A 144179-nucleotide genomic window follows, 5' to 3' on the forward strand; every position below is an offset into this window, starting at 1 on the left:
TCTAAATGAAACAGAATTAAACTTTTAATAATTAAACTGGAAGACATTGGATAAACTAGTAAAACGCAATTCTCATTCTACTTCCTTTGAAATCAATATGAAAAAAAGATATGAGAAGCACAATACATTTTCTGGGTAGGGAGAAGCGCTGACAGCAAGTGCTGTGCCCTAGGGCTTGACTTCTCAAATCCTCTTGGATTAATTTATGCCAAGCTTGTCTAAAAATGAAGATCCTAAGATTATTGAGGCAAAATCAAATGGTATCTATATTTTGACAAATGGTCACCTGTCACCCATCGATTCTTTCCAGGAACAATACACAGGTTAGGTCAAGGGTCTGTTGATGTGTTCAAGCATCCCTCAGGGGAAACCTGCTTCTTACTAATGATTGGATAGCTCACTGGAGTCATGAATAAACTGACTGATTTAGCAATCACATCAGATATAAACATGAAGAGCTACAGCTTAATCAGATCCATAGGTTTTTTTAAAAAAAAATAATCAGACAAATTTCCTGAGGAATATTCACAAAAAATGTTCCTAGTATTGAATTTGGTTAACCATAGGGGTATATATCAATACTGACCTCTGTTTTTCTCAGGCAGTGGGTTTTACCTACACTACACATCTCTGACTGGGAGCAATCTAGAGGAAAGTGGTATTACAGAAAGTGGTGTAGCAGGACTCATCTTGACAAGGAGATTCGTCGAACTGAAATTGGTGCTGTTTGTAGACCTTGAATGATTAGCTATCTCTGGACTAATATTCAGGGATTCAAGTGAAGAAGACAAATCAATAGTGCTTATATTGTCACTGATTATATTGTCAAATCTATGGCTAGGATGTGCAATTTTCTATAATATAAAGAAGAAAATATCCAAATGATCTGAGTTTGTGAGTCTGTCTTCATCAATGCTGAGGGCAAGAAAAAAGCCCATATGCTTTAAAGCAAGAAGAGATTTAATCAGGGAATTTAGTACCTAAACATTGTTGGAAGGGCCTAAGGAGCATATTATAGGTTAGACCTCTTGAATTACTACTAGAACAACATGGAACTGAAGCCACCACCACGTAGAAATGGAAATCAAGAACCCGCCACATCAGCCATGAACACCTCTCATGCCTAGAAGGAAAAAAGGAAACTTGAAATTAGGCTTCAGAGTTTAGAAAGTAGTAGGAAGAACCATCACCACTGCTATCACTGCTTTTTGGTATGGTGAAATCTGGAGTAGGACACTGCTGTTTTGCAAGCAAGCCACGTGTTTCCAGGGACTTCCAGGTAGCAGTAAAGCCAAGAATATGAGGCAGGGGACCTCCACCCCCATATGCCTTCCAAAAGGCATGAATGCACCTTAATGGCAAAAACTAATGCACAGAAAAGAAATCTAGTTGCAACAAAATGTGGGAAAGGTAGCTTTTTTAGCTTTCCAACTTTTCCAGCTGATAGAATGGAAGTTGAGTTGGACAATTCAAAGTGACCAACAACATCCTAGAATGTAAGGAATTTTATGTATAAGTGAAAGGAAAATAAGCATCTCTTCTTATCTAAAAAGAAAAACATTAACCTTATCATGTGTCTGATAATCCAAGTTATAGATTCACAAGCAGCATCATTTGCCTAGTAGCATCAATAAACAGATAGATAGGAAAAACAAAGAATAAACAGAAAAATCAGATCCAACTGTGTCATGTGCTTGAATACCCTGTCACACTACTTACCCTGTGAAAAGTGTAGATTAAAAAGCAGATTACAAGGACCTAACTGGACTGTATGATGTGGATTTATCACCTCTCATCTATCTAGTTTTTCTAGAGATTTATCACTTCTCATCTGGCTAGTACTATCCTACTAGCCAATGAGATACTTTATGTGCATCTAGCAAACTTATAATCATAGTCATGTTTTTAATGCCTTCTGTTTCTATAAATATATCTTCTTCATTAGTAAGACTGTTCTATTTGTCTTTTGTTTTTTATTGATTAACCTTGCTAGAAGTTATTTTATTAGATTTGTAAAAGAATTATCCTTAGCTTTGTGGATCCTCTCTGGGATATCTTTGTTTTCTATTCATTAATTTCTTTTTTTATATTTAAAATTTCTTTCTGGGGGATCACAGGAAAGATGGTGCTGCAGAGGGACTCTAAGCTCACATCCTTCTGTGAATTCAACGAATTTAAAACTATTCTTGGAATAATTACCCCTGCTACAGAACCAGAAACTGGATGAAAGGAACCCCCACAAGAAAAGAGAGTGCTGACTAAGGTGGAAGAGGCAGAAATTTCTTTCCAGAGAGAAAAAAGCCACATTTTAGCTGTGGCACTTCAGCTGGGAGCAATCTTAAGTAGCAAAGCTTTTCCTGGAGAGTAAGGGATCTGAGTGGGAGAGCTTTGTCACGATAAGCAGTTTTTGGACTCACACAACCAAGATGAGTGTCACTATATCTGGCTTTGCTGACTATTAACTACAATGGGGAATACCCCCAGAAAAGCTTTCAGATACAAGGGGAAAGAAAAGCCTGCTCTTAAAGGGCCCACACACAAATTCATCCATTTCAGAAAGCAACATAAAATCACCATAAAGAAAGCTACATGGTCCTTTGGTGAAAAAAAACTCCCTTGATAGGCTCTGGGTGCATCTCAGTGAGAGGTGAGACCTCCTCAGGGACTGAGACATTGGCAGCAGCCATCATTGTCACCTAGTACAGGCGTGCTGACACAGATGCTGGCAGATGCCACTGGAGTTCTTACCCTGGCCTGGGAGCACACCAATTTAATCCAGCTCAGCCAGAGCAGGCAGCCAGCTCTAGGGACGGGCCCCATCCAACAGCAAGTCCTAAGGCAGCTTGTGAGCCTGCATAGGTGGTGTTTGTGGGATCTCTGTGGGGGGTGGGGTGCAAGTGGGTTCACTTGAGTGGGTCAGGGCATGTGTATGGAGCAGGAATGTGTTGTTGGGCTGTGTGGTCCTGTGGGCAATGGGGCTTATGAGCTGCAGCAGACTTGTGCTTCTCAAACAGCCACATAAGGGATCAATCCCATCTACCAAAGCCTGAAACAACTGTGTGCTACCACACATGGGGCCAGCCCCACTCAGCTGCACTACTGAGAGAGCTGAAAACAGCTTTGCAGGCCAGAGGCCTACAGCAATTGTGAACCCCTGAGCCTAGCACCCAGCCATGCTGGGGGTCTACTCACTTAACAGAAAAATTGCAGCAGGAATGTACAATTAGGCCTTGCAGCCAACTGTGCTGGGGCTCCCCATACCTGATAAAGTGACTGAAGTGTACACAGCAGCTACACGCAGCTGAGCATTACAAGCAGCCAGCCAGGAGGACAGAGTAGCCTCTCTCTGCACCTGTAGCAAGAGTGACACTGCCACAACAGGAGGACACAAATAGCCTGCACAGGGGACACTCCTGAAGCACGTGGGACTGGTGATGAGAGGGAAGCACACTGTTTGGCCTCATAAGTCATCTCTGACATAAGTGACCTCTGCAAGATAAAGAGACATAGTGGACCTACCTATAGATATAAGCACAGAGAAAGAGGCAAAATGATGAGACAAAGCAATATGTTCTGATTAAGGGAACAGGACAAATCCTCAGGAAAAGAACTAAATGAAACAGAGATAAACAATCTACCTGATAAAGAGTACAAAGTAATAGTCATGAGGATGCTCACTGATCTTAGGAGAAGAATGGATGAATACAGTGAGAACATCAACAAAGAACTGGAGAATATAAAAAAGAACCAATCAGAAATGAAGAATACAATAATGAAAATAAAAAATTCACTAGAGGGAATCAATAGCAGAGTAGATGATACAGAAGAACACATCAGTGAGCTGGATGAAAGATGAGAAGAAATCACCCAAGCTGAACAGATAAAAGAAAAAAGAATTAAAAAGGATGAAGACTGTCTAAGGGACCTCTGGGACAACATCAAGCACACTAATGTCCATATTATATAATATCCATATATTCCACCCCAGAAGGAGAAGAGAAAGACAAAGGGACAGAGAATCTATTCGAAGAAATAAGAGTTAAAAACTTTCCTAAGCTAACAAAGGAAACCGACATCCAGGTACAGGAAGCACAGAGAGCACTGAACAAGATAAACCCTAAGGTCCCACACCAAGACACATTATAATTAAAATGTCAAGAGTTAAAGATAGAGAGAGAATCTTAAAAGCCTCAAGAGAAAGGCAGCAAGTTACATACAAAGGAAACTCTACAAGGCTATCAGCTGACTTCTCAGAAGAAGCCTTGCATTCTTGAAGGGAGTGGCATGATATACTTAAAGTACTGAAAAGAAAAAACCTACTGCCAAGAATACTCTACCCAGCAAGGTTATCACTCAGAATGAAAGGACAGATAAAAGAGTTTCCCAGACAAGCAAAAACTAAAGGAGATTATCACCAAGAAACCAGCCTTAAAAGAAATGCTAAAGGAGGTTAAGTGGAAAAGAAAAGACCACAAATAGGAATAAGAAAATTATCACAAAACAACCCAATAAAATAAATGGTAAAGGTAATTACACAGTGAAGGTAGCAGATGAACCACCTATGAAGCTAATACGAAAGTCAAAAGACAAAAGTACTATAAGTTATCTATTTCCATGATAAGAGGGTAATGGATACACACGCACCAAAAAGAGGTTAAATATGGTATCAAAATATAAAATATGGCATAAGAGGAGTAAAAGTGCAGAGCTTTTAGCAAGAGGTCAAACATAAGACACCATCAACTTAATATGGATTACTATATACATAGGTTATTATATATTAACCTCATGATAATTACACAGCAGAAAGCTATAATAAATACACAAAAAATAGAGAGGAACCCAAACATAATACTAAAGAAAGCCTTCAAACCACAAGAGAAGAGAGCAAGAGAAGAAAAGAATAGAGAAAAACTACTAAAACACACAGAAAAAACTAACAAAATGTCAATAAGCACATGCTTATCAATAGCTACTTTAAATTTCAATCAAAAGATGTAGGGTGGCTGATTGGATTAAAAAAAAAAACAGGCTCCATAAATATGCTGCCTACAAGAGACACATATTAGACCTAATGACGCTCACAAACTGAAAGGGAAGGGATGGAAAAAGATACTTTATGAAAATGGCAATGAAAAGAAAGCTGAGGTAGCAATGCTCACATCAGATAAAATAGACTTTAAAACAAAAACTGTAACTAAAGACAAAGAAGGGCACTACATAATGGTACAAGGAACAATCCAACAAGAGGATATAACACTTGTAAATATCTATGCACCCAACACAGGAGCACGTAAATATATAAAGCAATTATTAACAGACATAAATGGTAAAATATACGGTAAGACAATAATAGTAGGGGACTTTACCACTACACTAAGCCCAATGGATAGATCATCTGAATGGAAGATCAATAAGGAAACATTGGACCTTAATGACACATTAGACCAGATGGACTAAGTAGCTATATAGAGAGCATTCCATCCAAAAACCACAGAATATGCATTCTTTTCAAAAGAACATGGAACATTCTCCAGTGATATTTTTCACATATATAAACAAAGAATCCTAAAATTTACGTGGAACAACAAAAGATCCCGAATAGCCAAAGTAATTCTGAGAAAAAAGAATGAAGCTGGAGGTATCACACTCCCTGAACTCAAATTATACTACAAAGCTGTGGTAATCAAAACAGCATGGTATTGGCAGAAAAGAAGACACAAAGATCAATGGAACAGAATCAAGAGCCCAGAAATAAACACACACTTCTATGGACAGCTAATTTTCAACAAGGGAGACAAGAACAAACAATGCAGAAAGGAAAGTGTCTTCAATAATGGTGTCGGGAAAATTGGACAGCTACATGCAAAAGAATGACAGTAGACCATTATCTTACACCATACACAAACGTTAACTCAAAGTGGATTAAAGACTTTAATGTAGGACCTTAAACCGTAAAAATTCTCGAAGAAAATATAAGCAGTACACTCTTCAACATCAGTCTCAGCAGCATATTTTCAAGTACCATATCTGACCATGCAAGGGAAACAATAAAAAAAAATCAAATAGGACTACGTCAAACTAAAATCTTCTGCACAGCAAAGGAAACCATCAACAAAATGAAAAGACAACCTAACAATTGGGAGAAGATATTTGCAAACCATATATCAGATAAGCAGTTAATATCCAATATATATAAATAACTCATACATCTCGACAAGAAAACTAACAACCCAATTAAAAAATGGGCAAAAGATCTGAACAGACATTTCTCCAAAGAAAATTTAAGATGGCCAACAGGCACATGAAAAGATGTTCAGCATCACTAATTATTAGGGAAATGCAAATCAAAATTACAGTGAAATATCACCTTACACCCGTCAGAATGGCTATAATTAACAAGACAAGAAATAACAAGCGTTGGAGAGGATGTGGAGAAAAGGGAACTTTCATACACTGCTGGTGAGAGTGCAAACTGGTACAGTCACTATGGAAAACAGTATACAGATTCCTTGAAAAATTAAGAATAGGACTACTATATGACCCAGCTATTCCACTGCTGGGTATTTATCCAAAGAACATGAAAATACAAATGTGTAAAGTTAAACGCACCCCTATGTTCATTGCAGCATTATTCACAATAGCCAAGACTTGGAAGCAACCTATGTACCCATCCAGGAATGAATGGGTAAAGAACATGTGGTATATATACACAATGGAATACTACTCAGCCATAAAAAAGATAAAATCCTGCCATTTGCAACAACATGGATGTACCTTGAGGGTATTATGCTAGGCAAAATAAGACAGAGGGAGAAAGTCAAATACCATATGATCTCACTCATAAATAGAAGATAACAACAACTAAAAACAAACACATCAAGACAGAGACTGGATTGGTGGTTACCAGAGGGGAAGCGGGGAAGGAGAAGGGCAAAAGAGGTGATTCGCACATGTGTATGGTGAAGGATGGTAATTAGTCTTTGGGTGGTGAACATGATGTAATCTACACAGAAATTGACATATATTGAGGTGCACCTGAAATGTATATAATGCTATAAACTAATGTTACCTCAAATAAAAAAGTAATAAATAAAAAATAAAAGCGAGAAAAATAAAATGAAATTTCCTTCCCTGTATTTTCTTCAGATTTATTCTATTCTTCCTTTCCTAAGTTCTTAAACTGGCTTCCTAGCCTCTATTTTTCAGCTCCAATTCCTTCCTAATAGGAAAGTAATACAATTTTATTAATATAAGAGTTTAATTTTATAAATTGTCTCTTTATATTCAGTTTAATAAGTAGCGTTTTCATTATTAATTATTTTCTTGTTTCCTTTTTTATTTTTCTTTGATTTAAAATTGTTTGGATTATACCTTGTAAATATCTTAAAATATTTATGACCATTTTTAATTGATTTCTTATGTGTATAAAATTTTTTCACATTTCTATAGCTTAAAAATGATGATGTGTTGGTGATTTAATATGGTTCAATCTATAATTGTATTTTGGTCAGATAATGTGGCTGTATAATATCTAAATTTTTTAATTCATTCAGATTAATCTGCAACTAGTATGTGGTCAATTTTTGTAAAATTTTTATGGAATTTGTAAAGTATTTTTATTTTTCAGTTTTGGAGCGCATGGTTTTATATGTGTCCATTAGATCAAACCTGTTTATGGAGCTGTTTAAATCTTCTTAAACCCTTCCTGTTTTATCTTACAGTTTGGTCTAGTTCTTTCTAAGAGAAGTGCACCACAATCTCCCGCTATGCTGATGGATCTTTCCATTTCTCTTTGAAGTTATGTCGATTTTTGCTTCATATATTTTAAAGCTATATCATTGGGTATATGTAAATTGAAACTATTTTCAGGGAGCATTGAGTCGTTTTAAAAAAATACAATGTGGGGTGGCCTAGTGGGGTAGTGGTTAAATTCAAGTACTTTATTGAAAGGTAGTCCTTCTGAATTTACCTTCTCTCAGCATGTGAAAATTATTATTAACATTGTGTTTCATCTTCCATTGTTGTTGAAAGGTCAACAATCAACCTTTAAGTGATCAGTCTTTTTTCTCTGGCTGGTTTTAAAATCTTCCATTTGTCTCTTGGATTCTTCGGTTTTACTACAGCTTGTCTAGGTGTGGATTTTTATTTTCATTATCCTATTTGAGATGTGTGGGCCTATCTAAATCTGAGGATTTGCATCTTTAAATTCTGTGGGAAAAAAATCAGCTATTATCTCACATAATACTGGTTCTCTACCTCTTTTTATCACCTTCTGGAATACTTTTAGACTGGACTGTCTCTAATCTTTAGGTGTTCTAATCTCACTTTCACTTTTTCCATTTCCTCCTCTTTTAAATGTATTATAAACAATTTCCTCTGTTCTTTGATTTTGTTGATTACATCTTTAATTCCATAATAAGTTCCTTTTGTTTCCATTACTATACTATTGTGACTTCTAGAAACTACTCCTAACGCCTGCACACTTTCAAGGGTTTACATAATCACTTTGTGAGAAATATTCTTCAATAGAATCTAAGAACTTCATGTATGTAAAACACCAAAAAAATCATCTGAAGGCTCTCTTTGCCTAACAAAATGAAATTATATATGAACAGAGATATTCACTGTGACACTTAGTAAAACTAAAGGCTTATGTTAGGCTAAAAGCCAATTTGAACTCATTTCCATAGCCAGCAAATAACGATTAACAAATTTATTAACCAGGGGCCTGTTTATAGGCCTATTGTGAAAGGTAATTATTTGCTAACTTAAACAAAACCCTATGCTTTGACTACTACTATTAGTACACTAATATATTTAGTAAGGCTGGATATCTGCCAGACCTATAGGAAACACACAATTTTGTAGATGCTTCAGAAATTCAAGGACATTAGCTCTTATTGATAAACAATATTTGTAATAAACAAAAGAGACATCAGTTCAAAAAACAAATTATTACACTTGGTGAATAGGTAAAATCAAATTTGTAAAACTTTTTAAAGTTGTTAACCCATGTATTCTCCTTAGTCGTGGTCATTGAATTCCCACCAATTAGCTGTAGAAATTCCACAGATGAGTTTGCCAATGTGAATAACCTGCTAAACAGTGACATGTAGCATATACCTGTGTCCAAAACCTCTGTTGCTGACAAGGACGTTCTGGAAACACTGTTGCTAGGTAACAGATTGCCCTCCTAACTGCAGCCAGCCATTCTGAGTAAATGTGCAACTATGAAAAAGTATTTCAAGAATGTAAAAAATATAACCAATATTCAATCATTCTACAAAAATGAAACCATCACTTGATAAGCAACTGAATCGAGAGGACAGACTACATTTGCAGATCACTTTTCAGTTTAAGAAGCGATTTTAAACAATCTCTGACTTAATTCTCATAACATCAGGCAACAAAGCAGATGTTACTATTAGTCTCATTCTACAAATGAGGAAACTGTGGCCCAGAGAAGTCATATACTTATTAGGCTGTAGGCACACAATTCAAACTCAAGTCTTTGGTACTTTAAGTCCAATTCTTTCTTTTTATTGCACATTTTCTCAAGCATACAACTTTTATGACAAGATGAGCAGATATTCCAAAATAGCAGTTCCATCACCACTGGCAGGTCAAGTTTGACACAGAAATCCTAATCCTCATGCTAATAAGCCTCACCAGATGTTGCTTCAGATGTGAAAAAAATGAATGGACAAGAACCCAAAACAGAGAAATAACTATGATATCACAGATGTAATCTGAATGGTTATCATAACTGCATGCTCACACTAATCCATCAATAGCTCTATTGTATGAACAAAGAAACTGAAGCTTATAGGAAGGAGTTAGAGGTATTCTGCCACTGATAAGTGGAAGACCTGAGGTTTGAACTGTCAGTGGAATGAACTGAATTGAATTGTCAATATCAAAGCCAATGATATTTTCAAAATACTGCAAGACATTACAGAACTCATTGGATATAATAAAATAGTAAGAGTTATGTCTTTCCAGACAACAAGATGTGTTACACATTAACTATAGTGATACACCATTGACAATTAGCACACACATTATATGATTGACACAGACTTTAATTTACATCAATAGATAGCAAACGGAGAAAGAAGAAAGTGTATATTAGTTTTTGGAGCTAATCCCTATGCAAACAGTATTTCATTTGGACACTGTGTTAACCACCTCCATCTTGTTTAGGTAATTTTAAGATAGTAAAGCATGGATACTCATTTCTCAGTGAAGTGTGAAATGCTTCTCCTACTTCTTCCTTTAGCCAAAGTCCTCCTTCTCTGCTTCCATTCTGATTCACTGGGAAGAAATAAGCTTCACTTACAGGTTTACATAACACCCAGAAAGCTGGACTGAGTTACCTTTTGATCTTTCTAGGTTTAGAGTGGCCCAGGTGGATTAGAAAGAAAGATTCAGACAAGAGGACATTGCTATGGAGAGAAAAAAATAAAACTTTTAACCACATTCCAAGTTTATTTGCATGAGTATACAATGAGCCAATGGAAGAGTAGACCGGGTCAGACCACACATTGATATGCCAGTCTTGTGTTCCTTCCAAATATATGAAGAACATTAATATATTTTAATAGATTTGCATTTTGCTGGCTTGAAAGGAAAAATTAAATCTGTCCATTTGTCTCTGACAATTCTTATCACCAAATAATATTTTAATAAGCATTTAAAATATTTTGTATTCATACCTTGAACTCTTCATTCCCCAAGCCTTTGGAACTATGTGACAGCACAGAGAACCTCCCTTTATCTCCTTTCTACCCATTACCTCAAAATATCCTACTGGGTGTGGGACAGTAGTTTGAGTTAAATCTCCTGAGACATGAGCTCTAGCGGTGGGAATTCTAGAAACATATCCACCCTCCCCAATAAAAAAAAAATCCCGAGACATTTAAGAATACAAAGTGAGGAATAAATCAATTACAGATAACTATTTACCAGTCATGCTGTAATAGCCTGCTAGCTAGTAGTTGCTTTAACACTTGACCACTCAAGTGTTAAAGCAACTACTAATTTTGTGTGACAAATTTAGCCACAATGTATTCAGCTATAACTATAAAACAGCCATAAATTGTGTCTACTAAAACTAATTTTACCCATCTTTATTTCTTGCAAATAAATATTTTCTTAGATTCACACATATTCAAATATTCATATTATTCTAGTAAAGTTAATAAATCTATCCTACAGTTTTGAAAATCTGGAGATTTAAGCAAAAGCACTGGCCGGGCTGGCCCAGTGGCACAGCAGTTAAGTTCTCACGTTCCACTTTGGCAGCCTGGGGTTTGCCAGTTCAGATCCTGGGTGTGGACGTGGCACCACTTGTCAAGCCATGCTGTGGTAGGCATCCCACGTATAAAGTAGAGGAAGATGGGCACAGATGTTAGCTCAGGGCCAGTCTTCCTCAGCAAAAAGTGGAGGATTGGCAGCGGATGTTAGCTCAGGGCTAATCTTCCTCAAAAAAAAAAAAAAGCACTGGCTCTAAAATAATCATTTTGTGGACTTTACTATGTATAGTTAAATAAATATATTAATATATAATTCAATTTTGTGAATCATAACAGACCATTGTGTGACAGAAAATATGATACAAATAATTTTTTAAAGAAAATAAATATGCTCTATGAATATGTTTCCTTATTTGTAGGCTAAGTTTGAAATGTACATCCATATAGTTTTCTTAAATAAATCGCAATATAATTTCATGTTGGGAGATTATTTAGTAAAAACAAGAGATCATAGTAGCTAATATTTTTTAGGCACCAGACACTGGGCCAGGCAGTTTACATACATGTCTTCACATTTAAATTTCAAGCCATCTCTATGCCACAGGTATTATTTTTTGTCCCATTCAACAGGCTTACAAATGATAAATAAATAACCCAAGTTCACCTTGCTAGTAAATAGAACAATCAGAACTTAAACTCATTCTTACTCCTGAATCAGTGCTTTCAGTCATCATGAATTATGCTTCCCATGGAGTACTTAGGAAGATTATACAATGAAAGAGATAATTATAAACCTTTCTGTATTCTTTGCCAAGATATAATATAAATATTTGCTACATATTTCACAAAGGTATCAATTCTTCTAAGCAATAACTGGCATTACAGATTATATAATTAGATAAATGAATACAATTTAATGCCTCTTTATTTGGAAAAATATATTTACCCCCACTACAGAACACAGCTCCATTTCATTCTCATATATTTTACATTTTCCGTGACAATACTCTAAATTGCAGGAAGTGTAAATACACAGTAGGAAACTGCTAGGAAAGAGAAAGAAATCCACTTAATATAGATTTGATTATAAAAGCATTTAACACTACTGGTAGTGATAATTATGTGATAGTTCACACAACATTAAATGGAGAGCCTGTTAGGAAAGATAGATGGCCTCAGAACTGAAAGCCATTTACATATCACTAAATTGGTAGACATCTTACATGATGATTATTTCTTAAAAGTCAAAGATGAGGCCTGTTCAAACCCCTCAGCTTTACCTTGAATTCTCTTTGGAAGTAAGTTGGATAAACCATACACTCCCAAATCTAATACCACTGTTGTACCAAGCTAAATATGTACTAAGAGAGTATAATATTCAATGATACAGAATTAATAATAGACATTACTAAAAATGTCTTGCCTCTCTAATAGATCATTTTATATTCTATAGTCCTCATTACTTTAATTGAAAGAAGTACTTCAACTTAAGTTGTGTAACTGGTTTAAAAGAAATTTAAACTTCATAATATACATTTCACATCACACTATTTTAATCACATTGGTAGTAGGATACAAGCCCTCAGCACTATACTTATAGAAGAAATAGAGAGTGCAATCTCTGTATCAAGATTTTGTCATTGAAAATGACTTTAACACATATAAAGGTGTTTTAGAAATGTGAGCACAAGAATTGGAGTTGAAGCAAGTTCTTAAGAGAGAGCCAAGTGTCAAACCATGATGAGCAATTACCACCAATTATTCCCCTGTTAAGGAAGAGGAGAATAAATCAAAAGTCAAGGTAAGAGTGAGAACTTAAATGGAGAAATCCTGAGAAACAAATGGGGCATCTGCCACTCACCTATGTTTGTCAATCAACTCAAAATTGAAAAATTTGGAGAGCTGCCTTCATTAAATAGATAGTAGAATATTAGAACTGGTGATGTTTTACTGCATTAAAATCTTCAGGCTTACACTGACAGTAGTTCACTATATTTATCAACACAAGTGAAAAGAGAAATCCATAGATAAAGATTAAATTAAGCAATTTTGGTATTCACTGGTTAGAAATTTAGAATTAGTACCAAATGGAAGGTACACAGTAATCAAACTATGTTCAAAAACTTTGGCTTTTGTTGAGGGGTGGGAGTATCTTTTTCAGAGACTCTAGAGCAAGAATAAAAATAGAGGATGAGGCAGGTGGCCCTGGAAACAGCAGAAGTGTTCACAGCCTGACAACCCCATTGGCAACACCTGACACTGCAGTGTCATTGACAGCAGCAAGTCACCAGCAACACCAGAGATGCAAGTGGCACAGGGAGGGCACTGATGATGCCTCTAGCAGAGTTAGCAGGGGGTGAAAAGTGCAGACTCTCAAATACAGCCAGAAGCAGGTCAGAACCAAAGTAATCAAAGCTGTACCCAAATAAAAAAGGTAGTTACTACCACAAATGCACTGACAGAGGATCATGTCATCAAACACCATGAAGAACTATAGTAACACAGCAGAACAGGGGAATAACTGCTCTCCAGAAAACAAACTTGAAGTCACTGAAGATTACAATCTGACTGACAGAGAATTCAAAACAGTTGTCATAAAAAAACTCAATGAGTTACAAGAAAACACAGAAAGGACAGTTCACTGAGCTCAGAAATAAAATCAATGAACAGGAAGAATGCTTCAAATAAGAGATTGAAATTCTTAAAAAAGCCACAAACAAACAAATGCTGAAGAGGAAAAACAGAATTATGAGATTGAAAAAAAATGTCAAAAGTATAAAAAATAGAGTAGACCGTATGGAGGACAGAATCATTGAGCTTGAAGACAGAGCCCTAGAAATGATCCAGGAGGAGGAGAAGAGAGAACTAAGATTATTAAAAAATGAAGAAATTCTTTGAGAAATATCTGACTCAATTAGGAAATGTAACATAAGGATTATAGATATCTCAGAGGGAGAAGAGAAGAAGAAAGGAGCAGAGAGCTTCTTCAAAGAAATAATACCTGAGAACTTCCCTAGCCTGGGGAAGAATTGGACATACAAGTTCTTGGAGCCAATAGAACTCCTAATTACATCAATGCAGAAAGACCTTCTCCAAGGAGTATAATATTAAAACTGTCGAAAGGAAATGACAAACAAAACAATTAAAGGTAGCAAGAAAATTACCTGCAAAAGAACCCCCCTCAGGCTTTAGTGGATTTCTCAGCAGTAACCTGATAGGTTGAGAGAGAGTGGAATGACTTATTCAAAATACTGAAAGACAGAAACTATCAACCAAGAACACTCCATCCAGTGAAATTATCCTTCAGATACAACAGAGAAATGAAAGCTTTCCCAGACAAACAAAAGTTGAGGGAGTGCCACTAGACTTTCCTTGTAAGAAATGATGAAGGGAGTGCTCCTATCTGAAGCAAAAATGCAAAGGTTTACAAAACTTTGAGCAAGGAGATAAACAGACAGACAAAATCCGAAAAATTGCAGCTCTGTATCAGAATAGGCTAGCAAATATTTATTCATAAAATAAAGAATAAACAGAAATAATGCATCAAAAATGGCTACAACTACTTCAATTTGGTAACAAATACAAAACAAAAAAAGAGTAAATTGTGACAACAAAAACATAGAAGGGGAAGAGGAAAGGAATTGAACCTGCATAGGCTAATGGAGAAAAGAGGCTATCATAAAATGGACTATCTCATCTATGAGATCTTTTATACAAACCTCTTGGTAACCACTTAACAAAAACAGAACAGAGTCATAAATCATAAATAAAGAGAAAACTTATGAAACGATCACAGAAAACCACTAAACTGATATGACAGATAGAAATGCAAGAGGGAACAAATAATGGAAATATAGAACTAAAAGCAAAAGACAAAATGGCAGTATTAAGCTCTCAGATATCAATAATCATTCTAAATGTAAAAAGATTGAATTCACCAATCAAAAGACACAAAGTGGCTGGATGAATTAAAAGACAAGATCAAACAATATGCTGCCTCCAGGAATCACATCTCAGCTCTAAAGACAAATGCAGGCTCAGAGTGAAGGGATGGAAGGTGATACTCCAGGCAAATGGCAAATAAAAGAAAGCAAGCAGGTGTAGCCACACGTATTTCAGACAACACAGACTTCAAGATAAACAAAGTAACAAGAGGCAAAGATGGGCATTATATAACAGTAAAAGGGGCATTCCACCAAGAAGACATAACACATTAATATATATGCACCTAACACAAGAACGCCAAAGTATATAAAACAGCTATTAACACACTGAGAGGGAGAAATTGACATCAACACAATAATAGTAGGGTCTTTAACACACCACTGAGGTCAGTGTAAGATCATCCAGATAGAAAGCCAACAAGGAAACAGTGGTCTTAAATAAAAAGCTAGGCAGATTGGCTTAATAGATACATATAGAACATTCCATCCAAAACCAGTAGAATACACATTCTTCTCAAGTGCACATGGAACACACTCAAAGATAGACCATATGTTGGGAAACAAAGAAAGCCTCAATAAATTAAGAAGATTGAAATCATATCAAGCATCTTTTCCAACCACAATGTTATGAAACTAGAAGTCAACTACAAGAAAATATCTGGGAAAGTCACAAATACGTGTAGACTGAGCAACATGCTGCCAAACAACTGTTGGACAACAAAGAAATCAAAAGACACATCAAAAAATACCTGGAGACAAATGAAAAGGAAAACACAACATACCAAAACTTACGGGATGTAGCAAAAGTGGTACCAAAAGGGAGTTTATATATGGACAGTTAATCTTTGACAAAGGTGCCAAGAACATACAATGGAGAAAAGACAGTCTCTTCAATAAACGGTATTAAGAAGACTAGACAGCCACATGCAAAAGAATGAAAGTAGACCATTATCTCATGCCATACACAAAAATAAACTTAAAATGGATAAAAGACTTGAAGATAAATCCTGAAACCATAAAACTCCTGGAAGATAATATGGGTAGTACACTCTTTGACATCAAACTTAAAAGGATCTCTTCAAATACCATGTCTTCTCAGACAAGGGAAACAAAAGAAAAAATAAACAAGTGGGACTTCATCAGACTAAAGAGTTTCTGCAAGGCAAAATAACTAGGATCAAAACAAAAAGACAACCCACCAATTCGGAGAAAATATTTGCAAATCATATATCTGACAAGGGATTAATATCCATAATATATAAGGAACTCACACAACTGAACAACAAAAATCCCAGCCCTATCAAAAAGTAGGCAGCAGATATGAACAGACATTTTTCCAAAGAAGGCATACAGATGGCCAACAGGTGCGTGAAAAGATGTTTAACATCACTAATCATCAGGGAAACGCAAATCAAACTACACAAAGATACTGCCTTACACCTGTTAAAATGGTTATAATCACTAAGACTAAATATAACAAATGTTGGAGAGGGTGTGGAGAAAAGGGAACCTTCATATTCTGCTGGTGGAAATGCACACTGGTGCAGCCACTATGGAAAACAATGTGAAGATTCCTCAAAAAACTAAAAATAGAACTACCATATGACCCAGCTATCCCACAACTGGGTATCTACCAAAACAACTTGAATTCAACAATCCAAAGTGACGTATGTACCCCTATGTTCATTGCAACACTATTCACAACAGCCAAGACATGGAAACAATCCAAGTGCCCATTGACTGGTGATTGTATAAAGAAGATGTGGTATATATATACAATGGAATACTACTCAGCCATTAAAAAAAAGACAAAATCATCCCATTTGCCACAACATGGATGGACCTGGGGGCAATTATGCTAAGAAAAATAAGCCAGATGGAGAAAGACAAACACGCCAGATGATTTCACTCATATGTGGAATATAAACAAACATATGGACAAAGAAAACAGTTCAGTGGTTACCAGGGGAAGGGGGAGGGATGGGCACAGGGAATGAAGGGGAGCACTTATGTGGTAACAGACAAGAAATAATGTACAACTGAAATTTCATAATGATGTAAACTATTATGAACTCAAAAAATAAGTAAATAAAAAGGGAGTTTATAGCAATATAGGCCAACCTTAACAAACAAGAAAAATCTCACATAAACAAGCTTATCCTATACCTAAAAGAAGTAGAAAAAGAAGAACAAAGCCCAAAGTCAGTAGAAGGAAGGAAGTAATGAAAATCAGAGCAGAAATAAGTGAAATAGACTGAAAAACACAAGAGAAAATAGCAATGAAACTAAGCGCTGGTTCATTGAGAAGATTAAAAAATTTGACAAACCCTTAGCCAGACTCACTAAGAAAAAAAGACAGAAGGCTCCAGTAAATAAAATCAAAAATGAAAGAGGAGAAATTACAATGGATACCACAGAAATACAAATGATAATAAGACAATACTATGAAAAACTATATGCCAACAAACTGGATAACCTAGAAGGAATGGATAAATTCTTAGAATCATATAATCTCTCAAAACTGAATCAAGAAGAAATGGAGAATCTGAATAAACCAATCACAAGCAAAGAGATGGAAACTGTTATCAAAAACCTCCCAACAAATGTAATCCTGGACCAGACAGCTTCTCTGGTGAATTCTACCAAACATTCAAAGAAGATTTAATATCTATCCTTCTCAAATTATTCCAAAAAATTGAAGAAAACAGGACGTTTCCTATACAAGGCCAAAACTACCCTGATACCAAAACCAGAGGAGGACAACAGAAAAAAAGAAAATTATAGGCCAATATCACTGATGAACATAGATGCAAAAATCCTCAACAAAACATTAGCAAATCTAATACAAAAATATATTAAAAGGATCATACACCATGATCAAGTAGGATTTATTCCAGGAATGCAGGGATGGTTCAACATTCACAAATCAATCAATGTGATATATCACATTAAAAAATAAAGAATAAAAATAATATGACCATCTCAAGAGATGCAGAGAAAGCATTTGACAAGATCCAACAACCATTTATGATAAAAACTCTAAACAAAATGGGCATAGAAGTAAAGTACATCAACATAATAAAGGCCATATATGACAAACACACAGCCAACATCACACTCAATAGTGATAAAAAATGAAAGCCATTCCTCTGAGAACTGGAACAAGGCAAGGACTCCCACTCTTGCCACTCTTATGCCACATAGTATTGGAAGTTTTAGCCAGAGCAATCAGGCAAGAAAAGGAAATAAATGGACCAAAATTGGAAAGGAAGAAGTCAAACTCTCGCTATTTGTGGATGACACAGTTCTATATACAGAAAACTCTAAATAATCCACCAAAAAGCTATTAGAAATAACTTACCAACCACAGTGAACTTGCAGGATACAAAATCAACATACACAGATCAGTTGCATTTCTATATACTAATAATGAACTAGCAGGAAGAGAAATCAAGAATACAATCCCATTTACAATTGCAACAAAAGAATAAAATACCTAGGAATAAACTTAACCAAGGAGATGAGAGACCTATACATGAAAACTATAAGACATTACGGAAAGAAACTGAAAAAGATATAAGGAAATGGAAAGATATTCCATGCTCATGGATTGGAACAATAAACATAGTTAAAATATCCATATTACCTAAAGCAATCTACAGATTCTATGCAATCCCAATCAGAATCCCAAAGACATTCTTCACAGAAATACAACAAAGAACCCTAAAGTTTATATGGAACAACAAAAGACCCAGAATAGCCAAAGGAATCCTGAGAAAAAAGAACAAAGTTGCAGGTATCACCCTCTCTGAACTCAAATTATAACACAAAACTACAGTAACCAAAATAGCATGGTATTGGCAGAAAAACAGACACACAGATCAATGGAACAGAATTGAGAACCCAGAAATAAAACTGCACATCTGTGGGCAGCTAATCTTCAATAAAGTAGCCAAGAACATAAACGGAGAAAGGAAAGTCTCTTCAATAAATGGTGTTGGGAAAACTGGACAGCCACATGCAAAGAATGAAAGTAGACCATTATCCTCCACCAAGCACAAAACTCAACTGAAAATGGATTGAAGTCTTGAATGTAAGACCTGAAACCATAAAACTCAGAAGAAAATATAGTCTGTACACTCTTTGACATTGGTCTTAGTGGTATCTTTTTGAATACCATGTCTCCTCAGGCAAGGGAAACAGAAGAAACATGAACAAATGGGACTACATCAGATTAAAGAGCTTCTGCAAAGCAAAGGAAATCATCAACAGAATGAAAAGACAACCCACCAGCTGGGAGAAAATATTTGCAAATTATATGTCCAACAAGTGGTAAATATCCAAAATATATAAAGAACTTATATATCTGAACAACAAAAACAGGAACAACCCAATCAAAAAATAGGAAGAAGATATGAGCAGACATTTTTACAAAGAAGATATGCAGGTGGCCAACAGGCACATGAAAAAATGTTCAACATGACTAATCATTAGGGAAATGCAAATTAAAACTACAATGAGATATCACCTCACATCCGTGAAAATGGCTATAACACACAATATAAGAAATAGCAAATATTGGAGAGGATGTGAAGAAAAGAGAACCATCATACACTGCTGGTGGAAATGCAAACTGGTGCAGCCACAATGGAAAACAGTATGGAGATTTCTCAAAAAGTTAAAAATAGAAATACCATATGATCCAGTTATTCCACTACTGGGTATTTATCTGAAGAAAATGAAATCAACAATTCAAAAAGATATATGCACTCTTATGTTCATTGCAGCATTATTCATAATAGCCAAGATGTGGAAGAAACCCAGGTGTCCATAATTGGATGAATGGATAAAGAAGATTAAGCTAAACAAAGAAAAAAAAAACAGAAATAAGGAGAACAGATTAGTGGTTACAGGATGAGAAAGAGGGTAGGGGCAGGGCAAAAAGGGTAATCAGGCCTACATATGTATGGTGACAGATAAAAACCAGACTATTGGTGGTGAACATGATGCAATCTATACAAAAACTCAAATATAATAATGTACACCTGAAAAAGTATTTTTCTGCAGTAATTTTTAGTGTATCTTTTGTTGAAATAATGATAGAGCGAGTTGCAGTTACTCTAGTTCAAAGGTACTTTACCATTTGGGGGTGTAAGTCTAATGATAGTTAAGAGACTTCTCTCCAGAAATATGCAGGTGGACATGAATAGATTCTATAAATCATTTGGGTGAAGTTGGTGGCAGCAATGGAGTCAGGGACCCAACCTCTAGGACTATCTCTTATCTGCTTTCTGATCCACTTTCTTGCAAATAGCTTCACGAAATTATCTTTCTATGAACTTTACTTTTTGGCCATAATATGCAAATACTAGTTTTATCTCTTTTATTTTATAATTTTCTAACATCGTTGTCACATCCCCTTGACATTATCTTTAAAATGGATTATGAACATATTTCAGTTGATAAGCATTTCTCCAATAAACTGGATATGTCAATATCAGTAAATAAGCAAAAGAAAACATCTCACTGACACGTGTGACCAGTTACATTTGCAAGTCAATCTCAAAACAAGCAATGATGCAATTAAAGATGCCTGCACATTTCACCTGTACAATTTTTTATAGTTACCCTGCGAGATGATCCTTGGAAACTAAGTCATTTTTGACCAAAGAAAGCATATTCAAAAATGCATTTTGATGTGTAGTATGGGCTCAATAAATATTTGTAGAATAAATGAATTAATGTTGCTCTTGGATTCTTCATCCTGAAGGGGGTGTGTGTGTGTGTGTGTGTTTGTGTGTAAGGGAAGATTGCACAGCGTTGCACTTGTTTTCCTTGTTACCAGTAATCTTCCTTGTTCACATTTAATGTTTTTACATATCTTACTCTAGTAATACTACATATACATAAAGTATCAAGATGTTATGAAGTATTCAAAATACATAGTTTTTTAAGTAGGGGACATGTGGCATTTGAGTCTACACATCAGTATAATAACTTTTATATATTTTCTCCATTTAAATAGCTGATACGGTGACTAATTTAACCTTTTCTCAGTGATTCATGTTCTCTTTTAGCAGCATAAATCAATGCAAGATTTCCAGCCTTGGGGCCTGCCCCCAGGGTTCTCAAGTTGGGTATGACAGATTGTTTTTTATATTGAACAACCACAGAAAAACTTTTAAATTATTTTGCCTCAATTTTATGGGGTATTTTTTTTCTGTTCTCTCTCTCATTGTCAGATTGTAAATATTCCAACTTTGGATTGTTCTTGTCTACACCTGCCAGCCATTTTGCTTTTCTAAACTGCTGTGTCTAGTGTGCTTTCAATTAGCACATGTGATAATTATGTGCAAAATTATAGTAAATAATTAGATTCCGAGTGAGAGCCTGTGAGTAAAATATTTGGCTATTGTACTCTTATTTCTAAAAACTGGTAACTGTTGTTTTGTATTATTTGAAGTTGCCAGATAGCTATATCCATGTGTCATATTTTACTATTGTAAATATGGACAATGTTGAGAGGACCATTCTTATCTTTGGGGACATGCATTATGTACAAAGGTTATCTCTGAGATGGTCATTTGCCTGTTGCCCCCAGACCCATTCCCACTTCTTCCCCTGCTCTGCACACTAGTAGATTTGACCAAAGTGGGCACTGGAAGATGGGCTGGAAGATGGAAAAATTAGGGTTTTTCTCACAGCCCTCTCAACTCTGGTTTAAGTGGGGTTTTTTTGAGTAGCTGCATCTCCTTTAATATTCTAACTTCTATCAAACAGCCACTTCCTCCATGGGTCTAGCTCCTCCTAGCTTCTGGGTTCTGGTGGCACAATCTCTTCTCTGCATTTCCCAGCCTTAGTGGAGATAGAGTGGTATCGTTTTCCTCTTATTACTAATCTCTGGGTTGCCTCACCATCCCATTTGATTTCCCAACCTTTCCATTGCTTGTGTAACTACTTCCCTGTATTAAATTCCCTCTATTTGAAATACCTAGAGTGAATACCTGTGTGGACTTTGACTGTAGCAATTCTTCTGACTGCTTGGCTCCATCTTCCTCAGCTTCATGATGAGCCCATCACTCAGTGCCTACAACATATCTTAATTTCAGGGACAAAAGCCTTTTAAAAAATCTACAGTTAATCACAATAAAAAAGTTCCAGTCTATCATAACAATTTTAAAATCAGGATGCAATGTCAGATCTTAGTGAAAAAGTGAATGAATGTGTTCAGAAGAGCCAATTCCAAGTTTATTTTTGGTCCATGGATCCCTTAATTTAGCAAGAACATTACTTGTACCATTATTCTGTAGCCCACCAAAATGGCATTCCCATAATCACCACAAAACCAAACACATTTCTCTTTCATGTTAAACTTTTCACCAAATTTATAATAGCAATCGCAATATTTTCAAATGTTTCATCTTCAACAGAGTGGACTTCCAGATATATTTGATTTCATGTCTTGGAATAAAAAAATGAACCATTATTAAAATGAATTGATTTTCTATTTGATTTCTATTTCCAATTTTATTGACTTCTCTTCTAAAGACATCGATATACAACCAGCATCTTTTAAGCATTTGTGAAGCTATTCATCTGCTGATGAAACCAAACAAAATAACAGCTATAAGCATGCTTATAAAAATTTGGAATCAGAGAAAGCAAATCAAAATAAGAAAATTGTCATTTTATCTAAATGAAAAGTCATGCTTCACAGATTGCTATGTAAACGCACCTTTGCAATCACATGAGTTAAACCATTGCCCTTTTGCACAGTCCTCTTAAAAAAAAATCTAACATTTTGAGTAGGTACTGATGCTTTTCTGATGCTTTTTTTAATGTACCTGTGTCTTCTGATTCTTATGTGATTGTAAAATATCACCACAACCCTCATGATAGACATAAATATTTACAGAGATTATGTACAATTTACACAATCATCACTGACTTTCTTGAGATTCAGAAATTCAGCCCTTAATATCTAATTAAAGATGCTCTTTTATTTTTCAATTCATAGGTCAAAGGGTATATTTCAAAATAAAATATTTATCAAACAATAAAATAAATATGCACTTGTATATTTTCACCTTATGATAAATGACAAAACACAGTAGCAAGTATGCTACTCGCTACTTACATATGCTTAAATTGTTCCCTATGTGTTCTAAAGAAGGACTTCTCAGTCTTTAATTTCTGCAATAATATTCTGTACTGAAATGTATTTCACTACACCTAACCTATAATTTTGCATATTCCCAGCTGTTTCTACCAGCTTGAGAGCCGATGACTTCAAGCATCAAACAGGCCTCAGCTCAAGCCATGGCACAATGGCCAGTACCCCAAATGGCCAACAAGGGCAGTAGAAGATAGATTTCTCACACCACCACCCAAGATCATCTTAGATACATAATTAATCATCCTTTCAGTTTACTTGTCTGTAGAATGGAAGTTCCCTCCTGCACCAGAATGCAGTAACACTTGATTAGAGGAATGCCGGGACTAATGGACTACATATACTCAGGAACTGCCCAGTGAGGAAAAGAGACCAAGACACAGAATGGATCTATGTGCACTGCAGTTATATCCAATAACATGGGCAAGAGCTGAATTTAGAGAAGGCTTTAAAACTTGGCCAGAATGCATTTTTGTTGTTATTGTTATCTGTCTCCTTATTTGAGCTTTCAAGTTCCTTCTAATCACCTTAAATTGCAATGAATCACTAAAATTTCAGCACACGTTGGTAAATAAAATACTTCTGCCTTGGGGCAAGGAAATCTGAAGATGAAAAGAAAAAAAAAGAATATGAAACAGAGAAGAAACTAGGACTAAGACAGTAAAGGAGAGAGAAAGACTGAAGGAATGATAATCCCTCATTAGTGTCTATCCATGAATAGTTTGATCATAGAGCCAATATACATACAAAATTTACCTTGAATTTTCCAAACTTTTATCAAAGAGTAGCTTCACAAATGAAATAACATATTTATGGTGGATGACTTTAATTCTTTTCAAAAAGAAATTGTTTTCTCAGGGTTCAGGCAATTATTTGTTGCATAATAGCAGAAGTAAACAGTGAGAACTGGACATACACTGAGCCCCCAAAAGATAGGAAATTAAAGAAGATGATATTTTCCACATTGGAAAAATTAAAATGTATCTATTTTTCAGTATAACAAAAGCTTATTTATAGCATTTTGACTTGAATTTTAACTTTTATTGACCCCAGGGACTATGTCACAAGGCAATGTTCGTAAAGTGGGCAACCAAAAAATTTTAACTGCACACCCAATTTGGTACCTCTCATTGGGAAAAGGAATTCATGCACAAAATATTTCAATTAAATTTCAATAAGGAGGTATTTGTCTGTTTATTATTACTCATTCAGAAACATCCCTTACAAAATAAGTAATAGGAATAAGAAAAATTTGTGGATATCTTTAGAAATCTTAGTTGCTCTAATAACTCCCCAAATACTGTATTTTACAAAATAAATTTAAAATAAAGTGTATAAAAATAGAAAAACATTACTTTTATACAAAAAAATGTGCAGATCCTGAAAACTCAGATCTTAAAGAAAATATTTCCTACCCTGGAAAGTGTTATCCCCAGCCTGTGTGACAGGTACTGGCAAGGCACTGTCTTGTCTTTCGCTTCTCTGTACACATGAGAACAAAAAACGTTATACGTGCAAGCAGCTTTGAGCTCCTGGAAACTATCTGGCATATACATTTTACCTATTGGTAGCCACTACTCTGTAACTTTTAATAAAATCCCAGATTTTTCAAAACACATATTTCAGCAACTTTTGCCTACTTGAATTGTACTCAAAGCTTGAATTGAAGTATCTCATTTTATCACTTTATCTGTAAAAGATAAGTGAAAAGACAAGCATAAAGTAAAAAAGAAAGTGCTATTTTTAAAATGTATATCATGATTCCTTCTGAGTGACTGAACAAAATTGAAAATAATTTTCCCTTAATTAACAAAAATGTCCTTTATTTTTCAAGCTTTGGTCATGATAAAAACTAAAGTTGGAAAATTGAGGGGTCTCCACCCAATTTGATAAAAATCATTAACTATGTTGTGCTTCTCTAGTCTGCTCCCAGAGAGAGAACTGATCTTTACAATAGAGGTTTTATTCTGATGCATTGTGTGCCGTATCAACAATTAAACCATCATATTTCTTTGCAGAAGGGGTGAAAGAAGCCACTTTTTCTGTCAGAAGTTATTGAAGAATTTACACTGACTATCACTTGAATATTTTTTCAAAGATTTGTTCAAATAAATTTGAGCATTTAAAAGCTGGAAGAATCTTAGGGAGTAAATTCTGTAGCATACATTACAACACTCACTGTTCAGTTAGCAGCAGTGGTTTCGATTCATAATCAGAGATGTCAGGAAATACAACAAGCTTCTCCCGGTTCCAGGTTATTTAACAATAAGAAAAAACAAGACGGGCATGGAAGTCCACAGCACAGCCGAGGCCCCATGACTATGCTCCAAACATGTGTGGTCAGGAGAGGCAGGACCACCTGTCTAAGGAAGCCACCAGCAATAAGTTCCCCTCTGTAGTCATGCATTGCTGGTCACATTGCCCCTTCGAGACTTGCTCTCATTCTCGGGTGGAGCTACTTCTCCTCAGTTACAGTGGTTTGGCAATTACAGCTTACTCAACTGCTGTCCTTAGGATAAGGCGTAAGCACTTAGTAGGTATGTGCCATTTTTCTTTTTTTTTGCTGAGGAAGATTCACCCTGAGCTTCCTCTTTTTGTATGTGAGCTGCCACCACCGCATGGCCAATGACAGAAGAGTTGTGTAGATCCACACCTGGGAACCGAACCCAGGCAACCAAAGTGGAGCATGCTGAACTTAACCACTAGGAAACTGGCTGGTCCAATATGTGCCGTTTATTATGAATCTGGTATATTTCTGTAATTCTTTAAGTTTGAGTCACAAGAGGATCCAATTTAGCATCAAATTCTCAGGTATTTCAGAGGTTTTAGAAACATCACAGATCATCTATTAACTGCTTCTTTCCATAGGTAAATTAAAAACACAAGCAAAAAAAGCATCTAAGATCCTGGGATATATTTCTATCTCCAATTTTTCTTTGTTCATTTGGCCCTTAACTTTCTTCAGGTGAATGTGCATCTTCACCACCTGGTTACAATGACCCACAGAAGATGCTGCTGAACGATGAGGCCTGAGCCAAAAGACTGTACTCCAGCTGAAGCACATCAGTCATGCTAAATACTCCCTCTGTCTCCAAATTCCAGCTACTCATCTACTTTTCAAGTCTCATAAGAAGGCCAGATTCAACCTCTTGACAGATTTTAAATCCAATTTATTTTATTTTTAGTGGAAATTGTCTTTTGCTAATTATAAAATGATTACAAGCTAATAGTAACAACTTGGGCTATGTAAAAGACGTGAAGAAGAGAGTGAAAGTAACCTGTATCTCACACCTCAGAGAAACCCACTGCAGCCCTTTCAGTGATGAGAGCAGAAGCGTGACTAGGTTAGGAGGGGGCATCTTTGAAATTGTATTAGTGGAGAGAAGACAAAAAGATGGAATGAGCTGGGGCTGAGTGTTATTGCTGGCCCTGCCCACACCCTTTCAAAGGCAACCCGTCCACATCTCGATCTCTGGAGCTTGTGTCCATGTTCCATACCAAGTTGGCACCTTCCCAAGGGCAGTCATCTTGTGCACATGCTGGCCACACCTCTCAGGAAAGTCTCAGAGAAGTGGGGAGACTGAGGTGTTGAGAAGGTGGTATCAAAGGTAAAAGGACGCTGTGAGGTTGATCCAAGGCTGTGTAAAACATGAAGCATGCACAAGTTGCAGTTATGAGAGAACAGAAATCTGGAGTCAAAGGAGAATGAGGCCACAGACAAGGAAGAGAAAAGGGCACAAAGAAGTGAAAAGAGGAGGAGAGCACTCTGTGTTAGAGAGAGAGATGGCCTGAGAGCTGCCTCCTTCCCTACCTCCCAATTCCAGTGCAATTCCCTATCCAACTGTAATGGCTCCAATTTTCCTTCCAGTACGTTGAGTGAGTTCTTATCCTTGCCTCAAAGTGAGATTCGCAATGTTTTAGAAGTATAACATAGAACATACATATAATAAAGCACATAAACCTTAAGTGTGGACTTCAATTAATTTTGACAAAGTGAACAATCCTTATAACTGCTATATAAATCAAAATATGGACCATTATCAGCACCCCCAAAGCCTCCCTCCTGCCCTCTCCATCATGACCTCCTCTCAAAGCTAACTCCTATTCTAACGTCTACCAAATGTATTGCTTCTCCTTGTGTTTGTTCTTTGAAGAGATGGAACCATACAGCTCAGCCAAGTCCTTTGACTTTTAGGCTATCACTAGTAGTACTCTGGTTCTTTTGTATACATGTTCTTTTGTGTCTCACTCACTCTGGCTGAATCACCCAGATTGGTCCATGCCTTGAATGCAGTGGTACTTTCTTCTTTCTTCCTGCTGTGTAGTATTCTATCATGTGAATACACCACAATCTGTGCCTTGGCTCCTCGTATATTAACTATGCATGCGCTTGAAAGCCTGTGCCTGAACATTTTGCGTTGCTGAGCAGCATCTCCACCATGCTGACCACCATGGGCAGCCGGGATCACAGTCCTGCATATTCCTGTCATGGCTTCCTTTCCTGCCGTGGGTTGGGAGCTTGTACGTTTGGTGGAAGTGAAAAATGGATCTCCATTTTGCTAAGTCAGGTGCTGAATACCTTCATTCATCTCTTCCATCAACTTTCCCCCAAATCAAAATTTCTAACTCATCCACATGTTGCCTTTAATAACTAGTTTGAAAGGTTGACCTTCCAAGGTTTGGAAGAGGCATTCAGAATGAGAATCGGGATAAACAAAGGCAAACTTCCCCTTGTGTAAATTGTTTTTTCCTAAAGCAAGAGTGGCAAACATGGCCTCTTTTTGTTTCCCAAATCTCAATAAAAATCAAATGTAAAACCTGACTAGAATTCCAAAGAAGGAATGGTTTTGAACTCTCTGAAAGGAATGTTCTATTTCCTCCCCCATAGAGGTTTTAAGTTAAAGAAACTCGAAGCCATACTGCAGATAAGCCTCTTGGTGCCTTCAATAACCCGTGAAGTTGTAAGACAAGTTGTCTCATAAGTAGAGCTTTTTACTAATGTGGTTAATGGACTAGGTAAAAATTTTTCTTCTCTTTCCTACTTTGCCTTTCAGGATGCAAACATTAAATCCAATGCGCCCTACTAAGACGCATTCAGATCACACATACTTCTTCACTTCAGAAAGGAATATAGAGCTTTAACACTGTTGGCTTTTTCTCCAAATTCAAAATCTTCTTATCTAAAGCTAAAAATATTCATGTTCTTTGTTCATACTTTACTTTGTTCTGTACACTTGAGAAGTTTTAATTATGTAACTCTAAAATACTGCAATGCATATTTGTCTAGGGAGCTAGAGATAATCATTCATTTTGAACACAATGTATGTGAACATAATGATAATTATAGGCCCACACAGGCTTTCCAATGAGCAATCTACAGTGATGGTAAGAATATCTGATAATGGTATCTGCAGCTCTTATTTGTTAATGCAAACAGGCATAACCTTGGGGGTTCTTTTTTGCAGCCATACTATTTATACTTGATGTATTTAATGACTCTGCAGGACCTTTCACTGCAGTACATATTAATTCTTTCAGAAAATACACCAAATTTAGGTTTTCCATCAACAACCTCACTCTAGCCTTTGGGCTGCAGAGATAGGATGTGTTACTGCGTTCTCTGATTACATCATTGTGAGAATTCCAGACTCCTATAGCGGGGAGATGCCTCTCTCTTCACCTAAAGTTGATATTTGTGTTACTGAGTATGTTTCTTTTCTCTTACATAAGTAAATTTTAATAAAGGCCTGCATAGTAAAATTCACCAGGAAACAATTTTTAAGCATTTCTAAACATTGTAATCTCTTCAAAAGATGCATTTTTGAACACTTGTTACTTCTTTCACTTATTGGGAGCTAAATTATTTGCTGAACTATAAGCATAACTGTTGGGATCAATACACCTAATTCAAACCATAACCATTTTCCTGGGGAATCTTTACCAGTAGGAAAGAAATGCTACAAACTTTTATGTCTAAATCATGTGTCATTTCAAGGCATCTGAGATTTAGATTCCAACACCACATTTAAATTTGAAATGCTTTGACATGACACATGATTTAAATATGCATTTTACCTCCAGCTTTTGGAGATCCCTTTGCCTGATGGATGGGAAAGGGATGTCTGAGGCAGAGGGAAGCAATCCCAGAAGTGGAGAGCAAGCCTGGGTTACATAGCCAATATGCTTCCACAGCAGTTACCTATCCTTGCAGCAGCAGAGAAGTAAACAATCACTGGGGAAGTGACACAATGAAATGATATACTTTAATTGTGTCTTTAGAATAAAGGAACTCCCAAAGCTTTTTTTCATTTTTATTATTAATGAAATGCACTCTGCTAAAATGATGCCTATTCTCAACCTCCGTAGTCTTTTAAGGATGAAGAAAAGGAGGACACACACAAATTGAGCAATAAGGGCGAATGTGATGACCTATACTCCAGCTCTTGGCTCAACTGGAGAGCAGACGACTTCAGCATGTTCGTGATCTCCAGTTTGTCCTCCTAACGCTACTTTTCAGGGAACAAATAGGAGTCTCTTCAAAGCACATTGGTCTGAAAGGTAGAAACTAACTCACAAAGACATGAAAGAATGTGAAGGTAGCTATGTTCATATTTTAATGAGACAAGAAATATGAAATTAGCACTAGGAGGGTTTAAATTGATCATTGTTTCAATTCTCTTTAATGCAGATGTTTAAAGGATAGACCTATGGAATCAATACAGGCAAGCAGCCTACAGGAAAAGTATATGTTTTAGAGTGAACATTTTATTATAGAAACAATTTGTTTGTACTTAGCCAGGTCATCACAAACAGGAAAGTGTTAAAAGATAAAAACCATTAAATGATTGTTTTGGTCTCAACCACAGAAGCTGTGAGAACAGCAATCCATCATAACTTTAGCTCTAGTTTCCAAACTTCTTCTGAAGCAAGAAGAGATAGCAGTATTTTGAAATGGGAAGACCAAAATTTTGAAAATCTCAGAAACAGAAATTCTCTATTTTATAGAAACTGTTAATTTCCTAAGTAGAGTCATGCTGAAGGCACCCTGTAGACTCCTAGCCACCCAAAAATACTATCTTGAGAGTACAGAAATGAGCCCTCCTATCACACGGACAAAAGCAGAGCAGGAGTGAGGGCACTGAGAACAGTCTGCAAATACTCAGGCTCACCTCGTCTCACTAGTGAAAGTGAAATGTCTAAGGGAACTTCTTCTCTGCTAAACAAAGTATAAAGTCCATAGAAGAATTTTGGTTAGCCGATTGGGTCATATGACTCACCCTCAGACAGGTTTGGGAGGGCTGGGGTGACACTTCTCTCTAGAACCCATGAGTAGGAGACGAGTATTTCCCCAAAGGAGAGAGTGCTGCTGTCTCCAGAAGATGGGAAGGGCTTCTGGTGGACCAGAAACCAAGCAACGTTCTCTACAAGTTGACAAGGGAGATGCGAGCACCGCTGGAAGGAAATAGACAGCAATGAGGTCTGACTTGCTTCCCCTATGCCCCTGCATATTCTAAAGAGTTCACAATTTTAGTGACTATTTAAATTACAAATATAAACAGAATAAAATCCATATTATGCCCACTTAAGTTTTTAGAAAAAAAGAGATGTCTTTCAGGATGCTCTTCAAGATGAGAAACCTAGGCTTTCTCTGCTCTAGGTGGGGAGGAAATTTCAAAGGCACTCCCTGGACAGTTATTGCAGAGGGTAAGCATTGGATCTATTACGAGTGTGAATTGTGCTCGAAGACTCTGAGTGTGATGAGCCCCAGTGTAATAACCAAAGCACAGATTAGTTAGCAGTCTGCACATGGAAGGGATAGGATATTCAGGCCATGCAGGAGATGGTCAGAACCAAAAGGAAATTGTGCTCTTAGGGGGATTTGCATTGCATCTACCTCCTAAAGCTTACCCAGATTTTATGTATGGCAGCTGTTCTCAAATATTTTGTGGCAATATGTTCTATTCACTTTTTTTTTCAAATGAAGTTTTCTCAGAAGCTCAAAATACATAAATAAGAGTACAGCTCTCCAGGTTGAGTGAGGTCAGGAGTGGAGCACTGCCCCACTTATCCTACCCGACCTCCTCCTGCCGCTGGCCCTGCAGCATATGATGGAGGAGGGGCTTCAAGGAGCACTGCTTGGAACTTAGGGTTCCAGGGGACACTCAGAGTCAGTCTCATAGCCTAGGATGGAGCAGGACTTACAGATGTTAGAATCGATGCTCTGCCTTACGCCAACTTCCAGCCTGATGATACGATTTCAAGAATAACTTTTAAATGTGAACAATTTAACCAGCCAAAATTCCCTCAAACACTAAACATATTATAAAACAGCAGAAGAGGAAATCTACATGGGAAAGTTCAAAACAAAGCACAGACTATCTGGAGAAGAAAATTTTTGTTGTCAATAATACATATGATATAATGGAAGACCTGGGTGAGCCAAATTTGGGTACTGAATGTAACCGTCTGGAGGAACACAGCTCTCCCAGTGACACATAGACATTACAGGGTCTAGAGAGATTTTGAAATCTCTGCAGAGAAAATGCCAACACACAGTTTAAGGTGGTTAATCAAAGAATTGGAAAACAATTAAATGAACTGATTGCAGAAGAAGATTTCAAATAGCTTTCTGGGAGAAAAATAAAACAAGCTGTGGAATTTAAATTAAAATGGTGGAGCAAATTTATCATAGTGCCACATGTCCCAGAATAACCCCAGAAATCATTATTTATACTCTTAAACATACAAGCAGCAATCACTGTTCTCACGCTGATGCAGTTAGAGAATTAAAGTACGTGGGGAAGTAGCTTTCTCCTCCATGTGGCAATTCCTACAAATCGCAGTAAAGTCTAGTAACTTGAAGAGTACTTTACAAAAGCTGCTATAATGATGTCTGCTTCAGAATATACAAAGGCAATAAATTTAAGACTCTTATAACCCTTAACCATCTGTTCCTTTTAAAGCAAAATTATATCATCCCATTAAATAGTTATCTGCTCCATTGAAAATGCTTTGAATCAAGGAATCTATGACAAAGGACTTAGAAGATTTCATTCATCCCTTCAGCAAATGGATACCAGATAAAGCCTGCATCTATCCTGGATGTTAGGGAGGCACAGTGAATAAGTTACAATCTCCACGAAGAAAGTATAGTCTAGTGGGCAAAACAGGTAAAGAGATAATTTCAGTGTAATATATGTATTCTGAGAAGCAGTTAAGATATTATCTTTGGAAATATAAAGTTAGCTATTAAGGACTCTAGAAGAGGATATTCAAGGAAGGGTTTACCATCTACACTGAGACCTGACACAAGTCTGCCAGATGAGAGGGCTTTGTGAAGTTTTGTTCCAGTGAAAGGGGACCAAATATGCAACACCATAAAGACAAAGGAGGGAATAGCATAGGAGAGGCTCTGGAATAGTCCAGCCGGCTGGAGAGGGGAGAGGTGTTAGATCCCAGGCTGGCGAGAAAGCAGCATCAGGATAACAGAAGCTTTGAATGTTGTGTGGGAGATTTGAGGCATTGCCATGCAGGCAACGAAAAAGCAATAAGGTTTTTTATGCAGAAAATATATTTGATCAGATCTGAGTCTAAGAAAGATTACTGTGACTGGGAATGGATAATGGCTTGAAGATGGATAAGAATGCAGGCAATGAGAGCTGTTAAGGGACTGTTGCAGGAATTACTCAGTGAGAGGATTCAGAATTCAGTTCAGACCCAACCAAGACAGCAGCAGTGAGAACAGAAAAATCTTCCCTAATCGAATCACTCTTTATGAATCATGATGGACACAACTTCACAATACACAGGATATGGAGAATACGAGGAAGGAAGTGGGATGCTGCCTGGATTTTTGGCCTTGGGACTTGGTGTCCTTCTGGGGAACACAGAAGCAGCCAAGCTGGATTAAAGATGATGAATTCAGTTCTTAATGCGTTGAATTTAGAGTTCTTGTGATTCATTCTGTGGGGGATTTTTGTTCTTATATTTACCCTCTCTCGTTGAATGCAGCTGCACTCTACGAAGTGGGGCAGGGGGAGGAAAGAGTATACAGTAATGCGTCACTTAACGATGGGGATACATTCTGAGAAATTTGTCATTAAGCAATTTTGTCGTTGTGCAAACACCATAGGGCGGATTTACACAGGCCTAGACTGTGAAGCCTACTACACACCTAGGCTACATGGTCTAGCCTATTGCTCCTGGGATGCAAACCTGTACAGCATGTCACTGTACTGAGTACTGTAGGCAACTGTAACATCATGGTAAGTATTTGTGTATCTAAACATAAAAAGGTATGGTAAAAATATAGTATAAAAGATAACAAATAGTACACCTGTACAGGGCACTTACCATGAGTGGACCTTGAGGGACTGGAAGTTGCTCTGCGTGAGTCACTGGGTGGTGAGTGAAGGTGAAGACCCAGGGCTTTACTGGGCACTACTGTAGACTTTATAAACACTGTACACTTAGGCTACACTAATTTTATAAAAAGTATTTTTATTTCTTTGATAATAGATTAACCTTAGCTTGCTGTAAACTTTTTCACTTCATAAACTATTATTTTTAACTTTTTGACTTTTATAATAACACTTAGTTTAATACACAAACACATTGTACAGCTGTACAAAAATATTTTTTTGTCCTTATTCTATAAGCTTTTTTCTATTTTTAATTTTTTCTACTTTTTAAAATTTTTTGTTAAAAACTAAGAAAAAAATACACACATCAGCCTAGTCCTACATAGTGTCAGGATTATCAATATCGCTGGCTTCCACCTCCACATCTTGTCCCACTGGAAGGTCCTCATGAGCAATAACACACATAGAGCTGTCATCACCTGTGATAACAATGTCTTTTTCTGTCCCTCTTGAAGGACCTGCCTGAGACTCTGCTTGAAGAGGTGTCACTTTTTTCAGAAAAATATTCATGGCTGTTTGCTTGGTTTGTGTCTTTTTCATCATAGATTTGCTTGTAAGCAGATAATGCACCATCAACATTCCTCTCTATTAATGAAAACTTCTTGGTGTTGGGATCCATGTTTTCAACATTTTAAGCAGCTTGTTGAAGTCCACAAAAGCTTCTACTAATCCCTTTACTGTGAATTTTTTGGGAATTTTGTCTTCCTTTTCTTCTCCTGCAGTTTCCTTTTCTCTTGCTTCTTCTTCAACTATGCCTTCCTATTCCAGTTCCAACAACTCTTCATTAGTCAGTTCCTCAGGAACCACCTCTAGCCGCTCCTCAATTCATCTTCATCCACACCCAGGTTAAAGTTGTTTGCCATCCCACCCACAGCCTTTTTGATTTTTTCAACCTCATCATCCTTGGCAAATTCTTTGAAGTCATGGATAAACTTCTTGAGTGTCTTCTTCCAGTTGCTACTCATACATTCTTTGGTGACATCACCCCAAGCCAAAACAAGGTACTCCATGCAATCATAGATGTTGTAATCCTTCCAGAATTGTGTCAGTGTCTTCCTCAGTTGCAGCAATAGCTTCCTCAGGTGGCAGGCCTTAAAAGTTGCTATAACTCCTTGACCTATTGGTTGGATCAAAGAGCTGGTGTTTGAAGGGAGAAACACTGCTTTCATATTGGGATGAAGATCGCTAATAAAAAGGAGGCTTTCTGGGAACATTATCAACAACAAGCAAAATCTTGAAAAGTATGCTATCCCCAAAACAGTACTTCTCCATTTTGCTGGCATAACAATTCAGGGGGGCATCTTGGAAGAGGAGCTGGGTCATCCATGACTTTTTTTTTTTGGAAGAGGGGGTCATTATTATATTTAATTTTGTTGAGGAGATTGGCCTCAATCAGCTCCTCAAACAGCTAACATCTGTTGTCAGTGTTCCTCTATTTTTTTGTCTTTCCTTTCCTCCTCCAAAGCCCCATTACATAGTTGAATATCCTAGTTACAGGTCATTCTAGTACTCTGTGTGGGATGCTGCCACACCATTGCTTGATGAATGGTGTGTAGGTCCACGCTCAGGATCTGAACTGTCAAACCCCAGGCCACCGACGTGGGATGTGTGAACTTAACCACTCAGCCATGGGGCCAGGCCTGTATCCATGACTTCTTACTGCTCCTGTAGTACACTAGCAGTGTGTGCTTATTGATATGCCTGAAGGCCCGGGGATTCTCACTGTGCCAGATCACAAAGGGTTTCAATTTGAGGCCTGCAACACTGCACCCAAGCAAGACTGTTATTCTGTCCTTAAAAGCCTTGAAACCTGGCATTGACTTGGCCTCCTTATGGGCAAAAGTCCTTTCAGGCATCTATTTCCAGAATAGAGAGGTTTTCATCCATATTAAATATTTGCTGTGGCAAGTAATTTTCCTCCACAATCAGCTTATCTAGAGTTTACAAATTTTTTCAGCTGTCCTCACACCAGAGCTCACAGACTCACCATTCACTTTCACATTATGTAATGAACAACAATTCTGGAATCATTTAAACCTCCAGAGCTAGCAGTAAATTCAACATCACAGTCAGGTCCAGCCTTCTCTTTCAACATCGCAAACAAACTCTTTGCTTTGACTGTGATTATCGTGGTGCTGAGAGGGATATGTTCTGTGTTTGATCTTCAATCTAGGTCATTATAAGTTTCTCCATGTCTCATATAGCCCCTTCTCACATTTTTGTTAGTGTCATTGCCTTCAGTGAAGCAGATCCCTTAACAACCTCTGTCATTTTGTTCCTGTTATTTGAGATCATAGCTATGGTGGAATGGGACATGCCTGACTGGTGAGTAGTAACCATCACTGATTTTCCGCCTTCATAGTCCTTAATCACTTTTAATTTCATTTCCATGTCAATCACTCAATGTGGCCTCTTACTGGACACCAATCAAAATGGAAGTTCTATTCCTTTTGGAATGTCATCAATAATGCAGACCAGTTAATTATCAACACAACATAACATAATGTTTTACAGGAAGCTTTCAAAATAGAATTTATTAGAATTCCTGTAGATGTAGTGCACAAACCAAGAGGAGTACTACAAATAGTAAATACAGCCCATTGTAAAATCTCATATTGAATGCCTCCTAGCTATTAACAATAAAAAACAAAGTTTAATCAGCCATGGCAGAAAAAAACAAAATTATCTTTTTGTAGTCTCTACAAAGAATATTAAAAAATTATTTGTCATATAATGAAACAATCAAAGAGCATTCAATTAAATATATAAGGAATAGCATTAGAGAGCTTTGTGAGGCAGTAATTAATATAGTAATTTATTGTCTGAATTTTTAAATATTTGTAGAATATGCATGCTTTTTAAAATTTTTAAATTTTAAGTTGTGTTTTTTCTTATCCTATATAAATGTTCAAATTTGTATCTAACTTTGTATTTTAAATTTTGTCTTCTTCTAATTAAAGAGGGCCCCCAACAATTGCACAATCTTCAGGTGACACAAAACTAGGATCCAACGCTGCATGTAATACAAAACTTAAAGTAGTCTCTCAAAATACAAAGTAAAAGATAGAGGGTACTCCACACACATGGTATTATCAGTCTTACATGCCATGTACATGGAGAAGTCTCTTTATTTCTAGGTAGTAAAAATTTTAGAAATATTGAGGTTAAATGTATTGACAAATTATACCAATACATTTTTAATCAATTTCACTTACTTTTCCCTAACTTCCTCTTCCAAGTTAGCTTTTTCAAAGAGAGTTTGTTTATTAAATGGAAAGATGCAAAAAAATCTATTTGGATGTTCTCTAGAATTCCAGGCACTCTTTCAAGGTAAAGAGTACATTAAGGCATGTTACTCATCTGAAGGTTGTCAGTGGTATAACAACAAAAGAAGTCCCATTTGGAGAAACGTGAGGTAGCTGTCCTAAAGGATTCTCAAAATCATAAAAAATGAATGGAACCATCAAAGTAGAAATGAATAATTAAAGTTGCACTCCAGTTCTGCATCTATGAAGATCAGGAAGCACAAGCTGAGATAGCTATTAACGTTTATTCTCTTTAGGTAGAAGCCCAAATTGTATAATAAAATGTAATAACAAGTATAACAATCAAGATAGCAATATTAAAATGTAACAATAGTGTGTCTCTGTGAAGGAGTTGTCATACAAATAAAATGCTAAGACAGACTGTATGGATTCCTACTGGTGAAAAAAGAAAAGTGAGAAAAGAAAGATGGCTCAGTCATGAAGAGAAAAGCAGAAAGTGATGAAGAGGAAGGAGGAGGGAGGGAGGGAAAAAAGGAAGGAAGGAAAGTAGCATTACTGGTACCTATGAGTACCCTGCCACATGGTAAGTATTTTATATCCCTTAAAACCATTTAATAGTCATTAACCCTTAGTGCTAATTATTATAATAACCATTTTACAGAATAAAGACTGAAGCACTGAGAATTAAAATAACTTGCACAAGAACACATAACTGTGAGAGATGAAGCCTGAATTCCCACCCAGATCTATCTGACTCCAGAGCCCATACTCTTTCCACTCTTACGGCCCAGACACGTCAAGAATGGAATTAGAGACGGGGCTTTCATTTATATAGAGTTGGCTTGGCTTGTAACAACAACAATACTATTGATAAGCAGCACATGTACATAATTCTTACAATGTGCAAGACAGAGTTCTAAGCACTTCACGTATATTGCCTCATTTAATCCTCCTAATAACTGTATGTGGAAAGTACGATTATTTCCATCTGACCAAGCAGGACATTTATAGCATGGAATTCTGCTCCTTAGACTTCTTTACCTTTCCTGCATTGGATGATCTGAACTAAATAGTATCAAGGGTGCCAATGAGATTCTTTATCTGTTATGGCAAAAATGGAGGTGGGAGAGGAGATTAAAACATATCACAGAAGTGAAGATAAATCTGCAAGAGCCATAGAGACCCTCTATATTTTCTTTTCTTCAGCATTGTAAAAGCGATACTGACCGTATATAAGTGCAAACTGTTTGAAGTGTATAAAGAGCAACTTTCTCCCACATCCACTGTAATCTTCACCCAAGGAGTTAAATTGACACACATACTTAACTATAGTTCATGTACTTAAATTGTCTTCATGTGCATGGTGGTATTTTATAAATAGTAGTCCACAGTATAGATGTACCATAATTTGTTTAAGCTGAATTAAAAGGGTTTAAATCTATTCAAGCTTCAAGTATCAATGAAAGAAATTACTCTTACTTCTGTGGAACCATATGACACCCCTTCCTCACTCTTATCAGATGCTCAGAGTTCTATTATAGCAATAGACCTCTGGAGCCACCTCTGCTAACTGACTCCTCAGATTAGCCAACGCTCTCTCTTCATTTCCTCAGGACAATATAGTAAATGATAGCTGTGACACACTGAACACTCAAAGCTGCCAAGCTGCTTTCTGTTGGGTCTCTTCTGCTTCCACTAGTTTCCAAGAGTCAGTTGTGTTTCCACCCAAATAAGTTTACACTAATTTTACATGTTATTCTAATTAGAACACAAATTGAAGAACAGAAGTACTAAATATAGCTGTTTCTATGAAAATGAAATTGAAATTTTTGGAAAACCTAATAAAGTTGAGTTACCAAAATAAAAGTGCTATGAAATTAAATGTAGAATTGGGAGAAGATATTTGCAAACCACATATCAGATAAGGGGTTAATATCCAAAATATACAAAGAACTCATACAGCTCAATGACAAAGAAAACAACAATCCAATTAGAAAATGGGCAAAAGATCTGAACTGAGATTTCTCCAAAGATATACGGATGGCCACCAGGCATATGAAAAGATGCTCAACATCATTAGCTATCAGGGAAATGCAAATCAAAACTACAATGAGTTATCACCTCACTCCGGTCAAAATGGCTATAATTAACAAGACAGGAAACAACAAATGTTGGAGAGGGTGTAGAGAGAAGGGAACCCTTGTTCACTGCTGGTGGCAGTGCAAACTGGTCCAACCACTATGGAAGGCAGTTTGGAATATCCTCAGAAAATTAAGGATAGATCTACCATATGATCCAGCTATTCCACTGCTGGGTATTTATCCAAAGAACTTGAAAACACAAAGGCATAAAGATACTTGCACCTCTATGTTCATTGTGGCATTATACACAATAGCCAAGACTTGGAAGCAACCTAGGTGCCCATTAAGGGACGAATGGATAAAGAAGATGTGGTATTTATACACGATGGACTACTACTCAGCCATAAGAAATGACGAAATCCAGCCATTTGTGACAACATGGATGGACCTTGAGGGTATTATGCTGAGTGAAACAAGTCAGAGGGAGAAAGTCAAATACCATATGATCTCACTCATAAGTAGAAGATAAAAACGAAAAAAGAAAAACACATAGCATTGGAGATTGAACTGGTGGTTACCATTGGGGTAGGGGGGAGGGGGGAGGGCAAAAGGGATGATTAGGGTCACATGTGAGAGGATGCACTATAATTAGTGTTCAGGTGGTGAACATGATGTAATGTATACAGAATTCGAAATATGATGTACATCCGAAAAAAATAAAAATTAAAAAAAGAAATTAAATGTAGAAGAAAACTATAAAAATTGGTGGGAAGTCTACAAAGTTCTACAGGGATTATGCACTCAGATTGCTTTATGAATGCCTTTAAAACATTTATTTTAGTACTGGAAATACATCTAAATATTACAGAAAAATATTGCCCTCAAAAGGACCAAATTGAGTTCTGTCTAGTCACAGTAAAAAGCTGAAGAGGTGTGGAAATATTTGTTTATGCTGAAAGTCACATTTAAAAGGTGATATTTGTTTTAGAAGATATATAATTGATACAATTTTAAAAGGGGAAGTATCACAGTGCCTAATATGCACCCCACCTTTTCACCTCCCCATCTGAAAAATGTGAAAGGAAATAAGTATTTAGGAAATATCATGCCTTTACTGCATGTAACTTGAAGGATAAGGAGGAAGAAATCATAAATTTTAAGCATTAATTGCAAAAACAAAAAGGAGAAACCATTAGAAAAATAAATGTTCAATTCATAGATGTAACTATACATGCTGTAAAAATGCCAATGATGCAATTTACATGAAATTTCTTTAAAAATGTAAAGCAATATGGAAGTATAGTGCATGTAAATGGAAAATGAATTTTTTTTAAATTAAAATTCTAAGAAAGTTTCCGTGCTCTTTCTTAGAAAAAGGCTGCATGCATACAAAGAAATACCAATATAAGAAATATAAAAAAATAATTATTTTTTAGATATATTTTGGTATCTAAAAAAGTAATTAATTTAAGAAGGTATTATTTTTCTAATTCCATTCCAAGCTTTATAACTCTTAGAAATAAAAGTGTTCTATCCATTTGTCCTAAATCATATCCTAACAATAACATAGAGAATAAAACAATAAGCAGCAATCCTGAGTCTTGATAGAAAGCAACATATTTATAATAAATTCTAAGGTATTTAGAAAACATTTACAAATTTTGTAACAATCAACATTCAATCATTTGCTTATTAGAGAGCATAATATTTTAGTATTCTTTTATTGTTTGATACTAGAACTTATTATACATTCAGATAGTGAATATACACATAAATTATCATGCTTCATTGACTCTAGAATAATTTTTCCTTCTGAATATCTACAAAATGTTCAAGTATCTTACCCCACTAATATAAATATTTAATGAAGTACTACTCTACTTTCTTTTGTTAAATAACTGTGCAAAAATGTTTGGGATAGTACATACTATAAACCACATTTTAGTACCAAGGAAATTCAGCATTAAAATCATCATTAAAGCATATACTTCCAAAATAAAAAAGGATCCTTTAGGATGGCAAAAATAACAATATAAAATCTGAATAGATAATGATCAAATAAAAGTCAGTCAATTCGAGTTTTTCTGAAAAGCTACACCAGAGTCTATCAGAACCTGAAAAGTCCTTGCAATTACTAATCCAAAAATAACACTTAATTATTTACATACTTCTGCAATAGCTTACTCCAATGTTAGTGTGTATGAATTTTTTAAAGGCAAACAAACAAAAAAAATGGAGAAAACATCACATAATACAGAGTTCAAATGTTGTCTGAAAATTTAAGGTTACATGGGGAATACTCGTTTCTCTTTATAAGCTCATCTGAATTTGTTACTACTCTGCTTATGCCCCATCCCTTTTCCCTCCTGCAGCATTTCAAGCTAACGGTGTTGAAAGAATTGACTCAGTCAGCATTCTGGGAATGTCCTGGTATTTTAGTTAACAATATATAGTTTTCCATTAATAAAGAAAGCCTTTGCTTTTAAGATTCATCCTTGAAACTGAAAGATTTAATAGAAACATACTTTATTCTCAGCAGGATGAGCCATATCTATCATTCTAACAACATGAAGTGCTTAAATACGATCTCTAATCTACTTAACATGGACCTTGAAAACTTCTTTCTTTTTATTAAAGAAGATTGAGGTCTTTAATGTGGATATTAGAGTTTCTAGTGAAATTTTACAGATTAAATATATGCATTTATCACAAACCCTCTTAAATCCCTACCATAGTTACCATGAAGGAATTAATAAGATACTAATATACAAAGACAATGAGAATGAGAGAGTATGTCTCAGAAAACAGAACATTTAACAAAATTTTAGAAGTAAGAGAGCTAATAGCCCATCAGTAACTAACTATACAGAGCAGGGAATGATGTTACTTAGGAGCTCAAGGGTGTGGGAGCCAAGAAATTAGAAAATATTCATTTCGGGAACCTGGAAACTATCAAGATTAGGAGGTACAAGTGGTATAAGAATTGGAGCTATCACTGAAAGCAGAAATACTGTGTAGTTCAAAACAGAAGGATTGGCTGAAGATCTTTACTTGGTGCAGTTGACCTCAAGATCACTTGGGAATAGCCAAGCAATTTTTCCCCACCCAGGGATGGTTGGCCATCTACTCTCTAGGGAGGCTGAATTAATGCCTCTGAACTCAAGACACTAGGTAGAGCTAAGGGAGAATTACCAGAACCCAAAACTGGGTAATTGAGCAAAAGTTTACACATGAAGAATGAGACCTCCTGAGGATCCCAGAACCTTGGTTCATACCTCCAGGGTTGCGATTGAAGATATCCTCTTAGGAGAAACTGACGAGGACAGAGAAAAGGTCAATAGATATTGATTATTGTGGCTCCCTTAATGAAATGACCAATCCTTGACTGATCCATGAAACCCAGCAGTATTGCCTTTGATACAGAGTTTGCAGTCAGAACTTTAGGGTTTCACTCTGAAATCTGAAAACATGACTACAAATCACCTGAAAATTGTGAAAAGACTATTTTATTAAGTGCAGATACCAAAACAAAGATGTAACCAGAGACAACAGACAATATGCTGATATCAAAAGAAAACTCCAAATATACTACAATTTGTAATATTATGTGTATATTTAACATTCATATTTATAATTTATATATACACACAGATAATTACATATATTGCATCTATTAACTAGTATACTTCAAGTAAACTATGATTGATACATTATATACTGCATCTCTTTAAAAGTTATGCTATGAGGCTGATGTCAAGACAGCAGCATGGGCAGACTCTGAACTCACTTTCTCCTATAAACAGAACCATGTTACAATGAGCTGTGGGGCTTATCAGTGGCAGAAGACCAGTGCTTTTCAAACAGCCACATAGGGGATCAGTCTATGTCATAAGGATGCTCACTGATCTTAGGAGAAGAATGGATGAACACAGTAAGAATGTCAACAAAGAATTGGAAAATACAAAAAAGAACCAATCAGAAATGTAGAATATAATACTGGAAATGAAAAATCCACCAGAGGGACTCAATAGCAGAGTAGATGGTACATAAGAACGGATCAGTGAGCTGGATGAAAGACTAGAGGAAATCACCCAAACTGAACAGATTAAAGAAAAAAGAATTAAAAAGAATGAGAACAGTCTAAGTGAACTCTGGGACATCATCAAATGCACTAACATTCATATTATAGGTGTCCCAGAAGGAGAAGAGAGAAACAAAGGGGCAGAGAATGTATTTGAAAAAATAAAAGCTGAAAACTTTCCTAACCTGAGGAATGAAACAGATATCCAAGTACAGGAAGCATGGAGAACACCAAACAAGGTGAACACCAACAGGCCCACACTGAGACACATTATAATTAAAATGTCCAAAATTAACGATAAAGAGAGACTCCTAAAAGCCTCAAGAGAAAGGCAACAAGTGGCATACAAAGGAAACCCCATAAGGCTATCAGCTGACTCCTCAGAGAAACATTGCAGGCTACAAGGGAGTGGCAGGACATATTTAAAGTGCTGAAAGGAAAAAATCTACAGCCAAGAATACTCTACCTGGAAAGGTTATCATTCAGAATGGAAGGTGAGAGAAACATTTTCCCACCCAAGCAAAACTTAAAGGACTTTATCACCAAGAAATCAGTTTTGCAAGAAATGCTAAACGGACTTATTTAAGTGGGAAAGAGTAGACCACAAATAGGAATAAGAAAATTATTTTTTTAAAAAGGTGATAAAATCACTGGTAAAGGCAAAAATACAGTAAAGGTAGTAGATCAACCACATATGAAGATAATATGGAGGTCAAATGACAAAAATACTAAAATCACCTATTTCAATGATAAGAGGGTAATGGATACACACACACAAAATAAGAGCTTAGATATGATATCAAAAACATAAAATATGGGAGGAGGGGACAAAAGTGATGCTATTTAAAAAGAAGCATTCCAGAAAATAAGAATTCTTATATATTAAAAATATGATTACAGAAACAATTTTAATACAATAAAGTTGTTAAAATTTCTCAAAAAATTTTTAAGACATGACAGAAAATAAAAGAGAAGAGATAAGAACATTTGTGGCAGTCTACAATGTTCGACATCAAATTAAAAGGAATTTCAGTCTGAGAAAAGAGAATTTGTAGAATAAACATTTTCAGATAAATAATACAATTTTTCCAGACCTCAAGTACATGAATATTCTGGTTAAAATACACCACTGAATACTATGCAAAATAGATGAGAGTGCCCTCAGTAAGTAATGGCACCAAAATTTTGAGAACTCCAGAAATAATTAGAAGCTTTCAAAAGAAATAAAGAAAAAATTTAAATACAAAGATTGGGAATCCAAATATCATCTAACTTCTTAATGGCAGTTTTGGAAGTCTGAATATAATAGTCTTCAAAATTCTGAGGCAAAATTATTTCCAACTCAGTGTTCTGTACTGGGCCAGATTATCAATTAAGTTTGAGGGAAAGACAAACACATTTTCACATATCCAAGCTCTCAAAGTTTGATTCTAATCTAGCGTCTTTTAATAAACCTCTGGATGATGTGAGTACCACCAAAAATAGGGAGGAGACTAAGAAGATAGAAAATGGAGGATGCAGCATACAGGAAATCAAGCAGAGAAAAGAAGCAAGGGGAAAATTCTAAGATGATAGCTATGCTACATGCTGTTTCGATTGGAGTACAAGAATAGAGGGCTTCAGGATAGACACTTTCATGGAAAGAATAGAACTCAGACTTTATTTATGATTGAATGTACTGGAAGATTTGCAGTTATGTGGAGGAGTTCATACGTGGAGAGTTTATGCGTGGATCACTAATAGGCATACTAAAAATTTGCAAAATTTCAAGTGATGCAAAAATTAACTTTAGAGAATTGTACAAGAAAGCAAAAGAAATTTTAGTATACTATACAGCCAGGTAAATAATGCTTATATAGCCATTATAACATATGCACTGCACATTGACTCCCAAATTTTGATATATCAGGAAAATGGGGGAAAGAAAAGTGTGCTTGAGAGGAAGTTGGTAAAAAATAATGTCAGGGAAAATATCCAAAACTGAAAAATAATTATGAAACAGCACTAGAGGCATGTTATTCCAAAATATGGAGATAAATAGCAGAAAAAATTCTTGCCTCTTGGAAACAGTTTCAGGACAAAAAGAGGTGGGAAAGTGAATGACTATTTCTTCTATAAGAAAAGTTTTATAGTGTTTTTTGACTTTTTAAAATATCTATGAGTTTTACTTTGATAAGAATTAAATTAAGAAGCTAAAAATATCTAAATATACATGGGAATAGCACTGCTCTATAAGTATTGGGGACCCGCGTCACTGTTCGTAATCCTATTTTAGCTGAAATGCAGCCCTCCCCTGAGGACTCCATTTTCCCTGCACCCCTTGGAGGGAGGGCCACTTCATGTCTAATCGCCTATATAACCTATTGCCTGGAAGTGGGTTGGCCACTCTCCCTGTTCCCCATTAGTGCTTTTCTCCACTCTCCTCTTTGAAAATTCCAGCTTCTTTGATGCCAAGATCTTCTAGCAATAGCCACCCACAACTTTTCTTTGTTGTTTTAGTCTATCCACCTCCCTGTCACCCTTCTTTATTATTGAAGACTTTTGCTCCCACCTCTTTCTCACTTAAAATATGTGCATTTTATTATATGCAAATTAAGCCTTGATAGAGTTGATTTAAAAATTTAAAAAGAAAGAAAAGTCAATGTCACAGGTTTCTAGGGCCAATCCAATCACTGATCAAGGTGATGATATCTAGGGACATAAAAGGGACGATAAAGAGCAATCCAATATAAAATTCAGTACTGAAGACCAGTTCAATATGAAGAATAGTAGGAAGTAATGAGAAATAGCTACATTTCAAGTCAGAAAGCTAGCGATTTAACGAGTATTGCTAGCAAACCATCAACTTCACACACACATAAAAAGAGAAAAATTGAAAGGAGGTGTGCATCCAGGGCAAAAAAAACCCTGTAGATTTGGTAAGAGTGTGTTTGAAACAATAAACCCTAAATCAAAGCTTTGGACTGCATAAGCTCGGTCACCACAATTGTCCCACATTATTCGTGTAAAAAAAAAATCTGATCCCATTTTTAAACATGAGCAATATTCAAAAAGCAGCCAAAGGAGATCTAAGAATAAATAATGAAAAAAAGGTATATGAAAAAACTAAATACAAAATTTCTCCATGCTTTTCCAGTCTCAACTAAATTACAATTGGTACCTCCAGGAAGGGAAAAAGTTCAAGGAAAAGATATAAAGTTTCAAAGAGGAAATTACACAAAGACAGAAGAAAATGAAGACTACACTGGCAGAGCTTGGTAAAGAAAGGAAAGAGCAATGAAGAAGCAACACCAAGAAGAAAGCCAGGTTTTGATCAACTCAAAATAGAATGACTTGACTGACATCCAGGAAGAGACATCATGGGTTGGCTAGAAGAAATAAAATTAAATTAAATGAAAAATAACAAACATTTGGGGGAAAATAGATAGGCTTTTTCTGGAAAATGACATCAAAGGAGATCCAAAATATCTATTAGTTATTCTTGAAAAAAGAACTCATCAAATGAAAATTGTCAGAGGTATTTCACAAGAGAATCTCCCTGAAATATGAGTATACCATATCCTAGGAAAAAATTGGCAGAAAATGATCAGTCCCAAGATATATCCTGGTAAATCTATTGAACTTTCCTTGTAAGGAAGAATCACATAGATCTTCAGGTAGACAAAGCACAGCCCAAGAAAGAAGGAAATGAACAGATTGTCTCAGACTTCTCCACAGCAACACTTGAGGCAAGTGGAGAGTGGAGCACAGTTTCCAAAGTTCTGAGTGAAAAATGGTAGGACACAAATATTCTATGTTTGGCCAACTTGTTCTTCACTTATAAAGAAAACAAAGGTTTTCGAGTAGATAGGGCTTCAGAGATTACAGCATACATGAGTTTTGTTCATAAAACTACTGGTCAATGAAATCAAGCCAAGAAAGAACGAAGTGAAATTTAAAAAACAAGAAAGACAAAGCTAAATGGAGTTGAGCTTAAAAATTACTTTAAATATTGAACTAACATGTGGATATTATGCAGACATTAGAGAATGAAAATGAAATAATATTATATTATCCTTGAATCATGTACAACCTATGTGGCAATATGGATAAAATTATCAAACTCTCTGAGATTCTTCATCTGTGATGATACTTAATGGTGTCCCGCGGCATCCATGTTTCTACCTAATAGAATATGTAATAGATTACTTTTTGGGTGTCTACCAGAACATGATCCCCCATTCTAAATTCTGCGCACCCCCCCCCCAAGGTCCCTATGGCTATATAACTCACTCTGCCCTATGTGGCTCTATCTCACCACCAGAGCTGATTGCACATGAATGCATAATTAACCCAACTAGGTCAATCAGATGGTCTCACATTTTGGCTGGGATTGGGCCATAGACACTGTAGCTGAAGATATGTAATGGCCAGAATTCTAGTCTGAAGCGAGAAATAAATGAAACAGATAGACAGAGATGGGAGAGCAACTCAGTTGAAACAAAGAGTGTGGCCTATGTTTTTCCTTTCTAAAGCCTAACATATTTCCTGCCTTATGCCTCTGTGAGATATCAGTGTACAATTATAATAGCATCTTTCACTTAAGCAGGTATGAGAAATGAAGTTAAAATGAACAAATCCAAATTTAAAAAAATATGCAAAACTAGATGAATTGAAGTGGAGCACAGGTTGAGGGACAATGACGATTCCTCCATCAAGGAATAGGAAACCAGCAGATTCTGTTTGGCAGTAACAAAATAGTTCAGCTATCATCTGCTATCCCTAACAGTTCAGACCATATTTCCACAAAAAGTGAGGCTTTAAAGGCTATCATGGTCAATTTAAAGATGTCAGAGTATGCAGATTACAATTTGTGAAACATACAGCAACAGAGACAGATTTGAGACAAGAATTTCCTGTCTAGAGACAGAGAGGAAAGCAAAGCCAACACCTTAAGATTGCTGTGTTCCTGATCAAGAAATTATGTGCCTTGCCAAAATGCAGCATCCAAATTATTTGAATGATTATATATCTGCATCTTAGGCTGATGTCCTGAATGGGGAAAAAAAGTAGCATCTTAATATTTTGAAAGGTAGTGTGTGCAATTACCTATATCCATGGGCCCCTTCAAAGAATTCTCCCATTATGTGCCATACTCTAGCTCCAACCTAACAATAAGCAAGTACGTTAAAAACTAAACTGGATTTCATGACTTCTGAAGGACACACATGAGTAAATTAAAGAAATGTGCCCTACTGGCCACTGTTTTCCTTCTAGGCCTTAAGACTAAGGCCACTAAGCAGATAAATATGAAGCCAATTAGCTTAAAAATAAAAAGCCAAAATGAGAGACAGGGAAATATTCATTCTGGGATCAAAGAATTTCAATTCAGGGTACACAGATTCAGGTAGCAAGCCAAATACTGTCCCACCAGGGAGTAAGATGCAGGGGCTTTAAAAGGCAAAAGAGGGAGGTTTGCATTACAAAGAATGTTAAACAGGGTTGGTGAGCAGAAGGCTAATGTGGGCTAAACCTAATTAATAGCTAAGGCTAGCTAGAGGGAGGCAAAGTCCATCAACTGTGATGAGCTTCACGTTTCTGGCAGCATTACTTAGTTCAAAAGTTGATGTTCTGCCACAAAATCAGAAACTTGTAGCTATACATCAGAGCAGGTTAGCAAATACTCAAGAATAGCATTAACGATAAAGGGTAGGAAAACGCCAAAACCAGAGATGATCTTGTCATTTTAATCACAAACTCACAACACAAGATGGAACATATGAGGGGAAGAGGAAGGGGACTGAATCGGTTTAGTTTAAGGCAATAAGAGGCCATCAGAAAATGGACTATTTTATCTACGAGATTTTGAATACAAACCTCATGGTAACCATTAAACAAAAAAGCAGAACAGAGACACAAATAACAAATAAGGAGAAAACAAAGAAACAAAACATGAAAAACTACATAACTCAATCGGTAGACCAAAAACACACTGGATGAGAAACAAAGGAAATGCAAGAGAATCAGAAAATGCGTGATAAAACGGGAGCATTAAGCTCTCGTATATAGATAATCACCCTAAATATAAATGGATTGAATTCTGCAATAAAAAGACACAGAGTGGGGAGACGGATTAAAGAACAAGACCCAACAATATGCTGCTTCCAGGAAACACATCTCAGCTCCAGTGACAAACACAGGCTCAGAGTGAAAGGATGGAAGACCATAGTCCAAGCTAATGGCAAACAAAAGAAAGCAGATGTCACAATATTTATAGCAAAGTAGACTTCAAGATAAGCCAAGAAAAGAGGGGCAGCATATAATAATAAAAGGGATGCTCCACCAAGAATATGTAACACTTATAAATATCTGTGCACTGAACACAGAAGCACCAAAGTACATAAAGCAGCTATTTACAAACCTAAAAGGAGATATTAATAATAACACAATAATAGTAGGGGAACTCAACACTCCACTCACATCACTGGTTAGATCATCTATGCAGAAAATCAACAAGGAAACAGTGGAATCAAATGAAAAGCTAGACCAGTTGGACTTTATAGATATGTATAGAACACTCTATCAGAAACAGCAGAATATACATTCTTCTCAGGTGCACATGGAACTTTCTCAAGGATAGATCATGGGCTGGGAAACAAGACAAGCCTCAATAAATTTAAGAAGATTGAAATAATAACAAGCATCTTTTCCAATCACAATGCTAGGAAGGTAGAAATTAATTACAAGAAAAAAGCTGAGAAAGGGACAAAGAAGTGGAGACTAAACAACATGCTATTGAACAAGCAATGGATCGTTGAAGAAATTAAAGGAGAAATCAAAACATATCTGGAGACAAATGAAAATGAAAACATACCATACCAAGTCATATGGGATGCAACAAAAGCGGTCTTAAGAGGGAAATTCATTGCAATGCAGGCTCACCTTAACAAACAAAAAAAATCCCAAATAAGCAATCTCAAACTACACCTAACTGAATTAGAAAAAGAAGAACAAACAAAGCCCAAAATCAGCAGAAGGAGAGAAATAATAAAAATCGGAGCAAAAATAAATGCTTTTGAAATGAAAAAGACAGTAGAAAGGATAAATGAAACAAAGAGGTTGTTCCTTGAGAAAATAAACAAAATTGACAAACCCTTAGCCAAACTTACAAAGAAAAAAAGAGAGAAAGCTCAGATAAATAAAATTAGAAATGAAAGAAGAGAAATAAAAATGGACACCACAGAAATACAACAGATTATAAGAGAATATTTTGAAAAGCTATATGCCAAGAAAATGGACAATTTATGGGAAATGGATAAATTCTTAGACTCTTACAACCTCCCAAAGCTGAATCAAGAAGAAATAGATAATCTGAAGAAATCAATCCCAAAGAAAGAGATTGAAACAGTAATCAAAATCCTCCCCAAAAATAAAACCCCAGGACCAGATGACTTCCCTGGGGGAATTCTACCAAACTTTCAGAGATGATTTAATACCTATCCTTCTCAAGCTATTCCAAAAAATCAGGGAAGATAGAATGCTTCCAAACACATTCTGCGAGGCCAAAATCACTCTGATACCAAAGCCTGACAAGGGCAACACAAAAAGGGAGAACTACAGGCCAATATCACTCATGAACATAGATGCAAAAATCTTCCCCAAATATTGGCAACCCAAATACAGCAATACATCAAAATGATTATACATCATGATCAAGTGGGATTTATACCAGTGACACAGGGATGGTTCAACATCTGCAAATCAATCAATGTGATACAGCACATTAACAAAATGAGGAATGAAAAACACACAATCATCTCAACAGATGCAGAGAAAGCATTTGACAAGATCCAACAGCCATTTATGATAAAAACTGTTAACAAAATGGGGATAGAAGGAAATCACCTGAACAGAATAAAGGCCATATCTGACAAACCCACAGCCAACATCATTCTCAATGGGGAAAAACTGAATGCCATCTCTCCAAGAACAGGAACAAGAAAAGGATTCCCCTTATCACCACTGTAATTCAACATAGTACTGGAGGTTTTGGCCAGAGCAAGAGAAAGGAATACAAGGAATCCAAATAGGGAGTGAAGAAGTGAAATTCTCGCTGTTTCCAGATGACGTGATATTGTATATAGAAAACTCTAAAGAATCCACCAGAAAACTATTAAGAATAACTAACAACTACAGTAAAGATGTAGGTTACAAAATCAAATTACAAAAATCAGTTCTGTTTCTGTACTCTAGTAATGAACTTACAGAAAGAGAACTCAAGAAGACAATTCCATTTACAATCAAAACCAAAAGAATAAAGTATCTAGGAATAAATTTAACCAAGGAAGTGAAGGACTTATACAAGGAAAACTATAAGACCTTAGGGAAAGAAATAGATGATGATATAAAGAGATGGAAAGAGATTCCACACACATGGATTAGAAGAATAAACATAGTTAAAATGTCCATACTTCCTAAAGCAATCTACAGATTCAATGCAGTCGCAATCAGAATCCCAATGACATTCTTCACAGAAATAGAACCAAAAATCCTAAAATTCATATGGGACAACCAAAGACCGTGAATTGCTAAAGCAATCTTGAGAAAAAAGAACAAAGCTGGAGGCATTTGAATCCCTGACTTCAAAATGTACTACACAGCCACAGTAATCAAAACAGCATGGTGCAGGTACAAAACAGGCATACGGATCAATGGAACAGAACTGAGAGTCCAGAAATAAAACCACACATCTACGGACAGCTAATCTTCGACAAAGGTGTCCAGAACATACAATAGAGAAAAAACAATCTCCTCAATAAATGGTGTTATGAAAACTGAACAGCCATGTGCAAAAGAATGAAAGTAGACCATTATCTCATGCCAAACACAAAAATCAACTCAAGATGGATCAAAGACTTGAAGATAAATCCTGCAACAGTAAAACTCCTGGAATATGATTAGTGCACTCTTTGACATCAAACTTAAAAAGATACCGTCTTCTCAGATAAGGGATTCAAAAGAAAAAAATAAATAAGTGGGACATCATCAGACTAAAGAGCTTCTGCAAGGCAAAACAAACTAGGGTCAAAACACAAAGACAACCCACCAACTGGGAGAAAACATTTGCAAATCATATATCTGACAAGGGGTAAATCTCCATTATATATAAGGAACTCATGCAACTGAACCACAAAAAAATAAACGGCCCAGTCAAAAAATGGACTGGAGTATACGAATAGACATTCTTTCAAAGAAGATATACAGATGGTCAACAGGCACATGAAAAGATGCTCAACATCACTAATCATCAGGAAAATGCAAATCAAAACTACACGAAGATACCACCTGACACCTGTTACAATGACTATAATCACTAAGACTAAAAATAACAAATGTTGGAGAGGGTGTGGAGACAAGGGAACCCTCATACACTGCTGGTGGGAATGCAGACTGGTGCAGCCACTATGGAAAACAGTATGGAGATTCCTCAAAAAACTAATTAGAACTACCATATGACCCAATTATTCTACTACTGAATGTCTACCCAAACTCAAAATCAACAATCCAAAGTGACATATGTACCCCTATGTTCATTGCAGCACTATTCACAATAGCCAAGACATGGATGCAATCTAAGTGTTCATTGCCCAATGATAGGGTAAAGAAGATGTGGTATATATATATACAATGGAATGCTACTCAGCAATAATAAAGGACAAAATCATCTCATTTACAACAACATGGACGGACCTGGAGGGAATTATGCTTAGCCAAATAAGCCAGATGGAGAAAGAGAAACACCAGATGTTTTCACTCATTTGTGGAATATAAACAAACACATGGACAAAGAAAATAGTTCAGTGGTTACCACGGGAAGGGGAGTAGGGGGTGGGCACAGGGCATGAAGGGGTGCACATATATGGTGATGGACAAGAAATAATGTACAACTGAAATTTCACAATGATGTGAACTATTATGAACTCAACTTTTAAAAAAGGGAAATAGAAAACTGCTGCTTATAGCACATGGCACACAGTAGGTGCTTAATAAAGAAATAAGAAGCAAAAACAAAACAAAAGAAAACAAAACCATCCAATGGTTACCTATGTTCAGGTCTCAGCCGACAGTTTGATCACATTTCTCTTCCTTTATTCCTTGTTCACTGCCGGTAGTCATACTGGCACTTATTTTTGGTCTCTTGAACCAACAAAGCTGGTTCCCATCTATAGGCCAAAGCACCAAGTGTATAGTCTACTGGGAATGTTCTTTCTTAACACCTCCCTGGGCCTTCTCTTCATTCAAGGCTCTGAGCGTAGTTCACCTCTCCAGAGAGCTCTTCCCTGACTTCCACATCTCAGGCAGCAGCCTGCCTCCCTGTGGCACTCTCTTTTGTTACCCTTTTTTTAGTACTGGATAAAATCATCTTGGTTTTCCTTTTTGTTTTGTCTATATCCTTCAACTCTCTACTTCTCCAATAGAACAAAGATAAAGGAAACTATCTTTTGTTTCACGTTGCATCTGAAGGCCTAGAATAGTTAGTACGCAGTAAATACTTAATAAAAATTTGTTAAATGTATGGATATAGTATAATAAAATTGGTGAGAGGGAAATGTTTCTGCTGTTTGTCCCTTTGGAGTTTCTAACAAAATCATTTGAATTTCTGGTTTCTGGACTCTTGAATCTTATAAAATGTTGTAGGAGAGGAAGACATTTCCTCTACGCTCTCTGGATTCTTCTGGCTGGAGAACAAATTAAATTCGCATGAGATAGAATAGCAAGAGAAAATTCAACAAAGCTTTATAACATGTATACATGGGAGAGTTTCTGATGACCATGACCCGGGGCCTTTCTTCCCGAAGGAAGAAAGGGCACCGAAGAAGTGGGGTGCACAGAGTGGTTATATACCCCCAAACAGGATGTTTCACATAGGATTGAAATGTCCCTTTTACAATAGTCACGAGACTGCTCTGTCAGCACAGCAATTGATGGACACAGTGGATAGGTCTGCTGTCTCGGTGAACACAGCAGGGTGGCAGGTCTATTGTCTCGATCTGGGTTGTCACAGGTGAGCTGGGTGTCAAAGGTGAGTGCAGCAATCAGTTCCTAGCCTAAGGAAAGATGCTTATCCTTAAGGAAATGCCAATGTGTGGGGGAGGTTGCACCTTTATCTTAAGGCCATTTGTTCTTGCCATAGGAAATGTTTAATGCAGATATACAATGCGTGCTCAATGGCCACAGTCAGGCCCTTTTGGAAAAAAGCAAAGTCACCAAATGGCTTCCTCATGTACTCCAATATATCCTATTGCTTGCCATTTCTATTTGTCAATGTATACATGGGAGTCTACATTGGGAGTATATATCAGGCAAGCTGAGCAACTTGCCAAAATGCTGAAACCACCACCTAAATATCATATCTAGCTAAAGACAAAGGAGGATGTTGGGGCTGGGGGGAGTCAGTTACAGGAGGTTACCAGACAAGAACAATAAACAAATGCAGATTTAAGTCCTTGCCTTCCCCATTGATTAAGAGTTTCTAAAGATGAGGTCATCTCCCCTTCTTCCTGGTACAGAGAGGGAGATGTCTTTACAGATGGAGATCTCCTTTACAATGTAAATGTTTCTTAACAAAAGGCAAGCAAGTTCCACTCCTCAGAGCCTCCCTCCCCATCCCAGTTTATCAAAGCAACTAGCCCCAAATAATCCCCACGTCAAAGACATATTTTGGGGTGGCCAATGCCAGTCCCCCACGGTGTTAAATAGTCATGTACTTCATTGTCTAGCACCCATATATCAAATACACTAGATAGGTTATTCTTTGTCTTGTCCCTACTTATTAGACCCTTGCTCATGGGAGGCAATGACAGGCCTCAAGCAAAAGTGCTCCCATCCGTACGTCATTAGCTGAGAGCTAATACAAATAGAAAAGCTGTGAGCCATTATACAAATCCAGCCAAGGGTTAAGCTCTGGGGGAGAACATTAGATCCCCACTAAAATTGGGGAAATGTGGTTGATTGAAAAGATTTTTGTTTTCTACACGAGGCATTCGATAAAATTTACCTCTTTTCTCACTGAGCATTCCGTTAGAGGTGTCTCAGACATTTAAAAAATGCCGAGAATACAAAATGCAACAATCTTGCTGTCTTGGCTTTGTACCCTGCTTTGTTCGTGTTGACCATGCAGCATTGATTGCCTACATGATCGATTGCATTCTGTGTTTTGAGTTTTCAAGTACTGATAACATATGTCATATTAAATGATTGGTTTACACAAAGGGATAGACTAAGCCTGTGCTGAATGGCCAGGATCAGGTGTCCTGCCTTCTTCTTCTGTTTACGTAAGCTATGTCTTCAAGTTACAGGCATAGGATTCTTTTTTGACTCTGCTTTGCTTATAATACCTTTGACACAAATTTTTCATTATGTCCAGGTGTTTACAGTCAAATATGGTAGTATACTGTTGGATAACACACAGGTGAAATGGCGTTGGTTGTGAGGTAAACAGCTATCTTGGTAGCATGGGATGGTGGTACTCGGTATTTGCCCTGGACATACGTAGGTGCTTAGAACTAAACTTTTGAGCCTAGGAAATTCATGGTGCTCTGCTGTGTTTGGCATCACCTGGGACTACGGGTGGTTTTGTTGCTGGTCATTCACAAGGAAAGGGGTTGATTTCAGGTCAGACTGTCCTCAGCAGAATGCTGCTTTCTCCACATAGTGCTAAAGGAGGGGAGAATTTGGGCTGGCCACATGTTTCTTTATTGTCCTGTCCATGCCATCATCCACAGCTGAGTGAGTGTATCAGGCTTTCCTGAATTATTGGGGTAAAAATAACGGCCAACACTTATGTCATGAATTACTATGTGCCAGTCTCTGTTTTAAAAGTTTTATATCCATTAACTTATTTAATTATCAAAACAACCCTATGAATAGGTACTATTATTATTCCAATGTTATAGTTGAGGAAATAGTCAGTGAAAGGTCAATAACTCCACTAAGCTTCTGGCAATTTTAAGACAGTTTCCAAGATTATTGCTCCCCAGCATACATGCCCTGTATTATCTGCACCCCTTGAGTATGAACAAGACCTGTGAATGTGATGGGAAAACTCCCACTATGTTATCTTAAATGACAGAAGAGACTTTCCAAATGTAATTAAGGTTCCTAATCAGTTGGCTTTGAGTTAATAAAAAGTGAAATTATACTGGGTGGACCTAACCTAATCAGGTGAGCCCTTAAAAGAAGTCCAAAGAAATCTGAGAGATTTAAGGCAGAGGAGATTACTCTGCTGGGCTTGAAGGAGCAAAGTGCAGTGTTGTAGAGAGGGCCACTTGGCAGGGAATGGTGGGCGTCCTCCTGGAGCTGAGAATGGCCCACAGTTGACAACCAGTAAGAAAACAGGGAACTTGATCCTACAACTATTACAAACTGATTCTGCCAACAACTGCATGAACTTGGAAGAGGATCTCATGATCCAGAAGAGAATACAGCCTGAGCTGTACATTGATTTCAGCCTGTAAGACCCTGAACAGACCTCCACAATAGGAGCCAAGTTGTGCCTGGACTGCTGACCCACAGAACTGTGAAAAAATAACTGGCTGTTGTTTGAAGCAGCTGAGTTTGGGGTAATTTGCTATGCAGCAATAGAAAGTCATGTCCACGACTTTACCACAGTACAGGAGAGTGTAGGTCTGCATGAGACAGACTCTTGTAAATGACTCGTTTCCTAATCTTGCTTCCGCGTGCTCCTGCGTGGGCCTCTCTGTGAAAGGACTGAAGAGTTTTTGATTTCTGGCAGGCAACTTTGCACCACTTTCCAAGCCCTCCCTCTCCTCATCCTCATACCCATCCAGGATGAAGGAATTGACCTGGAATTGCCTGACTCCCAGATTTTCTGATTTATTTGTTTGGGGATGAGGCCCAGTCATTTTTTAAATGTGCCCAGATGATTTTATTTTAAAATGTCTGGGTGATTTTCTTGTGCAGTCAGGGTGGAGAATCAGCAGTCTAGAATAACATCCTGTGAGGCTCCGTGTGGTAACCATTGATATGCAAAGTCCTGTTCAGGGGGCCAGGGTAGGGAGCAGCTGGAACTCCAACTCCTGCCCAGCAACTTTAGACATGGTCACTGCTATGAGTCCCCTTCTGGGTAGGGTGAGTACACACATCTTAATTATTTCACTCATCCGGAGGGTTCAGAGACACACACAATGAGACACTTCTGAAGAATGTGCTCTAATTTCCCAAGACCATTTATTCTAAAACTTTAAGGAGGAAGAACATATTTTCTTAACTCTAATGCAAAAGTGAAAGCCTTCCTCTCTACAGTGCATAGAGTGCTCACATTATTGTGCGGTAATGGAGTCCCCTGCTTGGTAAATTGTGTCCCTTGGGTTCCCACTGAGTCATATGCCTCCCAAAGTTATTGTCTTAGCTATGCAAGTACCTTGAAAGAAATTTTAAAATAAGTTACTTGCAAATCATTGATTAGGTTTTTTAGCAAAGATTCGTATTTCTCCCCAATCTGTGTGTGGGGGTTGAAGTGAGGAGAGAAGGTTGATTTTATTATTCCAGTTTATAGTGTCATATATTTATAATGCATATCTCCTTGCATTTCCATACACACGTACTCCAAACATATTTACCTTTACCATCCCACTATGAATTAGGGTAAGGCTTTGATTACCTTTCAATATTATTTATGCCTTAACCATTGTTTATAAAAACAAGCAATATATTTGAAAGTCTAAAATTCTCTCTACAGTCATGCATTGCTTAATAACGAGGATACGTTCTGCGAAATGTGTCATTAGGCAATTTTGTCATTGTGCGAACATCATTGAGTGTACTTACGCAAACCTAGATGGCATAGCTAACTACTCACCTAGGCTATATGGTACTAATCTTATGGGACCACCATTGTAAATGCGGTCTGTCGTTGACTGAAACATTGTTATGTGGTGCTTGACTGTATTTATAACACATACTAATCATTTGAGGCTAAGTAAATTAATGAAGGTGAAAATAACATGTTCTTTGGCATTTAAAAATACTAGCTTTTGAAGTCCTGCATCAAGTGGGACATTTTTTCCCTAATTCATAGAGAAATGTTTGGTTTATAATAAATTAGTGTGGTGTGTGTGTGTGTTTTGTTAAGGTTTGCCTCATCTTAAGGGCTCTATTATGAATTAGCTCCAGGAAGACAAAAAGCCAAGTGCGGTCTAGTTTACTGAGTGAAACCTACAGCTGTGAAGTAAAGCCTGAGGCTGTAGAAGGGAGGGAGCCTGCAGCTGTGAAGGGAGCTGCCACATAGGCACTGATAGTCATTTCCTTGTAGGAAAGGACCCCCATCCCGAGAGTCCGATGCAGGTGAGGCAGGGAAAATGCTGAGACTCTAGAGATGGGGAATCTGAGTTCTGGCTCTCTGTCAAAGCTGCAAAATCAACTGAATTTTTAAAACAGTAATACTCTCCATGTTAAGGAATGGGTTTTGATGCATGTAAAGTATATTTGGCTGGAAAATCTTAACGTAAAATTACCAAAAAATATTTCCATCATTATTAGAGATGGAAAACCTTCAGGCGTTTTCAACAGGGCAATAGAGGAGATGAACACAGTGCCTGGTACATGGCAGACACTTCAATTAAAAGTTTTTGGACAAATAGGTCAGCAATTTATAGGACTTTATTCATGTTTTATTTCAATTTTTGGTAGGTTGAGAGGATTTATCTTTATCAGAATGAAGTTTCTGTGTTTTGAAAAAAACATAAATCTGATATAAAATTGTGAGCTAAGATTAACAGGACTTAGTGGGGCAAACAGAGTAAGGGGGAGGAGAGACCACTCACATTAGTGCAGCTCTGACCAGAGCACTGACCGAGAGTCATTTGTGCCCTGGGCAATGACAGAGTACTCCGGCAGGCAGTGCAGTGTGGCAAGAGGCCGTTCCAGAGGACATTATAACGTACAGAAACCATACAGTGGGAATGCTGGCCACTCCTCACTGAGCAAGGGGCTGGCGGGTAGGTGGAAGTAGAGACCTAAACCAGTGGGGCTGCATTGAAGGTGGGTGCCTGGGGAGTACAACCGGTCAGGAGGAGGACGATCCGCACAAGGCTGGGCTGCTCCTCTGTGGGGAGGAGTCTCTGGTGCAGGACTTCTTTTAATTTACTTCTGCAGGAAAGCCACGGGCTTAAGGCTTTATCCTCCACTGCTGACGGTCCTGTGTCTAGTCCTGCTTTTCTGGTCCTCTTGCCTAGAAAGAAATTAGTGTGAACTAGATTCTACTGATATAACTCTTCTGTTTCCTAGTTGTGTATGAGTTAAGTGGGGTTGTAGGAACACATTCGGTAGCAGAACAGATTGTTTAGTGATTTGGAATTTTGTAAAGAATGAATTGGACCCTACACAGGGATCAAGTCTCATTTCACAAATGAGCAAACAGAGAATTAGAGAAATCGCATTCTTTGTGTAAGGCCCTAAAGTAATTTAATATTTACCAAGTTAAAAAAAAATTTGAAAAAGCCATAACATTGGGGGTACTTTATCAGTTTATGTTAGATAAAAGAAATAAAATAAAATTTTAAGACCTTCTGATTAAATTAGTTTATTTCAGCAGCAATTAATAATTACTAATATATCACATATAAATGTTATGCTTTTCTGGATGACTTTATGGAGTGTCAAAGCAAAAATTGCACTGCACAGACTTAAACAGGCAAAGAAACCTTATTCAAGACTCCTGCAATAGGGGAGAAAGGCTGGAACTCAGTCTGAGCTCAACTCTGGAAACAAAGGGCTGGAGAGTTCTTAGAACTGGAGTGAGGGGAATAGCAGGCTACCTGTGTTTGCTAAGTGGACTCAACCAGAGGAAAAGAAAACTTTCCCTCAGCTTCATGACAAGAAATAACCCATAGTCCACAAATGGGCGATAGCTTAGAGGAAAAAAAAGCAAAATAATTAAATTCACATTCATATTATTATGGAATTCTTTGCAGCTATTAAAAATGGAAGGAAGAAGAGTACTTAAAAACATGTTGATATACTTCAAGTAAAAAAGAACAGCTTTTCTCCAATGTTGTTACGTATTTATGTAAAAACATATATTCTATGATATCATATGGTAATTTATAATATAATTTTTTTCTAGTTCCTAAAAGTTTATATTCTCATTGATACTTCCTCTTGCAATCCTATTTCTATAAAACGCTAACATTTGCCTCTTGTTGACCTTCACTTCACTCCAACAAAATGTGGAGCCTACCTTTCTTTGATTTCTCCTTAGCGTCATTAACACAGGCCGTTGTGTGTAGCACACCACTTGTACTGAATGTCTGCGGGGAATGGAGAAGGGTCCCAGCACGCCAAGCTCTCAACCTAACATCATGTGATGGCATCCTTCTTCTCAAAGTCCCTCAGCCTTTTCTTCCACCAGGCATTTCTCACAAATTGTTCCTTTCCTTTGGGCAGTTGCTTCCTGCCAGTCTCTATGCTTTTCTCTCTAGACTTCTTTATCGTTATTTCTTTTCTGGGCACCTTCATTTTTTCTCTACAGATATGTTTGGCAAACTCCAGATTCTTTGTAATGCAAAACAATTTAGTTTTTTCTTAGTTTTATTTCTCTGTCTTGCGAAGCATGCCCTAGGGCTGTCTTTCTATTAGCAAAATGGCTCATTGCTTTTCTTTCTAAGAGAAGAATAAAAGTTTTTTGGTCTTACTGTCTATCCGTAGACATCACGTGCTTTGACAGTCATCTGCATAAGCACACAAGTGCAAATGGACTCACTGTGGCAGGACTGATCTATATTTCCCTGAGTCTTTCCTCTTCTCTCAAATAGAGCCCTGCTGCTACTCTGAAGTCCTCTTTTTTCTGCAGTCCTCTGTGCTGCTGATATATTACAGTTTTTGAGGGATCAGTACTGCTCAGTGGTCTGGAATCCTAACTGCCAAAGCTATGTGACAAAGCCAGATCTGTTTTTGCTAAAGTGAGGAGAATGTCCCTCATCTTTATTGTGTTTCAGTCAGCTAGAAATGGACCAAAGTCAAACAGCCTTGCACCCCAATATCTTCCTGAGATCTTGAAGAAGGTAGTCTTCAGTAATTCATTTGTAGCATCCTGGGATTCCATTGGAGCCAGACCACAGGACACACCTGAGTGACAGCTTGCATGCCAGACCTGATGTCCCTCTCTCTTGACTGCTGACTTTGTTGGTAGGCCTAGTCGGTTGTGAGCCCCTCCCCCCTTAGGATACATTTTTCCTAAGGATACTTTATTCCCAGGAAGCTCTTCAAATGCTCTTAGAAATAAAATCCTAAGTATCCTACCCACTATTATATCAGTTATTTAGAGAAGCCTGAAAATGTCTGAGTATTAGTGGTAGGTGGACTTACAGTCAGGAAAGAAATGCATCAAAACTCTAAGTTGTAATCTTTAAGTAGTAAGATCATGAATAATTTTAAAGTTTTATGCTTTTCTCTGTTTTCCATTTTTTTATGTTGACCATGTATTACTTTTATAATCAGAATAGTTAAAACATAATAAAAAAATGTGAAAAATTAAGGTACTTGAAACACACTGTAGTTTGAGAATTCTGCAGTAGTTTTAGAGAGACAAGTGATATTCCGTACTGTAACAACTAGTCTGAACACAATTTTCTTAATCACTCAAATGTAGACTCTGTGCATGAGTGTTTATGGTCCCCTTTATCCAAAGGATTGTTTTTGCAACTCCTGAGGAAAAATTTATCCAGGGAGAATTACAGAGAATTATATGTTCTGGCAAAACTGGGGACAACTGCCAAAACCCTTAGAGTTGTGTGCAGTGTTAAGTCTGTGGGAACTAGATATTTCAAAAAAGAGACAAAAATGAAATTTCGTCAATTAAAAATAAAAAGAAATGTTCTTCCTTAACTTTAGCCATTCCTAAATTCCTTCATTCTCTTACTCAGCTGTTGCTCCTTGGCACACATTGGGATTAATGGCTGATTATCAATATCCAATATAGAACTGTGGGATCTGAGATTGATGGTGGCAAGGGGTGCTCACTGTTGAATTTCACAGCGAGGAGAGTGGCGGTCTCTTCTTTCCTCCACTGAACCGTAGTGAAATGGTTGCAGATGTATAGAGAGAAACATCATCAGATGCATGAGACAGAGGATTCTACCTCCCCCCTGCTGCGAGGCCCTTGGATGACCATTGGCTGCGTCTTAGTGCTGTCAGGAGATCAGTAGTGATGCCACCAGCTTTACAATGTTTTGATGGCAGTGGCAGCTGTGCTTTGAAGGTCACTCAGAAACCTGCTGTTTCTGGACTGAGAATCCATGACTTCTGCAAGCCCTGCATTGGCCTCTTTGAAAGACGTGTTCAGTAAGGACCTAATGATACAAAGAGACACATTTTTCTTAGAAGTCACACCTCAGGAACTCAAGAAAGTTTTTCTCAGTGTGGCAAAATTGGGGCTTGAAGTCATATGCATTTTATCGTTAAAAGTCCTATGACCTTATATTGTACCCCAAGCTGAGGATGTGAGAAATTTTGGTTACACTGAAAATATTCATGCCTATGATTTGGCCTATTTCATCATATTAGATCATTGGTTGGAGTAAGTAAAAACACCAATACTGATGTATTGAATACATCCTTAAGAGGAGTCCCATGGTGTAATAGTTAGCACTCTGGACTCTGAATATATCCTTATACTAAGCATTGTTAGGTTTTGATGATTAAAAAAGACAGGCAAGCATTGTTTCCGTCTTCCAGAAATTCACGAATGCATTAATGTATATTGTAATTTAACAATTATTGTAATAGGGATATGTAATTAGTGCTGCAGAAATATGAGTAAAACATGAATGGGCTAAAAATAGATAGACACCCACCTAATTGTGAACTCCATGAGTGCAAAGACCACTCTGATCTTGCCTAAATTATATGCCCATACCTATCACAGAGTCCACAGTAAATAAGTGATTAATAAGCAACTGTTTTATGTATGAAACCTCAGGTTTCTACCTGATGCCGTAACTCAGGAGGGAAGATGGATTAATGACAACTGTATAGCAGTGGATACTTTTACAGGTAATACCCATTGTACAAACTGCTTTCTTTTGCATAACATGATTACTGTATATGATCTTTCCATCACATTACTACAAACACCTGGGGAGAGTGTAAAGAGAGAAGCCATTTTGGGATAATAGGCTGATAGGAGGAAAAGGGAAGAATTACTACCTAAGAGGTTAAACAATGCGTGCACCTTGGAATCAGAAACACCTTGACTCAGATTCTGTCTCCATTCTTATAAGCTAGAGTTATTTAATGTCTCTGAGCCTCAGTTCACTCATTTGCATAAAAATGAGGACAATAATAATAATACCTATCTTAGTTAGCAGCTGTAATAAATAAATGAATTCATTGTTTAAAACAAGTGGTTTAATTATTGGAACATAGTAAAAGTTTGATAAATAGTAGCTATTATTATAAAGTTACAGTATTTTCCAGATATACTGAAGGCAATTTAAGAAAACCAGGTGCAACTAACACAGTACTCTGCTTACAAACAAATAATCATTTTAATGAAATAATTATGAGATGGGAATAAGTGTGGGATATGGAAGAGGATCCACATATGAAACGTAACTAGGATGCTGGAGGAACGACAGCATCAAACAGAGTCATGGTGGTACTGACATTTTGGTGTGCATCTTTTGAGATGTTTCAATGTCAACCATTTAATCAATCAGGCATTGTATCTACGTTTGTTTTTTCTGCATCACGCCATCTAAGCATTCTTCTCAATTAACAAAACATCACGTTATCTGTCTATTCAATAAATATGCATCCAAAACATCATGCATTTTTGTATCCTGTTATGGGAAGCAGACCTCAAACCATATGTATTTTTGCCACGCTTCTGAGAAGAAGTTTGTCCAAATTAGGAAACACACACACACGCACAGATGGAGAGAGAGCAAGCTGATTCATTTTGTGAATCAAATTTTTGTGAAAATCACAAAATTTTGTGAGGCAAATCAGTTTGCCTAGCACTCCTACCAATCAAAAAGAAAGAAAGTAGAAAAGGTATGATTTCCATATGTGGTGGACGTCATAAGCTGCTGAAAGGTTAGTTCCTGTGGCTGTGACACTCCTTGGGAATGCCGTACAACTTTTAGAATTCATCTCATCCTTGTTGGAAGAATGATGAGGAGGAATCATAAAGGAGACAGGAGTTTTAACTCAAATTTCTCCCCTGAAAAACCAATATGCTTGGATAATCTTTCATATTTGCCACTTATTTTTGCCTATTGTGGATGATCTGTTGATGTTCTTACCCATTATTCTATTGTTATATGCATTTCTGTATTGAATTGTGTGCACTGTTTATATATTTGAGCATTATCTATTTGCCTCTTATATAGGTTCCAAGCATTTATTCCCAGTTTGATGTAAATTTTACTTTGCTTATGGTGTTTTTGGATGTATATATATTAAAAATTTTAATATTGTTGTATATTCTAGTGCTTTCCTCTATGATTTCTGCCTGTAGTGACATGCTTAGAAGAGCCTTTCGTTCTATGGGTATTTAAGAGCTCATCTGTATCTCCTTCAGCCTTTCTGTTTAGGAACGCAGGTTAGATGTCTATTTCAAGTTAGCGTTTGTACTCCTTGATGACATTGGTGGCTTTCTATATGTAGGTCTCATATTTTTGCCAGGAATCCCAGGCATCCAAAAACCTTGTTTTGGGGATGATAATTTATTTCCTTGATTTTTAACATTTGTTATTTCAGCTACAAAAGAAAGGAGTAGAATTATGTATGTATGTTTTTTAAACTGTTACTTTAGTAAGCTATCTATTCACATAATTTGTCTGTTGATCATGCTGGGCTGTTTAAAAAGACACTTATTTCATGTGTAAATATTGGGAAACTTGCTGCTTCTTTTTTCTCATTTCTTTTCCTTGGTTAAGATTTTTTTTAAAAAATGCCACAGCTTGTTCACTCTTGAATTCTTTTATTTGAATTGCTGATCCCATTAGGAATTATTTTCAAATAGTTTTCATTTTAGGAAGGGCATGTGAGCTATGCACTGTCTGAGGGCTTGAACATCCCAGAATATCTTTCTTTTATCTTTGAACATCAGTATCAGCTTGGTTGGTACCAGAATTTCAGGCCACAACTTTTTGCCCTTAAATCAATGTAGATCTAGGCTCAATACCTCTGCTGTTTTCTGTTGCAGGGCCATCATAGGTCAGCCCAAGTTTGTTCTTTTTTGATTAGTAACATTAGTACAACAACCGAAGTTATTTTTCCTCAGATAGTCACCCATGACTCTAACAATCTTCAGAACATTTGCCATTTGTCCCATTAAGAAAATTGGCCCTTAAGGTGATCTTTAAAAGTAAATATAGATGGAACCCTTCTGTCTATGACATGCCAACTTATCTCCTTTTCATTTGTCTGTGGTTAAACTGTTGAGAGAACTGTGATGAAAATAATGATGATGATGATCAACTTCCTACTGAGGCTTTATTATATTATATTATATTATATTAAATGATTATCTCATTTTTTCTGCTCTGCTGTTGATTTCCTTCTCATGACACTATATAAGACTGCAAATGCAAATATAGTAGTTTTTGTCTACTTTTTAAGGAAGATTTTTAACAAGGTTAAGAATATAGAAAGATTTGAGTTTTTCTGATTGGGTCAAAGACCTTGTGGTGATTCCATATTTATTGACCATGGTTTAGTTGACTACTTTTCTGGCTACATTCTGGAGGATGGGCACCAAACAGAGGCTAGCTTCATAGAGGAATCTCCGAGTAGGCTTCTCAGACCTGACCATCTGGAATATTGCTAGGAAAATGGCAAGTAAATGGGGTAACTTTTACTACTTTATCTTTAAAGCAATACAATACATTGTTAAAAAATAATGTAACAGATTGTTAACAATAAACAATGTAAAATGTTATCTTTTGGGATAAGGTGGTTGGCATATTATTTTTGCTTTTGCAGTCAGGCCAGGGGTCTGTGTAATCCACACAGAGAAGTATCCAGGTAGATGCTTCAAGTTACGGTTTAAAGTATTTAGCAATTCTGAGCTGAATTAGGAGCCTGTAATACATTTCCACGCCTCCTCAAATGACCAACAGGATGAAAAAGTAAACTTTTTCTCCCTAATCAGTAAGGATTTTTTAATTTATTTGTTACAATTTTTAAAAATTATTTAAGTTGAAAATTTTTTAGTGAGTTAGTAAGGATTTCCCCTTTTCATGAATTTTGCCTAAGACCTATGATGCCACTCATGCCTCTAAATATTCAGGCTTTCCATTAGCTCAGAACAGCTTTTGTTCAATTGTATCTTTGGTTTTTCTACTTTATTTATTCTGAGTAATCTTTATCAATACCAATTATTAGTAGATTGAATCCTTTTTCTTCTTCTTCTGCTTCTATCATCTGTTTCATAGTTTTCTTCTTTTTGTATTTTTCTTCGCCTTTGGGGAAGCATTTCAATTTTGTCTTAAAAATCAATAATTCAGGTTTCTACAGTGCAGAGTCCACATCTTACAGGTGGACTTGCAGTTTTATATTTTACCGATGCATTTTGGATTTTAACTTTTTTTGTCACTTAATTCAAGGAAAAAAGAAAAAAATTGCCTATATCTTAATCTTGCATTTATACAGTTGCCTTTTCATCTCATTGTTCATCTCTCATTTCATAGAGTTTGATGTTTTCTTTGAATTTCATTTAGCAATCTCTTTATTAATTTATTCAACACATCTGGGAGACTCCTCAGTGCCGGCATGGTGTTTAGTATTGTGGTTATAAGAGGAGCTGGCAGTGGTAGTGGGGGTGATGGGTGCAGACAATTTGGCATTTATAAAAGTGATGGGATATGCTGTATGGTCACTCTTGAGGGACAATTACCTAGGTTTGGGCTGTCGGGAAATATATTGTAGGGAATGTGAGACTAGAATAATGGGAATATTTGATCCAGATGAGGAAAGGAGCAAGAGAGATGGAATTGGGGTGGGATTTGGTGTCAAGATCGTATCATATGGAAAGACCCAGAGACAAGAGAACTGGTTCAACATTTCAGCTTAGCTAAATATTATGATGCAAGTAGAAGAGAGTAAAGAGACACGAATATGTAGAGCTTGGTGGGTTCCAGTTCATGGAATACAATTAGTGTTTCTTGAGAGGAATGAAGTGCCACTGAGGATTTTCAGTAGGATGGCAGGATCAAAATTGAATACCAGAAACATTATCCTGACTGCAGGATGAAAAATCAAGTAGAGGAGAAAAAGCAATGAAGTCCAGCAGTTCAACTGGAGATGTAAAGTATCCCAGGTTGGAGATAATGAAGTGTTAGAGATAATGGGGTGTTGGGAAGATGGGAATGGCTTTGAAAAGTATTAAGGAAATGGAATCCAAAGGGTTTAATGAGACACCCAAAGCACAAGCGACCAAAGCAAAAATAAACAAGTGAGACTACATCAAACTTAAAAGCTTCTTCCCAGCAAAAGAAAGAATCAATAAAATGAAATGGCAACCTACAGAATGGGAAAAGTATTTGCAAATATTTGATAAGAGGTTAATATCTAAAATATATAAGGAACTCATACAACTCAGTAGCAAAAACAGAAATAATTCTATTAAAAAATGGCCAAACACCTGAATAGACATTTTTCCAAAGATATACAAGTGGCCAACAGATACATGAAAAGGTACTCAATATCACTAATCATCAGGAAAATGCAAATCAAACCCACAATGAGATATCACCTCACACCTGTGGGAATGACTATTATCAAAAAGACAGGAGATAACAAGTGTTGGTGAGGATGTGGAGAAAAGGGAACCCTTGTGTAACTGTTGATGTGAATGCAAACTGGTGCAGCCACTGTGGAAAACAATATGGAGATTCCTCAAAAAATTAAAAATGGAACTCCCATATGATTCAGTCATTCCACTTCTGGATATATATCCAAAGGAAATCAAATAACTCTCTCAAAGAGATATCTGCACCCCATGTTCATTGAAACATTATTTACAATAACCAAGACATGGAAGCAACCTAAGTGTCCATTGGAGGATGCATGGACAAAGAAAATGTGGTATATAGAGACAATGGAATATTATTCAGTCATCAAAAGGAAGGAAATCCTACCATTTATGATGACTAGGATGACCCTTGGGGGTATTATGCTAAGTGAAATAAGTCAGACAAAGACAAATACTATATGATCTCACTTATATGTGGAATCTAAATAAACCAACCTCATAGAACAAAAGAACAGATTGGTGGTTGCCAGAGGCAGGAGGTAGGGGTGGGGAAAATGAGTGAAGGGGGTCAAAAGGTACAAATTTCCAGTTATAGGATAAATAAGTTCTGGGGACGTATAATTCAGCATGATGGCTGTAACTAATAATACTGAATTGTGCATTTGAATGTTCCTAAGAGAGTAGATCTTAAAAGTTCTCATCACAAGAAAAAGAAATTGTAGCTATGCGAGGTGATGGATGTGTTAACTAAATCTATTGTGGTAATCATTTTGCAATATGTACATATACCAAATCATTATGTTGTGCCCCTTACACTTATACAATGTTATACGTTAATTATATCTCAATAAAGCTGGAAAAAAATAAAGGCCTTAATAGTTGATTATATGTGTGGGAATACGGAAAGGGAGAGGTGAAGGATGACATGAGTTTCTGACATGAATGCTGATGCCATTCACCAGGAAAACGAAACAGGGGTAATTGACTTCTGTTTCTTATATTTTTTTGTATTTGTCTAGCAAACACTTCCCCCCTACATCCTGAAGCCGTAACTCACCTTTTAATAAATTTTGAAAGTTTTTTCATGGTGTGTGTGTATTTATTGTTTATTTATTCTCAATAGAGGCAACATCTAGCTTGGATTGTTTTTATTTACTCAAGAGGAGGTAAATCTGTAAAATTAGTGGGAGTAATGCAGCTGAGGGGCAAGTGAAGGTAGTTTGAAGGGGAGAAGGTCCCTGATGGTTATATATTGTAATTACCAATAAGCAAGATGGAACCTGTTTTTACTCCTCTCAACGTTGTACATGTTGTTTGATGCTTCCTTTCAGGTCTCAAGGTGTTTGATGAATTCATCCCTTATTCTAAGTGATAACGTCAGTGGCCATAGGTTGAATGTGACTCTTCCACGTTGAGGATTATACCTTGTTCCACCTCCTGATTGCCTTACCGTGTTGTTATGTTGGTGCTGTCGAGTCAATGGACCCTGCGTGCAGCAAAGCTGAACCCTGCCTGACACTATGTCAGATGATACTCCACTGCTATTCATAGAGTTTTCATGGCCAACTTTTAGAATAGGGCAGCCAGGTCCTCCTTCCTAGTCTATCTAAGTCTAGAAGCTCCATTAAAACCTGTCCATCATGGGTGACCCTGCTGGTATTTGAAGTACTGGTGGCATAGCTTTCAGCATCACAGCAACATACACTGCCATGGTGTGACAACTGATGGATGGTTGGTGTGGTCCCTTGACTGGGAAACAAACCTGGGCAGTGATGGTGGTGAGAGCACCAAATCTTAACCACTAAACTCCCAGGGCTGGCTATCCTACCATGTACAAGAGAATTTATTCAGGAACAATTTGAAGGAGTCTTCAATTCTTTCCCTGAACCATTCACCAACTTTTTACTGTTTCTCCTGCTTTCTACTATTTAGCTTTATACCCCAGGCCATGATGTACTGTTGATTTCTATCTATGTGGTATTACATGTAACTGCTATGTCTAAAAAGATGGAGAAAGGGGATGAATTGAAAACTGATGTTGATTATTTCCAAACAGAACTTCTGCATGTAGAGATCTTTCCAGTCCTCTGGATACTCTAGGTCCAAGTCTCCGAGTAATGGTCACCAACGACTGGCAGCTGGACATCTTCCTTCACCCCACTTTCCTGATTCCAGCTGAGTCTCATCTCGGAACTCATCCACTGGAGGAAGTGAACGTTCTAGGATTCTCAAAACCTGTTGAAGCATGTCTCAAAACTAGTACTCTATGTTGTATTGTTGCCTCAGGCAGATGTTTTACCTAGAATCTTCTACATTAATCATATTATTAAAAAACAACTTGTTCCAAATTCTTCTGTGTTTATACTGAATATAAATGAACACTATTCTGTAGCAACAGATTTATTTTGGATCATGTTCACATCCTCTTCGTGCAAGGTAACGTATGTGATTGTGTAGGAGAAAGGAATCACATGGGATTCCTTTTCCTCAGCAGTATGTACCACTTTTTGGATGCAAATTATAGGCCTATGAACCTTAGGCCTCCAGAGATTCAATTTATTTTCCTCTCTTATTTGCAATTTCTACCACCTACATTATCTCCTGGAGTTTCTCTTTATCTAAGAATTGTAGCAAAATAAGACATCATTTCTTCAGCAACTCTCCTTCCTTCTACCCACAAAAACTAAGTATAGAAGCCATTTCTGCTTTACAGATTTCACTGCCAAGTTCTGAGGAATTTGAAAGAGAAAAATGGAAACAACCACAGTTCTAAAAAGTTGTCCCTTGTTTCTCCCTCGCTTTTCTGATTGAATGTGGACTTGTGCAGTCCCATTGGCTATCAAGTTTATGTGAGATGGTTGGTTTTATTGATCTTCCTCTCCCACCTTCACTCTTGTTCTCTCCTGGGGCTCTATCATTCAATAGATATCTTGCTCTATTGAAATGATAGATGTGAACTAGTCTTAATCAATTGCCTTCTACAATCCTGTGGATAATTTGCTTCTCAATGGAAATTCTAAATTAAGTGACTGCTGTATCAAAACTCCCCTTGCTCTATATGGAGGAAATTCTCTTCCTGCTGGGAATTTTAGAGCCATTGCAAGATAATCTGTTCCTCAGAGGGAGGTTCAGCCTTTCTTTTTCAGGTCATTCTAACAATAGGTTCAAAAACCTGTCTCTGTAAGAGTTCTTCCCTATGCCCTGCCCTAACATGCACACACATACACCTATGGCCAGTAATTTCTTACTATTCTCCTACAACGGTCTCCTTACTAGATTTGATTTTAAGGGTTGGAAAAGGTTCTAATTTGTGCCAGCTAGCTCTCAAAAGACATATTACTGTGTGCAGTAAAAGATTAACTCAGCAAATCTGGGTGGTGCAGATCCTGAATATTCCAAAGAAAGCCTTGGTACTTTCCAGGTGCCTGGAGTTAACCTCTTAAGTTCTTAGAACAACTTGCCTAATCAGAATGTTTTTGTTTGTCTGGGAGCCCTGGGCCACACTAGAGAATCTATGCTAACAATGTGATATATGATGGGGGCCTTGAGCCACATGGTATCAGCTTGACCTTTGGCAGTTAGCCATGCCTAACAATGAAAACCCCCAGTAAAAACCCTGGATGCTCAGATGAGCTTCTCTGGTTGGCAATACTTCATGTGTACTGTCACACACAATGTCACTGGAAGAATTTAGTAGTGTCAGCATGATTCCACTGGGACAGGACAACTAGAAGCTTGTACCCAATCTTTCCTGGACCCTGGCCTATATAGCTTTTCCTGTTGATGATTTTAATCTGTGTTTTTTTGCTGCTAAAAACTAATTATCTGTATAACAGCTTTGCTGAGTTCTGTGAGTCCATCTAGTGAATTATTGAACCTGAGGATGTTCTTGGGATCCCTGAACGCATATTGTGATTTAGATATTTGGGATATAAACCTTCAAGGTTTCTTTTCAAAAATAATTTTTAATTTAAAAATTAAAATTTTTTAATATTTAAAATATTAAGTCACTATTACTACAGTGTGAACTTGCCTACTGTGGTTGGATGAAGGAAAGCATTCACTCATTCATTTAAGAAATATTTATTGAGAACCTGTGCTATGCCAAGATATGTGCTATATGCTGAGGATGTTGCAGAGAATAAGACAGAAAAGGTTGCAGCCCTCATGGAGCTTAGGAAAAAAATGTAAATAAATAAGCAAATAAGGTAATTATAGTTGTGTTAAGTACTATGGATGAAATTAATGTGATGATATGGAGAACACATAGGGAAGTTCACTCTAAGTCAGGAAAGGCTTCTCTCAGCAGATATTTTTGATGATACCAGAGGCTTACAATGCTCTAGACATTTTAACAGCACTGGGAACAACCAACTGCAAATGCTTTAATTTGGGAAAGCACTTACACTATTCTCAAAAGAGAAAGGAGGCTGGTGTGGCTGGCATTTACTGACAGAGGAGAAAAACAGTGCGTGACAAGATCAAAGAGGGAGGCAGCAACCTGGTCATGAAGCACTTGTAGGTGAAAGTAAGAAGATGCAGTCTATTTTAAGAGCAATAGAAAGGCATTTCAGACATGTAGATAGCTTTATATTTCTACAACTGCACTTAATTTTGGAGACCCCTTAAACTAGGTTTAAAATATGTAACAATCTCAGTCACCTTGGGAGTGTTTCTTACATGGTGCCATGGCATTTGTGAGGGGGGGACTGGGGTGTGATCAGTTCCATTTCTCCATGCTGGCATCTGTTGAAGCATATTTCTTTCCATCTGGTTCTTGGTTATGACTCATGCAGACTGCTTCTTTTTGTCCTTCATCTCAACTATTGGAACTCTATAGATGCCAACTCTCCCCTCGTCTGTGTCCTACCTGGGGACACAGGACATATTTGGTTGCTCTCCTGTGGTAATCTAGGGTTGAGGGGAACTTTTGGAGATCTTCCCTGTCCTCTTCTGTTTAGATATGACCTTCAGCCTTTTCTCCTTCCCTACTCCTGATATTGAACCTCTTAATCTCAAGTTATTGTGCCCAATGCACAGTAAGCCAAACACTGAGGCACTGGTGCTTGGAGATGGAGAAGGGTTTTATTTGAATTGGCCAAGACAAGAAGGTGGGAGCACAGGTTCTCTCAAATCCACCTTAAGAGAAGACAGCAGGGGGTTTTATATAGCTAAGAGGAGTGGCAGGAGGAGTTTCAGGAAAACAAAGGGGTAATCCAAGTTTCTTTCATTCTTGATAAGCCCCTGGGAAATTTGACTTCTGGGCATCAACAGCAGCTGGGGGCTAGTTATCTGGTGGTCCTTGAAGGCATTCTTTTTTTTCTGTAAGATAAGCTTGTGGCCTTGTGTTATCCCTTGTGACCTTTGAGCTACCCCTCAGGTTAAACAAGAAAACAGCAAATTGACAAGATTAACTTCTCTTCATAACAAAGTTGAAAGATAATCTTATTGAACATGTACAGTAACCCTCAGGTACCCAGCTTCACTCCTAGACCATGCTGGGCTCAGAAAATGGGGGTTTTGCAACTCTCTCAGGCCCTATTTGGAGGTAGAACACAGGATCATTTATTGTTCTTGGATTTCCCAAATATATCCAGAATTGTGTTTTCCCTCCCAGCAGGTGGGGACAAGACCTGGGACCATCTCTCAATGTTGTCTCTGACTCTCCTAACCAGGGAATCTTTATCTAGTCCAGGCCTGGACTGTGTGGGTTTTCATGCTCTTTCCAAATCATCTGTTTACAGTATAAACTTTATGCCTTGAAACCTTTGAAACTCAAAATGTCTTTTTATTTTTTTCAAAACAAATACCACTGCCAAGAGTTCAAAAGCCTCATTTATTGATGTCCTAGTAGCTGCTTGAGTTGGGATATTGCCAGCAATATGGAAAAAGCCACTTTGGTGAATCTAAAATAATGGCTAGTTTACTAATGTCAAGAACCCATCCAAATATTTCACATGTATTCACTCACTTAATATTCAAAATAGTCCTGTGAAGGAAGTACTATGAGCAGCCTTACTTTATAGATGAGGAAATGGAGGCACAGAAAAGTAAAGGAATTTGCTGATGGTCACACAGCTCGCAAATGACAGATCTTGAGTTCAAATGCAGGGAGATGCATGATCTGATGTACATTTTTAATTATTATTTTTATTGCCTAGTGAAGAATGTATCACAGAGGAGAGAGAGCAGAAGCAGGTAAGCTGGCAAAGCGACTATTACAAGAGAATAATAGCAAGTACTGGCTCTGTGTGCATGTGCGTGTGGAAGCATGGCATACTGAAAGAAAACAATTCTTAAACAGATCGTTTGATGGAAATGGAGACGAAGAAGGTGGACTTACTAGTTCACAACTTGATGTGGACCAACTCTGACTTCTAATGATAACCACTACATATATGTTTGACAATTAAATAGGAAACCATAATTTGAAAAATATAACAAGCCTTAGTTTGTCAAATTATTAGAAAATACAAGTTTTTTTGTTATTATCCATTAAATTTAGGATAGCTAGAATGTTAAAATGGTTTTGAAAAATTTTTCTTTTTTTCTTTTGTATTGCTCTGGCATCTGATTAGATTCTTCTTTGATGCTCAGAGAGGAAGTAATGGTATTGTTAGTAGTTCAGGAATACAATGGGGTGTCACCAAAGAACCTGGAATGAAGAATATAAGTACATTTTCTGACAGTTAAAATGAGAAGCCAACACACAATGGGTAGGAGAGTGAATTTGTTCCTCAGGGTCTACCTCCAAACCCTGCAGCTGCCAGATGCACTGAAGACTCATAGCATATATTTGTGGAAAGCACAAATGAATGAAAATCATTTTATATATTTGTGGAAAGCACAAATGAATGAAAATCATTTTATATAAGACGTAATGGCCCTTAATCCTATAAGATTTGACTATGTAAATGAAAAAAATTCTAAAGAAGAAATGTGCTGATCAGCGCTGTGTATGTGGAAGGAATTTGGGTGCGGCTGGGGGCACATTTGTTGCCTTGAAAACTCAGTAAAAGAGCCAGGGAGATAAATTTTGGCGGTGCAGACTGAGGCACTTCTCAGAGGATAGACTCCTCCGGCCTATAGTGTCTTGGGATAAGTCATAAAGGCAATGGAAGAAGCCTCAGGCTATGTTAGTTTAGGTCATAAAATATTTAAATACTATGATTAACTCCCCTTGGTCTGAATCTAGACTTACCAAGCATACTTTTGAATATTTCAACTATACGTTGCTTTCTCATGCAAATGCTACAGTAAAAAAGCAAACCGGGGGGTCTCAGACTTCAAATCCTGACAACACTATCTATTATTGTATTTTAATAAGTCAGCATTCTGATTTTATCATGCCTCCTGAGCTTTGCATCCATGAGTCCTTCTCTAAAGTATGGACCCATGATGCTAACAAGACAGGTTCCTGAGTTGAAAGAAGAAAACTGGACCTCGGTTCATGTTAAATGCATCATGAAGTTCCATCCTGTCAGCTGTTAGGGTTTTGATGGAAAATAGAATATACCCTGGCTGGTTCAAGCAAAGAGGGGTAATTAAGGGGCTACTTACCCAGGCGTGGGTCAGGGTTAACAGAATGAGCAGGGAATGGCGAGATACCCACAGAGAGCAAAAGGAAAAGTCTGCCTCTCCCTTAGGGCAAGAGGGACAAGGAGAGGAAGTGCAATTATTAGTCCAGTGAAAGCTGGGATCGTGGAGGAGAGGTTCCCCATGGGACCTGTAGTCGTGGAGGAAAGTGGATATTTTGAGGTTGGCCTCCAGAGCAGAGAAGAACAGAGCAGAGATAACACAACCTCTCTTTCCTCCAGCCCTCCGATCACCTGCTCATGAATTTTATTGGCCTGAATTAAGTTAGCCAGCAAGAAAGCCCAGGAGATGCCATCTGAAAGTGAGTCTCTTAGGCCACGGAGCAGGCAATGAAGGGGAGAGACGGCTGAGGTGGGTGAGGTGGAGCGAGGTGAGGGAGGCAAGTGGAGCCAGAGCAGCGCAGCCTCTGAGAGAGCCGCCTGGACTTGAGAGAGCCACATGGACAAGAATCTCTTTGTCCTTTTACAGTCAGAATTTATTCTATTATTTTGTTTTCTCATTTAATTTTGATAGAACAAATGAAATTTAATGCTTTTTTGTGTACAATCGCGATAAACTGAAATTCTTAGTTCTAATCAATTCAGCAAGGTTCCTGTTCTGAGAGCAGTGGCTGGGTTCTTTTGAAGTTCCAAGATTCCATTGAATTCAAAACAGACTAGTTTTCTCACATATTTGTTGCTCTTTCAGGTGCTTTAGGCAGGAGGACAAAAAGTAAAGACTTCACACTGAGCATTTAGTACAAAAATATAAACTCCAACACACAAAGATATATGTAGAATGTTTAGAACAAAATCATGTGCCCTGACCACTGTTGAGATTTATTAAAATTCAGTAAATTCAATGCCATGCTTGTTTAAAAGCTGGCCAAGAGAACATCAGTTGGCCTTTCCAGCACAGAAAATGTCTTTACCTGCTTGGTTTCTATAGAATGTTTGAAGGTTAGTGATAATTACACTGTATCGTTAGCGTTCACAGAACTGCACACAAGTTCTATATCCACTTCTCAATTTCAGACTTTAAAGGGATGTAGAAAAGTTTTGCACAAAGCTTACTATCAAAACTTCTCCTCTAACTTTCTAAATAAAAAATAAAAAGAAATGACCAAAATTTTAAAAAACACCAACTTTTTGAATTTTCAAGTACAAATGAAATAATGATTTAAAAGCAATTTGAGACTAAATACCATACAAATATGAGCATTTAAATTTGTTGTAATATATAAAACACTGGTTGTGGTTCTTATCCACAAGTAGCAGAGACTGACCCTTAAGAGATGTTTGAATGGATATTGGGAAGCTCAGAGAATTTCTGAGAATACTCGAAAAGCAGGCTTGGAGAACAGGTGGGAATGACAAAAGGCCAGGCCGCCAGAGCCAGTCTCGTGAGGACCTTGCTGCTGATACTTCTGAACACTGGACACCATAGCTTACAAGGCCTCTTGTGGACACTGGTCACAGTGGTGACCTCACTGCCACTGTTGCCATTCAGGAGTGGGATCTTCCCTGTATCACCACCTGCTGAATCACAGTTCTGCCTTGTGTCACGTGCCCATAAGTATCTGGAAAGGGTTTAAAGACAGGAGGAGCTGGCTTTGTTTCCTTCTATAGAGAAAGCTACACTCTGCTGTCTGTTAAGGTTCACAAATTTGAAAATTCCACAAACAAACTCAAATGTCTAGATGCTGGGCAACTGAACCAAAACAAAAACCCAAACAAACCTCCATCACGGTTACTAGAGATGCAAAGAGTCTAGTATCATGTCTGTTACAAACAGAATGGGTTTGCAGGGAGTTCAAGATGTAGTACAAAAGATTTAGACCAGATCAAAAGAAAAGTTGCCTGATTAGCGAATGTTAGTCACCACTTACCAAGGTGAGGGTGGTTTTTTCTTTCCAGAGCTCTTTTCAAATAAGATTCTCATTTGATTGGAGAGATGTAAATTTTTGTTTCTATATTATCTCTTTGAATACTTGCAATATTTGATTTAACTGATACTTATTTGAAAGTTCTATTATCAAACGAAGGGAGAGCTTGTTAGAGTAAACGCAAAGAAGACTTGATGACTGGAAACGGACAGAGGCGGAGCAGGAATTGACGAGTTATATAAGATCACTCTTCATGCTTCTGCAAAAATACCGCAAAGACTCACCTGATGCAGGGGAATGTTGTGAATCCACTAGGCATTTTAAAACTGTAAATATGTTTCTCTAAAAACAGACTGCCAAAGACGCCTTTAAATCTTAACAGTCTAGTTTGAATTGACTCTGAAATTAGTTTCAAGGTGACCTATCTCCTTGCCCACTCTTAAAAGGAATTGAGAATGACAAGAGTCAGGGTTTGGGTGTGAAATTTTACTGAATGTTTCTAGAAAAGATGACCTTTTAGGTGAATTCTACACTTGTTTGTTAAATACTTTTACATTGAAACCACAGAATCACACACAAAGATTGAATATGACACCGCTGCTGTTTTGAAGAAAATTTGATGCCAGTGGTGTAAGAGATGTTGACTGACACGAAGCAGAAAGGCAGAAGTGCCGAGTGGAGAAGTTCCAAACTACAGAGGCTGGAGAAAGGAGGCATGCATTCTGCTCTGGGGGACCAGATGACGTTGTTTTTGAACCAGGTTTTGGAAGATAAAAATAATTATAATTGGGAGAAAGTGGGGAGAAATTTCCTATCGGGAGATAGGACCAAATTTTCAAAGATAAGATAAATGTAACAGGTAACACTGCAGAGAAAGAATGTAGGGTTTGTGGAGGAACGGAGTTGAAGGGCTAAAGAGAAGGGTCAGGGCTCATGTATGGTGGTAAAGAATTTGGCTTTTGCCTTACATTATCTGGAACTCTCCTGTGTCTATCACACAACCATTCCCCTTCTTCTTTGATAGTAGAATCTCCATTTTCCTCATCAATGGGCACCCCAGGAGTTCAATGTGTATTAGTCTAAGCCAACCACAATAATTCCTCCCCTCTTTGCAGTGACTGAATTAGGCTTGGGAGTGGATAGAACCTCTGTGAATGAGATGCAATGAGATGTATGCCGGGGTCCTTCTGGAAAAGGCACCCAAGACAGCAAGTTGATCCTTCCAGCCTTTGGACATTGTATGGGGATGTGTTGTTTGGAAGTGGCAATTAATGTGGGTCCATGAGTAGAGCAGAGAAGACCATGTAGAATTCTCTCTACATTGAGTTACTGAAGTAGCCAACCTTGGAACCACCTACCTAGGTGTTTATTTTCATGAGAGATAAGGAATTTTACTTCTTGTTTACAACACTTTTCGCTTAGTAGATCGTTATTTGTAGTAAAAGCATCTATAGTGATATATCTCTCCAGCTATGACCCAATACTGCATTTTCTTTGGGACATTCAGAATTAAAGCAAATGTTTACTTTTTCTTCTGTCTCTCTTTGTAGGAAGCTTTTTCTGTTTCTCAGAATTACTTTTGTAATTAATATTTTTTTCCTTTAGGAACAAGTTCACTCTCTGAAGTTCTGTTAAATGTATATTCAGTTGCTTTATCCAAGAGCAAAACAGATAAATACGGAAAAGAGTCCAATAGTTAAAAGCATTAAAATATATTCATATGCCAGAGCGTGCTTTTATTGTTTATTGGAGAATGTGACTTTTTCTGCACGCACATGTGAATATTGGTACTTTCTGCGTTACTTGGGAGAATGACACTAGTCTTTATTAGCCTTCTCATTTGAAGAAAACAAACTTTCAGCAAAGTTTTCATGAGAAAATTATTCTCCTCACTCCGGAGAGCCCTTTAAGATTTGTGCTGTGGATCAGAAAACTGAACCAGGCAATGAAGATTCCTTGTTAAGGTTCTGCCAACTCATACTTTACTCTTTTTTCTTCACTCCTGATGATTCTTTTATTTTCCCTTTGTTTTGAGCAGGCACTACTAGAATTTCATTTATTCTGATCTTCCCACTCAGTGGCAGATCTTTTTGTCTGATCAATGTGTTAAGTTATAATTAGAATTGCCCCATGTAACTTGAATGTACCTTTCATCTGATCAAATCAAGGCTGGCAGTTGATTTACAAGGCAGTCTCCTTCACTTCCGTGTTTCTTTAAGGCTGAGGGTGTGGTAAACTTTTCTAGAGTCCAACTGAGTTGGAACCCAAAACTTCATGCACAGTAACGTATTTATTCAGTCTTTAACTTTATGAATTTCTGAATGCCAACTTTTTCAACTTATTCAAATAATAAACATTATTTGAAATACCTCATTTGAGTTTCTTCATTTAAATATAAAGACATAAGAGCTGAGTCATATTTTGAAGCCATTATTTATGCAAAACTTCCCATAAAAAGGGTTTTTAATTTCCTTTTTTTAATACTCTCTCTTTTCTATTTTAAACATGATTTATGTCTGTTTAGAAATTTTAAAAATACTGAGATAATGCAAAAAGATGAAAGTTGTCCCAAATCATGTTACCGAGTGCAATTACTCCTGATCAGTGGGATGCCCTATGTATTTTTTCTACTTGTATGTTAATGAGTGTGCATATGATGTCTGTGTGTTTGTAGACATACATATATACACATGCACTATACATAGATACATTCAGATTGGTATTTATGGTACTTACTGGTCTTTTTAGTAACTTTTTACAATGATTTAATTTTAAACTTACAATTTGCAAGATTAGTGTACTCCAGTATACTCTTGACTCAGGTTCAACAATTATTTACATTTTCCCTTTTTGTACTCAGGGCTTTATACCTTGCTGGATTTTTTTTTTTTTTTTTAGCAAATAGAACACATTTTCTGGCATTTACTAAATACGATTGTATTGCATCATACTGATGATGATGATGGGGATGATATTGATAACAATGATAATGATTGCTAAATCTTTTTTGGACACTTCTTTGTGCCAGGAACTATTCTAAGGTCTTTACATGTCTTATCCCACTTACTCCCGAAATACCTTTAGAAGGTGCACATTCTTATTACCCTAAGTTTAAAGAACATAAAGCAGAGCACAAAAAGGTGAGGCGACACAAAACTGGCAGATGAAGAAAGAAGGAGTTGGTTAGGGAAAACCCCAACTCTTATAACAAAGGTGCTGAAAGTAGCCTATGATACTCAATGTATCTGAACAAGTCAGTTCATTACTCACAGCACCACAAAGAGCAGGAGCACCAGCATGACAATGCCAGTACACCTGAAGCTCGGTCTCATGGGGTGATGGATGGCCCGATAGTAGCTACGCCCACAGCAATTTGCACCTCATCTCAGGAACCCAGGGCTAAGGGCTCAGCACCTTTTGTAACAAATAATAGGCCCCTCTTGAGCAATCTCCTAGTAGTCATGCTGTTGTCACCTTGACCTACTTAATTGCCTACATGTCTAGCTACTGAAATAGCATCAGGTCAGAGGAGGTTAGCCTTTGCAACTGGTCACACAAAGCAAGGATGTGCAGGGATGCTGGAGGTCTGTGGCCAACTGCTTTTCCCAGCTGATTTGTAATTAGATAACTTGAGTCCACATAACTGATTATGTTATGATATTCCCCTTCTCATTTTATGTTTATTATAAATTATTTGACTAATTCCATGATTTGGGCCATAATGAGTATTTCTGGGTTTTTTTAACCAGAGAAATAAAGCTATGGTAAACATCTTTCTCACAAATATTTGCTCACAATTCCAGGATCTATTTTGAGTAAATTTCTTGAACTAGAACGATTGCATCAAAGATAAACCGTATTTTTAAAGTTTTTCTTCATATTGCCAAATTGTACCCCTGAAATGTTGCATTAGTCAGTTCTTCCAGCAGTATTTTTTACAAATAATAACATTGTCTCTTCCTTTTCAGTGTTAATACCTCCACATATCACATAACCTTTCTTTGTCTTACTGAATTGCCTAGAAAATCCAGAGCAATGTTAGTGAGCACATTTATCTAAGCCAAGATCCATTTTTAATGGAAATTTTATGTTTTCAAATGATTTATTGCCTATCTAGGCAACAAGCCTTGTTAAAAACCACATTTATTTGCTCACCTGCTTTGTCTCCTCTAAGGTTGTTAAAGTCAGTATTTTCTAAAACAGTAACAAGAGTATCTTCTTTTTCATGCAGCATGAGCTCCATGCAGTGGTACTGGACTGTAAACTCGCTTAATTTATATTCCACACTTGTGGATTCTCAGCAGTGGGTGCTGTCATATATTTCTAATTTTTTTCTCATAATGGAATTGGTGAAAATTGTCAGAGAGTGTGGACAAAGGAAGGATCCATTCACATTTAATTTTCATGTTTCTTCTTCCAGATTGTACAGGCCATCTTTTGTCACCCATCCTGTTCTTGTTCCTCAGTATTTTCATCCTATGACAGTCTGCTCCGGGACATTATGCTGCAACTGAAATTTGCATAAGATTTCTAGTCTTTGCCTGTGTCTTTGCTCAGCATTCATTTGAATTTGAGTTTTTATTATTGCTTTACCAAAGAGTTTTTTTTCTCTCCAAAATACTCTGCAAAATGCTTTTTCTTGATTACTCATACCCTGGGAACAGCTTTGCTCTCTGAGACACGAAAGTTCTGACTGTTTCTCTCCTCTCACTACTCCATGCTTTTGCTGCCTCTGGGCTTTTGTGTTTTGAACCTCCTGTGGGCAACGGCTGCCAAGAGAAGGTCAAAGCTGTAGTGTGACTACAACGATTGGTGGAGTGCCAACCTGAAGGGATATTGACCTGTCCTTCCATGAGATGGCACTCTGTTTCTCTGTTTTTAGTGTATATCTTGACAAAAATCTAAAATTGTAACATTTTCAGCGTGGGGGATCAGAATTGACCACCCCAAAATGTGTCTCTTTGGGTTGATTATTAGTATTATTATTTTTGAGGAAGATTAGCCCTGAACTAACTACTGCAAATCCTCCTCTTTCTGCTGAGGAAGACTGGCCCTGAGCTAACATCCATGCCCATCTTCCTCTACTTTATACATGGGATGCCTACCACAGCATGGCTTTCTCCAAGCAGTTCCATGTCCGCACCCCGGATCTGAACCGGCAAACCCTGGGCTGCCGAGAAGTGGAACATGCAAACTGAACTGCTGCACCACCAAGCCAGCCCCTGGCTTGATTATTTTTAAGAACAAAAGACTCTGAAAAAAACCTTCCCACCTAACTACCTAAAAGAATTTAAGGGGCCAGCCTGGTGGTGTAATGGTTAAGTTCTGGCATTTCACTTTGGCAGCCCAGAGTTCACTGATTCAGATATCGGACACGGACCTACACGCTGTTCATCAGGCCATGCCGTGGCAGCATCACACATACCAAATAGAGGAAGATTGGCACAGACGTTAGTCCAGCAAAAATTTTCCTCAAGCAAAAAGAGGAAGATTGGTAACAGATGTTTGCTCAGGGCCAATCTTCCTCACCAAAAAAAAGCTTTAAGCTAGCAGGGGTATTCCACAAAGGAACTAATACCATAAGATAACTATAGCATAACATAAAATAGGTAGAATAGACAGAAAGGCTAACAGCAAGCCCATTTTTATCAAAGTTCTGTCTCTCGCGTCACATTATGTATAGGTGACCTAGCAAACACTTTTTTATCAAACATTTGCATTTCTATCTCCATGTAAATTTCCTTCCTCCCCTTTGAAGTATCAAACTAATACCCCAACATCCTCCTTTGTCTTTAGCTGAATACGACATTTAAGGCAGCAGCTTCAGTTGTTCTAGCCAGTTACTCAGTTTTCCTGGATTTCTCTCATGTATACATGATATTACATTTTGTTTGATTTTCTCCTGTTATTTTGTCTCATGTCATTTTAATTACTAGACCAGCCAAAAGGACCTAGAGGGTAGAGTAATTGTTTCCCTCCCCTTCATTAGCAATAAAATAGAATAAAATAATTAGTATAATTTATTTAATGTGACTTCATGTGGTGTCTCATCACGTTGTGATATCAAAATTTCCTTCCTCTGGAAGACCTGTGGGACCCAAGAGAAGGCATGCTATTATCTGAAGGAGAGGGACCCACCAGTTAATCTCATGGGCTGTTGAGTCTGTTGATTCATTTCTTTTGCCACAGAGTGAGTTCCACAGTTAACAATTCTACCTCCCCCAGGTTCTGTCCTCTGCTGCAAGATGTCCTTCAAAGCCACTCTGAAGGGAGTATAGGGTAGAGTCCCACAGACATTCTGTCCACAGTCTGTAGGAATCCAGTCTAGTCGTGCAAGCATCCTCTGTAGTTATGTCGAAAAAAACCCTTGCTGTTGAGTTTCCTATCTTGGTTTCCATCATTCATGTTCTGTTGATCAGGTTGAGAGGTTTTCTTTTTCCTTTTCTTTGTCCTGTTAACTGTAATTAACATTCTTGTAGACTTTGGTGAAATCCTTGATATCGTTTGGTTTGGAGGAGCTGTGTTTGCAGTAAACCAGGTCAGAAATCTTGCATCATGTGGCTCTGTGGATTTGCTCGGCTGAACTGACAGGGCTGGGTTTATTATTCTTATCAACATTACTTCCTGGGATTTGGGGATTTGTGAAGTGTGAAAAAAAATAGAGTCACCTATGTCTAAGGGCTTTAAAATGGGGCCTGGAAGCCATTAAGGAAATAGATCATAGGCACATCCTCATCTGGCAGAACATGGACTTTTTTTTTTTAATTGAGTTCATATAGTTTATATCATTATGAGATTTCAGTTGTACATTACGTCTCATCTGTCTTTTTTCCATTGCATGTTCTTGGCACCTTTGTCGAAGATTAGCTGCCCGTAGATGTGTGGTTTTATTTCCGCACTTTCAGTTCTGTTCCATTGATCTGTGTGCCTGTTTTTGTACCAGTACCATGCTGTTTTGATTACCGTGGCTTTGTAGTACATTTTGAAGTCAGGGATTCAAATGCCTCCAGCATGTGCTCTTTTTTCTCAGGATTGCTTTAACAATTCGAGGTCTTTGGTTGTCCCATATGAATTTTGTGGTTCTTTGTTCTATTTCCGTGAAGAATGTCATTGGGATTCTGATTGAGCCTGCACTGAATCTGTAGATTGCTTTGGGTAATATAAACATTTTAACTATGTTTATTCTTTTAATCTATATGCATGGAGTCTCTTTCCATATCTTTATATCATCATCTATTTTTTCCCTAATGTCTTATAGTTTTCATTGTATAAGTCCTTCACTTCCTTGGTTAAATTTATTACTAGATAGTTTATTCTTTTTGTTGTGATTGTAAATGGAATTGTATTCTTGACTTCTCTTTCTGTAAGGTCATTATTAGAGTATAGAAACAGAACTGATGTAAGTTGATTTTGTAACCTTCAACTTTACTGTAGTTGTTAGTTATTTCTAATAGTTTTCTGATGGATTCTTTAGGGTTTTCTGTATATAAGATCAGGTCATCTGCAAACATTGAAAGTTTCAACTCCCTATTTGGATTCCTTGTATTCCTTTCTCTTGCTCTGGCCAAAACCTCCAGTACTATGTTGCATGACAGTGGTGATAAGGGGAATCCTTGTCTTGTTCCTGTTCTCGGGGGATGGCATTCAGTTTTTCCCCATTGAGTATGATGTTGGCCGTGGGCTTGTCAGATATGGCCTTTATTGTGTTCAGGTGACTTCCTTCTATCCCCGTTTTGTTAACAGTTTTTATCATAAATGGCTGTTGGATCTTGTCGAATGCTTTCTCTGCGTCTATAGAGATGATCATGTGTTTTTCATTCCTCATCTTTTTAATGTGTTATAACACATTGATTGATTTGCAGATGTTGAATCATCCCTGTGTCCCTGGTATAAATCCCACTTGATCATGATGTATAATCATTTTGATGTATTGCTGTATTCGAGTTGCCAAAATTTTGTGTAGGATTTTTGCTTCTATGTTCATGAGTGATATTGGCCTGTAGTTCTTCCTTTTTGTGTTGTCCTTGTCAGGCTTTGGTATCAGAGTGATGTTGGCCTCGTAGAATGTGTTAGGAAGCATTCTATCTTCCCTGATTTTTTGGAATAGCTTGAGAAGGATAGGTATTAAATCATCTCTGAAAGTTTGGTAGAATTCTCCAGGGAAGCCATCTGCTCCTGGGCTTTTATTCTTTGGCATGCTTTTGATTACTGTTTCAATCTCTTTCCTTGGGATTGATTTCTTCAGATTATCTATTTCTTCTTGATTCAGCTTTGGGAGGTTGTAAGAGTCTAAGAGTTTATCCGTTTCCCCTAAATTGTCCATTTTGTTGGCATATAGCTTTTCATAGTGTTCTCTTATAATCCATTGTATTTCTTTGGTGTCCTTTGTTATTTCTCCTCTTTCATTTCTAATTTTGTTTATCTGAGCTTTCTCTCTTTTTTTCTTTGTAAGTCTGGCTAGGGGTTTGTCAATTTTGTTTATTTTCTCAAGGAACCAGCTCTTTGTTTCACTGGTCCTTTCTACTGTTGTTTTCATTTCAACAGCATTTATTTCTACTCTGATTTTTATTATTTCTCTCCTTCTGCTGATTTTGGGCTTTGTTTGTTCTTCTTTTTCTAATTCAGTTAGGTGCTGTTTGAGATTGCTGATTTGGGATTTTTCTTGTTTGTTAAGGTGAGCCTGCATTGTGATGAATTTCCCTCTTAGGACCACTTTTGCTGCATCCCATACGAGTTGGTGTGGTACGTTTTCCTTGTCACTTGTCTCCAGATATTTTTTGATTTCTCCTTTAATTTCTCCAATGATCCATTGCTTTTTCAACAGCATGTTGTTTAGTCTACACTTCTTTGTCCCTTTCTCAGGTTTTTCTTGTAATTAATTTCTGCCTTCATAGCATTGTGATTGGAAAAGATGCTTGTTATTATTTCAATTTTCTTAAATTTATTGGGGTTTGCCTTGTTTCCCAGCCCATGGTCTATCCTTGAGAAAGTTCCATGTGCACTTGAGAAGAATGCATATTCTTCTGGTTTTGGATGGAGTGTTCTTTATATGTCTATTAAGTCCAACTGGTCTAGCTTTTCATTTAATCCCACTGTGTCCTTGTTGATTTTCTGCCTGGATGATCTATCCAATGATGCGAGTGGAGTGTTGAGTTCCCCTACTATTATTCTGCTACTATTAATATCTCCTTTTAGGTTTGTTAATAGTTGCTTTATGGACTTTAGTGCTCCTGTGTTGGGTGCACAGATATTTATAAGTGTTATGTATTCTTGGTGGAGTGTCCCTTTGAATATTGTATACTCCCCCTCTTTGTCTCTCTTTCCTTGTCTTATCTTGAAGCCTACTTTGTCTGTTATAAGTATTGTGACATCTGCTTTCTTTTGTTTGCCATTAGCTTGGAGTATGGTCTTCCATCCCTTTACTCTGAGCCTGTGTTTGTCATTGGAGCTGAGATGTGTTTCCTGGAGGCAGCATATTGTTGGGTCTTGTTCTTTAATCCATCTCCCCACTCTGTGTCTTTTTATTGCAGAATTCAATCCATTTATATTTAGGGTGATTATCTATATATGAGAGCTTAATGCTGCCATTAATCACTCATTTTCCTGTTCTCCTGTACTTCCTTTGTTTCTCATCCTGTGTGTTTTGGTCTAACTATTGAGTTATATAGTTTTTTATGTTGTGTTTCTTTGTTTTCTCCTTATTTATTATTTGTGTCTCTGTTCTGCTTTCCCCTCGAGCATTCTGGGAATCCATATTTTGTTTTATCTCATCCATTGTGTCTTTCATCTCCAATATTTCTGAGTGGCTCTTCTTTATATTTTCAATCTCTTTTGTGAAGACGCTCCTGAACTCATTGAACTGTTTCTCTACATTTTCTTTTAAATTGTTGAGTTTTTTGATGATAGCTGTTTTGAATTCTCTGTCATTTAGATTATGTGTTTCTGTGTTTTCAGGACTGATTTCTGGGTACTTGTCATTTTCTCTCTGGTCTGAAGATTTAATAGAACTTTTGATACTTCTAGAGGCTCTGTTTTTCCTCATCTTCATATTATTAATAGCCATTACTACCTAGCACCACTGGGTAGGGGTCAAGAGCCCCCTGCCTTCTGCTGGGATCCCAGGCACTGGAGCCTGTGCTTGGCAGATTGAGGGGAGGGGCGCTTTCTTCTGCATGCTTTCATGGGCTTACTCACTCTGCTCTCATTATCTGCTCTCCTGGGATGTTGGCTTGATGAAGCCACCCCCATGATAGCTTTCACCTTGGTAGGGGGCTTTCCCCTAGGCTGTGAGGGTCCTCGGGGATTGTTGATGTTCCCATGTTCCCAAGCAGCCCATCCCCACTTCCTTCCCTCTCGGAGGTCATACACAATCCTGTATCACAGTGTTTTGGGGAAGGAGCACAGTTTTCTCTTACCCCATTCCACCTCTCCCGAGGGGGGCTCCAGCTGCTCCACCCTCCATCTTATGGCTGCATGGGTCTCTTAGTGTCTTTTTTGTTGCATCAAAGTCCTTTGTTGGAGTATGAATGTCTTTTTCATTGTATCACAGAGGGGAGAGATCACTGGTAGAACTCACTCCACTATGATGCTGACATCACTCTGGATGATTTTAAGAAGGAGAGTGATGTGATCAGATTTGTGTTTCATGAAGATTTTACTGCTATTTGCCCAAGAGCATTGTCATTGGTGTGGGAGAAGGGTGGAATTGAGAGAAGATGAGCATGTATTATAATGTGAAGCAGACACCATCTGTAGAATTGTGCTACCCTTTCCCTCCCTGAGTCAGACTTAGGCTGGAACACTGCATGCGTCCCATGGAATGTAGATAAAATCCTCAGCTCCACAGACTGACCAGTGTTTTTGCATTTTAAGTTATCTCAAGATCTGAATGGGTCATGACAACCAAATAAATGGGGTGGCAGAAGAAAATACAGATCAAATCTTAGGTAATATTCAAATAATTGCCTAATCAATTTTCTGATTGGTAAAACTAAACTTTTCTTTTTCTATACATTAAGTTTGAGAAACTTCAGGGGCATTGTCATGATCTTTGCCCAGTAATATTTATGGAAAACTGGAGAACAGGTTTTCCGCTTGTTCACAATAACAGCCTGCTTTTGCTGTTGCCATTGTTTTTAACATCAGACTGCTACATACACATAACACAAATAAATAATACAAAATAAATGTAAAAAAATACAAAATAAATATAAATAAATAATACAAAAATAAACAAATATGAATTGTCACAACTAAACACACTCATGAAACCACTACTCAGATTAAGAAGGCCCAGAAGCCCTGTGGCACAGTGGTTAAAGTTCACACATTCTGCTTCTCAGCAGCCCGGGGTTCGCCAGTTCGGATCCTGGGTGCGGACATGGCACCACTTGAAACACCATGCTGTGGTAGGCATCCCACATATAAAGTAGAGGAAGATGGGCATGGATGTTAGCTGAGGGCCAGGCTTCCTCAGCAAAAAAGAGGCGGACTGGCAGTAGCTAGCTCAGGGCTAATCTTCCTCAAAAAACTAAATAAATAAATAAATAAGGCCCAGAAGGCCCCGTCACAGTTACTATTTCCAGTCACTACTCCCTTCTGGGGATAACCACTGTCCTAACTTCTACCAGCATAAATTAGTTATGCTTGTTTCTGTACTGTATATAAGTAGGACCATACAGTATGCTTTCTCTGTACCTGGTTTCTTTCATTCAATATTGTGTTTGAGATTTATCCATATTATTGTCTAGTTGTAATGCAGTCCTCCTTATTACTTTCCACTGTGAGCATATCCCTCAGCCGCTATTCATCTATCTTACTGTGAATGGGCATTTGGGCAGTTTCCAGTCTGAAGCTATGCTAGGAGGTGTCATTAGGTGAAAAGAAAAGAAAAAGAAATATTTTTACACATACACACACACACACTTCAATTGTGTGTACATCTAGGAGAGCAATTGCAGGGCCATAGATTACATATATTTTAAGCTTTTTAATAGTTGTTGCCAAACAGTTTTCCAAAGGGATCACACCAATTCACGCAAGCACGTCTGAGTGTTTCAGTTGTTCCGCATCCTGGAAAGATCTGGTTTTGCTTCATATCTGATACTACTCTAGAGATAATAAAACATTACAGAATACTTCGGGAACACGTAATCAACCACAGTCACGTTTCACCTCCCACATAAGTTGTGTATTTCTTTATGGAAGTCATTTGTGTCTTCTGCCACACATGTTACAGAAATGAGAAAGGCATGAGATGACTGTGTGGAGCTGACATTATGCCACCACCCTCACTAGTGTCTGGGGCACTTACTGTGGGTAAGTCACAGTGCTTGACATGTAATAGCTCATGTTTTAAGAACAACAGAATAGTAGCTATACACCCAGGTGCCTAATGATTTGGTCTCTGGTCACTAACAAAATCTTTTCCAGAATATTAAGCTTCTGTATGTACTTCTTGTATTAATAAAATACTTAATTTGGTCAACTCTTACATTGTGATCAAGTCTGATTTTGTTTAAAGACAATCTCCTGACAGTTCAAAAGAGGCATGTTTTAATCAGTAAGGAAATACATTGATTACAAAATAATAGTTTGGGGGACATTTTGTCTGAAGTCATCTTGCCTCTTAAAAAGTTCTACCCTTGTACAGTTTTTGAAACAAATGCAACTTTAAAAACACTTCATGAAATAATTGTATTTGGTGAGTATAAGGAATAGCTTGCTGATAAATCTACATACTCAAACTGAGAAGTTAACATCTATTTGACACTGTAGTGCTTTGCTAGGTTTATTGGAACAGTCAGCCAATAGGTGAGGTATTAACACCAGCTCTTCCAAAAAGCTCATGAGTGACACTGAAAGTCATGGTATGTGGGTGGCAGCTGCTTCTCCTGTCTTGGTTAACTGGCTCGGTGATTAATATGGTATGTTATTCATGTATTTGTCAAGGAAAGGTAGAATATTCAATAGGACAAAGTCAATTAATGTTATGTTTAATCATGTCCAAGTAATGGAATTACAAATACTCATCTTCCTCCACTTATTTGATCTTTCTTTATCTTCTTAATCTCTAGGTAAATGTGCATTTTCCAGAACAGAGTGCAATTGTTTAGGAAACAGAGATTGAGATACTGCAGTCCTTTATTCAAGAGAGAACATGAATAAATTTTCAATGAGATTAAGAATGGTGATAATAAAGAATAGGAGTTCTAAAGAATAGCATTTCTATTCTTTCTCGGAGACAGGAGGTAGCAAGCATGTGTTATTTTAATGTGTGTTGTACACATACTCCATATTACATCTTGTAAAAAAGTGCCAGAACCTTACAAGATACAGGTATGTCATTTGGGCACTTTCTCAAACGCAAGACTTTCAATCCACTGATGACCTTGACTACTCCCCAGGGTTTATTATTGTGGTGGTGGTGGTGGTTAGCTTAATTCATGTAAAACGTCATAACGATCAGACATAATTAATTATTAAGGAGGAAAAGTTTAGTTTACAAACACAATGGGCAAAGTTGTACTTGGTATCAGGGAAATGCTGGAATTTCCATTGGCTATTGAATATTTACCATGTTTTTCACTCTTCTGGTAGGATTGGTGCTTCTGTAACAAGTAAGGCAAAACAGATTCCATGTGCCAATTTGCACTGGCCCATGGCCTTGGTTTCCACAACAGCCAGACCTTAGAGATCCCTGCACATACCCAAGGATCTGCTCTGTACTTCTGACACAGTCAGATTCTCTTTCAAAAATTATTTAAGCCACAATGAAATATATATAAGAATCTAGTATTGTAACATTTAACTTAAAAGAAATTTAGGAGGATTTTGGTTTCATTGTTTGCTGAGGATTCTCTTCTCTGATAGGACAAAGAATTAGGCCATATAGCACCCTGGCTAAGAGCCCAGGTGTTGAAGGCAGACACCTGAGGTACAGTCCAAGTTCTGCAACTTGCTAGTTACCAGAGCTGGGGCAAGCTTGTGAAGCTGCAGAGCCTGGGGTTCCTCAGCTCCAAAACCTGAGTGACAGGATTTACCTCCAGGATTTTTTTTTTTTAATGAGGAAGATTAGCCCTGAGAGAACTGCTGCCCATCCTCCTCTTTTTGCTGAGGAAGACTGGCCCTGAGCTAACATCCATGCCCATCTCCCTCTACTTTATACGTGGGACGCCTACCACAGCATGGCTTTTGCCAAGCGGTGCCACGTCTGCACCCGGGATCCGGGTGGGCAAACCCCAGGCAACCGAGAAGCGAAACATGCAAACTTAACCGCTGTGCCACTGGACCGGCCCTACCTCCAAGATGTTTTATAAGACAAGAATATGAGGAAATGCACATATAGCCCTTAGCTATTACATAACTGCTCATCAAATGAAGGTTATTATTGTTGTTGTTTGCTAATATTTAGGAAGAGTGGCACCTCAGGGACAAAAGCCTTTGTAGACACGATTGGGAAAAATCCCTCCTCAAAAAGCGGCTGCCAAGAAGCAGAACTGATAGCTGAGCCAATGCTAAATTAGAAAAGCTTTGGTCACATTACAACTGGAACCCAGCATCTTTCCCAAATCCAGCATTTTTCATCTCTCTTTTTACCTTCCTTCCTCCTTTAGGAAAACTGCACGTTAGCCAGAAAGCAGTCTTTTAATTTTGCTGTCCCTAGCCAGTCCTCAGAAACTAGTGATGAGAAGGAAATGGTTTTCCATTTTCCAAAAGAAATGGCCAAATTTCTTATTTCTAGTCTGCCAGCCCACCGTGGTTGCAAGAATCCCAAAGTGAGGGTCTAGCAACCTGGAGGGCTCCTCGGCCAGCCCCTCCGACAGGCAGCCACCCGGGCCGGCCAGCCACCTGCCGGCCCCCACAGCTGTCCAGGTGGAGGAGATTGCCAGACGTGTGCATTCAATGTTTTAAAATTAATCATTTCACTTCATCTCTTCAGAAACCTGAGTGGAAAGTTTTTAAACACAAATAATTCAAGACCAGATGTGTTAGCCTTCATTACGAATTTTTTAAATAGGCTTAATTATTCATGACCCTTTCAGACCAGGTATTTAGAAACAATTGAGGGAACGTTGCTATGAGTAGGGACACAAGAACCACCTTCCTAAATGAAGAGTGTTGAAGGGAAGCAAGTGTGAGCTGGGGTGAACGGAGCCCTGCGGCAGGGCAGTTTATCCTATATTTCCTGTGTGGGATGCGCCTGTGTTCCCAAGCAGCCCCATTCCCGAAGGCCTCCATCTCTGTGGGACCCAGAGCCCGCCAGCTTTTTGAAGACGCCTTGAAGAAGTCAGGAAATGAATTGTTTCTGGGACCGCACAACCTCACCCACTTAGAAACCAGCCATGCCTTCAGGGATCCAGTGGCTGATAGCAGATTCTTGGGCTCTGCATGTTAGGTGAAGAACTTTCCCTAGGGGGACTGAAGTCTTTGGCCCCAGAAAATTGAAACAATTGCTCTACTTTCAAGATGGCAAATCAACTTAATTTACAAAAACAGATGGATTCACACGTACATTTTGTCACTCTCTTCTTTTAGGGATGCCCCTAAGCAAACATTTTACATACTCTGTAACCTATTTTTAACCTATTATCTTTACTTTTATCTAAGCTAGAAATTTAAAATGAGGGATGAAACAAAATAGACAGTTTGTAAGTTCCATAAATTTTTCTCTGTGGTGATTTGTCACAACGTGTAGCAGAATGTGTAAAATAACAACAATATTATCTGGTTGTTACAACATTTTTCCTATCTGGAACTTTCTACCTTGAAACTCTACCTCTGGGGAACACCGCCAAAAAACCCAGTTTCTAAGTAGCTGAGAAGAGTATCACTCTATTTCACTTACTGACACACTCATTGTTTCATTCATCAAAAGAACTGTGCGCCCTACTGTAGGCCAGGCACTCGCCAAGCACTGAGGTCAAAATGATCAGCAAAAGGGTCTCCAGTGTCATGAAGTTTACAGTCACGTGCACAGGCTTTCCCTCTCAGCCTATTGACTTTCATCTTACACACAATACTAACAGCCCACTATGTCTAAGTGCCACACCTGTATCACAATAGAAATATCAGGTCACAAGGGAAAAGGGTCCTAGAAGGTGTGATGAGAGCAGGGAGAGAGAAGAACTAGCCAGGAGGGAAAAAGAGAACTTAGTAGGCTTCATTCCTTCAACAAATTCTTATGGAGTGTCTAGTATGTGCTGGCACAGCTCTAGGAACTAGAGATAGTCGCTGAAACTAAATTCTTCCGGTTCTCATGGGGCTGACCCTCCAGTGGCAAATGCACATGAAGCTGAGGAGATTTGACATCAGGTAGAGATGTGTAAAAATACAATAATAATGGTAGCTAACCCTTTTCTAACACCACATACCAAGCATTTTCCCTACAAAAATTCAGTTCATCCACACAACAGCCTTCTGAGGCATGAGCTGTTACTTATCTCCATTTTACAGAAGAGAGAACTGAGGCATCTCTCCAGAGGTGAACTTTTGCAGAAACAAGCATTCAACATCCAAATGTGTGCTTGTTCTGGTTGAAGCACAGTGAGCATGTGTCCTGCTCACACTCAACCCCCCACCTCACACTCTTAGTTGCCCTTGGAGATTCTTCAAGGAATGGGACCCCTTGAAGGCTTTGCAGAAAGTAATTTAAAAAGCATTGACTTAAGGAAGCTCATTTCCTGGGAGGCTGAATATGTATTATAGCACCTACTCGCTTTACTCTAAAGAGCAGATGGGTATTTTAGACATGTCCTTTCATCTTTTACCTTCATCTTCCTATGAAATTAATTGAAAGAAGTGTATCTCTATTTTATAAATGGCTTAAAGAGACACAAGGAAGTAAAGTGACCAGCACTATTTTCACCAGCTACTATGAGTTTCATCAAATCAAAGAAGTAGAAAAGTTTTCTATTCTTCCCTCTGAATACCAACAGGATTAAGTCATTCATTTAGATAAAAATAGATACTCTCAAGGTCGTTTTACAAACATTTCAGTAATGTTTTCCACTTGGGGTTTTGATCTTTTACTAATATTTATTGAACATTTATTATGTGAACCTGTTATCAAATTAGAAGCTGAGACAACAGAGAGGCCAATATATCAGCCCAGTTTGTAATACTGAGGTTGAAATATAGTTGAAGAGAAAGAACATAAATGCTGTTTTTTATACATTTTGTATTCAAAGTAGGTGTCTGTGTGTGTATTAGTAAGCATAAATGGATTGCTTAATGGATAAATAGAGGAAGAGCAGAAGAAAGGATGGATAGGCGGATGTATGGAAGGGTGCATGGGTGGGTGGATGGATGGATGGATGGATTGATCACAGGTTGATGAATAGATGAATGGACTGAGGGTGAATGAATATGTATAGATAGACAAACTGACTACCAAATGAATAGTACAGATATGAGTGCTACTCATGTACAAATCAGCATAGTATCACTGAGGCTGATTAAATGATGTTTACTATTAAGCATTTAAGAATACAAGAAAACAAGTTATGGACATTTTAGAAAAATTTTTATATATCTAATGCAAAAGGAATAAATTCTTAATGTCTCTAAAATAACCATTAAAGAAAATCATTATTAATAAATTCAAATTCAATAAATACTTAAGAAAGTGGGTTGAAGTTGAGTCTTCAAAAATAGATTATTTTGGAAAAGAAGACATTCCCAACAGAAAGAAGGAAACAATGCCAGAAGGAGGAATACAGCGTGTTCACAGGTAAGAGATAAATCTATGTGTTTGCCATGAAGTGACGCATTGGAACAAGTGAGAGATGAGCTTGGTGAAGAAGCAGGCACCAGAATATGGAGCTCCTTGCACACAGGGATGAGGTGGTTAGAGCATCTCTTCAACATACTAAGGAAACATGGCAGGTTTGTGGTTTTGTTTGCTTGGGCTTTGGGTTTTGGGAGTTCGATTGATTTTTAAAAGAGTAATATATGTCAACAGCTGTCTTGGGGAAATTATTCCATAAGGCAAAGGTATGATTAATGAAAAGAGAGAAAGAAGTCTATATTTGCTAACAAAGACCACATGAGTTCTCCTGCTCACATATCCCCTCCGAGAAAGGAGGGACCCAGCAACCTGAAATAGGCCACCAGATATGCACCCCAATCGCTCTCAGACTTTTCGCTTTGCTTTATTCATCTTTATAGCACTTGTGTCTACCTCACATAAACATATAGACATTTTTTACTTGTTTACTTTGTTTCCCACTAGAATATATGCCCTGAGAGGCCAGGGAATTAAACTTGCTCGCTGATTTCTCTCTAGTGCATAGAATAGTGCCTGGCACAGAGTAGGAACTCAGCAAATGTTTGTTTTAGAAAGAATGAATGAGTTTCATCAATAAAGAGTCAATTATTGAAAATCCACAAATCGGTAAATTGAGTTATGGTGCATATATTAGTTTGTAAATCATCAAGTGTTCTCTTAGAAATGATATCCCTTAGTCAATTATTTATCATACCTTGACATTTTAGTATTGATGAATTGGCTCACAAAGCACTGCAAAGAATTGTAAAATAGCCAACAAATTCCTGTAGGAACTGAGAGAAAATTCACTGCAGTGCTGATGCTCGACTCAATGCTGCCTCAGATTTCAGGAAAAATGTAGATTAAAGCCCATACGCAAGAATTAAAAATTATGTATTCCAGAACTATTAATAAAATGCAGAATGTATTTATGATGCAGTATTATTTGTGACACCAAATAGGTAAATGTTTAGGATACAAAATGCAATAACAGACACAAGACAGTATGACCTCCATTTAGTCTGAAAGAAATATACCTGTATAGTTTTTGTGTGTGTACGTGTGTGTGTAATAAATAAGAAGAAAAAAAATGACAAAAATACATCAGACCATGATTTATCTCTGGGTATTATATTTTGGTTTTTGTTTTTTGGGTTTTTTTTTAAAGACTTTATTTTTTTCCTTTTTCTCCCTAAAGCCCCCCGGTACATAGTTGTATATTCTTAGTTGTGGGTCCTTCTGGTTGTGGCATGTGGGACGCCGCCTCAACATGGTTTGATGAGTGGTGCCATGTCCGCACCCAGGATTCGAACTGACGAAACACTGGGCTGCCTGCAGTGGAGCGCGCGAACTTAACCACTTGGCCACAGGGCGAGTCCCTGGATATTATATTTTCAATATTTTGTTACTTCATTAGAATTTTATGATTTATAACATTTTCTATAAAAGCATATTGTATTAATACTTTAAATGAAAAAATTCAAAGCAAGTTAAAGAATGTACTCATATGTTGACAAAATATACGAAGCAAACTTAATTATAGAATATGAAATTCAGCAGTTAATAATTTTAAACATCTTTGCTACACAAAGTATTAGGAAATAATAAAGGATTATATAAACAAGCAATGGCGTTTAAATCCACAAAGCTCAAATCTCAGACCTGGGAAGGAGAAGAAGGAGCACACGATCAGGATTGTAAATCTGCGTGAACCTCGAGGAGAAGAGCCAGACAATGTCTTCTCTCTTAGAGCTGAGGAGACCTGGCTGACTTTTGTATTAAATTGAAGCCTGGCTCCGAGTCTCCCTCATCCAGGTTTCCCGCATAGAAACCAAATTTTCTGGCAGGGATAAAGGTAATAAATCAAAAGTCCATCCAACCGTTTAAACCCAGTCTTTCAGTTCCAGTATATTGTGCAAATATCCATCCTTGGGAACTTCCAGAGATAAGGAGAGCACAGCTGTTCTCAGTCCTCCTCCCTCCCTTCCTCCAGAATTCAGGCAGCAGTTCATTTGGCCAGGATTCCAAATGGGTTGTGTCGCTGCCAGCATCATTCCCAAGAAAACAAAACATTACGAGAAGAAGTGATAAATTGCAAAGCCACCAGTTTTACATTTAGAATCAAGGATCATATGGGAAATATGGACTACCTCAACACTAACAACTCTAGAAATTCTAGACCAAATGACAGGGGATCAAAAGCAGGAACATAATCTTGCTAAGATACTATAAACTCTCAGATGGTGTTTCACCAAAACCCCTTGTCAAACATCATTTGTTAAAACAAACACACATATAAACAAGCATTTCTTCTGGAGATGAAAGGATGTGTCCTTTAAGAGCATTGTATCACTTATCATTCATATTCGGGAACGATCCATCTGTATTTACTACTTTGCTACTCTGTGTGCCCTCTCAACTCAGCTTCCCCAATCTTAACATTGCAGCAAGGATAATCTGCTAGCTCACGACCAGACCTATTGTCTTTAGCAGAAGGGGACCTTTTAAGCTCCCTTCCCTGTCCACTTAAAGTACAATCAGCTGAGAAAAGACACTGTTTTGGCTGTAACTGCATTTTTGAGCCTGGAAATTACCCTCAAGGGCAAACATGTCAAAAATATATATATTCCGGTGAACTGGCCACACGTTCAGTTTTTATTGTAGAGAAGGATCACTTCAGATTTTAGCCAAATGGAATACTCAGGCAGAATCAAGCCTCCAAGGGGAATGGCTTTAAGTCTCAGGTTTACTTGCAGGTATTAGTTTTAAGACAAGTTTTCAGGGTGTTACTGCATTGATCTGGATTAACAAACATCATATTCCAGGCCATCTACACTCACATTGAAATTAATGAAATCCCATGTGCATTATTTTTATCCCTCTATGAGCAAACAAATACATATATGGAGAGAGAGTTATAGAGGACACATTCCATAAAATACAGTAAAACGTAAACCCATTGCAGCCCTTCGAAAATTTGAAAAGCAGTTTGCTTAGCAAGGCCATGGCTCTGGTTTCCAGTAACGAATCCAGGTTAGTTCAGTCTCTGATGGCAGGTGGTCATGCAGTTGAGTAGAATTTGTCACAATTGGCCATTCCAACTCCAGAACCCTGTGTCATGTGTCTGAAATTCAGCACTTACATTGAATCTTTCACCTGAAGATTTTTTCTGAAGTGTTTGGAAACTTCTGATGCCTGAGACCAAAGCAAAGAGAAACCAAATCATTTTATTTTGACAAGTTGATTCCCTTCACAGTGATGCCATCTGACTACGTAAATCTCCCGTCTCTGACATTTCCAAATGCACTAAACGGAATATATGGAAATGAAAAATGGAAGCACTCATGTATTTCTTTTTTTTTTTTCCTTTTGGTGAGGAAGATTGGCCCTGAGCCAACATCTGTTGCCAATCTTCCTCTATTCTTTTTCCTCCCCAAAGCCCCAGTTGTATATCCTACTTGTAAGTCCTTCCAGTTCTTCTATTTGGGATGCTACCACAGCGTGGCTTGATGAGCGGTGCGTAAGTCTGTGCCCAGGATCTCAACTGGTGAACCCCAGGCCACTTAAACGGAGCACTCAAACTTCATCACTACACAACCGGGCCAACCCCCTCATGTATTTCTCTCTTTTTTTTTTTTTGAGGAAGATTAGCCCTGAGCTAACATATGCCACATATCCTCCTCTTTTTGCTGAGGAAAACTAGCCCTGAGCTGACATGCATGCCCATCTTCCTCTATTTTTTTGTATGTGGGATGCCTGCCGCAGCATGGCTTGACAAGTGGTGCTAGGTCTGCGCCCAGGATCTGAACCAGTGAGCCCCAGGCCACCAAAGCGGAGCGTGGGAACTTAACAACTACACCACAGGGCGGGCCCTGCCACGTGCATCTGTTGATCAGAGAAAAAAGTAAGCCATGAGATTTACTGGAAAGGCATGTACAGTCAATGGAGTTAACTAAGGAAAAAACAAACCTCTAGACAAGGGTGATTATGCCCACAACAATGAGCGCATAATTAGCAGTCATTAAATGTTAAGAAAAAGCAGCAATAAGTCTGCAGACACAGCCTTTTCCAGTCTTCATGGCTGAGGACATCCTAGCACCATGGCTTTCTGCACTACCAACAGCCTCTTGAAATATATGACCTGACAACACGCATGTGATGATAACAGTAAGAACAACAATGCATTAGCATCCTTGAGTTCTGCCTACATGCTAGGCCCTGCATGAAGCACTTTGCAAAAATTCAATTCACAAAGAAGACCCTAACCAGACCCCACAAGGCTGGTGCTGTTATTTTTTGCTTTGATTGATGAAACTGAGGTTTAGAGAGAGAACTTACAAGGATTCAAATCCAGGTGTCTCCAATTCCAAATCTTGAGCTCCTAAATATTACATATTCTATTTAAAAATATTAATGAATAATCGTTTAGGAAATCTTGCATGTAAATAAAATGTTTTTAAATTAATTAAATTAAAAAAGATTTTAAAAAGTTAAGTCTTATAGAGGCCAACTCAGTGACACAGTGCTTAAGTTCACAGGCTCCACTTTGGCAGCCCAGAGTTCACCAGTTCGGATCCTGGGTGTGGACCTACACATTGCTTGTCAGGCCATGCTGTGGCAGCACCCCACATAGAAGAACTAGAAGAACTTACAACTAAGATATACAACTTTGTACTGCAGCTTTAGGAAGAAGGGGAAAAAAGAGGAAAATTGGCAACAGATGTTAGCTCAGGGCCAATCTTTCCCACCAAAAAAAAAAATCTTGTAAAATTTTTTGCATATCCCCTTAACTAAAAAATTCATATTATTTTTCCAAAATGTATATCTAATGATTTTTTCATCTCTCCTATTGCCTTCATCTTCTATATATCATGTTTGTTTAACTAGGCACTATTACTCTTTTTCAATCAGTGAAAATTTTGCTTTGCTAATTTAGTAGAAGTTTTTCATAAAAATGGTTAGGGTCTGAGAGTTTTTTATGATTAATACAATCCTTAAGGTTACTGCCTTAGCACAATACATATAGAAGCACATCATAAATATAGTTCTCTATCTCCCAACATTCTGTAGACACATCTTCACGCCCTTACAGGCAAGTGAAAGCATGTAATGTAGAACGCAAAGTGAACGGGACTAATCTTACGGGACCGTGTCTAACCCTTTTTCTTGATAATGTTTCCCAGCTTTAAAACCCTCCATCTTCATGACTTTTGTGGTCAGTGGCTTGGACACCGAGGGCAGAGGGGGAAGACATGGGATAAATGTGACATCTATCATGTTTTATGAGGCTCTAATTCTCATCCTTATTGGAATACCAGCTATTTTTTCCCAGTGTAACAAAATGAGAATGTTTGAATATAGCTCCAAATATATCTCAAAATAGATCTATTTGATCCAACAGCAGCAGCAGGAAAATTACAACTAAAAACTCCATTAAGCTAGGATTGGCCAATTGTTTTTCCCATAGAGCTCTTAATAATTTAAGGGAAATGCTACAGAATTATATGCAGTCGTAAGTTAAATACTAAAGAGTGAACGCACATTCAAAGCACTGGGAAACTGTAAGGCACAAAGCTGCATATGGAAGGCAGCATTCTTACAGAGGATTGTTTGCAATAATGCCTTATTTTTTTAATCTCAATTTTAAAAGATGCTGGAAATGCGGTTCTCATGGAAGATGCTGGGTTGAAGGCACTGGAATTAAAAGACATGGAATGCGGAAGGAAAAAGGGAAGCTGCTTTGGGCCTCTCTGTGTAAAATAGTTTTCTCCCGCTTGCCTTCTATCGCAGTGTAATTATCCGTCAGCTCCTTTCGAACACACAGCTCTCATAACAGGGCACCAGGAAAGTGACCTCATGTGCTGTTTTTCTTAGAACAATTCTGATTTATATTAGCTATGGTGTGAAAATTTAGAAATGCCTTCCTCAATGTGATTTGGAAGATAAATTATATAGGTCCCCTAAGTATCAAAATTTAAGGCCTGATGGATTATAAATTCCCATGCCTCTAGATTTCTTTTTTGTAACTTCCACTCCTTTATCTCTGTCTACTATAGTCTAGTTGAGTTCTTCTCAAACTATTTGAGGTGAAGGACCAGTTGTATTTTTTCCAATCCATTGTAGATACTTTTGTAAAATATAACAAAATGAATTATTAGAAGAAAATCAAAGACAAAGGACAAGCCCCAAGTTTTCTGTTACTAGATTCAACAACATAAAATTTAGTTATAAAATATTCTAAATGCTTAGTATCAATTTCTGTACTAATCCCTTCTCAGTTAGCAACAGTTGGCAGAACTACATTGATCCACACACCACACTTAGAGAAACACTGTTCTAGTCGATTTCCTTAGACTTATCTTCCAATTTACCAATTACTTCCAGATATGTATCTAAAATACTGTAAACCAATCTATTTAACTTAATTTTGTATTACTACATTTTTTATTTTTAGAATTTCTATGTAGGACTTTCTTTGAGTTCATTTCTATTCTTGGCTTATAAATCAATTCCTTCCTTCATTTCTCTGAACATTTAAACATAATTAACTTAAAGTCTTTCATATTTTTATTATGCTTACTCTGCCTCCTTTTCTTTGTATTCTAGACACTGAGTTCACCTTCAGCAGCTGTCTTCCTTGAGGCCTATGCACCGCAGGCTTTGGAAGCTGTCTGTATAGTACGGCCCTGATCTTCCTGCAAGCTGTTCATCCCCAGGGTCTGCTCCCATCTCTGACTGAGCTCCTTCTTCGTTTCTAGGGTCTAGATATTTCTCTTTCATGGTTTTATGCGCATTTGTTTTCTTTTTCTTTATTTTTCATTTCTGTTTTTTGTGCTTTATTCTGTCAACATCGGCTCATTCTGTCATATTGATTAAGGCTTGAACCCTCTATATTGCTGCTCACAGGAAATTTTAATTTATAACTATTAATCTCTGAATAATGACATCTACAGAAGACTATCAACAAAACCCTTGTGAGGAAAGGCTAGTGTAAATGATATTAGAGAATTTTCCATGAGCTACACAAATGTCTGGTAAATAGTAAAAGTTCTCAGGTCCCACTATGAGCGATTGATTTTTATTGCAATATCTATTCCAAAGCAAATCTTATCCCAAATGGTAAATTCTTGACAATCCCAAAACAATAAGTATAACATTTAAGCCACTCTTTATTAATGCATGCATTGAAAACATGAAATTGGGGAGGGAGAGGGGGAGACAGGCAAGGAAGAGTCTTGGAGAGATTTGAGCTGCAATTTACAAAGCTTGACAGAGAATTTGGTTCCCAGCAAATAAATAGCAGAAAAGGTGATCACTGGGTGGAAAATGTATCTTCAAATATCTACTTGCCCTTAAAAAACTGATAAAGTTAACTTATTGCCAATTTTCTTTTTGGTCAAAATAGAACAGCTGTTTATTTTAATATTTGGAAGACATGTTTTTCATGCTGCTACACCTTCAATTAGTGTATTCATCCTTTCTTGATAAGTTGTGGAAACCTTAAATTTGTTTCATTCTGACGACATGTTGACATTTATTTTTATCTTCTTTTTCAAAATCCCATTCAAACATCATCTAAGCCATAGGGAAATTCTCCTGACTTGTGGTCTCTTTTTATAACTTCAGTGGGACTCCTAAAATGGATCCAACTCCTTTAGGACTTGTTCACTTCACTCATTTATACCTTGTAGCGGAAAGAGCACACTGCCGAGAATGCGAAGGCTTGAGTTTCAGTCCCAACTATGCTCCTCATGAGCTGTGTAACCTTGGGGAAGGCACACCACTTTCTGGAAATAGTTTTCACATTTGTAGGAAGAGACGGTTAGACTAAAGATCTTCTTGTTTCTTTCACATTTCTAAAGTTTTACGTTTTTAAGAACATTTAGCTACTTATTATTCATTGTACTTTATGTTCATGCAATGCTAATTAGGTTTTTTGATTATGTGATCAATATACAAACCTGCACTATTTTTGGACTGTTTTGTCTTGAATATGCATAAGTAGATTTTACCCTCGCACTCCATTCTTGCTCAGCTTTGCCTCTTGATACAGAGACGAGAGTTTACTTGATGTGGCAGAGAATGTTGTTATGAATTTTGCCAATTTAGATGAACTATGATTCAGACTCCCAAATTTTCGTTTCATATCAGTTTTAATTTCATATAATAAAAGTCCAAAATATAGTGCCTTATGTAAGATAAAAGTTTATTTCTAAATCACATAAACACAAGTCCACAGTTTTGCAGTCCAGATGTAGCAATTCCAAGTAGCACAAAGAGCCCAGGCCTATCCTGTCTTTGCACTCTACCATGCTCTAATCATGAAGATCAAAGGAAAATGTTCACTCTCCCAGATTTTCTACCTTCTGAAAGAGAAGCATTGTCATTTTTTAAAATAATGGCTTTCTGTAAACTTGTACTTAGGTCTAGAGACTTGATTGGATTGAAGAAAATGTTTTTGGCAAGAAAATTTCACAGATGATGTTGCATATTTTACATTATAACACATTCAGGAGGCACATAATGTCAGGCAGTTCCTTATTAGTAACACTAAGACCATTTAGTTAAACTGGTGAAAGCTAGATCTCTCTCTGTAAGGTACGTTGTTTCTTTGCATTTATAAGTGATCTGAGTAGTGGCAATTTGGCACCATTCTGATATATCCCATTCTTCCGCAAGGTTTCAACTAACAGTTACAGCATTGAGGGTCGCAACATGGTAATTGTCTAATTCTGTCTTCCTTCTTCATTTATTAATGAGCATTCTTCCATTAAGATGAGCTCCTCTGGCACAGTATGATGTTTCATCACCATCAAATAAAGATTTCACTGGACAGAGTTAAACAGACAAGGAAGACTTTATTCAAGTCTATTCCAATAAGGGAGATTGAACTCAACTCTGCTGAAACAAAAGACAGGAGGATTTTTAAGCACCTGAGTGAACCAGAGAAAGGTACTACAGGACACAAGGGGGTTGTTAGTCAATGTGATGAGGCCATCTATTCTTGCTAATTTTAGCTTGTTAGTTAGTTAGTTAAGCCCCTACGCTCCCACAGAGACTAGCTATCTTTCTTGATTACTACATTTCAAAGGGATGGTTGCCTTTCAAGTCCTTGAGAGTGACATTCCTGGGTTGCAAAACTGGCAGGAGCTGGGAGAAGATTTACATCTCAAAGGGGCAGAGAAAGAATTTACAATTGAAAGTTTTCTAGTAAATGATCTAAGAAAAGGGAGATAAGGGACATACTCAGGAAGAAATCTATCTAAAGTTTAGTCAAGCTAAGGGGAATGACTTACCTTATACTTTCTTGTGACATAATACACATGACCTCCATTTTCAAGGTCATTTCTTGGCCCAAAATGGTTGCTGGAGCTCCAACCATCATGACTACTTGACAGGCAGCAGGAAGGAGAAAATTTAAAGAGGAAAACAAAACATACTAGATATCTTGTTTTCAACCAAGGAGCCTTAGAATGCCCAATAACTTTTATTAACACATAATTGGCCACCTCCAGCAACAAAAATGGAGAAATGTGATGTTTTAGTTGAGCACATTCCTGCCTGGAAAAGTCAGGAATCTGTTACTATTTTTAAAAGACAGAAATGGCTGATGAGTATGCAACTAGAAGGCTCAAACAACTTGTAAACATAGATGTCACAGTCACTAGAAGCCCTGGTAACGTTGACCAAATGTTCAGTAAGTTGTTCTTCCTCAGATCTCGTACGCATCATATTTTCTGTTTTATTAGGAGTATATCACAAGCCTAATGCTTCATATCTTTTTTCAGCAAATCAACATAAGAAGATATAAGGATAATATTCTTTTTTTATTCTTAATTATATTTATCAATATTAATGGGCGACTATTAAAAACCCACACAGTATAATTCAAAGTACCAAATATTTGATGTAAATTTTGAAATCCACCTTTCCCAAAATATAAAACACTTGCTCAATGACACAAAGTAAAATGAAATGTAGAAAGTATTTAGAATGTTGTGGTTTCTAGAATATAATCTAACCCACTATTTTATTCTGATTTAATAAATTTGTGCTTCAGGGCTAGAGAAATAAAACCTTAAAAATCTGTAAGAAAGAAATTTTTAATGAATGGCCTTCAGATTTTATTTGTTAGAACTGTATCAAATCAGAACTGCAAGTTCCAGATCAATCCCCTCCGCCTAATACTCCGTTTGGTAAGGTTGTTCCAACAACAGCAGAAGCTTCAGTAAAAATTGCAGCTCTTCCCAGTCACTACAGCACAAACTGCAAGAAAAGTTTCAAACCTCAAAAAATGCTTCTAACTAGGCAGGGCCAGTTTTCAATTGAAATTAGTATTCTAAGTTTTCACTTAGTACAGTTGCCTCTGGCATAAAAATAGACCATAGATAATCTTTTACATTTTCTATATAATCTCTATAAACATCCCAAAGAAGAGAAAAATCAGGAACTCAATTGAATTCACAATCGTGATGCACATATCTTTGTTTCCAGGATGGTGTTTTTCTAACTACATTTTTAATTCTTATCTGAGAGCATCATCAGAATACTATAGAAATAGTCTATATTGACCACACTTTATTTTATTCCTAAAACATCGAGCGAGGAATTTATCAATATAAATATATTTAATTTGTCTAAATAAAAACTGCTTATATTAATTTTTTTATTTTAACCACATATTTCAGTTTAATTCGCTTCTAAGTACATATATCAAAGAAAATGCTGATTTTGCCTAATTATTAAAAGATAAGTTTTTCTTCATCAATATATGTACTGCTCTTTACCAAAATTTATAGTACATGGTAATTACTTAAATTAAGTATTTATGAAGTCCCTATTAAATATCTAATACTGAGTTAGGGCTGAGAACACACAACTCTATATAATATGCAATCTCTGCATAGTCTATTAAGGGACGTATATGTGTATACAACAATTAAATACCATTTGACAGCTATATTTGATAGATTGCTCTGTAATACAAACATGTTTACTATATAGGTCTTCACACATAAAACAAAGAGTTGACCAAGAGTTTTGATCCTGTGTAGAGTTGTCTTAAAATACTTAGCTTTTGAAGTTGAGTGAGGAGAATAAAGAAGTCTTGCATTTTAGTTAAATGCAAGCCAATTAGTCATTTTATTGTATATTTCCAAAATATTCAATCTAAAAACCTTATAGGGGACCAGCCCCGTGGCTGAGCGGTTAAGTTCATGCGCTCCACTTCAGCAGCCCAAGGTTTCACTGCTTTGGATCCTGGGCGTGGATCTAGAGCCGTGCATCAAGCCACGCTAAGGCGACATCCCACATAGCATAGCCAGAAGGACCCACAACTAGAATATACAACTACATCCTGGGGGGCTTTGGGGAGAAGAAGAAAAAGAAAGAAAAGAAAAGATTGGCAACAGATGTTAGCTCAGGGCCAATCTTTAAATAAATAAATAAATAGCTTATATATGTCAATGGTCTCAAAAGTACTAAAAGAAATTTCTTTTACTTACATTTCATCAAAACAGAAATTTGCATTCTGTTCTTATAAAATGTCCTTTTAATTTAAAATTGAATGCACCCCATCCCTTTACAATGAGCATACAAAAAAAAAGTTCTTAAATAATTTTTTGAAAGGTTTTTCCCACACTGATGCAGAAGGCCATCCCATCACACCATGTCACACTGGATGCAACTGTCTACAATAATAACAATAACAGCCATCAGCCACATGAGGCTAAGACTCCCCAGGCTGCAAATAAAAATTAGAACTTTCAAAAGGTATTTTTTTCTTTGAAAATTAACGGATTCCTTTTAAGCACTAAGATCAATAATGAGACTTAAACTTTCAGAGCTTCCTGGATCAACTAGATCTAAAGAGAGGTCAGAGTTCCCACTAGAGTGGGCAAATCCTAATCATATTGATGTGGATTAAAGCTGCCCCAGGTAGAGAAGCCCAAGGTGACCTGGCCTACATGCCAAACTATATGACCTGGTGGATTTTTGTGGTATGAATTAGGGCTGCCCCAGGGAGAGAAGCCCAGGGCATCCTCACCTACATGCTGATCTATATGACCAGATTCGTGTCTAAAGTTATATGACCGCACAATAACCAGACCCCATCTGCACTGAAATCATTTAATGACTTTTTACATCATCTTTTCTTTTTCCAGTAAAAATAAGTCACGTACCCATGTCTTATAAAATTAGCCCTAACCCTCAACTCAGGGCAGCAGCAGGAGCTCTGACCGCCCATGGGTCCTGTCCCCATGCAGCAGCAGCTCTGACTGCCCATGGGTCCTGTCCCCATGCTATTCCACACAATTCTCTAAATAAAAGAGCACTACTGCCAGATCTTGAGAGTCCAAGAAATCTTTCTTTCGACTCCTCGGCTCACCGACCCCGCATCAATATCACAGTGAATTCTATAAATTGATTACTTTCATGTGAAGTTTGAATGTAAAGTGGCATGGAATCGTAATTCTCACTTTGTTTTCCTGGTTGACAAAAGAGAAGGATGACTGCGGTCACACGTGACCCAGATAGAATTTCGCAGTAATTGTCAGCAATAGTGTTCATGGGACCAGAGACAGGAGCTTTCATACGTGGTTGGGGGAGAGGAGAGGATAGTATTTTCTAGAACAACCAGTGGCCCAGCTCAGCAGGTGTCACTCAAAACTCATTCTCCTTCTTCCTGCTCATGGATGCCCTTCCTTCACACATATACATGATTCTTCGTCTTCATCCTAGAGCTAAGAGTGACAATTTCTCTGGGATTTCTCAGAAAAAAAAAATCTCCCATTTGTTAAGTGTCACCTTTTTTGGAAGGCACTGTGCATTGGTGCTTCATATACAGTATTTCATTTAAACTGAACAACACTACTGTAGAGATGAGGAAATTGGGCCTCAGTGTGACAAACCAAGAATTTCAACGTAGGTCTGTCTAAGGCCAAAGCCTGTGTTCTGTCCATCCTGTGGCACTGGACGTGTAAGGATACTTGAGACCATTGTCAACCACTTATAAGAATAGTACACATGACCAAGGGTGCTTCCCTTTTACAATGGTGTAGTGGGATTGGTCATATTAGCTATTCTAGTTGCAGCTTGCCAGATTGCAAACATACCCAATCTCTCCCATTCTTGGCTTAGAAATAGAAACCTATGTGGCTAGCCCCATGGCGTAGTGCTTAAGTTCAGCACACAATACTTCAGTGACCCTGGTTCATGGGTTCGCATCCTGGGTGTGGACCTACACCACTCATCAGCCATGCTGTGGTGGCCACCCACATACAAAATAGAGGAATATTGGCACAGATGTTAGCTCAGGGCAAATCTTCCTCACAAAAAAAAAAGAAAAGAAATAGAAACCTGCAATGACCTTTCATTCTACAGAGCTACCAGAAGAATGTAGGACATGTCTGGATTTTAAACACTTTTATAAAAAAGACATGACACTTTGTCTAAGTCAGGGCTATCTAAATGCTTACCAGATAAATATATGAAGGGGTAATATATATTATCAACTGACAACATAATGGCTTTCCTGGAAATATGTTTTGCAATATCGCTGCATTTCTTTCCTTGTAACAATGCCTTTGCAAGCCAGAAGTGGTACAGCCTAAATAATTTTGAAATGTGGGTAATGGAGGAAAATATATAATGCATTTCAAGGAAATATATGGATGTGAATCTGTCAGGATATTAATCCAACAAGCTGTAATACTATGTGAGAATAACAAATACTCAGGTTTTTTTTGTACAAGGTTGAACTTGAAGTCTATGCATGAATAACCTCATATTATACTGGCTTCATAAACGTTACCTCTGAGCTCCTTTGGTCATCATACTTGGTTCCTTTAAGTAATGGAAAACATTTGCATTCATCCAGGACTCAAAGAACACTTTGTCAACTGCTTATTGTAAACAAAGCTCCCATGAAGAATGGCCCTTTCGGTGTCCATGGTCTCAGTCAGTTCATAGCACCTTGTGCGAGATAAAACACAGGGTGGAGAAAACCTCAGGTTAAGGCAGAGCTAAAACTCACTAAAGCTTCCAAGCTCATGAAACAGTTCTGTTTCATAAGCAAACTCTATAATTGATAGAAATAGTATTAAATAAAAATGATACATTTATACAGTTATGTTAACATATAATGTTTTATGTACAGTGTAGATAAAGCTACATGTTTTATGAAGTGATTTCAAATGTACCATCCCATTTGATTCTGTAACAATCTGTGTAGCAGGTATCATTATTACAGCACTGCTGCCGCCGCCTCCTCAGTGAGGGGAATACAGCTCACAGAGGTTACTTTCTCAAGTGGTTTGCAGAGATAGCAGCAGTGAGGCCAGTATTCACCTGACACAAAGTAGATGCAGCTTATTTGCTCCATGTGCATCCCACATTTGGCCAATTATTGCCCTTAGTCTCATAAGGACCCCAAATAAGAATATACTGGCCAGGGAATCACAGGTTATCTTCTTAATCCTTAATTTCTAAACAAGGATCCTCAGGGCTGCCTTCCAAATACAGCTGCTGAGAAGGTAAGCCCTGGTGTGACCTCCAGCTTGTGATGGATGTGTTTCGGTACTGTCAAGCACAGAGCTTCTCCCAGCCTCAGGCTCTACAGCATTACTGTCGAGTATGGTGCTCTGATTTATTCCTCTTTCCAGATTTTGTGAACTAACTACTAAAACTTCATTGTTGAAAACTAAAGCAACTAATAGTCTGCTTTCTGAGAAAAAAATGGATTAATCACAACAAACCAATATGGGAAAGAAGTATAATATAGTGATTTATATGACTGATATCAGGCCAGGTTTCCAAAGGTTCATTACAGAACCCCAATATGGTTTATTTCCTCAAACACAGCCCAGACAAAAAAATGTCTTGTGTCTCATTAATCAGGTGGCAATCTGGCCACTACCACTACAGGGAAGACTCCAAAGATATTTTTTTATAAAAGTCTGATTCTTATTGTTCCTTTCATAGTTCAGCTACTCAAAACACCCCTGTCAGCTACCACAGTGGAAAACAATGAGCAAGTTGTGAAATTTTCCTCCAGAATCAGGCACAGGAAAGAGTCCACAACTGAGTGGCTTGTAACTCTGGACAACATCAGAAACAACAGAGATCAGAACCCACAGGGACGGATGTAGCCAACAGCCTGGGGCCCTATCAGCTGCAGCATGTCTCAAGCAGGCAGCTAGCTAAGGAGAGGACTCGTGGTGGAGAAGAAGTGGTAGAGGGCAGACAGGATGATATGTCAAAAAAAGAGAAATAAACAGGTTTCAAGAGAGACCAAGGATGGGCCACTTTGAGTATACAGCGGGTTTCCACCTTTCATGCTGGGAAATATAAATTTTCCTGGCTTTTGGGGAGAATTTACCTCTTTGAGCCAAGGGCAAGTATGTCTGAGTGCATGGGGAAGAAAGGCCCCATTCTCAAGGTTCAGGCCATCTGGGCAAGTGCTGCTGTAATCACAGCAGAAGAGGAAGCATCCTGAGCCATGCAGATGGCAGTGGGCTAAGAAAAGAGGGGAAGGATTCAAGAGGCATTATGAAAGGAAGGAAAGTCAGTATGTTAGAGAAAGAGAGCATAGGAAAGAATGAGTCTATGAAGACACATACATGATCAAGTGCGGCTGTGTAGGGTCCGTGCAGCATTTCACACCAACAAGAAGCCTGCAGAATGGTCATTTTGTGAGTGTACCATGGAAATCCAGACACAAGCCAACATCCTGGGAGCTGCAAGTTGGTAAGTGCTAGCTAGCTTTATTCCAGTTACCTATGAGCAACAACAACAGCAAGACACCAACACAGAAGTCAGCCCTTCTTTGGACTAGCATCTCTCCTGTCTGCTGTCTGGGGCCTAACGTTCCAGACCAAATTTGAAATGCAAATCATACCATGCTTTTGAGTGGGCGCTGGAGGAAATGATTGCAAGGACTATAACAAACCATCTGCAAAAGCATCTGGGAACCTATAAAATCTCTATGAACCTTGCTACCATCATTACTGTCCTAGGCACATGGTGATAAAGTATTCTGACTTCTGGCGAAGAGGTCAGAAAAGGAAAACCAGCTTCCAACAACACAAAATGACTGTGGCTTTTGAGAACCAGAAATAAAGGATGAAACTTTTATTTTCCGTGCATGGTCAAAGGTTCAGTACTTCTCATTTTCAGCCAAGCCTTTGTATAAAAGTGATCGTTTGAGTCAGTTCCACAAATGGGTAGGACCCAAAACAATGGCCTCAAGTGAAAAATCACAGTCTCATTATCTGCATTGAAGGCAGCTCGTGTTCTCCATCCACCGGACGCCCAGTGCCCAGTGCTGCAGCCACACCCCATCCCGCTTCCCTGAGCAGGCTGCTTGAGAGCATAAAGAGCAAAGCATGAATCAGATGACGTCGTCAGAAAAAAAATAAAAATGAATTTTAAAAAAACTAATATATTTATCTACCTTTTTTTTTAAAGGGTAAGTGCTTTAGAATGCTTTCTTTTCAAATGTATCCAGGCCCCTGTACATGGATTCCTTGAGTTTCCAATAGAGACATATTAGTTCCTGGAACAATTTGTGGACGAGTTGTTTACCGGAATTCAACCTGAGACTCATATTTCCAGCTTCATGCTCCCCAAGTGACAGCTGAAAATATTATATATTTGCATAAGTGTGTGTGTGTTCATAAATGATGTATTGGGGAAGAATATTGAGATGCTAGAAAAGGCTGAGACTGCTCAGATTTTTTTTTTAAAGATTGGCACCTGGGCTAACAACTGTTGCCAATCATTTTTTTTTTTGCGGTTTTTTTTTTTTGCGGTTTTTTTTTTTTTTGCTTTATCTCCCCAACTCACCCCTGTACACAGTTATATATCTTAGTTGCAGGTCCTTCTAGTTGTGGGATGTGGGATGCCACCTCAACATGGCCTGACCAGCAGCGCCATGTCCGTGCCCAGCATCCGAACCCTGGGCCGCGGCAGCAGAGCGTGCGAACTTAACCACTCGGCCATGGAGCCGGCCCCTGCTGAGATATTTTTAAAATCCATGTCACAGGCACCAAAGATTTGCTGAAAGTCTTGGTTTCCTGTCCTCTGGCTAATGTTTTCTATCGGACATAAGTCAATAATAAGCCTGAGCTGTGGTGAAGAATTTGCAGATAGGGGTTTTCGGAGGAGGGGAGAATAAATTGGGCAGTTTAAGTTTACAGAGCAACATGAATCGTTCAAGATGACACAGAACAGAGACAGCATGCAGAAAGGAGGTGCTTGCTATTTATTAGTTGTGCTTGAGTTGGTGTTTTGGCTATCATTATAATTATACAAGTCATTAGCAACCTCAACAAGATAGAAAAGCAATATATCTTGGAACTTTTCTTTCAATAAAAATAAAATAATAACAGCTACGACATGTTCAGTGACTAGGATGCGCTACTCTGTGCCATGTATTCAGCATCTTAGTTAACAATTTATTCCTGTAATTACTCTGTAAGATAGGTACTAGTGTTCCCATTTTATTCATGATGAATTGAGGTACAAGAATAAGTAACATGTCAAGGATCTTACATGAGAGACACAGAATTCAAAACAGAATCTTTTTTTCTCAAAAACTATGGTTATTCCATTCTGCTTTATTGCCTAAAAATAAATATTTCAAGAATTAACATCAGATGAGCCGCAGGAAACACATGAATAGACCCAGTTTACTAGATTGATATTTGCTAAGTGATACTTTTTAATTAAAGTCACTGGTATTTTTTTTTAATTTTTGAAACTTTTAGTACTTTTGCAAGTGAACTTTCACTGTTCCCACCCCAAAGTCTAGGAGCATTAAATTAATGTATTTAAGCTGAGTCACTGTGTTAAAAGGTGTCATAATTCTAGCCTTTCATGCCTAAGGATCTCAGACACATTCCTGACAGCAGACTCTTCCATCCAATAACACGGCAACGCCAGGAACCCACAGGGAGGGGAGCGGTGGAAAACTGGCTAGGTGAATTCCAGACCTAAGAAAGGATTACCTTACCTGAAGTTCCTGTGAGGGGGCCTGTTGTATTTGCAAAGTTTAGATGACGTTTGTCAAAATGGATAACTGCTTTTCTGAGTTGCTCACTCAATTGCTGGATGAAAAGAGGTATCCCCCATTTATACGATCACTGCTAAAAACTCAACCTACTTACACATAAGAATGTGACGCTCTCTTCCGCAGTTCCTGACTGCACCTTTGAAAGCTAGCGAGGAAAGACAAGAGAGAAGGCTTCTATCACACATCCAAGGAGAGGGGTGTATGTGCAGGGAATTTTTGCTTATAAAACAAAAGCATGTTTATTTTAGAAAATTTATAAAATCCGGTAAAGTATAAAATAACTCATCAAAGGGCCTATTGTGGTTCATTTCTTTGCCATTTTCTGGGGACTTATGTTGGTCCATTTACTTAAGGTCATTCATTTTAATTTCTTTAAGTGGAGTTGACATACAATATTGTATTAGTTTCAGGTGTACGACATAATGATTTGACATTTATATACATTACACAATGATCATCACAACAAGTCTAGTTACCATGTGTCACCACACCAAGTTCACTACAACATTATTGCCTGTATTCCCTCTGGTGTACATTAGATCACCATGACTGATTCATTTTATAACTGGAAGTTTGTACCTCTCAGTTCTCTTCATCTATTTTGCCAATCCCCCAGCCCCCTCCCCTCTGGAGACTACCAGTTTGTTCTTTGTATCTATGGGTTTGTTTCTGTTTTGTTTGTTCGTTTGTTTCGTTTTTTAGATTCCACATAATGAGTGAAATTATACGGCATGTGACTTTCTCTGACTTATTTCACTTAACTTAAACTTCTAGGTCCGTCATGTTGTTGCAAGTGGCAAGATTTCATTCTTTTTTATGGCTGATTAATATCCCACTGTGTATATTTACCACATATTCTTCATCCGTTCATCTGTTGATAGGCACTTTGGTTGCTTCCATGTCTTGGCTACTGTAAACAATGCTGCAATGGGCATAAGGGTGCATATATCTTTTCAAATTAGTGTTTTTATTTTCTTTGGATAAATGCCCAGAAGTGGGATGACTGGATCATATGGTAGTTCTATTTTTAATTTTTTGAGGAAGCTCCATACTCTTTTCCATAGTGGCTGCACTAATTTACATTCCCACAAAGAATGCACAAGGGTTCCCTTTTCTCCACATCCTGACCAGCATTTATCTCTTGTATTTTTGATAATAGCCATTCTAACAGGTGTAAGATGATATCTCATTGTGGTTTTGATTTGAATTTTCCTGATGATCAGCATCATTAAGCATTTTTTCATGTACCTGTTGGCCATCTGTAGGTCTTCTTTGGAAAAAAGTCTTTTCAGATCCTCTGCCCGTGTTTTAATCAGATTGGAGAGGTTTTTACTGTTTTGTTGTATGAGTTCTTTATATATTTTGGATATTAACCCCTTATCAGTATATGATTTGCAAATATTTTCTCCTATTCCATAGATTACCTTTTCATTTTGTCAATGATTTCCTTTGCTGTGCAGAAGCTTTTTAATTTGATGTAGTCCCATTTGTTAATTTTTGCATCTGTTGTCTTTGCCTTTGGTGTCAAATCCAAAAAATCATTCCCAAGACCAATGTCAAGGAGCTTACCTCCTATGTTATCTTTTAGCAGTTTTATGGTTTCAGGTCTTACGTTTAAGTCTTTAATTTGTTTTGAGTTAATTTTTGTTTATGGGGTAAGATAATGGTTCAGTTTCTTTCTTTTGCACGTCCCCTTTCCAAACACCATTTATTGAGGAGACTGTTCTTTCATCATTGTATATTCTTGGCTTTTTTGTCATACGTTAATTGACTATATATGAGTGGGTTTTTTTCTGGGATTTCTATTCTGTTCCACTGATCTATGTGTCTGTTTTCATGCCAATATCATACTGTTTTGATTACTATAGTTTTGAAATATAGATTGAAATAGGGATTGTGGTGCCCCAGCTTTGTTCCTTCTCAAGATTGCTTTAGCCATTCTTGGTCTTTTGTAGTTTCATACAAATTTTAGGATTGTTTGTTCCATTTCTAGGAAAAAATGCCATTGGAATTTTGATAGAGATTGTACCGAAACAGTAGATTTCTTTACACAGTATGGACATTTCAAAAATATTAATTCTTCCAAACCATGAGAATGGAACATCTTTCCATTTATTTGTGTCTCCAATTTCTTTCATCAACGTCTTATAGTTTTCAATGTATGAGTCTTTCACCTCCTTGGTTAAATTTATTCCTCAGCATTTTATGATAGTTTGATTTATTCCTTTCCCAATCTTAATCTCCTTATTTGTTTTTTGTTGTTTTGTTTCTTGGGGTTTTGTTTTGTGGGGTTTTTTTTTTTTTGCCTTACTAAACTGGTTTGGACTATCAGTACAATATTGAATGGAAGGGGTGATGGCTGACATTGTGTTTGATTCCTGATCTTACAAAGAATGCTCTGAATCTTTTACCAGGAAATGGGATGCTTGCCCTAGCTTTTCTGTAGTTATCTTTTATTGAATTGAGGACATTCATTCTATTGCTAATGTCCTAAGACATTTTATCATTAATGCATATTGAATTTTGATTAATTCTTTTCCTTCCTCCTTTGAGATAATTGGATTCTTCTCTTCCTTTAATCTGCTAATGTGGTGAATTACATTATTTTTTTATTGAGTTCATAATAGTTGAATGAATTGAGTTCATTATGAAATTTAAGTTGTACATATTTCTTGTCTGTCACCACACATGTGCTCCCCTTCACCCCCTGTGCCCGCCTCCCTCCCTCCTTCCTTCCCCTGGTAACCACTGAAACTGTTTTCTTTGTCTATGTATAAATTTTATAGTCTTTATCTATGCATAATTCTCTCCAGGTCCATCCATGTTGTTGCAAATGGGATGATTTTGTCTTTTTTTTACAGCTGAGTAGTATTCCATTGTATATATATACCACATCTTCTTTATCCAATCTTTGGAAGATGGGCACTTGGATTGTTTACAAGTCTTGGCTATTGTGAATAGTGCTGCAATGAACATAGGGGTACATATGTTACTTTGGGTTGTTGATTTCAAGTTGTTTGGGTAGATACCCAATAGTGGGAGTTAAATTATTTTATAATGTCAAAGCAATTGTGCAATGTTGGAATAACCCCCAGATAGTCATAATGTGTTACCTTTTTATGCATTTTTGTAATCAACTTGCTAATATATTATTTTTAGAACTTTCGCATCATGTTCATAAATGATATTGGCCTGTAATTTTCCATCCTTGTGCAGTCCTAGATTGGGTTTGGCATCAAGGTAATTCTAGCCTCGTACAATGAGTTGAGCACATTCTTCTTTGTCTATACTCCACAATAGTTTTTGTAATATTGGAATTATTTGTTTCTGGTATGTAGGTAGAAATAATAGGTAAGAATTCTCTGGTCCTGATATTTTCAATGATGGAAAATTTTTAATTGTTCTTTTAATTTCTTTTATAGATATATTACTATTAAGGCTTTCTGTTTTCCTTTGAGTCATTTTTGTTAACACATTTTTCTAGAATTTTGTCCTTTCATCAAAACTTTCAAATTTATTGGCATGAATTTACTATTATTCTATTCTATTCTATTTTTTTTACTATTATCCTATCTATTTTTAAAATCTCTGTAACTTCTATAATTGTGTTGGTTTTTATTCCTAATATTGCTTACTTATGCCTTCACGCTTTTTTCAAGATCAATTTTGACAGAGATTTGTCAATTTTATTAGTCTTTCCAAGTGAGACTTTTGGCTTTGTCAATCTACTCTATCAAATGTTTGTTTTCTATTACATTTATTTACTCTATTATCTTTATCATTTCCTTCCTTCTACATTATTTGTGTTTATTCTATTGTTCTATTCCATATTAAGTTAACAGCCTAGCTCATTAATTTGAGACTTCCTTCTTTTACAATATAAATATTTAAATATCACTTTACCTAGATCCCCAAAATTTTAATACTAATATTAATTAATATGGGTTTAATATTATTCAGTTCAAGATATTTTTTATTTTATATTGATGATTCTCTCTCTCTTTTTTTTTTTTTTTTTGGTGAGGAAGATTGTCCCTGAGCTAACTTCTTCCTCTATTTTATATATGGGACACCACCACAGCATAGCTTGACAAGCAGTGTGTAGTTCTGCACCTGGGATCTGAACCCACGAACCCCAGGCCAACAAAGTGCAGCACATGAACTTAACCACTATACCACCAGGCCATCCCCTATATTGATGATTCTTTAATTTGTAAGTTATTTAGGAATGTGTTTCTAAATTTGCAAAAATATGATATCTTTCAAATTATCTTTTGTACTCACTTATACATGTACTCATTAAGTTATGTCAATTACATTGCAGTCAGAGAATAAAGTGTATGTAAAATCCATCCACTGAAACTTGTTCTTTGGCCCACTGTGTGATATATTCATATATATTCCCTGTTTGCTCAGAAAAATACAGAACACTATCTTTTAAAATGAGCTGATGATAAGTTGGCAAGTTAGTAAAGAATAATCAGTGTCCAAAGCTAAAGGAAAGCAGGAAACTAGAAAGGCAAGTGGAGCATTGAAACCAGACTTGACTTTGAGGGCGCTTGCCAAACCCAACTGTTTTCAGTCTCACAGGGACGGAAGTGACAAAGGCACAGATGAGGGAGCACTCGCAGGAGTCCATAGGGCCTCCTCTACACAGAGCTGAACATCAAAAGTAGACACCTTCAGTATAAGGATGAAGTAAACCGTGCCACTGTGCGAGATTTTAAACACATACACCTTAATGACTGACAGAATCAGCACGCAAATATATCGGTGATGACATAGAGTATTTGAATAACATAACTGATAAGTTGAAACAAGAACTGCAGGATATATATATATATATTTTTTTTTTTTTTTTACTTTTTGAAAAGTGATAGTGTTGATCTAGGTACCCAACCCACAGTGCTGCTATACATATTCACATTCACTCCCCTACAAATACAGCGAACCTGCTAAACATGCCGTATGTGAAGAAAGCTAAGTAACCAACCACAACATTTTCTAGACAGGAAGAGTGGCAGGTGGAAGGGAGGGTGAGGAAGACAAGAATGAGAAAAGGAAAGTGAAAGTACCCAATGCACAGTAAAGCCTCACTTTCCTCAGGCACGGGCCTCCACATTCTGTCCAGGAATCAGACAGGCGGACGTGCTATTGATCACTGCTGCTTCGTCAACTCGCACTCACTCGAGGGGACTTGCTCACTGATTGGAATCGTGAACTGACTGCCTCTGTGCACACACACACACACACACACACACAAACGTATATTTGAATTTTAAAAGTTTAAAAAGCATGAGATACAACTCTAATGTGTTTTTTAAATTTTAATATTTATGTTATAAAATTCACTGTGTCAAAAAAATTTACTGAATTTGTTGTTTTCCCCACATTTTCTCCATTAGTCATACCTCCATTTTATGTAAAAAAGTAGCTTTGCTGCTCTGGTATGTGAGACTAGTCCTTTGGCTTTCAGTCACAACCAGCGATAGGATAGTGCCTGGAGGAACGTAAAAGCCCTTGGGAAGCTAACAGAAACCCTTTACAAGTGATGAAAATTTTTAGTGAAAGAGCATCTCTGTGTTTAAGTTCATCTCTGTTGTTTCCAGTTAAGCAGCTTGGACAGGTGGCAATAACATAATTCTTTAAAATATTACTAGTGATTTTAGCTTTGACTGATAGGAAGGAGAAAATACGAATGCAATTTCAGTCTGATTTATTTAGAACTAATTTAAAATTCATAATACAATAAAAGTAAAAACTCTTAGACTCTTAGAAAGCAAACACCTGGAATTCCAATAAACAGAATTACTTTCCAGTGCTTTCCTCAAAGGAGAAAGAGACAAAGGAATTCAAACCCAATTTTTTATGCAGTCTATAACTGCAGTCATTTACAATATAGATTCATTTTTAAAAAGAGCATTTTGAGGGACTAGAAGTCCCACCATTTTTAACATTGCATTATATCCAGCTTCCAAGGCAAAAGGTTTAGTGGAAGGACTGCAAGCTGTGTAGACGAGATGTGGAGCTAAGAGTAGACACTGTCACTGTCATTGTACTAGTATTTACAATGAGGCCATAATACTAGATTTCAAGTAGTAGAACCTATTGATACCAAACCTGAAGTGAGTTCGCCCACCCGTTGCACAGTAAGCCATTTCTGACACCAGGTGTGGTGGAAGAAAGTAGGAATTTTATTTTTGAACAGTGCTGAGCAAGGAGAGAGGGCAGCTAACGCTGAAATCCCAAACTCCCCGAAAAGCCAAAAGGAAGAGTTTTTATTTGGGGTTTTAGGTAGTGGAGGGGGAGCATATGGCCTTGCTGGTCGGAGCTTTCCCACCAGCCTGTCTTTGGCCTTGAGACTACTTGCAGAGAGGAGGAAGCCTGTGACCTTGCTGGTCAGCAGCTTTCCCACCAGCCTGTATCTCTTTGCGGGGAAGAGATAATCCAGGTGCTTGTCCTTGACGGTGTCTGTCTCCATGGAAGATAGTGGATTCTGGAGCCAGGAAGTCAGAGAGTAAGCAGGGAATGAGTGTTTTGGTTTTAACCCCATATATGCTGGGTTTAATGTGTGGTAACTGATATCAGGGTCGGTATCACTATGAGGAAACTGAGGCTTAGCATGCTTAAATAATAGGTACATGGCAGAGCTGGGGCTCTGACATTAATTTCTTTAGGTAAACGCTGGTATTTTCTTAGCTGCTTCACAACTCCCTCTCTAACATATATACAGGGAACAGTAAACCTGAATTATTCCTAATTCACTCTGACCTATCCAGGATTAGTACAATAATATTCAGAAAAAGTTTTTATGAGGATACAAAGAAACTGTAATGTTGGTCCACTTTTAGAATCCTAAAAGTCGAAAACCTAGATTTTCATTATTTCACACTTAAAACTCAGCTGAAGAATTCTGTACTCATTTCATCACCTGCTCTAGAGATCTTTCTTTGCTAATGCCTTCCCTGTATTCATTAATGCTTTGAATTCTATGAGCAAGAACAGAACAATGGCTTGAGAGGTCGGATGAGTCCTATCTCATCTTGAATTTATTAAAGTTATCTATTCTCTTGTCATTTTCTTGGAGGATGTCTGCATCAAATTTGGAAGATCTTAGAAAAGAAAGTAAGACAGAGGTAATATTAAAGAAACAACTGATTCACTGGAAGTGCCTAGAGATTCTTGTTCAGATTCCTGACTTCATCTCCTAAGATGGATGAGACTTGACAACCCCATCTAAGTGTTCTCTTGCATGTGATCAAGATGAGAAAGCAGAGAGGTAGGAAAGAAGTTTCTTAAAGCAGTGAAATCCTGTTTAAAATACTTATTTCAGAGGTGCTGATCACATTAGCATCTAGGTACCCATACTGATGTCAGAATTAAAAAGGAGATGAGCTCTTCTCTCCATGGGAATCATATCAGATTTAAGAGATCACTTTAAAAGAGCAGGAAACACCTATATTTTAGAAGATGATACCGAGACCTTTTCTGAGTAGATAAAAACACAGTATGAGGAAATATTGAAAGCTTTGATCTATATACTATGTGTAGTCATTTCATTCAGGTAAGAAAAATCTAAAGCACCTATAAAGTATCAGGTGGTAATCACAAAAACACTCACAGACATAATTTAATTCTCACCATAATCTTATATCATAGGTATTATAACAGGCATCTCAACAGATTTAAAAATATACGGCACAAAGAAGTTAAGTGACTTGATCGAGGTCATAGCTAACAAGTGGAAGAACCCACATTCTTCCAATTATAAGTCCATATTCTCTCTGTCTCTCTGTCTCTCTGTCTCTCTCTCATTCTCTCTCTCAATGAAACACAATGCTCGAGAGTCTTGATGGGTTTTCTTTTGACTTCCCTGTTTGTATCACTCAACCTTACCTTGCAAAATAAGAGGCACTATGCCACAGAGGGGAAAAGTTGAATTGTTTCAGGCAAACCTACGGTTTGCAAGCTGGCTTCAAAAATTGTGTCAAAACACTTACTTAATCTCTCTTAGCCATCATTTCCTCATCTAATTTTGAAAAGATAATAACACTTATTTTATAAGGCTATTGTGAGGATTAGGCCCACACAGTTATGGTTAAATTAACAGGCACAGTAGAAGAAGGAAAAGGTATTTTGCATGGTTTGAAGCTCTATTAAGACTTCAGAAAAATCAGTGGTGAAATTTTTATTTTTCTGACCACTACTAAAAGTACACTGCTCAGTTTCTTGAAACAGTATTGGTTGCAGATTAATACTGGCTTTTGTAAAGATTTGAGGTGCATGAGAACAGAAGTAGGAGAAGGGGGGATCTCAAAAAAGCAAGCCAATAATGGTGTTAAAGAAAACCACAGCCAGTCAGAACTTAAAATGGTGAAAGCAGATTTTGTTGAGGAACCATTGGGATAAGGACAAAGAGACCAAGTATGCAACTTGACTTGGTTCTGAATATAGCACAGACAAGTGGGGATTTGTAGACAAGGAGTCGGGTAGGAGGTCAGTGAATGGAAAATTACTAAGAGGAAACATCAAAGATCAGGGGAATTCTGGCTAAATCAACTTAACACGATTCTTACTGAAGGCAGGCAGGGGTGACCAGATACCAAGGGGGAAGGATGAGGAATTTGACCAGATATCAAAGGTAGAGATTCGTGCTAAACTGACTAAGGAAGATTTTTGCTAAAACTGGGTGATGCAAAGATAAGAATGAAGAACAAGGTCCAAAGGTCAAGGCCTAGTTCAGAAGAAGAGCCTGACTAAAGTTTTGTCAAGGAAGGCAGTGGCCTAGGATTTTCTTCATGAGCAGTTTTTAAATTATAAATTTGATTGTCTTAATAAATATAGGACTATGCAGCTTTTCTATTTCTTCTTATAATCAGTTTTCGTAACCTGTGTTTTTCTAGGTTATCCATTTCATCAAAATGTTCAAATACATTGGTATTAAGTTGTTCACAGTATCCTCTGATAATACCCTCTTATAATGTGCATAGGATCTGTAGCAATATGTTCTTTTGCATTCCTAATACTGGTTATTTGTGCCACCTTTATTTTTGCTGGTCAGTCTCACCCAGAGTTTATTAATTATAGTTGGTACTCTCTATTGTTTACGTTTTCGATTTCTGTAATTTCTGCTCCTAAATATGATTTACTTCTTTCTATTCTCTTTGGGTTTAATTTTATATTTTTTCCTAATTCCTTGGCATGGATGTCGTACTCATTGATTTTTTTACGACATTTTTTTTCATTTCTAATATGTGCATTGAAGGCTATAAATTTCCCTCTAAGTACAGCTTTACTGGTGTCCCACAATTTTTTACATATAGTATTTTCATTATTATTCAGTTCAAAGTAATTTCTAATTCCCATTGTGTTTTTTCTTTGATCCATGGGTTATTTATACATGTATCTCTTTCTTTAAAGCATAAGGTGATATTCGAGTTATCTTTCTGCTGTTGATTTCTAAGATAATTGCATTACAGTAAAATATTATACTCTGTATGCCTTCAGTCTTTTAAAATGTGTTGAAACTTCCTTTACAGCCAAACAGATGATCAGTTTTTGTAAATGTTCCACATGTACTTCAAAAGAATGTCTGTTCTACAGTTTGAGAGAAGCGTTGTTATAAATATGTCTATTAGGCCAAGGTTACTGAAGGTGTTGTTGAAGTCTTCTCTACCCCATCTCCATGCCCCAGCCTGTGAGACTGCTGAAGGCTCCACTCTCGCTCACCCAGCCAGACTTGGTAAATGTCCCCCTATCAAGGGGAAGTGGTTGAAAGGAGAAAACTTAAACATCAGGCTCACTGCCTAGAGTGCCTGTTTTCCTCCATCTTGGCCCCATAATTATTTACTCTCTTGTTAGCACCCTGATACTTTCCAGTAGGTTTTTTGTATGTCCAGAATTTTTAGCTAAACTCAGTGGGATATTTTATTTGAAATACTAGTCCGCCATAGTCAAGAACACTGCCTATTTTCTCTCTCTCCTCCTCTGGAATGTGAGATCTATAAGAACAATGACTGTACCACTATTGTATCTCCATTGCTTAGAAGAGTGAATAAAGTATGTGCACAATAAATATTTGTTGAATGAATGATTAACTTCATACTCCAACTCCAACATTATAAATGATTCTTCTTGGCTCACCAACTTTGCAAGCATTCATTTCCAGAAAGAAAACCTTTCAGAGGACCAACTTTTTGGCTGGCTACTGCAGATCTTTCAGCTCACATCTAGAATAATTGGATAGTTACTTTTTAAATCTTGTCTATAAAAGCCCCATGATTGTTTAATTCATTGACTATTATAAAATACTTTATCATCTTCTAATTTAAGGCTGGAAAGCACCAAATTATATGCTTAATTAAAGTAGCTTTAATCCTATGTAGGCTTAAAGTTAATGTTACCACATGAAATGTAGAATCATTATGGATGCTCCCTGTGAGGATAACATTAACTGTTGTGTTTGGAGTTGACAAGGCATTCATCTGATAAATTCTAGGAGTGTGAAGACATTTGAAATGTCTGTTTATTCCCAGTTATTTCCCCAGGGAGTTTAAAAATTTTTTCCAAGCAAGGTAACTTTTACTTTCATTTAAAATACAGTTCAGGTATTACTATATCAATTGATATATGAGAAGACAAACAGAGATAGCCTAAACTTATCCAAGGTCACAGAAGTTAGTCAATAATTTTCAAGTTCATGGTCTGTCTCTTGACGGGGCTCTAGGCCACTGTATAAATGATAGAGTTTTAAATTGTTAGAGGAGCATCTGAAAAACTAACAAAAATTAAATAAGATTTTACCTTTGAAAAACAAGTGAAATAAAGATTGGTAGGTAAGAAGGTATCAACCTCCTGGGAAATCTCCTAGAAATGAATCATTTCAAGAATTTTTCACACTTGTTCAAACTCTATTCTTCTGTTACTTTCTTTCTATCCATTTCTAGGAGTTAGAATAACAGGCTAAAGTATGAGGGGCAACCACTCTGCCCCCGTGGACAGCTCCAGAGCCAACTGACTTGCTGCCATGGAAGTAAGGCTCTTCCCTTCATCTCTGCCAGTGATTAGTGGCTTCAGGAATACCTAAAAATGGATGTCTATAGTTGGATATTCAAAGATAACAAGGAGAACATGTGAAATACATGCCCAGTGAATTACAAATTTCTTTTGCTTTAATTAGATTAGAAGAGGGTAACTGTCCAGTAAACCTAGAGGAAGAGCTGGAAGTGGTAAAGCAGCCAGCCAGGAAATGTACCCTTCAAGAAATCCAGATCTCCACAGCTAGACGCCACGCAGGCTGCTCAGCTCAGCTAACTTAAGAAGGTTGATATATTTTATTCACTGTGAACCTCCTGGACCTAACCTGACCCTGTCACATATAGTAGGAGTAACACAGTTGCAAGTGAAAGAAAGTCTGACTCCTTTAACTCAAATCATTAAAAGTATGTTGGTGCCAAAGTCGCAATCAATGGGCCTTGTTATTAGTATTATCACTATGAACTCAAGAGTTTTATACATTTGATATTTTTCAATCCATAACAATCATTAATCTTAATTTCAATTTAAAATGCTATTATATATTCTGTGATTATCAGTCCAACCTTGATCAAATAAACATTTTTATTGAAATGTAACTTCATACAAAAAAATGCACCAAAGTGTACAGTTTGGTTACTGTATTCAAAATAAACACAACCATGTAAGCACAACCAGATCAAGAAACAGAACATTACCAGCAACCCCAGAAGTCCCCCTCCAGTCACTATGCCCCCTTTTGTCTCAAATCCTTTCACTGCGGTAGTTTTGCCTATTTTTGGACTTTATGTGAATGGATTCATGCAATCTGTTCTCTTTTCAATCCGGCTTCATTCAGTCAGCATTTTGTTTGTGAGGTCTGTCCATGTTGTTAAATATAGCAGTAATCTTTTCATTTTCATTGCTGTATCATATTCAGTTGTCTGAATTTACAACAACTTATTTACCATTCTAATTACTGAATATTCTGGTTGTTTCCAGATTTTAGCTTTAATGAATCTTTATTAGCTTCTACAAGTAGTCTTTTAGGTATATTTTGGTATACAAATGTATCCAATTATATTGGTATGTAAATAGGAATGGAATTTCTGAGTCAAAGGATGTGTATATGTCATGCTTTAGGAGATACTGTTAAACAGTTTTCCAAAGTGGAAATTTACAATCTGCACTCCCACCAGCAGGGTTAGAGGGTCCTGGTTACTCCACATACTTGCCAACATGTGACACTTGGAACTTTGACAATATTTTCCATCTTCTTAATTTTAGCCATTCTGTTAGGTGTTTAGTGGGAATTTACTGAAGTTTTAATTTGCATTTCTCTGCTAACTAAAGAGGTTGGAAACATTTTATTTTCATATGTTTATTTTCCATTTAAATATCATCTTTGTTATATTTACTAGTCAAGTGAATTCATTGCAAGGAGGACCTCTGGGTTAGCATTCATCTGGATACAATATTCTGGGCCCATTCTGAGAGATCCATCTAATAATTCTTCCCAAAACTTCATTCCTCTTTTTCAGTTGTGCGTCTTTTAAGTTTCTGACCATCCAGCCAAATTAATTGCCACATCCTATAAGTTGGGATAGATCCCTGCCTCCAAGTATCTCTCCTTCCAGAAAATATAGACAAAGTTTGAATTTCTACCTACTACGACTATTTCTGTCCTCCACTGTCCCACAGATGACACTTGACGGGACTACAGTGCCTTGCCAGTTCGCCTTGGGCTGATTCTCCTCAGGCAACCTGACTATGCAGCCAAAGCTATGGGTTAATAGGAGCAGACACACTATGAGTGTGAGTCAACTATTCCCGTATCTCATTTGTGCCCTCAAGACCTGCTCAGACCTAAGCCCATATTTCTACTCCATGTAATAAGAGAAATTCGCTGGGCATGCTCCAACTTTATAGCTTGATATATCAATTAGTGGGCAGCTTTTGGTGCATGATCACCTAATGAGCTACGATAAGGCTTTTGGTCTCTCCCAGAGCCTAGTAGCAAAGCAAGAGCTCTTTCTCAAAAGGAAATGTGTGGTTTGCTGAAGAGGGCTTAATTTTTCTCTAAAGTTCTAGAGACTATTACTATTATCCTCTCATTGGAGTTTAACATAGCTACGCAAAATTCTGATTTTCCCAGACACTTCAGACATCATTGGGTCTTAAGCACCAACACACAAACCAAAGATTCACAAAAACAATCCAGCAAAAGAACTACTGCCACTGGTCTGTCAATAAACTCAACATCTTGTACCTCTGACAAAACTGACAGAACACACTATTCTGAAAACAACAGCCACTACTGTAACTAGGTAATAGGTTTGGTTAGTGTTCCTGCCTCTGTGACCATAACCAGAGTAGATTCTGCACAGGCCCTGCTGTTTCACATCACTAGCTTTGACCTAAAGCTCTGGGTCAGGTGCATTGATTAGCAGATCCTGGATCATATGCTCATGCTATAGCTGCAAGAGAGAATGAGAAAGCAAATATCTCACTTTTTTCCAGACATTTCTAAGCATAGGAAGAGGATTTAAATTCTGGGTAGTCAAAATGAATACAAAAGTCAACTTCATTAGGCATTCAGTAGATGTTTATTGATCTGAGTTAAACTGCCCCAACTCCTCAGCTTTACATCAAGATAAAATGTGAGGAAGTGTGAGCCAAGGTGTAACAGCTCGTCCCACAGCAGAGGGACACTTGGGAATCTGACCCTGAATTTACTCCTTGCAACACTGTTCTCCAGAAAATAGTGAGTTAAGATCATATATAATTTAACTGTGCGCCACTCTCTGACAAACAGATTGCATGTTGTTAAGAAAATAAATTATGATCTCTTTGAACATATGGTTGAATTTCCGCTTACAAAAATCTTGGGATTCTGTATCAGTTAGGACTATTTATGTTGTCAGAGATCAAAAATCAAACAGGTTTAATAAAGTTAGTTTGTAACTAGCAGTAGTTCTTAATTCAGGCAGAGATTTATCATCCAGCTCAAAAAAACATTGCCCAGGATCCAATTTATCTTTATTTCTCTGCGCTGACTTCTACAGTCTCAGTTTTATCTACAGGCAGTACATAGTGCCCAACAACCCCCTCCCACCAACACACACACGCACACACGTGTGCACACACACACATACACTTACTAGACCAGACTCTACATGTAGTGATAGTTAAATTGATATTGTAGTTGTAAACATGCATATTTCAGTAACTGTTGTAGAGGAAAGTGGAAGCTTCTCTTTTCCAAAAAACTTAGCAAATATCTCCAAACATCTTAATATCTTTGACTAGTTTATGTCTATCTCTGAACCAGATATTACGACTAGGAAAAAGGGATGGTCAGCTTAATTTAAGATAATCAGACAGAACCTTAAGTGAGGATTGGGGTAAACCCTTCCCCTAAAAAGCATGACTGAGAACAAAAAAGAGTGGTTCCCCCAAAGGAAACATCTTGGAAAGGCAGGGTACTCTTGTTAGAAAAGCAAGGAGACAGGAATGAAAAAGACACATAACAAAAGCCCATTATTGATTGTTTTGGAGTTTCTGCGTAATTGTAGCCACCCCCTTTTATTAGTAGTTAAGAACTATGCAGTCCATTAAAGACTATTACAGCCATGCACTGCATAACAATGATTCGGTCAACGATGGAGATGGACCGCATATACGATGGTGGTCCCATAAGATTAGTACCACATAGCCTAGGTGTGTAGTAGGCTATACCATCTAGGTTTGTGTAAGTGCACTCTACGATGTTCACACAGCAAGAAAATCACCTAACAATACATTTCTCAGAACACATCCCCGTCTTTAAGCGATGCATGACTGTACTGCTATGCCATTTTTAAAGGGTTAAGTGATTTTTCAGTGATGAAATCCATTCATATTTCCTAATTTACTGTCCTTCTCATATACTCATATTCTTAATATGATATGTCAGTCCAAATACTCAGACACTAATGTTTCTATTTGACTCTGCACTGATGATATTAAAAATTGCTGTTAGGTATACCAAGGGGTGTCATTATAGATTCACAAACTTTACCTGTTCCCCTGGGCAAAATGACCTTTGTCTGTTCTTTAGATCAGAATTCTTCAAGATGTTTCCAGTGCTAAGAATGGTCTCTGAAACTATTACAAAAATTGTATTTCTAATTCAAACATCCTAAGTTGAAAATCATGATCGCTTGGGTAACTTCTATTTCTAAAAATGTTTTGAACTTGTGGGTTTTCATGTGCCAGTAAGCCACACCAGCTCATGCGGTGTATCTGTTTCTTTCCTTCTCTAAGAGGCCTTGTGAATAATCAGAATCAGGACCTGACCTGTCACAGCAGCTTAAATTCATAACTTGTACAGCACAATTCATGAAAAATCAATAGGACAGCAGTCCACTTATCTGCAGTTTTGCTTTCCCCAGTTTCAGTTACACATAGTCAAATGCAATCCGAAAATATTGGACTACTGTGTGCTAAAATGTTAAAAAAATAAAACACAATTTTCAGTACTGGCTGATGCTGACTTATTGTAGCTAAGCTCAGCTGGCACCCAACAGAGTAACTGGAATAATGCATTTTTATCTACCAGTGACAACCTTTGTATATGAAGCAGGCTGGAGAGGAGGGGTAGGAGACAGATATGTCACTTGGTGCAGAAACAGGCAGCTTGACATTTGGCTTCCTCTGTACCTGGGCTCTGAAAGAAAACCAGGCAAGCTGCCAGCTTTCATTCCAATACCCCAGAGGCAAGCAACATACTGAGATTTCACATCTACTTCCAGGCAGAGAAAAATTTTTGCCTTTGTGGCCGCCCTCTCTGGAAGTGCACAGCTTGAAGCTGCTGGAGCTCTGCACTGCCAATCTTACTCAGCAAACAGGGGAGGAGAGAGTGCTAGGGAAGCACTTTCTGTTCGCTCTTCACATCCTGTCATTTGCGTTTACCTCAGGGATGGAGTATGTGGCATTTGCCAAAGCAGCAGAGACAACTGTCTGAGGAACTTTTATTCAGGTTGCTTTCTAATTTTGGATGGCTGTAATCTGTAGGAATAGCTCTGGTAAGTGTGGAGGAGAAGAAAACCAGAAGCGGCTCAGCCTTTGTAGCCATAGTATTTCTGATGATGCTGAACAATATTAAGAGAATTAACACTTTGAATTCAAACTACGTTTCTAATTGTATTGCCTCCAGAAGAAAATTTCTTTTATACAGTAGCAAAATAGACCAAGCATTTCATTTACAAGTCTTCCCTTTTGTATATAAAGTTGTTTCCAAATTGCAGACTGTTTTTTTTACATTATTATTCATCATTGAAACATGAGAGACAACATTGGTGTCACCCTTCAGCCTCCACAACACCACAATAAATTTTATTATTCTGTACTTTCTAGTCTTTCACCATGTGTGCACAGAATTCACGTATAATCACAGTGTAAATCATCATAACCTTAAATAATATTTTATGTTCTCCCTCATTTCACAGAACCTTATATAATAAACATTATTCCAACTTGTTGCCTGTACTTAATAGAAATCATTTTATTTTATATTACTCCATTGAATTGGGAATAATATTTCATTAAACAATTCTTCTATTGTAGGATATTTAAGTTACTCCAAATTATATTGCAAAGAGTGTGGCAATTAACCTCTTGGGTCAGGAAAATTTGGGGTAGGAAAAAACCCTTATTTTTCTAATTACAACATTAATGCATACTTACTGCATAAAACTTGGAAAACGAAGCAAAAGCTAATAAGAAAACGAAAAATTGTCGAGAGTCCAACTACAGAAGCAACCATTTCCACCTTGGTAATGTCATTCTAGCTTTTTTTGCTATGAATTTAAGGATTTTTTTTTTATTGCAGCAACGTTGGATTATAACATTATATAGCTTTCAGATGTACATCGTAATATATTTTGAATTCTGTGTAGATTACATCATGTTCACCACCCGAAAACTAATTATAGTCCATCCACTCACATGTGAGCCTAATCACCCCTTTTGCCCTCCCCCCTTCCCCTATGGTAACCACCAATCCAATCTCCATTGCTATGTGTTTGCTTGTCGTTTTTATCTTCTACTTATGAGTGAGATCATACGGTACGTGACTTTCTCCCTCTGACTAATTTCACTCAGCATAATACCCTCAAGGTCCATCCATGTTGTCACAAATGGCTGGACTTCATCATTTCCTATGGCTGAGTAGTAGTCCATCTTGTATAAATACCACATCTTCTTTATCCATTCGTCCCTTGATGGGCACCTAGGTTGCTTCCAAGTCTTGGCTATTGTGAATAATACTGCAATGAACATAGGGGTGCAAGTATCTTTATGCCTTTGTGTTTTCGAGTTCTTTGGATAAATACCCAGCAGTGGGATAGCTGGATCATATGGTAGATCTATCCTTAATTTTCTGAGGGTACTCCATACTGCTTTCCATAGTGCTTGCACCAGTTTGCACTCCCACCACCCGTGTACAAGGGTTCCCTTAACTCCACATCCTCTCCAACACTTGTTGTTTCCTGTCTTGTTACTTATAGCCATTCTGAACGAAGTGAGGTGATACCTCATTGTAGTTTTGATTTGCATTTCCCTGATAGCTAATGATGTTGAGCATCTTTTCATATGCCTGGTGGCCATCCGTATATCTTCTTTGGAGAAATCTCTGTTCAGATCCTTTGCCCGTTTTTTATTTGGGTTGTTGGTTTTTTTGTTGTTGAGCTGTATGAGTTCTTTGTATATTTTAGATATTAACCCCTTATCTGATATATGGTTTGCAAATATCTTCTCCCAATTGTCAGGTTGTCTTTTCATTTTGTTGATGGCTTCTTTTGCTGTGCAGAAGCTTTTTAGTTTGACGTAGTCCCATTTGTTCATTTTTTCTTTTGTTTCCCTTGCCCAGTCAGACATGGGACTTGAAAATATGCTGCTCAGACTGATGTCAAAGAGCATACTGCTTATGTTTTCTTCTAGAAGTTTCATGGTTTCAGATCTTACATTCAAGTTTTTAATCCATTTTGAGTTGATTTTTGTGCATGGTGTAAGGGAATGGTACACTTTCATTCTTTTGCATGTGGCTGTCCAGTTTTCCCAACACCATTTATTGAAGAGACTTCCCTTTCTCCATCGTATGCTCTTGGCTCCCATGTCAAATATTAGCTGTCCATAAATGTGTGGGTTTATTTCTGGGCTCTCAATTCTTTTCCATTGATCTGTGTGTCTGTTTTTGTGCCAGTACCATGCTGTTTTGGTCACTACAGCTTTGTAGTATATTTTGAAATCAGGGAGTGTGATATCTCGAGCTTTGTTCTTTTTTCTTGGGAATCCTTTGGCTATTCAGGGTCTTTTGTTGTTCCATATAAATTTTAAGATTCTTTATTCTATTTCTGTGAAAATTGTTGCTGAAACTTTCGTAAGGATTACGTTGAATCTATAGATTGCTTTAGGAAGTATGCACATTTTAACAATGTTAATTCTTGCAATCCCAGAGCACAGAATATCTTTCCATTTCTTTGTGTCTTCTTCAATTTCTTTCAACAATGTTTTATAGTTTTCGGTGGACAGATCTTTCACCTCTTTGGTTTAGTTTATTCCTAGATATTTGATTCTTTTTGTTGCGGTTGTAAATGGGATTGTATTCTTAATTTCTCTTTCTGCTACTTCGTTGTTAGTGTATAGAAACGCAACCGATTTTTGTATGTTGATTTTGTATCCTGTGACTTGACTGTATTCATTTATTATTTCTAAAAGTTTTTTAGTGGATTCTTTAGGGTTTTCTACATATAAAATCATATCATCTGAATATAGTAACAGTTTTGTTTCTTCTTTTTCAGTATGCATCCTTTTTATTTCTTTTTCTTGCCTGATTGCTCTGGCTAGGGCTTCCAATACTATGTTAAATAAGAGTGGTGACAGTGGGCATCCTTGTCTGGTTCCTGTTCTTAAAGCAATGGTTTTCAATTTTTCTCCATTGAGAATGATATTTGCTGTGGGTTTGTCATATATGGCCTTTATTATGTTGAGGTATTTTCCTTCTATACCCATTTTATTCAGAGTTTTTATCATAAATGGATGCTGTATCTTGTCAAATGCTTTCTCTGCGTCTATTGAGATGATCAGGTGATGTTTATTCTTCATTTTCTTAATGTGGTGTATCGCATTGATAGATTTGTGGATGTTGAACTATCCCTGCATCCCCGGAATGAAAACCACTTGATCATGATGTATGATCTTTGTAATGTATTATTGTATTCGATTTGCTAGTATTTTGCTGAGGATTTTTGTATAGATGTTCATCAGTGATATTGGCCTGTAATTTTCTTTTTTTGTGTGTTGCCCTTGTGTGGTTTTGGTATTGGGATAATGTTGGCTTTGTAGAATGAGTTAGGAAGCCTACCCTCCTCTTCAATTTTTTTGAAGAGTTTGAGAAGGATAGGTATTAAATCTTCTTTCAATGTTTGGTAGAATTCACCAGGGAAACCATCTGACCCTGGACTTTTATTTTTTGGGAGGTTTTTGATTGCTGTTTTGATCTCATTACTGGTGATTGGTCTATTCAAATTCTCTGCTTCTTCTTGGTCCAGTTTTGGAAGGTTTTATGTTTCTAAGAACTTATCCATTTCTTCTATATTATCCAATTTGTTGGCGTATGGCTTTTCATAGTACTCTCTTATTATCTTTTGTATTTCTGAGGTGTCCGTTGTGATTTCTCCTCTTTCATTTCTGATTTTATTTATTTGAGCCTTTTCTCTTTTTTTCTTGGTGAGTCTAACTAAAGGTTTGTCAATTTTGTTTATCTTTTCAAAGAACCACTTGGTTTCATTAATTTCTTCTATGTTTTATTAGTCTCTATTTCATTTATTTCTGCTCTGATTTTTAGTATTTCCTTCCTTCTGCTGATTTTGGGATTTATTTGTTCTTCTTTTTCCAGCACCCTTAGATGCACTGTTAGATTGGTTACTTGGGATTTTTCTTCTTTGTTGAGGTAGGCCTGAATTGTTATAAACTACCACTTTTGCTGTATCCTGTAGATTTTTGGCATGTCGTATTTTCATTTTCATTTGTCTCCAGGAACTTTTTGATTTCTCCTTTGATTTCTTCATTGACCCAATCATCGTTCAGTAGCATTTCGTTTAATCTCCACATTTTTCTGAGTTTTCTGGTTTTCTTCCTGGAGTTGATTTCTAGTTTCATACTTTTTTGGTCAGAAAAAATGCATGGTAGTATTTCAATCTTCTTAAATTTATTGAGACTTGTTTTGTGGCCTAATATGTGATCAATCTTGGAGAATGTTCCATATGCATTTGAAAAGAATGTATATTCTGTGGTTTTTGTATGGAATGTTCTATATATATCCACTAAGTCCATCTGGTCAAATGTTTCATTTAAGGCCAGTGTTTCCTTAATGATTCTCTGTTTGGATGATCTATTCGTTGGTGTAAGTGGAGTGTTAAAGTCCTCTACTATTATTGTGTTACTGCCTATTTTCTCCTTTTATGTCTGTTAATATTTGCTATATATATTTATGTGCTTTTATGTTGGATGCATAGATATTTACACGTGTTAAAACTTCTGGTTGGATTGTTCCCTTTATCATTATGTAGTGCCCTTCTTTGTCTCTTGTTACAGTGTTTGTTTTAAAGTCTATTTTGTCTGATATAAGTATTGCTACCCTCACTTACTTTCCTTTGACATTTGCATGGAATATCATTTTCCATCCTTTCACTTTCAGTTTGTGAGTGTTTTTAGGTCTGAAGTGTGTCTCTTGTATGCAGCATATATGGGTCTTGTTTTGTTAGCCAATTGGCCACACTATGTCTTTTTATTGGAGCATTTAGTCCATTGATATTTAAAGTAGCTATTGATAAATATGTATTTATTGACATTTTGTTACTTTTCTTTTCTGGGTGTTTTAGTAGTTCTTCTCAGTTCCTTTCTTTTTCTCTTGCTCTCTTCCCTTGTAGTTTCATGGCTTTCTTTAGTAATGTGTTTGATTTCTTTGTCTTACTTATTTGCTCACTTATTATAAGTTTCTGATTTGTGATTACCATGAGCAACCTATATAATATTCTATGTATATTACAGTCTATATCAAGTTGATAGACTCTTTAGCTTAACCTCTTTCTAAAAGCTCTATTTTTTCACTCCTTTTCCCCTCATTTTATGTTTTTGAAATCATATATAATCTCTTGTTTTGTGTGTGTCTATCCATTACCGTCTTATCATTGAAATAGGTAATTTTATTACTTTTGTCTTTTAACCTTCATCTTATCTTCACAGGTGATTTGTCTGCTACTTTTCCTATATTTTTACCTTTACCAGTGATTTTATTGCCTGGTTTTTTTGGGAGTTATATTTTTGATAATTTTTTATCCCTATTTTTGGCCATTGTTTTCCCACTTAAATAAGTCTCTTCAGCATTTCTTGTAGAACTGGCTTCTTGCTGATAAACTCCTTTAATTTTTGCTTGTCAGGGACGCTCTTTGTCTCTCCTTCCATTCTGAATGACAACCTTGATGGCTAGAATATTCTTGGTTGTAGGTTTTTTCTTTTAGCACTTTAAATACGTTGTGCCATTCTCTTCTCGCCTGTAGGGTTTCAACTGAGAAGTCCACTGATAGCCTTATTGGCTTTCCTTTGTATGTCACTTGTTGCCTTTCTCTTCCTGCTTTTAGGATTCTCTCTTTATCTAATTTTGGACATTTTAATTATAAAGTGTCTTGGGGTGGGCCTCTTTGGGTTTATCTTGTTTGGAGCTCTCTGTGCTTCCTGTACTTGAATGTCTGTTTCCTTCCTTAGATTAGGAGAACTTTTATCTATTGTTTCTTCAAATAAATTTTCTGCCCATTTGTCTGTCTCTTCTTCTGGGACACCTATAATACGAATGTTAGTGTGCTTGATATTGTCCCAGAGTTCCCTTAGACTATTCTCATTCTAATTCTTTTTTCTTTTTTCTGTTCAGCTTAGGTGATTTACTCTAGTCTTTCATCTACCTCACTGTTCTGTTCTTCTGTATCCTCTACTCTGTTATTGAGTCTTAGTGAATTTTTCATTTCCAGCCTGTAGTCTTCATTTCTGATTGGTTCTTTTTTATATTTTGCAGTTTGTTGTTGATGAGCTGACTGTGTTCATCCAGTCTTCTCCTAATATCTGTGAGCATCCTTATGAGATTTTGTTTGAACTCTTTGTTGGGTAGGTCACTTATTTCTGTTTCATTTAGTCCTTTTTCTGGGGTTTTGTCCTTTTCCCTTGCTTGGAATGTCTTCCTTTGTCTCCTCATTATGCCTCTTTCTCTGTACTTATTTCTCTGTATTAGGTGAGTTGGCTATGTCTCCTGATCTTGCAGAAGTGGCCTTATGTAAGAGATGTCTTTTGAGGCCCAGCAGTTTGCTTCCCTCTCTTCACCAGTCCAAAAGATCCAGGAGTGACCCCTTTGTGGGTTACTTGTGTCCTTCTGCTGTGGCAGGGTTGCTCTTAATGCAGATACCCAGGGAGTCTAGTCTTTCCTTTACTGGCCAGTTGTTTGTAAATCCAGTTTGGGGAGCCTCAGCACCATTGCCTACAAGGTCTAACAGCACACTCCTGTTGCAGTTTCCCTGTTAATTGAGTAGGTGCCTAGTGTAGCTAGTTGCTAGGCTCAGGGGCTGACAGTTGCTATAGGCCTCAGGCCTACAAGGCTGTTATCAGATCTCTTAAGAATGCAGCTGAGTGGGGCTGACCCTCAGCACAGGAACGCTCAATTGTTTCAGGCTTTGGAAGGTGGCGCCGATCCTTTTTATAGCTCTTTGTGAAGCACAGGTCTTCTGCCACTGATAAGCCTCACCCCCAACAGGACACACACACTGTCAACACAGTACTGGTCTGTGCACACTTCCCAACCCCCTGGAATGTACCCTGACACCCCACTGCAGAGGCCCCCCCCATCTCCACCAATGTCTCCAACAGTTCACCTGGTCTTCACACAGGCCCTGCCCCACAGAGGCAGACATACTCCCCTGCTTGTAGAAGATCAAGACACCCAGTCCATGCAGGTCAACAAGTAACCTGAGGGCTTGCTGTTGGGTGGGCTGGGTCCCTAGGGCAGGCTGCCTACCCTGTCTGAACTGGATTAAATCTGCTCTCTAGTGGGTGTGGCAGCCCCCTGGGCTAACAGGCCAGGGGAAGAACCTCAATAGTGACTGCCTGGGTCTGTGTCAGCATGCCTGGACCAGTTCAGAACGATGGCCCCTACCAATGTCTCAGTCTCCAGAGAGGTCCCTCCTCTTACCAACATGCCTCCAGAGCCCACCAGTTGAGTCTCTTTTCACCAAAGGACTGTCAGCCTTCTCTCTGGTGATTTTAGGTTGCTGAGATTGGTGAGTTTGTGTGTCGGCCCTTTAAGACCCAGATCTTTTCGGCTTTCATCCAACGGCTTTGCTGGGGGTATTCCAAACTGCAATTAATAGCCAGAAAATCCAGAGAGTAAGACCCTTGCCTCTGTTGTGCTGAGTCTGAAGGATGCTTATAGCAGTATTGGCCCTGCTCCAGACCTCACTCCTCCAGGGAGGGCTGCATACGTTAGGGTGGCTCCCACCTGGCCAGCTAAGAAACTTTGCTACTCCCCAAGGTGAGTTTTTTCTCTCCAGCAGGAATTTCTGCCTCTTCCACCTTAGTCAAGGCTGTCCCTTGTTGTGGGGTTTCTTTTTATCCAATTTTCAGTTTGCTATCCAGGGTAATTTTTCCAAAAATAATTGTAACCTGGTTGTGTTCATGGTAGGAGATGAGTTCAGAGTCTGCTTACCCTGCCATCTTGACAAGCTCTCAAGGATTTCTTAAAATGCAATAGTATTTTATATAGTACTTTCTATCCTTTCTCTTAGCAATAAATCATGTGCTTCTTTCTATGTAATTGAACGTTCACAAAGTCTTATAGGCTTGAGCCTTATAAACAGTCACACCTGAGTCTGAAGCCAATATCAATCGTTTAGTAGCTTTGTGGCTTTCAGGTGCTGCGTAACATCTCCCAGGCATTAGGTTGTTAAGAGGATGAAATTTTGAAGTGTATTTAAGTGCATTAAGTGGTACATAGTAAACATTCAATAAATACAATCATGACCATTAGTATTTACATGATTTTAATGACTCCATATAGTTTTATTGTATAGAGAACATAATTCATCCTCAATTATTAAATATTTAAGTTATTCCCACTTTTTCAGCATTATAAAGAAAAAAGCCGTAAATATTCTCACATGACTATCAGTGCCTGTATCCCTCTACTTCTTTAGCATGAATACATAATAATGTAACTGCTGTGTCAAAAGATATAACTGTTGAATTTTTAATGCATGTGGCAAAAAAAAATCCAGGAAATTTTCACCAATTTATACTCCCACACACAAATCACTGCCCTTCCAATTTTTTTGCAAAAACAACTGACTGATATAAAGAAAGATAAAAATTCATGAGCCAAGCTTTCACAAAAGCCTCTGCATAACAGAGGATGGACTGAGATGATTTGATAAGTGCAACCAATGATGTACTTCTTTCATTCAAATTTTTGTGTGCTATTACTGCTACTAAATTGAGTTTGAATGTAAACTGTGTTAGAGGAAGGTCTTCAAATCACAGCATCCACAGCATCAAACTAGGACTTTTCAAAAGTAATGAAGCACCTTCCAAACACATAACTTTAAAAATTCATTACTAACATTTTTGTAAGAACAAATGTTTGAGCACATAATAAATCAAGATTCAAGAAGGTAACAAATATTTCCAATAATATTGTAGTTAATATAGTGACAACACATCTCACATTTTAAGAGTAATATATTATAATTTAAGACATTATATTGCTTCTAAAATATTTACATATCACAGAATAGTAATTTGACACTTTTTCCTTAAATGCATAAAACCAACAGCCTAACAAATTCAAAAATGTCTCATTACACAAAAGCTGTATAACACCATTCAATAAAATAAAATAGTTGCATTAATTTCCTTACATTTCTGGATAACAGCTATTGTGTGTTTGTCATATCAAAAGCTTACACTGTAAAGGAAATGTTTTAGTATCACTCATCAAGAGATTCTTTCATAAAAATTTTAAAAAAGGAATTTTGAGAATAAGTAGTCTACTGAAATTATTCAAACTGCCCCAAATTAAAACACTTTATTGATTTTATAAATATTGGGTTGAAACTTCTCAAAAGGTTCCTGAATGATCAAAAGCCCTTCTGACCTCCAGACACTTATCAGAGCCCACGAACTGTCGAACAAGACTAGCTTTTGAATTTTTGATGAGAAAAATCCTTCTCCTAATGACTAATGACATAAAAAAGGTAGCACTTGTCCTAGCAAAGCATGCAATAATTTAAAATAAATCAGTAAGGGAAAATTCCATAGAGATTTTAAGCATTAGTGACTGGAAAGATGATAATTCTACAGTCTGGGCTAACAGGGTAATGACCTCACCCTGCATCCCTCTCTTCTCAGTGAAGGCTGCTTCCTTGAAGATGTGCTACCACGTGGTGCGAAGTGAATCAGAAGAGAAAGTGTGGTTGAATCAGCACCCCTTCGGGTGATAACCCCTTCGGAAAAGTAATTCTATTCATGCCTGTCCTATAATACTGGGCTAGTATCATCATCATCCCATAAAACAAATCAAAAATTGCTACATCGTAACCTTGTGAGATACTTACCAGGAGTAAGATTTCCTACTGTCTGCTGTAGTACTGTGACTTCACTTGTCACTAACTAAAGTACAGTTCATTGTCATCATAGTTTTCATTTTATTGTAGACCCAGATTCTCAGACTGTTTGCACATCTAGGACTCTACTTAGGATACAAAGTAAGTTAAACATCTCTGCTCACTGTTATCTGTATTATCTTGAATAAGTTTCTCAATCTCTCTGGACCTTTGTTTTCTCTTTTGTAAAATAGGAATGAGAATACATTTATTATAGTCCTGCTTTAGAGTTCTTTAAAGATCTAGAGCAAATTTATAGCACAGTATCTTGCACATAAGACATTGCTCAGTAAACCATAACATTAATTTTAGTGCTTTATAATTGATACTGATAATTAGATTATTAATAATACATCCTTAACATTTTTGTCCAACAGAGATTAGGTGCACCAAACAATTGGTAAGTGAATAAAATGTTGGCTTAACAAAAGTAGTGCCATTCTTAAATAACACTTTATGCAGTTCAGGTGAAAAAAAATCTATTTTAAGCTAACTCAGTTCTAGACATGCATGCACAGCAAGTAGTAAAAAAGTCTAAGAAACATGCTGTTTCTGAGTTGTCTAAGTGGAAACTCTGCAGCAGTCAATTTCACATCAACAGAAGATAACAGTCAAAGTCAGAGATGAGTTCAAGACCATCTGTGCTCAGCGGTCCTCCACCCCACTGCAGGCCATGCTATTTGAAAGCTGACCTTGATGGCAACAGCACAGTTCCACCAGAGCTTATAGTCTACTCTGCTCTTTTAATTAAACGTCTCTAAACTCAAGCCTTGTGTACTCAAGAAGATAAAATGTGAGGTTTAAAATATCAGAACCAAATAATATATGCAAAAGTTTATTGCAAATATTAACCAGCTGCCTGTTTAACATAGACCAAAAACGCAGGAGAACACTGAAGTTAAAAAGCCTATAACAATCAAAGCAACAATTTTGGATATTAAGGATATTCTTCCCTACTGGCTGCTCACAAAAGCTGCTCAGCATTCAAAAGAGCAAAATCGTCTAATTCAATTTTTAACTACTTTTTTTCTCTCTCCTCTGACCTATTCTACACACCATGTCCATAACAAGCTTACCAAAACATTAGCTAATATATCAATTAAAATTCATCAATGGTGTTCCATAGTTCACAGGGCAAAGTCTCCAATTCCTAGTCCGACCCCTTTCTCTCTCTGCAATTTCGTGTCCTGCCCACCTCTGCCTGCACTCAGTGTGTATTTAAACTTGACTGCTCTTTGTACATCAAATGGCTGTCATCTCCTTCTCCTTTGCCTTGTTTTTTATGCTGTTCCATCATTGTCTAAATATCCTACCTTTCCCTCAAGATTCATCCCAAGCCTCTTTCACATCAAAGATTACAAAATCAAAATTTAGAGCCTGGTTGTTAACATAAATGGGTAGATTCAGAAATAAAGGAGTGCTGCAGGAATAGAGGACCAGTATTGCCCTTTGATTTTTCAAAAGAAGTCAGAAATCTAGATTTTCATCTGAAAGCTCCTCATGCTTAAATGATTTAAAATATTTTAATGTGCAATGAGGCAATATTCTGACAAATTACCTGCGTGCTTTGCATTCTTGGTAAGTTCTGATGGGCTAACCTCGCTCTCTTCATGGTCCTGTCGTCACCCGTGTCCCCAAGCCTCACTCAGGTGTGCCTGTCACACCCACCCCCATCTTTCATACACTATAAGCTCCAACTGATGGAGAGAGGCAAAACCCAGACTGATTGAGATTAATCAACCATCCACTAATCAGAAGAATACAAGCTCTAGATATAAATTGCATTCAGTTACAGAAAAATTGTTTATTGCTCTGCTGAGTTTTGGGCCTGCCTATGAACCTGCCCCACGTCTGCGAGTCAGACCAGCACAGTGTGATCCGCCCCAGCGATCCTACTGCTCCATGATTCCTCTTTCCTCCAAAATACTGAGAATTTGTTGTCGTGAGTGATTACCTAAGGTAATTTCTATTGCTATCTCTTTGGGGGCTTCTTCCTCAACAAGACTGTTCTCAAGTTTCTTGAGGGGCCACATCTATGTTCCACCCTCCAGCACCAATGCTAGAACTCTCCACAGGAGGTCCTTCCTGTTTTGCTGAGGATTATAGTCAGAGAAAAGGACTGAGGGTATGGGACGGAAACAGGAAGCACAGATACATACACTGCTGTGAAGGCTGAACTAAATACTCATTTTGAACAGGGACCATAATTTCCATCACATTCCTAAAAGAATCTAAACTACTCAGTGCTGGTGAAGTTGTACTGTATGCCCCTGAGGCCATGGCCCAAGGCTTATGTGTTTGTCCCTCACTGCCTGCCAGGGTAGATAGAAAATACTTCCTGGGAAATGAAGTCCCTCCTACATGAGTGTAATGGAGCCGTCTTGCAGAACATCAGAAAGTTTAGCCCAAATCAAGGAAATTTGCAGTCCAGGAGCTTATTGGTAGATTCCATGAGAATAAAGTTCTATTAGAAAAGGTTTCATATTTGCAACTAATCACAAAAAAAATTACGCTAGAATATGAAAGTTGGAAGAAATGTTTGTCCTTACATAGGTTAACTTCTGTCCTGTTTTCTGTCAACACTTAATCGTAAAAGAATGAATCCAATCATAAGACTGACACCAAAAATTGCCCTCCCCCAAAATATGCTACATTTCCAGCTGTCTCCCTAGAGCTTAGAATTCCATTTTAAAGAAACAGCTATCATCTTTTCAGTGATAAAACACGGGGTGTTCTGTATGCTAGTGTGATGTCCTGTATCACTCCTTCCTTTATTTTTGTTTTTATCATCTAATAAGTAAGAAAGAATGGGCCACCAGGATTTGGGTCATGCTGAGAAGTCCCCCTGAGAAAGGGTGCTTTTATCCTCTGGCATTCGGAGTCATGGTATTGACACAGGGCCGCCCTGGTGTTCACCAGTCCAAGAGGCTTTGATAAAAGCTTCAATAAATCTGCTACTTCTATCTAAAGAAATAGGTAAGTTTTTGTAATCTTCAGAAAGAGGAACTATTGCCTGCGTGTGTCATTCAAATAGCCCGAGGCATCTAGAGTTTATAACTGCTGGAACCCAAAGACTCCTTTAAAGGAAAGCCCCAATGCTGCCATTTACACATTCTGTTTCAAGCCAGAAGTTCCCTGTGGTTTGCTGAAAAGTAACCCAGTGCTACCCAACGTAACTTAGAAACTGTGTCCTTCAAGGGTCAGTTACTGTCACGAACCAGCTACAGCTGAGTTGCCAGTATTTTCTGCATTCTCCTAATATTTTTATGCTCTGTTTTTAGCCTTTCCTATAAACAAGTAAATTTTGTAGAGCAAATCTGTATTTTTAATTCCGGGGCAGCCATAATTGCTACTTTAAAGCCTCTACACTCCTTGTTAAGACTGATGTGAAGGTTTAATCAAGTGTTTTACTTGTGTATTTCAACATGCTTTATCCTAAATATTAATCAGGAAAATTTGAAAATAGAAGATAAAGCAATCTCCAGACCATCCTGTATCATTACTTGAGTCTAACCTGGGCTATTTTTAACTTTCAATCATGAGGGTTCCCAGAGAAAAATATATGTAACACATTTATGAGGTGATGACAATGCATATGTTCCTGGTACTGTGCTAACTTCTCCCCAGGCCTTATTGAATTTATCCGGCACAGCAATCTGATGAGTTAGGCGCTATTATTACTCCAATTTTAAAGGAGGAGAGAACTGAGAGAGATGAATCACTCTGGCCAATGTCACATGGCTAGGAAGATGAAGTGGGGATCTTGACCCAGCTATTGGGGCTTGGAGTCCATACCTCCATCACTCCACAGTCCTGCCATGCAGTGTGCCTCCACTGAACAAGGACACCAAGGCTTCTGTGCAATGATTAAAGCAGGACAGCCTATTCCTGGACTCAGAAGCCCAAAAGTGCTAATTAAGGAAGGGGATTTGATTCTCTGATTAAGTTACATTGTCAAGATTGAGTTCCCATCCCCCAGAGCATATACTCCAAAGACCTAAATTCAAAAACGAGATGAAACTGTGTAAGCCAATGTGCCAGCTTTCATATATCTCGTTAAACCTTCAAAATGACATTTCAGGTGAATTTTATCTTCATTTTTATAGGAGAAAAAAAGATTTTGATAAGATATGCAACATACTCAAGGATGAACAATAATAGAGGGTAAAGCTGGAATTCAAATCCAGATCTCTCTGGCTCCAAAGATCATTCTACTAGATGAACCCAGCTTGCTCTTGGGGCAATTAGAAGCAATAGAAGTCATGATAATCAGATTGACTTTTCTTCCAGGAGGCACTCCTGGCTCCCAGTGCTATAACAGGCCAAATGGCAGAGGATGTTGGTGGATTCCAAATTCTGGTGATCAACTGAAAAGGGTCGATACTTAGTTATGGCCACAGAAAACCATTAGAAGCTAGCAATTAAAGTGAGGTAAAAAATGACAAGCTCTTTTCATGTCCCTAAGAAATTGCAAATTTTCTTATCTAACTTTGTACTCCAAATGGATAATATCATCACCAGCCTAAGACTAAGAGTTTCATGGATTAAGATTTTTCAACAAATGATATTAAAGTTGTTCAACATCTGAATTGTTAACTTTTTACTCTTCACCACTTTGCAGAAGTCAAAAACCTAGTGGCATCCATGATATTTCCTTACCAGTTGTCCCCAAATTCAAGTCTTAGCCCACATAAAACCCTGCATTTAGAAACTTCACATGAAAACAGAGAAAATACCTACTTAAATGAACCTCTATAACAGCTCCAAAAATTATTTTTTATTATGTACAAAGAAACGCTCAAAAAATTCCAAAAACTTTAACCAATACAAACTGTATTCTCTAATTACAATGCATTAACTCCAGAAATAAAAGAGGTGTGTGTGGGGGGGTGAGGGGGAACAGGCAAAAAAACTATTAGGAAACGTGAAAACTCTATCTTCTTAACTCTTCAGTTTAAGAAAAAATTACAACCAAAACTAAAAAATAACAATAATGAAAATGTCACATATTTGAGCCTATAGAACACAGCAAGATTTGTAATGCTAAGTATCACATAAGAGTGAAAATAAGTGAATTAAGCATTTCATCTTATGCACCTAGAAAAAAGAACCAAAAGTACCTTAAGGAAAGCAGAAGGAAAAGA

This window comes from Equus quagga, chromosome 11 (genome assembly GCF_021613505.1).
Source record: "Equus quagga isolate Etosha38 chromosome 11, UCLA_HA_Equagga_1.0, whole genome shotgun sequence".
Taxonomy (NCBI): Eukaryota; Metazoa; Chordata; class Mammalia; order Perissodactyla; family Equidae; genus Equus; species Equus quagga.